The sequence below is a fragment of the Eleutherodactylus coqui genome, chromosome 7 (genome assembly GCF_035609145.1).
Source record: "Eleutherodactylus coqui strain aEleCoq1 chromosome 7, aEleCoq1.hap1, whole genome shotgun sequence".
NCBI classification, from domain to species: domain Eukaryota; kingdom Metazoa; phylum Chordata; class Amphibia; order Anura; family Eleutherodactylidae; genus Eleutherodactylus; species Eleutherodactylus coqui.
The window spans coordinates 22609268-22753446 of record NC_089843.1 but is presented as its reverse complement, the minus strand read 5'-3'; the positions used below and the strand labels follow the sequence as shown (position 1 = coordinate 22753446).

General features: G+C 46.8%; 1 protein-coding gene across 1 annotated transcript; it reads right to left on the bottom strand.

Annotated features, from left to right (window-relative positions):
- Positions 1-29725: 29725 nt before the first annotated feature.
- Positions 29726-122490, bottom strand: LOC136573434 (vomeronasal type-2 receptor 26-like). The gene is made up of 4 exons (XM_066574724.1): positions 122305-122490; positions 66201-67220; positions 59655-59778; positions 29726-30630 (listed from the first exon to the last, which is right to left on the bottom strand). Exons 1-4 carry the CDS (start codon positions 122488-122490, stop codon positions 29726-29728), a joined length of 2235 nt encoding a protein of 744 aa, XP_066430821.1.
- Between the last annotated feature and the right edge of the window lie 21689 nt (positions 122491-144179).

Here is a 144179-nt window from a genome sequence, read left to right as displayed (position 1 = left end):
ACTAGTGCTGTTGTCTGGAAATTTTACCATCAGCTTGTCCGCCAGGGTCCTGTGGTATAGCATCACTCTCGAACCCCTTTCCTCTTTGGGTATGAGAGTGGAAAGGTTCTCCTTATACCGTGGGTCGAGCAGTGTGTACACCCAGTAATCCGTAGTGGCCAGAATGCGTGTAACGCGAGGGTCACGAGAAAGGCATCCTAACATGAAGTCAGCCATGTGTGCCAGGTACCTGTACGCAACACATGGCTGTCCTCACTAGGAAGATCACTTTCAGGATCCTCCTCCTCCTCCTCCTCAGGCCATACACGCTGAAAGGATGACAGGCAAGCAGCATGGGTACCCTCAGCAGTGGGCCAAGTTGTCTCTTCCCCCTCCTCCTCATCCTCCTCATGCTCCTCCTCCTCCTCAACGCGCTGAGATATAGACATGAGGGTGCTCTGACTATCCAGCGACATACTGTCTTCCCCCGCCTCTGTTTGCGAGCGCAAAGCATCTGCCTTTATGCTTTGCAGGGAACTTCTCAAGAGGCATAGCAGAGGAATGGTGACGCTAATGATTGCAGCATTGCCGCTCACCATCTGGGTAGACTCCTCAAAGTTTCCAAGGACCTGGCAGATGTCTGCCAACCAGGCCCACTCTTCTGTAAAGAATTGAGGAGGCTGACTCCCACTATGCTGCCCATGTTGGAGTTGGTATTCCACTATAGCTCTACGCTGCTCATAGAGCCTGGCCAACATGTGGAGCGTAGAGTTCCGTGTGGGACTTGCGGAAATGTGTGCAGAGCCGGCGCACCTTTCCGAGCAGGTCTGACAAGCGTGGGTAGCTTTTCAGAAAGCACTGAACCACCAAATTAAAGACGTGGGCCAGGCATGGCACGTGCGTGAGACTGCCGAGCTGCAGAGCCGCCACCAGGTTACGGCCGTTGTCACACACGACCATGCCCGGTTGGAGGCTCAGCGGCGCAAGCCAGCGGTCGGTCTGCTCTGTCAGACCCTGCAGCAGTTCGTGGGCCATGTGCCTCTTCTCTCCAAAGCTGAGTAGTTTCAGCACGGCCTGCTGACGGTTGCCCACCGCTGTGCTGCCACGCCGCGCGACACCGACTGCTGGCGATGTGCTGCTGCTGCTGACACATCTTGATTGCGAGACAGAGGTTGCGTTGGAGAAGGAGGAGGAGGAGGAGGGTGGTTTAGTGGAGGAAGCATACACCGCCGCAGATACCAGCACCGAGCTGGGGCCCGCAATTCTGGGGTTGGGTAGGACGTGAGCGGTCCCAGGCTCTGACTCTGTCCCAGCCTCCACTAAATTCACCCAATGTGCCGTCAGGGAGATATAGTGACCCTGCCCGCCTGTGCTTGTCCATGTGTCCGTTGTTAAGTGGACCTTGGCAGTAACCGCGTTGGTGAGGGCACGTACAATGTTGCGGGAGACGTGGTCGTGCAGGGCTGGGACGGCACATCGGGAAAAGTAGTGGCGACTGGGAACTGAGTAGCGTGGGGCCGCCGCCGCCATCATGTTTTTGAAAGCCGCCGTTTCCACAACCCTTTACGGCAGCATCTCCAGGCTGATAAATTTGACTATGTGCACGTTTAACGCTTGAGCGTGTGGGTGCGTGGCGGCGTACTTGCTCTTGCGCTCAAACACTTGCGCTAGCGACGGCTGGACAGTGCGCTGACAGATATTGGTGGATGGGGCCGAAGACAGCGGAGGTGAGGGGTGTGGGTGCAGGCCAGGAGACGGTAGTGCCTGTGTCCTGAGAGGGGGGTTGGATCTCAGTGGCAGGTTGGGGCACAGGGGGAGAGGCAGTGGTGCAAACCGGAGGCGCTGAACGGCCTTCGTCCCACCTTGTGGGGTGCTTGGCCATCATATGTCTGCGCATGCTGGTGGTGGTGAGGCTGGTGGTGGTGGCTCCCCAGCTTATCTTGGCGCGACAAGGGTTGCACACCACTGTTTGTCGGTCGTCTGCACTCTCAGTGAAAAACTGCCAGACCTTTGAGCACCTCGGCCTCTGCACGGTGGCATGGCGCGAGGGGGCACTTTGGGAAACAGTTGGTGTATTATTCGGTCTGGCCCTGCCTCTACCCCTGGCCACCGCACTGCCTCTTCCAACCTGCCCTGCTGCTGCACTTGCCTCCCCCTCTGAAGACCTGTCCTCAGTAGGCTTAGCAAACCAGGTGGGGTCAGTCACCTCATCGTCCAGCTGCTCTTACTCCGATTCCTCTGTGCACTCCTCCCTCGGACTTACTGCAATTACTACTACCTGAGTGATAGACAACTGTGTCTCATCGTCATCGTCCTCCTCACCCACTGAAAGCTCTTGAGACAGTTGCCGGAAGTCCCCAGCCTCATCCCCCAGACCCCGGGAACTTTCCAAAGGTTGGGCATCGGTCACGACAAACTCCTCCGGTGGGAGAGGAACCATTGCTGCCCATTCTGGACAGGGGCCTGAGAACAGTTCCTGGGAGTCTGCCTGCTCCTCAGAATGTGTCATTGTAATGGATTGAAGAGGCTGGGAGGAAGGAGGAGCAGCAGACAGAGGATTCCGAGTTGCAGCAGTGGACGGCGCAGAAGTCTGGGTGGTCGATAGATTGCTGGATGCACTTTCTGCCATCCACGACAGGACCTGCTCACACTGCTCATTTTCTAATAAAGGTCTACGGTGTGGACCCATTAATTGTGAGATGAATGTGGGGACACCAGAAACGTGCCTCTCTCCTAATCCCACAGCAGTCGGCTGTGATACACTTGGATCATGAGCTAGGCCTGTGCCCACATCCTGACTTGGGCCTCCGCGTCCTCGCCCGCATCCACATCCTCTAGGCCTACCCCTACCCCTCAGCAGGGTGTATTACCAGTAATGCAGAAACAGAACGCTGTAATTAAATGTGCCGCTTATTGGCCCGTGGTTGGAGGCTGACTTCGCTTACGGAACACACAGCAGAGCCAGGAAAGAATTTTGCGCAAGCCTGCTGTAACACTTAGCTGGCTGCGTATTAATTAGGACAACTCCCCCCAGCAGAGACGCAGTACACTGAGGACGGTCACAGGCAGCCCAAATAGATTTTTTTTTCCCAAATTTTTTTGGAAAAGCCCACTGCCTATATAGACAGTATATCTCTTTCACCTTTTTCACTGTTCCTGCCTCACCACTACTGGCCGTAGACTATGTGAAATTACTGCAGACTGTTTCCCTCTGAACGGGATGACAGCGGTGATGTAACGGCCAACGCAGAGCCAGGAAAGAATTTTGCGCAAGCCTGCTGTAACACTTAGCTGGCTGCGTATTAATTAGGACAACTACCCCAAGCAGAGACGCAGTACACTGAGGACGGTCACAGGCAGCCCAAATAGATTTTTTTTCCCAAATTTTTTTGGAAAAGCCCACTGCCTATATAGACAGTATATCTCTTTCACCTTTTTCACTGTCCCTGCCTCACCACTACTGGCCATAGACTATGTAAAATTACTGCAGAGTGTTTCCCTCTGGACAGGATGACAGCGGTGATGTAACAGCCAACGCAGAGCCAGGAAAGAATTTTGCGCAAGCCTGCTGTAACACTTAGCTAGCTGCGTATTAATTAGGACAACTACCCCCAGCAGAGACGCAGTACACTGAGGAAGGTCACAGGCAGCCCAAATAGATTTTTTTTTTTCCAAATTTTTTTTGGAAAAGCCCACTGCCTATATAGACAGTATATCTCTTTCACCTTTTTTACTGTCCCTGCCTCACCACTAGTGGCCATAGACTATGTAAAATTACTGCAGACTGAGGACGCAATGCTCTGCACGGCCGATATACAAAAAAAAAAGTGCAACACTGCAAAAAGCAGCCTCAACAGTACTGCACACGGTCAGATGTGGCCCTAAGAAGGACCGTTGGGGTTCTTGAAGCCTAAAATCACTCCTAACACTCTCCCTATAGCAGCTCCAGCATCAGCAGCACTTTCCCTGAGCTATGTCAGAATGCATCTGTGGCGAGCCGAGGGAGGGGCCGATTTATATGCTCGGGTGACACCTGATCTCGCCAGCCACTCACTGCAGGGGGTGGTATAGGGCTTGAACGTCGCAGGGGGAAGTTGTAATGCCTTCCCTGTCTTTCTATTGGCCAGAAAAGCGCGCTAACGTCTCAGAGATGAAAGTGAAAGTAACTCGATCATCGCGTGGTGCTCGTTTCGAATAACGAGCATCTCGAACACGCTAATACTCGAACGAGTATCAAGCTCGGACGAGTACGTTCGCTCATCTCTAGTGTACACCCTTCTCGACCCACGGTACAAGGAGAACCTTTCCACTCTCATTCTAGAAGAGAAAAGGGGTACAAGAGTGATGCTATACCACAGGGCCCTGGTGGACAAACTGATGCTTAAGTTCCCATCTGACAGCGCTAGCGGCAGAAGGCGCAGTTCAGGGGGCCATGTAGCAGAGGAGGCACGGAGATCAGGCAGCATGTTCAGCGCAGGCAGGGGAACACTCTCCAAGGCCTTTGCCAGCTTTCTGGCTCCCCAGCAAGACTGTGTCACCACTCCCCAGTCAAGGCTGAGTCGGAGGGAGCACTGTAAAAAGATGGTGAGGGAGTACGTAGCTGATCGTACCACCGTCCTCCGTGATGCCTCTGCTTCATACAACTATTGGGTGTCAAAGCTGGACACGTGGCACGAACTTGCGCTGTATGCCCTGGAGGTGCTTGCTTGCCCTACCGCCAGCGTCTTGTCAGAGAGGGTGTTTAGTGCAGCTGGGGGAATCATCACGGCTAAGCGTACCCTCCTGTCAACTGACAGTGCCGACATGCTTACACTCATAAAGATGAACAAAGCCTGGATTTCCCCAGACTTCTTTTCTCCACCGGCGGAGAGCAGCAGAACCTAAAGATTCTTTTCGTTGCAAGCGCGGATACAAGCATTCTTCTCTATCACCAGAATAAAAAAGGACATTTGCCTTTGTCTGCTCCTCCTCCTGAAACATCTAGTCATCACGCTGAACTGCCAATTTTTCTGCGGCCCAAAAGGCTCATCTAACTATTTTTTAACAATTTTTCTAAGTTTCAAACTCAAGCATTGATACTTTAACATGAACCAATTTTTTTAACACGGCTGCCTCCAGGCTCTGTTACAATTTTTTTAGGGGTACATTTGTACTGTTGGTACACTAATTTTTCGGGACCTCGCCTATACTGTAATCCAAGTAATTTTTTCTGGCCTTCGCCTGCACTCATGGTACACCAATGTGTCAGGGGGTGGCCTATACTCTAGCTACAGAAATTTTACTGGGGTCTGCCTATACTTCTGCAACAGAAATGTTACTTCGGTCTGCCTATACTTCTGCTACGTAAATGTTACAGGGGGCTGCCGATAGTTCTGCCACATAAATGTTACAGGGGTCTGCCTATACTTCTGCAACAGAAATGTTACTTCAGTCTGCCTATACTTCTGCTATTGAAATGTTACAGGGGTCTGCCTATACTTCTACTACAGAAATGGTACTGGGGTCGGCCTATACTGCTGCTACAAAAATGGTACTGGGTTCGGTCTATACTTCTGCTATATAAATGTTACAGGGGTCTGCGTATACTGCTGCCAGAGAAATGTTACTGGGGTCTGCCTATACTTCTACTACAGAAATGGTACTGGGGTCGGCCTATACTGCTGCTACAAAAATGGTACTGGGTTCGGTCTATACTTCTGCTATATAAATGTTATAGGGGTCTGTTTATACTGCTGCCAGAGAAATGTTACTGGGGTCTGCCTATACTTCTACTACAGAAATGGTACTGGGGTCTGCCAATACTTCTACTACAGAAATGGTACTGGGGTCTGCCTATACTGCTGCTACAAAAATCGAACTGGGGTCTGCCTGTGCTTCTGCTACATAAATGTTACAGGGGTCTGCTTATACTGCTGCTACAGAAATGTTACTGGGGTCTGCCTATACTTCTACTACAGAAATGGTACTGGGGTCTGCCTATACTGTTGCTACAGAAATGTTACCGGGGTCTGCCTATACCGCTGCTACATAAATGTTACAGGGGTCTGTCTATATTATGGATGCACTAAGTCTTCCCATCGCAGTGTTTTACCTATGTGGCACAAACAATACAGTGACTGACTAGGCCAGAATTGCTGGCCGAGGCCAAGCTGCTCGGTGGGGCAAAACTCTCCCATGGTTGGGCACTCCGATTTCTACCTGTGTAATACCATCTTGGTGCACTTACAACATAGGCTAGGCCAAGGAACTCAAAGACTGCCACTTCCAGTGTTCAGCTATCTGTGTTGGGACACATGGATTTCCCATTGCTATGTAACTCAGGGCACCTTGGGTCACACAAGGTGAAAACTCGGAACCGAGCCTGACCCTGGGCCCGCTAACGTGCTTCCCACACAGACGATAGCGGGTCCTGGTCATGGTGTCTTGGGCTTGTAATGCCACCTCCTCTTCCTGCTTGGGGTCAGGGGATCAGCACTGGGCATCATGTATTTTCTCCCGTGTTACCACAGTTATCTGAGACACTGCTTTGGGCCAAAGAAGAGAAGCGTTACTGCATTGATGAGACCTTCAGAGCTGTACGAGCATCGGAGTCTGCTCTATGCCCACGATTGCTGAGGGTGTGTGCAGAGGCCTATGTCCTCGGCACAGTGAAAGTCTGGCATGTTTGGGCACTATTTCTTTTTTTTTTTTTTTTTTTTTTTTTGAAAATCAAATTTTATTGAGGTTTTTAGGTAATCACAGGACAACAATTGCAATTACAATTACACGGTGCAGAGTACATAAAACATCGACGATCATGGGGAGTCCAACGAGTTTGGGACGTGACATAATATAGAGTAACTGCAGAAATACGTCATTGAGTACCAATAATAAATGGGTTAAGCAGCATCTCTATCTCACACAAAAAACATCTTTCGTTGGACCTGGATGGAATGAGAAACTAGTGCAAAGAAGATAACTCATATTGCCTCTATCTCGTATAGGTGTAAAATATAGTATCATTCCCCGCGAGCATCCGCATGGGGCTGCCTTCTGCACCTAAAATCACGACAACTGTGGGTGGGGGAAGGGTGTGGGGAAAGTAAGGGTGGGGTAGAGGGGGGGGGGGGAGGGTGGGGGGGGGGTGTCCGGAGCCGTAGCCATCTCTTCACTCGTTCCATATTGGTGAGTCTCTCACTGTCCACCACATGTACCATACCTGACTGAATTTGTCATGTGAGTTTTTGGACCAGCTGTACAATTCCTCTACATTGTAGAGGTTGTCCACTCTCTCCCTCCACTGTCTCAATGTAGGGGCCGTTTGTTGTTTCCAAAGGGACGGTATAAGGGATTTGGCTGTGTCAAGTATCAGGGCTATCATCTTATTTCTCTGTGGGTGGAAGAATTTGGAAGGCTTCCAAAGGAGTACCAATTCAGGTGTTATTTTTATATTTGGTGAGATCAAGTGTATTATCTTCTCCACTCCTCTCCAGAAGGGAGACAATGTCGGGCAAGTCCACCAGAGATGTAGGTAGGTGCCAAGGTGATTTCCGCATCTCCAGCAGGAACCATCCGCGGAAAGCTTGTGATCAAGTAGCCACTGTGGTGTCCGGTACCAACGGGAGAGCAACTTATAATGTGCTTCTTGTGCGAGAACACAGGGGGATAGGCCGAAAGAGGTTTTTAAAATTGCTTTTACTTCGTTTGAAGATAGTGTGATTCCTAAGTCTCTCTCCCAGGAGCTCAAGAAAGCGGGTTTGTAAGGGAGACTAGGGACGATAAAGTTCTTTTTTAGGTAAGAGATTTTACTTACAGGGGGTTTGTTATTCTGAAGTGCTTTCTCAAATGGGGATAATGGTCTAGTGGATTTAAATCTTGTGAGGAAGGTCTTTAAAGTCCCTTCCAGTTGTGCTTGATGTAGGAAAGAAAATCTACTCTCGGGAAGGAGCTTCCGCAGTATTGAAGTCGGGGGCAAGTGTGCTAGTGGATATAGATCCAGTAATTTCAAGGGCAAGAGCCTTTTCCACATCGAGGACGAGCTTGGGTCTGTAGGTAGGCCGAGTGTCTTAGTGATAATGCACAATGGTAGCAAGGGAGAGGGGGGCGGAGCTAATTCTTTGTTTAGTTCATCCCAGACTGTGCAGGGGCCTTTCAGTAAAGGGTTGAAACCTTTAGCTTTGTATCTGCTTCTGGTGGGGAGCCAGAGGTCCTCTAGCAGTTGGTCTCTATTGTAGCCCTCTACTAATGTGGTCAGCAAGCTATCTCTATGCGGCTGGGTTAGGTCCACCCAGTAGCGAAGATGTGCAGCGCGGTAGAAGTACAGCAGGTTTGGAAGGTCAATCCCTCCTTCAGATCTCCTCCTAGTCATCAGACAGTAGGCCAGTCTTGGCCTCCTCCGCCTCCAAATGAATCCAGTGAACGCAGTGCGTAGTGTTTTGAAGAAGCTGGCCGGCAAATGAATCGGGAGCATTCTGATTTTGTATAGAATAGAGGGTAATATGTATGATTTAATAATGTTTTTTCTGCCGAACCATGACACAAATGGAATGTCATATTTCTTCAGGAGACATTTGACCTGGTTTAGCAGTGGTATAAAATTTTCCCTATACAGGTCTTCGGCTTTCCGCGATAGTATGATGCCCAAGTAGTCAATCGAGGAGTCCGACCATATGAATGGAGATTTGGCTCTCAATGCGTCAGCCTGCACCCTTGGTATAGAGACATTTAAAATAGTTGATTTTGTGTAGTTGATTTTGAAATTGGAAGCAAGGCCGAATCCCTCGATTACTTCCGTTAGCCTGGGCAGGCTCCTTTGGGGATCAGTTATTAAAAAGACTATGTCGTCAGCGAATGCTGCTGACGAAAACACCCGTTCACTGAGATGTAGACCTCCGATTCCTAGGTCTTGTCTAACCCTGAGAAGCAGCGGCTCCAAGGCCAGCACAAACAGGGAGGGGGAGAGGGGGTACCCCTGCCGAGTGCCATTTTTAATGTCGAAGGGAGGAGAGAGCGTACCATTGATCCTAAGTCTTGCATGAGGGCATTTGTAAAGAGAGAGGATAGCCTGTATGAACTCCAATGGAAAACCAAAGGAGTGCAAGACCTCTTCTATATAACGCCAGTCTACCCTATCAAATGCCTTTTCTGCATCTGTACTTACTAAGGCTAAGGGTATTCTATGGCGTTGTGAGTAGCGGGCAGCATGTAGCAATCTTATGCAGTTGTCTCTCCCCTCCCTTCCACACACAAAGCCCGACTGCTCCCTGTCTATCAAAGAAGCCATGAAGGGCTCCATCCTTTTTGCGAGTAGCTTAGCCCACAATTTCATGTCCTGATTTATGAGGGAGATCGGGCGATAGCTACCACATGACTCCGGGTCTTTGCCATCCTTATGGATCAAAGTAATATGGGCCTCTTGGGACTGTCTCGGCAGGGGGTCCCCCTTCATCAAGCTGTTGAACAGCTCTGTTAGTTTGGGTTTTAAGATGGGGAGGAAGTATTTGTAATACAGAATTGGTAATCCATCAGGACCCGGGCTTTTGTTGGGTGGGCATGACGCAATTAATTCCTCAACCTCCGACTCAGTAACCGGAGCCAACAGGGTCGAGGCGTCTGTAGGGTTAATTCTAGGGATGTCCAGTTGGTTAAGGAAATTATTTATCGCGACCGATGGGTCCAGGGGTAGGTCGGAGGTGAGGGGGTCTCTCAAATTATAGAGTTTGGAGTAGTACCTCTGGAACTCCTTTGCTATCTCTGGAGTCGAAGTACAAGTTTCGTTGGTAGAGGTTTTTATGGCGTTAATATGATTTTTTGTCTGTGCTTTTTTGATTAATGCGGACATAAATCTACTTCCTCTGTTACCTTGGGCGTAGACCAGATGTTTTAAATGAAGTTGTTTTTTGTTAAATTTAGATTCCAACATGTGTTTCAGGTCTGCCCTTAAAGAGATGAGGTTGTCTAGGTTTTGTTTCGACTGGGAAAATTTCGCAGCTAGCTCCACCTTTGCTATCTGCGAGAGCTTCTCGTCTATTTCTTTTTGTGCGCGTTTTTTGACGCGGGCGCCCAAGGCTATTAAAAGACCCCGGATGAACGCCTTATGCGCCTCCCACACAATTGGGATTTTTGGGTCACCAGAGGAGTTGATATTAAAGTATTCCTCCAAAGCTTTGGAGAGTTGATCTCTCTCTTCAATGGGATCTAGTAGTGACGCATTGAGAGTCCACCTCCACTCCCTTGCAACTGGGTGTGGATCTCTTAAAATCAAATGAACGGGGGCATGGTCAGAAATTGTCACGGAGTCAATTTCGGCATGGATCATAGAGGTGAGGAGGTCGGAGGAGACCAAGACATAGTCAAGTCTCTGGTATGACTTGTGGATTGACGAGAAATGCGAGTAGTCCCTGGTAGAGGGGTTCAAAGTACGCCAGGAGTCTATCACTCCTAGCTCCTGTAAGCATTTGCTTAGTTTTCTCAGTCTCTTTTGGGAGATCTGAGATCTACCAGAGGAGGAGTCCAAGGACGGATTGAACGTAACATTAAAGTCCCCTGCCAGGACTATCTGCCCCCCTGCGAATTGTTTTAAAATGTTTAATTGCTGTAGTAGCCAGGACACTTGGTCTACATTAGGGGCATATATGTTGGCGAAAGTCATTTTGACATTGTTTAATGTACCCCTTATGTACAGGACTCTTCCCTCGCCGTCTCTGTATTGGGCCTCTTCAACAAAATTGATTGTCTTATGAAAAAGGGTCGAGACCCCCTTTGAAGCCGAGGAGGGATGAGTGCTGTGGAATGCTTGTGGAAAATGTTTGCCTGGGAGGGAGAAGCATTTGGGACCCTTGTAGTGTGTTTCCTGTAGGAAAAGTATTTTACTGTCGTACCTTTTGATGAGGAGAGCGAGGTTATGTCTCTTGAAGGGGGAATTGAGGCCTCTGATATTGAAGGAGGTAATGCGGAGTCCTACCATGACTACGGTTTCAGGCTATAGCGGGAGAAAGAGGACAAATGAGAAACAAATAGACAGATGGGGGACCTGAGCAGGCACCAAGAGGCGGAGAGGATGGCGACGGTTCGGCCCTTTGAGAGAGTCCAATGGGGTGGATGTCCAGATGTCCGAGGCCCCGGGCTGGGAGGGGGGAGACAGGAAAGATATACGAGGAATGAGGGGGGTGGATAGGCAGTAAGGTCAAAGGGGGACGGGATGGGAGAACAACGCACAACAATAGAGTGTTGTGAATATAGCACAAAATACAATAAATCCTTATGTAATTGACTTAAAGCTTTAAAGTAGGCGGAGAGGGGGGGTAACCAAGGTCACCCAATCCTCTGGCCCACAATTGGGCGGCTACTGAAGTCTCGTAGGTTCGAAAACCACAACGAGAGTTCAGAGAATTAAGTACAGCCTGGACGGACCAGCAACCCATGGCCCCTAAAGAGGCAGGCTGATAGGATTAGTCACTAGGTCAACAGACCAGTACATTATAATTAAAGATATCATATTCGACGGAATTTTACAACTAAGAACAGAAACATTTCTGTAAACACAGTTACAAACAGCCGATGGTTATCAGAAAAACAGTGGGAATACTCAGTCTGATAATGAATGACGTCTCATTTCTCTCGTGGAACACCATCCGATATATTGCTCTTGAGTCGAGAGTCAAAACGATAACACGCCAGTTCTTTCGCTGCGGTGTTCCTAGCCGAGACAAGAGGAGGAATAAAGAAGAACAAGAAACAAAGAACAAGGCACTGGTAACCTTAATCGACCGATTGTTAGATGAGTTCGTAAATCTATAGGAGATTCAAGATGCTCTTCAGTGGGCAATCAGGTCGCATCATCTTTTGGCTTCTTTTTCTTTCCCCCTCTTGGGGATTTAGAGCTACCTGCGACCAGCGATGCCTCAGGGACCTCCAGCTGGTGGAATTGGGGAGGGTCCGGTAGGGGCTGCCAGTTAGGCAACTCAATTGGATCAATCTCCAGGGTTTTCCACAGATTTTGCAAGTCCTCGTTAGTGCGGACGTTAATTCTGCTGCCCTTGTGGGAGCAACTCAACCCAAACGGGAAGAGCCACGAGTATTTTATGTCCATGGATTTGAGCGTTTCCAGGAGCGGGCGGAGAGCACGGCGCTTCGCCAAGGTTGAGGGGGCAAGGTCCTGATAAATTTGTATTGAGGATTCGGCGAAGTGTACCTCTCTGTTGGATCTTGCGGCTCTCAAAATGGCGGCCGCGTCGGGAAAGGAGAGCACCTTGCAGATGACATCGCGGGGCGGCTCAGCCTCACTCGGCGGAGGTCTAAGTGCTCTGTGGATCCTTTCGACACAGATAGAGCTGGCTCTGTCAGTCCCCAAAAGTGAGGCGAAGATTTCTTTAGCGACCTTCTGTAGATTCTCAGCGGTGTGGGATTCAGGCAGCCCCTTGATGCGCACATTATTGCGGCGGTTCCTATTTTCAAGATCCTCCTGCATTAGGAGGGTCCTGTTAAGATAGGTGTGCTGCTCCTTTAAGGCCCGCTCTAGCTGTAGGGAGTGGGAAGTAGTGGCCGACACTGCAGTCTCCAGCTCTTCTACCCTGTGTCCCATTTGTCTCAGGTCACTCTTAATCTCAGCAAGATCAGCGCTTATGGGACGCAGGGCATGTGTAATTAAATCCCTCATGAAGGATTTGGAGATAATCTCTTCACCTTCATCCTCGGAACATGTCTCCTCCTCTTCCCCCTTGCTGGGAGCAGCAATGAGTTCCCTTGCCGGCGCCATCTTAGAGGGGGGGCGCGGGGACCGGGCCGGTCTTTCTCTAAAGAAGCGCTGCATATCCACTTGCCTTTTAACCGCCCGAGGTGTTCCCTGCAGGTCAGCGTTCTTCTCTCTTGTCAGCTTGCCCATTATTCCGTCTGATAGAAGCTGTTTGGGGCCAGCGTGGGTGCTTGATCAGAGGCGCGCTTCTCTCAAGCAGCCATCACGCTCGGCGTCCAGGCTCCGCCCCTGCGGTATTAAATTAGAACTCCATTGGGAGTTTGCAGCGTGGATGATTGGAGTGAGGAGGGAAGGGGGAGGGGGGGAGTGAATGCCCTCTTATGCAGCTGTGCAGGTTTGTAATGCACACTATGTTAGTGCTTGGGGCTCCCCTTTATTGCTAGAGGGTCTTTGGGGGGGCTTCTCCCTGTGTACTAGGGTCCCACAGTGTCAGCAGGGCTCTGTTTCTTTAGAAGCGCAGGCCCCCCCTCTCCCTTTCCCTCTGGTGGCTCTCACCTCCCTCCTCCGGTTTTTGTGCCTCTCCTCTGCGTCTCTGGACTCCTGCAGGTGTGCCTCTATTGCCTCTGTCTCCCGGCCGGTGGTAGCCACAGGTTGGTGGGCAATCCGGCTACTGAATCCCGCCGCGTTCGGGCCGCTGCCGCCACTTCCGGTCGGCCGGGGCCGGCACTTTAGCCTGGGGATCCGCCTGGTGAAGTAGGCCGCAACGGATTTATTGCAGCTAGGAGGCCCGGGGAGGTCTCGTTTCGAAGCTTAGCCTCTCGTGGTGCCAGTGGTGCTGGTTTCGGGTCCGGCTGTGGGCTCTATCGGACGGGATTGCTCTCGGCGTGCGGCACGCTCTGGAGCCTCCAAAATGGTGCCCGCTCCCGCCCCTGGCTAGGCCACGCCCCCTGGGCACTATTTCTTCATGTTTATTACTGTCTTTGGGTTCCTTCGACTCGCCTATGCTGTGGGTGCACACAGACTTCCCATAGCGGTGATTTGCCTGTACTGCACAAAGTCACTGACTGACTTGGGTAGGGTGCAGAATGCAGATGCCTTTCCCCTTGCGGTGTCGCTAGAGCTATCCTACTTCTAGATGGAATGAATAGTGTGTGGGCACATGGACTTTCCATTGCTATGTCAGTCGTGGCACCTTGGGTCTCACACGGTGTTTGCTGGGACCGAGCCTGGCCAAGGGCCCGCTCACATCCTTCCCACACAGGCTACAGCAGGTCCTGGTCATGATTTCTTGGCCTTGTAATGCCACCTCCTCCTCCTGCTTGGGGTCAGGGGATCAGCAATGTGCATCCTGTATTTTCTCTCATGTTACCACAGTTATCTGAGAAACTCGTTTGGGCCAAAGGAGAGGAGCGTTACTGCATTAATGAGACCTTCACGGCTGTACGAGCATCGGAGTCCGCTCTATGCCCACGATTGCTGAGGGTGTGTGCAGAGGCCTATGTCCTCGGTACAGTGAAAGTCTGGCATGTTTTGGCACTATTTCTTCATGTTTTTTACTGTCTTTGGGTTCCTTTGACTCGCATATGCTGTGGGTGCACACAGACTTCCCATAGCGGTGATTTGCCTGTCCGGCACAAAGTCACTGACTGACTTGGGTAGGGTGCAGAGTGCAGATGCCTTCCCCATTGCGGTGTCGCTAGAGCTATCCGACTTCTAGATGGAATGAATAGTGTGTGGGCACATGGACTTTCCATTGCTATGTCAGTCGTGGCACCTTGGGTCTCACACGGTGTTTGCTGGGACCGAACCTGGCCAAGGGCCCGCTCACATCCTTCCCACACAGGCTACAGCGGGTCCTGGTCATGGTTTCTTGGCCTTGTAATGCCACCTCCTCCTCCTGCTTGGGGTCAGGGGATCAGCAATGCGCATCCTGTATTTTCTCTCATGTTACCACAGTTATCTGAGAAACTCGTTTGGGCCAAAGGAGAGGAGCGTTACTGCATTAATGAGACGTTCACTGCTGTACTAGCATCGAAGTCCGCTTCATGCCTACGATTGCTGAAGCTGTTGGCCGAGGCCTATGTCCTGGGGGAACTGCAACTGCGCCAAGTTGGGCCTGTGGAACTTTTTCCTGGCTAATCCAGTCTTTGGAGCGGTGAAAGAAAACGTAACTGATTTAATGAGACCTTCACAGGTGTACTAGCATCCAAGTCCGCTTCCTGCCTACGATTGTTGAAGCTGTTCGCCGAGGCCTATGTCCTCGGCGCAATGTAAGCCTGCCATGTTCGGCCACTCCGATTTCTTTATTGTTCATGTCTTGGGTTGCCTAGGACCCACCTATGCTGTGGGTGCACACAGACTTCCCATCGCGGTGTTTGACCTGTCTGGCACAAAGACACTGACTGACTTGGGTAGGGGGCAAAGTGCAGATGGCTTTCCCCTTGCGGTGTCGATTGAGCTATCCAACACCTAGACAGAATGAATACTGTGTGGGCACATAGATTCCCCATAGCTATGTAACGCATGCCCATGTTTGCAGCTCCTGACAGAGGTTGGCACTTTATTGGAATGAAGAACGAACGTCAATTTCTCATTGATTCTCAACTGCATTGTGGGCTATCGCCACCCCTTTTAAAGAGGGTCACACTACCTGGCCCTGCCAACCCTCTGCAGTGTGTGCCTCCGGTTCCTCCTCATCGCAGACGCACTTATAAATAGACATGAGGGTGGTGTGGCTATGAAGCGAGCATGTGGCATGAGGGCAGCTGAAGGCTGCGCAGGGACACTTTTGTGTGCGCTGTGGACGCGGGGTCGTGCGGGGGGTTGGGCAGCATGTAACCCAGGAGAAGAGGCAGTGGTGTGACCCGCAGGCAGTGATTGTGCTTGGTTGGAGGTAGTGTGGTGCTTAGCTAAGGTGTGCCTTGCTAATGAGGGTTTGTCCGAAGTAAAAATTGTTAGGGGGGGCACACTCTTGCCGCTATTGTGGCTTAATAGTGGGACCTGGGAGCCTGAGATGCAGCCCTGCATGCTGCCCCTGCCCTGCCTATCCGTTTCTGTGGCGTTTCCATGACTTTCGTATGTTTTCCAGATTTTCACAAGTGAAAACCTAAGTGGAGCATCGGTCATATACAAAAATGTTCGAGTTGCCGATTGATTTCAATGGGGTTCGTTACTCGAAACGAGCTCTCGAGCATCGCAGGAAGTTTGACTCGAGCAACAAGCACCCGAGTATTTTGGTGCTCGCTCATCTCTATTCACCACGCAAAGAACAAGCCCTTATACGGCCGCGTCCTCAACACCAAAATAGGCCATGCCCCTAAGGGGTTAAAGTGCCCCCCCCTCCTGTTGCTATTCCCCGTGGTATCCAGTTCTTTATCAGGAATTTAATTGAAATCACCACATATAGTTACATTACCCTTTGATGATCTCCACACCTTTTACATTCATTTGTTTAAAAAATATAGCTGCTTAGAATTTGGGACATTTACATTTACCAGTGTCACAAGAACAGAGTCGAAGATACATGATAAAACTTTATTACGTCCTTTGGGGTCTACAATCTGTTCAACCAGTGAAAAATTTTAAGAGTCTGTTATAGCAATCATTACTCCGGCATATTTTTTTAATCTTGGGAGGTGCGGAAACCACAAAGTGGGTTCTTGTAGACACATTATATCAGCTCCGGATCTTAACTCGTGTTTCCACGCGGCCCTTATTCTAAAAGGGTCATTTAGATTGTTTACGTTAAGAGATAATATATAGTCCAACATTTAAAGTTGGAAGTGGTAGGTTATGATTAGGGAGCGAAAGAATAAAAATTGAAGTCGGCTTCTCATGAAAAAATAGGCAGCAGAGTCTTGACAAAGACCATCTATGTAACGGTCGAAACGTCGCTGTATTTCATGATGATGTGATGCTCTGATGGAAATATAAGTCTTTATTGCACCTGAAGATCTGGACTCTGCTGCCTATTTTTCCTTTTTACTCCTTCTCAATCTATGGGATTAGGATTCAATCTCAGTTAGGCGTGCAGGACACTACATGTGGAAGAACCCCCCCCCCCTTATGGGTTATGGTGAGTGCTGCTGAAAAGAATTTTCCTTTATCTCTCATGAAAAAATAACATGCTTTTATTACTGTTTAGTGCTAACAGACATCAGAGCAAAAGGACCCAGTTCAACAAAGTGTGGGTCTTGGTCACCTTTGAAAAACATATCACACACATAGACACTTAATGACTAGAGATGAGCGAACGTACTCGTCCGAGCTTGATATTCGTGCGAATATTAGGGTGTTCGGGATGCTCGTTACTCGTAACGAGCACCACGCGGTGTTCCGGTTACTTTCAGTTTCCTCTCTGAGACGTTAGCGCGCTTTTCTGGCCAATTGAAAGACAGGGAAGGCATTACAACTTCCCCCTGTGACGTTCAAGCCCTATACCACCCCCCTGCTGTGAGTGGCTGGGGCGATCAGATGTCACCCAAGTATAAAAATCGGTCCCTCCCGCGGCTCGCCACACATGCCTTGTGAGTTAGCTGAGGGAAAGTACTATTGTGCTGGTGCTGCTGTAGGGAGAGCGTTAGGAGTCAGTGTAGGCTTCAAGAACCCCAACGGCCCTTCTCAGGGCCACATCTACTAGTGTGCAGTACTGTGTTAGCACAGTATTTATTTTTTTTTTTGTCCAAAATTGGATCTGCAGAGCATTGCGCCCGGCAATAGGGACAGAAGTGGGGGTTAGGCAGGGAGAGTGTTAGGAGTTAGTGTAGCCTTCAAGAACCCCAACGGTCCTTTCTAGGGCCACTTCTATCCGTGTGCAGTACTGTCCAGGCTGCTGTTAGCAGTGTTGCATTTTTTTTTTTTTCTCAAAACCGGCTGTGCAGAGCATTGCACCCGGCATTAATACTACAGGGATAGAATTGTGTAAGCAGGGCCAGAAGACATTTATTATTCGGTGGGCAAGCGTCAGCAGGCCGTGCTGAAACTACTCAGCTTAGGAGATAGGAGGCACACGGCCCACGAACTGCTGCAGGGTCTGACAGAGCAGACGGACCGTTGGCTTGCGCCGCTGAGCCTCCAACCGGGCATGGTCGTGTGTGACAATGGCCGTAACCTGGTGGCGGCTCTGCAGCTCGGCAGCCTCACGCACGTGCCATGCCTGGCCCACGTCTTTAATTTGGTGGTTCAGCGCTTTCTGAAAAGCTACCCACGCTTGTCAGACCTGCTCGTAAAGGTGCGCCGGCTCTGCGCACATTTCCGCAAGTCCCACACGGACGCTGCCACCCTGCGCACCCTGCAACATCGCTTTAATCTGCCAGTGCACCGACTGCTGTGCGACGTGCCCACACGGTGGAACTCTACGCTCCACATGTTGGCTAGGCTCTATGAGCAGCGTAGAGCTATAGTGGAATACCAACTCCAACATGGGCGGCGCAGTGGGAGTCAGCCTCCTCAATTCTTTTTAGAAGAGTGGGCCTGGTTGGCAGACATCTGCCAGGTCCTTCGAAACTTTGATCAGTCTACCCAGGTGGTGAGCGGCGATGCTGCAATCATTAGCGTCACCATTCCTCTGCTATGCATCTTGAGAAGTTCCCTGCAAAGCATAAAGGCAGCCGCTTTGCGCTCGGAAACAGAGCCGGGGGAAGACAGTATGTCGCTGGATAGTCAGAGCACCCTCCTGTCTATATCTCAGCGCGTTCAGGAGGAGGAGGAGGGGGATGAGGAGGATGAGGAGGAGGGGGAAGAGACAGCTTGGCCCACTGCTGACGGTACTCATGCTGGTTGCCTGTCATCATTTCAGCATGTATGGCCTGAGGAGGAGGAGGAGGAGGAGGAGGAGGAGGAGGAGGAGGATCCTGAAAGTGATCTTCCTAGTGCGGACAGCCATGTGTTGCGTACAGGTACCCTGGCACACATGGCTGACTTCATGTTAGGATGCCTTTCTCGTGACCCTCGCATTCAACGCATTCTGGCCACTACGGATTACTGGGTGTACACACTGCTCGACCCACGCTATAAGGAGAACCTTCCCAGTCTCATTCCCGAAGAGGAAAGGGGTTCGAGAGTGTTGCTATACCACAGGACCCTGGCGGACAAGCTGATGGTAAAATTCCCATCCGACAGCGCTAGTGGCAGAAGGCGCAGTTCCGAGGGCCATGTAGCAGGGGAGGTGCGTAGATCGAGCAGCATGTACAGCCCAGACAGTGCAACAGTCTTTAAGGGCCTGGCCAGCTTTATGGCTCCCCAGCAAGACTGTGTCACCGCTCCCCAGTCAAGGCTGAGTCGGCGGGAGCACTGTAAAAGGATGGTGAGGGAGTACGTAGCCGATCGCACGACCATCCTCGGTGACGCCTCTGCCCCCTACAACTACTGGGTGTCGAAGCTGGACACGTGGCCTGAACTAGCGCTGTATGCCCTGGAGGTGCTTGCTTGTCCTGCGGCTAGCGTCTTGTCGGAGAGGGTGTTTAGTGCGGCTGGGGGAATCATCACAGATAAGCGTACCCGCCTGTCAACCGACAGTGCCGAGAGGCTAACACTCATCAAGATGAACAAAGCCTGGATTTCCCCAGACTTCTCTTCTCCATCAGCGGACAGCAGCGATACGTAAGCAATACGTAGGCTGCACCCGCGGATGGAAGCTACGTTCTCTCTCACCATCCAAAACGGGGACATTTCTGCTTCATCAATCTGTATCTAATATTCCTCCTCCTCCTCCTGCTCCTCCTCCTGAAACCTCACGTAATCACGCTGAACGGGCAATTTTTCTTAGGGCCACAAGGCTCACTCATAATTTTTCTAAACAATTTTTAGATGTTTCAATGCTCTGAAAAGCGTTGGAACTTTAACTTGAACCAATTTTTCGTTAAACTGGGCTGCCTCCAGGCCTAGTTACCACTTAAGCCACATTAACCAAAGCGATTAATGGGTTTCACCTGCCCTCTTGGTTGGCCATGGCCAATTTTTTTCAGGTACATTAGTACTGTTGATACAGCAATTTTTGTGGGCCCTCGCCTACAGTGTAATCAAATAAATTTTTAGCCCACCTGCATTAAGCACGACATTACTACCTCAGCTGTGTTGGGCAATGCAATGGGATATTTCTATGTACCGCCGGTGGGTTCCAGGGAGCCACCCATGCTGTAGGTGCACACGGAGTTTTTACTACATCTGTACACTTGAAAAGAACCCCAGTCTGACTGGGGCATGCAGTGTGGGCCGAAGCAAACCTGCATTAAGCACGACATTACTACCTCAGCTGTGTTGGGCAATGCAATGGGATATTTCTATGTACCGCCGGTGGCTTCCTGGCACCCACCCATGCTGTAGGTGCACACGGAGTTTTTACTACATCTGTACACTTGAAAAGAACCCCAGTCTGACTGGGGCATGCAGTGTGGGCCGAAGCCCACCTGCATTAAGCACGACATTACTACCTCAGCTGTGTTGGGCAATGCAATGTGATATTTCTATGTACCGCCGGTGGCTTCCTGGCACCCACCCATGCTGTAGGTGCACACGGAGTTTTTACTACATCTGTACACTTGAAAAGAACCCCAGTCTGACTGGGGCATGCAGTGTGGGCCGAAGCCCACCTGCATTAAGCACGACATTACTACCTCAGCTGTGTTGGGCAATGCAATGGGATATTTCTATGTACCGCCGGTGGGTTCCAGGGAGCCACCCATGCTGTAGGTGCACACGGAGTTTTTACTACATCTGTACACTTGAAAAGAACCCCAGTCTGACTGGGGCATGCAGTGTGGGCCGAAGCCCACCTGCATTAAGCACGACATTACTACCTCAGCTGTGTTGGGCAATGCAATGGGATATTTCTATGTACCGCCGGTGGCTTCCTGGCACCCACCCATGCTGTAGGTGCACACAGAGTTTTTACTACATCTGTACACTTGAAAAGAACCCCAGTCTGACTGGGGCATGCAGTGTGGGCCGAAGCCCACCTGCATTAAGCACGACATTACTACCTCAGCTGTGTTGGGCAATGCAATGGGATATTTCTATGTACCGCCGGTGGCTTCCTGGCACCCACCCATGCTGTAGGTGCACACTGAGTTTTTACTACATCTGTACACTTGAAAAGAACCCCAGTCTGACTGGGGCATGCAGTGTGGGCCGAAGCCCACCTGCATTAAGCACGACATTACTACCTCAGCTGTGTTGGGCAATGCAATGGGATATTTCTATGTACCGCCGGTGGCTTCCTGGCACCCACCCATGCTGTAGGTGCACACGGAATTCCCATTGCGGAGTTGTACCTGCCTGTGACTATTTATAAAAAACCGCGGTCTGACTGGGGCGTGCAGACACCTTGACAGAATGAATAGTGTGTGGCACATGGGTTCCTCATTGCTATGCCCACGTGTGCAGCTCCAGATGGAGGTGGCACAGGATTGGATTTCTCATTGCTTCTGTACAGCATTGTGGACTATCAGCCCGCCCCTTTTATGGGGGGGTCGCTGCCTAGCCATGCCAACCCTCTGCAGTGTGTGCCTGCTTTTCCTGTGGCAGACGCACTTATACATAGACATGAGGGTGGTGTGGCATGAGGGCAGCTGAAGGCTGCGCAGGGACACTTTGGTGTGCGCTGTGGACACTGGGTCGTGGGGGGGGGGTTGGGCAGCATGTAACCCAGGAGAAGTGGCAGCGGAGTGTCATGCAGGCAGTGATTGTGCTTTGTTGGAGGTAATGTGGTGCTTAGCTAAGGTGTTCATTGCTAATGAGGGCTTTTCAGAAGTAAAAGTTGTTGGGAGGGGGGGGGGGCACTCTTGCCGGTATTGTGGCTTAATAGTGGGACCTGTGAACTTGAGATGCAGCCCAACATGTAGCCCCTCGCCTGCCCTATCTGTTTCTGTGTCGTTCCCATCACTTTCTTGAATTGCCCAGATTTTCACACATGAAAACCTTAGCGAGCATCGGCGAAATACAAAAATGCTCCGGTCGCCCATTGACTTCAATGGGGTTCGTTACTCGAAACGAACCCTCGAGCATCGCGATAATTTCGTCCCGAGTAACGAGCACCCGAGCATTTTGGTGCTCGCTCATCTCTATTAATGACACTTGGTTGCAAGCTTTCCCACAGTTCCAATATGTATGTAGTCTCATTCCACTGAGTGTTCCTGGAATTTTTTGTTTTTCAAATCTGTTTGTTTGTGCAATTACATTTCTTTGCTCTATATAATAGTATAGGCAGTCTGTATTTGGGATATCCAGCTTTCCTTGAACCCCGAATGGTAAATGACAAAGACTCTGCTGTAGAAATAGATATAACCACCAGTTACAAGTCTTAGCTTGCTAGAGGAATGAACATCCCAATTTAGAGGCATATGGATTCCACATCATAAATATACCATGCAAACAGGCTTATTTTTCATATAGAACACCAGCGTTCCCATAGCCCTCAATGTCTAAATTGTCTGGTTGTACATAGACAATCAGAAGAACTTTTGGGAGATCTAGTGTCTCTAGAGCACTCAATAGCAAAATCATTATCGGGGCATGGATTGATTTTTCACTGCATAGCCAGACAAAGTAGCCAGCCAATAACTAATTTTTTATATCTTGCTTGTAACGGACTACTGTAATTGGTTGGAGTACTAAATAAAAATATCTGGACATGAATACTAACGTCCCTAGAAATAAATATACTGATATTCCAGCTAAGTTCTGTGACCACCCTGATAACATATTTTACATCTAGGGGGAGTTTCCCAAAAACTCTGAACATCTGGTATTTTTATTGAACCTATCACCGAAAGGACCACAAATTATAAAACTTAACTTTTATTAAACTTCAATATGTTAAAAGGCGAACCAGACAATTTCTATTGTGACTACAGTCACACTAAACTAAAAAACACACAGGCGTCCAACTAGTGCAAACGTGGTCCACAGTGGTCTATCACGATACTTGATATGACAGTATCCACTGCTGATACCACTGATAATTTAGATCAGCGATAATTTGCTATACCCCAAGATGAACAATGGTTATATCAATGACTTTAAATCTCAAGTCAAATACTACAAGTCTGATGTTCAGTTGTTTGCCTCCGCTGTTCTGTGCAGGCAGACTTTGATAATTCGGCTATTTGATAGTATTTAATAGGATCATGCATGTCACTCTGAGGACGGAGTCTATATAGTGTATCCCTATTTCTCAATCGTCACATTACTGCACACTTAAATGTCAGATGGAATGCCTTATGAGGGTATGTATCACTTTTAGGGACACAACTTCCTTTATTTCTGGTGTGCACCCTTGTCTCGGTACCACGCTATCCTCTTGATTATCCTAAGTGTCTACCCACACTGATGAGGATCAGTCCACATATTGATAGAGTAGGGACAGTGTGTCTAATCTCTCCCCATTCAGCCAAACGTCACACTCATACGAGCTTAAATATAAGATGGGATGCAATATAATGATATATCTCCCTTTTCTTTATATTATCAAGCAAAATTCATCTATCTATAGTGTGTATTAAGTTTTTAGGTAACACAATGTCCTTTCTGTTGTTATAAGTGTCTACATGCACCCGTGGGGGTTAACCCACATATTGATATGATAGTCCTGTATGTGAACTCTCCTCCATGCAGTATTAGCATGAGATGATCACCTTTATTTAAAGTGTCACAGTATACTGCCTGCTAAAGTCTTATTGCATCATTAGTCTCATGCTAATGCAATATCAGTTCACACACGACTTGTAGCCCACAGCTATCAGAATTATTTCTGCACGCTCATTATCTCCTATAAAGATCTTGAATGGGAGATAACAGTTGAGTCGTTCTATCCCTAGTCTTATAACCATATGTCATCCACTAGGCTATCTTTTGTACTGATGCTCATTTAGATAATCTCTGTCACTAATAGCCCGAGTTGATACTGCTTGAACTCTATCGGCTACATAATCAATTTCATGAGAGGAATAAGGTCCATGGTACCCGTCCCCCCATCTCCATCAACGCGTTTCTACAATCTGATAGTATGATTGTTTCATCAGGATGGAGCACACCACACACAACCAGCCACCTGGGCTGTCTTAGTAAACTGAACAGAGATGGTAAGTAACTCACGTTGTCAGGTTCTTATACCCAACGCTCCGCCTCTCTCCATCCCGAGCCTATACTGCTTGGACCAATCAAGCTGCAGCATACCGCCGCGCCTCTCTTCTCACGTGACACTAGGGTTGAAGCATACATAAGATCCACTACCTGGGATGCCGAGTCACATGACCTTATGACGTATCACAGGGTAAATATCGCGAGATTACGTCCCAATTCACCAGTCACATGATCTTTCTTGCACCGGACTACTGATTCCATAGCAACTGTACGACGCGCCGTGGAGTAAGTATCGCGAGATTTTATCCCAGTACACCAGTCTATCTAGCTCCGGACCTGCGTTTCCATGACAGCTGTATCAATAAGCCCGCAACTGACTTTCTCGCGCGGCCCGGACCGGACCACGCAGACTCCACTAATAGCTTCTTGACTCATTGGGCTAATATCCTCCTCACAGTACAATGTTATCTACTGGAAGATACCAAGTCCCTGGCCGTCCGGTCACATGACCTCTGTCTTACCGGGCTTATGTTGTCAAAACAACCCCTGTCATCAATTAGGGAACTCGGCAATTATGCAGCAGATTATAACAAGGCTCCATATGCAGTATTCAATACGCCCTCAGGACGGTTTGATATAAGAAGGACAAACATTAAATGTATTTTTCTGAATGTATCGCATTTCTTATCATACATATAAAAGGATCTTCAAAAGATTTCATTTTTATCTTTAATAATGGATGTTATGGCAGTATTCATAGAAGAAAAGGTTCCTGAATATATTTCAATTCTCAGTGGTGACCTATTAGGTGGAAAAATGCGGTCAAATCGAGTTCTCAGGCATTGTAGTATACAGTAATAGTCAAGTACCGACTTGCATCATAAATATTTATTGTATATCTCATAAACTACAATCAAAGATACAAGTTGTACTTAGTTCTAAATAAATGACGCAAAAGAGAGGCATTCATTCATGCCTTTGGGGTGAATGGATTCAAGTCTATATATCCATCCGCTTTCTTTTTGGAGGAGCTTGCGATCTAGATTGCCTCTCCTTCCGTTAGGTCTGATTGTCTCAATGTCACAAAACGTAAGAGCGTCCGGATTGTTATCGTGCTTTTCCCTGATGTGGTTTGCCACACTTGTCTTGTCCCCTCGATTTATGTTCCCTATATGCAACCAAGTGTTTTTAAATGTCTATGTGCTTAATATGTTTTAAAGGTGACCAAGACCCATACTGGGTTTAAGCGTTTCCTTTTGGTCTGATGTCTGTTAGCACTAAGCAGTAATAAAATCATGTTATTTTTTTCACGAGAAGCCAACTTCAATTTTTATCCTTTCTTGCCTGTAATACCGTTGGGACTAAGCAGTGAAGCCAGAGCTCTGTGAATGCATGCCTCTATAAAACAGACACCATTTGGATGCAGTGAAGTTGAGCAATTCCTTTTTTGCTGCCTTATGATTAAGGGGCAACTGAGCTGTAGTTAATAAAGCAAATAATTACAAACTATAACTAAAGAATAATAATAAAAAGTTTCAATTAACAGTAAAACATTTGGTCTGAGATCCAGCCCATCTACCAGCAAGAGAACCCCTGAAAAGGCCTAGGCCTCTGGGTGGCAGGTGCGAGGGTCCACATGCCCTTATGAATTTGGTATAATCTTGACAGGTATGACCTATGGTAAAGTGGGGGTGGAATGTCAAGCAATGATGGCAATCACCAATTACATGTAATGAAAGACTTGAAATCAGCAAGTGTCCTTCTTGCTCACTCTTGCCTTTGCTTTGTAGGATTAGTAGAGACTGGGTTTCTAGGTAGAGTGGATAAAGGAATTCCCCAAGATGTCTGAGTGAGGTGGTGATTGAAAAAAAAGGAGTGTCTCACTTGGATAGTAGCTTTATAGCAAGTTGCTGGCAGCACAAATAAATAAGCCTACACCTGTGGTTGGATCCTGGTAGGAGATGCAACAGCCGTCCACGGATAAGACCGATTCCGTATCAAATGTCAATAATGAATAAAGGATGGCAGCATCAAGGTGTAGTAGAAAAATAGAGAACTGTTTATTCTCCCATGATGAACAGGCGAAGTTCCAGCTTGACAAAGGCCCTATATTGGACCGAAACGTCACCTGTTCATCATGGGAGTTCTCTATTTTTCTACTACACCTTGATGCTGCCATCCTTTATTCATTATTGGATAGTAGCTTGTGACAAGTCTGTGAAAAATTTTATATCATAGAATGGTAGATTTGGAAGTAACCTCCATGGTCATCGGGTCCAACACTCTGCTCAAAGCAGGATTCATTAAATCTTCCCAGACAGGTATTTGTCCAACCTTTGTTTGAAGACTTCCATTGAAGGAGAACTAACCACCTCCCATGGTAACCTGTTCCCCTCATTGATCACCCTCACTGTCAGAAAGTTTTTCCTAATATCTAATCTGTGTGTCCTCTCTTTTAGTTCCATACTATTGTTTCTAGTCTTTCCTTGTGCAAATGAGAATAGGGTGGATCCCTCTGCACAGTGACAGCCCTTGAAATATTTGTAGACAGCTATTAACCCTTTCGAATCTACTGTCTGACGTCTAAAGACACTACAATTTAAGACTGTACAGCTCTGATGTTGGAAGACGTCCATCTGGGTTCTCTTACTCTATATTGACAGCCTCTCTGCTGTCAGAGCCTATCGAACGTGTCACCTCATGTAGTACTGGCTTTAGCCAGCAGATAGCGCCGTTGTATGACAGCAGAAAAAGAGTAAGCCCTCCTGGAAAACCAGGATGCAAATTGGATTGGAAAGGGTTAAGTCTCCTCTCAGCCTTCTTTTTTGCAAGCTAAACATTCCCAGATCCTTTAACAGTTCCTCATAGGACATTATTTGCAGACCGCTCACTATCTTGGTAATTCTTCTCTGAGCTTGCAGTTTGTCTATGTCTTTTTTAAATTTGGGTGCCCAAAACTGGACACAGTATTCCAGATGAGGTCTGACTAAGGAAGAGTAGAGGGAAATAATTACCTCACACAATCTAGACTCTATCCTTCTCTTAATACATCCCAGAATTGTGTTTGGCGTTTTGGCTGCTGCATCACATTGTTGACTCATGTTCAGTCTATGATCTATTAGTATACCCAAATCTTTTTCAAATGTGCTGCTACTTAGCCCAATTCCTCTGTTTCAGTATGTGCTTTTTCATTTTTCTTGCCCAGATGAAGGACTTTGCATTTCTCTTTGTTAATACCATCATGTTAATAGCTGCCCTCTATTCAAGCTTTTCTAGATCTTTTTGAATACTCTCTCTCTTTCCTCCCTAGTTTTAGCTATGCCTCCTAGCTTTTTTTCGTCTTCATTTTTGATCAGTTTCCCATCAATTCCCTCCTCCAGATCATTTATAATAATGTTGAACAACACTGGGCCTAGGACAGAGCCTTGTGGTACCCCACTTGATACATTCTACCAATTGAATGTGCAGCCATTTATGACCACTCTTTGGGTACAACCACTCAGCCAGTTGTGAATTCACCTAACAGTTGCCTTGTCAATATCCATATAGGGGTTTGGAAGAAAGTCAAGCTTTCTTACTGCCAGCATAAGAGCATCTTTTAAGTGAAAAAAAATGAATGAGTGCGATTATATCACAAGGTGTTTTGTCTGATAGGCAGTTTAGTCTAGGCAGTCTATGCTCTCTTTCGATAATTACATATTTGGAGGCAGTGTTGGGAGGAATTTTTACTATTAATTGTTTAACCCCTTAATGATGCGGCCCTTTTTTTCCAATTTTGTTTTTCCTCCCCCCTTTAAAAAAATTGTAACTCCTTTATTTATCCATTGACGTCGCTGTATGAAGGCTTGTCTCTTGCTGGGCGAGTTGTATTTTTTAATGGTGCTATTTAATGTATAATGTGCTGAAAAATGTTTAAAAAAGTGGAGTGAAATGAAAAAAAAACTGCAACAAAAATGACATGATATATTTATTCTAGGGGTCAGTACGATTACTACAATACCAAAAACTTGTATAGTTTTTTTTTTTTTACTGTACTACTCTTTTTTTAAAAGACATTTAATTTCCTCCAATTATTTTCTGCAGCTATCTTCTGCGCGCAATAACTTTTTTATTTTTTCGTCGACGTAGTTGTGCAAGGGCTCATTTTTTGCGGCATGTCCTGCAGTTTACGTTACTACCAATTCTGAATTCATACGACTTTTTGATCGCTTTTATTGGATTTTTTCTGGGAGACAGGATGATTACAAAAAGTGCATTGCTGGCATTCTTGATTTGCCCAAACGCTACTGCTAGATGTTTATGGTCTGTAAATAATTTGTAGAGACCAAACTCACAACTTTGAATGATGTCTGAGGTCACAAACAGAGAACTTTTATATTCTGCACACCAAAGCTTACTTTGTTTTGCTGCTATATATATGACAGCAGCAGAGAAATATCCTCTGTCAATGTACAAACACATTTCATATAAGCATATAAACATGATAAAGTTTATTTTTCTCCTCCCTCCAGTAGAACATCGTCTAAGTTATCTGCTGGTATACAAGCTTTTACAGCCAGCAGCAATATATCCTTTGTAGAATATCTGTCCCTTTTAACAACAGGCCATGTATTATTTAGGTGTATAAATGTGATGCAGATTCTCTAACCTGTGCTCAACTGTAAAATGGCTGTTGGTTACATTGTGCCTATATTATATTTATCTAGGTCATGTAATGCACGTGTCCAATGAAACTGCTGCCCATATACAAGATGAAGGACACATTTGGTTACATCAAACAGGTGCTGTGGCTGATGATTGGCTACATGCCAACCTCTGCAGCAGGCATTATGGAAAATTGCTCCACTGATTCACAGCTCTTGCAGAAAAGAAGCCTGCTCATCTCTTCAGACTGACATTTTTTTCTGCAGCCGGGAAGGCACTGACTTGTCTATTTAACTTGAACAGCTTTTCCCCGTATGTTACTGTTTATATACACTCTTTGCCAAAAAAAGCAAGCAACTAAAAGTGTGAGTTGTTGTTTTGCTGCAAAACTCATCATTGAGTGACATCTCAGGCAGATATGCTAATGATTATAGTTCTGGCACTATTACATAAACAGCCATGCCAACTGAGGCCTTAAAAGTTATACCCTTGGCCTATAAAAAAAAAACTCTCAGAGGTATTTGTGTGTGTTGGACCTCCTTTTCCACTTGTGGGCGTTACACATCCACATTTCTATGCCGGACGGCATCACACAAAGTCCTCTATGCAATATCAGGCTTAACCAGCATTGAACCGGAAAGGGTGAAAAGGGATGAGAGCATCCAAAGATATGGAGAACACGTTATGAGGATGAAATCAGTGTTGTTTTACAGCATATCGACTTACCACACTGTTCCAAAAAACAGACTGTTGCAGAGCAGAAATATTACATTGTTGAAAGATTAAAGCAGATTTATTTACAAGGACGCTGTTACTCCCAGATTTAACATGCTGGACTTGGTACATAATGCAACTCAAAGCCACAGTCGGGAAAAAATTATATATGAATATTATATGATGTTTGCCTATAAATTCTATTGCTCAAAAGAAAACACGTCTTATTATGCGTAGTTCCGTGCGCTTTTATATGCCTCTTGTATACTTGTGATTGTTCAATAAAGACTTTAAACTTTTTAATAGTGTGCTGTGGGAATTGTCATACTGCAGCTACTATAATAATAATTGAGGGTGGTGGAGAGAATAGGGAAGGCTCCAGTGTGGGAAATGAATAACTTCTGTGTCAGAAGAATTTTGATGTCATTAGTGGGGCCATCACTACTCCAGCAATGCGGGTGGGTTGATGAGCTGTACTTAAAGGTGGGGCCACCTCTACTACTACAGGGAGGGGGAGAGGTTGCTGATATATAACAAGTGGATGGGCACATGACACTCTCCCAGACGTGGGTGGTTTGATAAGACATGTACACGCTGTACTACTCTCTATTATTAGGGGGTAATATTTTGCTAACATTACTTCAATTTACCCAGCAGATCAGTTTTTCTATTCATTTCAGATTTGAACAAAATGATAAAACATTTTGGGAAAAACACACAACCTAAAAGTCCAGCATTGGACATCATTACTGAAAATATCTCCACCGCCACCATGGATTTTCCTCTGGTGCTCAGATAAGCTGGGATCATGGAGATCCAGACACTGCAGAACAGCAGCATGCTGAAGGTGATGTACTTGGCCTCATTAAAACTGTCCGGTAATGTTCTCACCATGAAAGCCAGAACAAAGCTAACCGCTGCCAGGAGCCCCATATATCCCAACATGGAGTAGAACCAGATAGTTGATCCTCCATTACACTGAATGATGATCTTCCCAGGATAAGACTGAGTGTCAAACTCCTGGAATGGGGGAGAAATAGACAGCCAGATAACACAGATGACAACTTGTATAGATGAACACAACAGCACTATGGTATAGGGCAGCTTCCCACTCAACCATTTTCTCCAGGGGCTTCCAGGCTTGGTGGACTTAAATGCAACACAAACCATAATAGTCTTGGCGAGAAGTGAAGAGACGGCTGCTGAGAAAAAAATCCCAAAACTGGTTTCCCGTAATCTACAAGTTATGTGACTGGGACGACCAAGAAACAAGAAGACGGAAAGGAAGCTGAGGATGATGGAGACCAGGAGGAGATAACTCAGGTTCCGGTTATTAGCTTTAACAATAGGAGTGTCCCGGTAGAGGATAAATATTCCAAATATGAAGCCAGTCAAAAGACATCCGAAGATCGAGCCACTGGAAAATGCAGAAGCCATTGTGTCATACTGGTAAGAGATGAACTCCAGGACTTTGGGCAGGCATCGGTCTCTCTTTTCATTTGGCCATTCATCACTTTGGCATTTAATACAGTTCTCAGCATCTGTAGGAATATTTCATAACATTAAATATTACATATTTATCATTGTGATAGATTGTGAGAGCTGAAGTCCTTCCATCTTGTATTTTCATAATCAGTTAATGGACAATACTAACATGATTTTGACTAACACTTACATGATGATCTCAGCATAAAGATAAAAATACTAACCTTCTGACCATGATCAATGTGCAGCTGGTATCCCGTTTACTGTACTTTGGTTTCAGGTGAAACTCAATCATAAGCAGTTTCGCCTCAGATACTGTAATCTCTAAAAATATATGAGAAATTCCAGAATGTCGAGAATACACGCACGCTGTTTTGCATAATGCCTTCATAGCTTTGAAATGGTATATAAGACTGGAGGTTCCGCAAATAAAATCAGAAACTTCTTGCACCCAGCCTGTTGCCGTGTGGCATTAATTTTCTCCAAGCCAGCTTGATACTCTGCTAAATTTGGCAATCGGTAACATATTGGAAGAAAACCTTGAGCTTTTCGCCGACAATTGAGGAGCTCTCTTGGATGGAGGACTTTGTGCGGCACCCCGGCTCCCGACCACTAAGCAGGACAAGGTGTCTAGAACTACAGATTTTTAAAACAGCGCTGTAAAGTAAGACCATTGTCTTGCTACCATTATCTGTGCTTCTAGGACTACCTTCTCCTCTGTTCGGGGGTAGGTGTGCATGCCTCTCTTCTACTATCTCAGGGCTATGAAGAACTCCAGTTGTTATGGGCAGATATGTTATTGATTGAAGATTCTTTTAATTGCTGTTGGTATAACACTGTGGATTGCACTATTGATTTAGCTGCTCGTCCATATATGGAAGAAGGCACAGGGTGGCAATATTGAGCCATCTAACGAGCTAACTGATCTCTGAAGGTGATAGCCGGGGACGCTCCATTAGAAATTGCCGAGTAGCTACGGCAAGGGGAACCTGGGTCTCCAAGTGAGGGACAGGTTACAAGAGACGGTTGTGCACCCGGGACACAGGCTCCTGGATTAATCATGGGCAATGTCCCAGGAACGGACACCTTTATCTGGAGAAAGGCCAAGACAATAGTACAGGAGAGAGAAGGGAAAGCAGCAGTAGGTAAAGGATGTAGTACGTTATTGAAGAAAGCTGGTTGTCGTAATGGCGGTTCTCTTGATCCGGCTTGCTGGAGCAACCTACAAAGTACGTATGGAGGATGGATACAAGACAACAGATTGCAGGACATGCTAAATAGTTGGCAGAACGTAAGTGAGGCAACATCACGGGAAGGCTATATGAAGAAACAGCACAAGGGCACTGTGTACTATGCACCTCCCTCAAAAGGACATAGCCCACCGCCTGTGTGCTGCAAACTGTCTGCACCACCCCTTGTTGATCATGCAGCGATTTGAACTTATTGGAATTGTGGCCAGCAGAATTCCGTATGGCGAGACACTTGCTTTGCTTGTCAAGCACCTTGCCATCGGAGATTGCCTGCGGTCCTGCCCGTGATAACAAGGTCAAGAACACGTGCAATAAAGGAAGAAAGTGCAGAACAGTTAGAAGGCGGAGGTGAGGAGCTGGGGTAGGACACAGTTAATGCTGAGGGTGCTCCCCCCCCACTCCCCTCTGCAACCCCCTGCTGACCACCGGCGACCCCCGAATCTTTTCGTCCCAGTAGTCAGTTACTCGGAAAAAGCGGTGCTCGAAAGCAAAACACCCGAACTGAGTACGCTCGCCCATCTCTAGTGATGATGTACCTTATTCCATTTTAGGTACAGACATTCTGTCTGCCTTATCTGCGTCTATTCGCTTCACACCTGAGGGAATAGTGCAGGTTGATTTTGCAGACACTTGCACAGATAAATTTTGTCAGTTAGCTGCCTTTGCCTCAGAGGACCCTGCCCTTATGGTTTGTGTCCTGACCCCAGAGGATGGGTTGCTGCTGGCAACCGTCTCAGCTACCTTGTGGGCCAGATCAAAAACTGATATTGGATCACTGAAGGTTGCACCCATGATGGTTTTCCTTAAGCCAGGCTGTCCCCCTCCACGAGTCAAACAGTACCCTCTCAGTATGCAGCAAGAAGATGCTATTGCTGTACAAGTGCATGATTTGCTTGCAATGAATGCACTAAAAGAGATAGTGTCCCGTGCCAACACTCCTCTGTTCCGGTAAAGAAAAAAAACCCCAACGGGCAATCAGACGTTTACAGGATGGTCCATGACCTCCGCGAGGTAAAGAAGGTAACGGTATTGGACATACCGGTCGTGCCCAATCCTCATACGCTTCTGGCCCAAGTCCCAAGCTCCGCCTCCTACTTCACCATCATCGATCTGTGCAACGCCTTTTTCTCAGTTCCGCTCCACCCAGATTGTCAATATTTGTTTGCTTTCACTTTCAGGGGCAAGCAGTATGCTTGGACAGTGTTGCCCCAGGGGGGGCAAAACTCTCCAAACATGTACACGCAAGCACTGCAGTCTGTATTGCAGACTTGGCAGATGCTGGAAGGCGCGGTTCTTCTACAGTATGTTGATGATCTCCTCCTCTGTGCGGAGAATCTGGAAACATGCCAGCTGGCCACCCTTTCTTTGCTAAACTTTTTGGCGGAGAACGGGTGCAAAGCTTGTAAAGACAAATTGCAGTTCTGTAAACAAAAAGTGGTCTTACTTGGACACTGTCTGTCACAAGGCATATGACACCTCACTGAGGAGCGTAAACCTGCCATCCAGAACCTGCCTCTCCCCCACTCTGTTGCAAAACCCTGAATCTTCCTGGGACTAGTATCATACTGCCGGCCCTGGATCCGCTCTGCTTCTGTTCTAATGCAACCTCTGTATGACTGTTTGTCCACTACACCTTTTTCTCTTTCCTCAGAAGCAGTGGATAACTTTTACTCTCAGAAACTGGCTATTCTCAGCTCACCTGCCCTAGGTATTCCAAACTATACCTTACCTTTCAATCTCTTCTGTACTGAACTTCTGAGTCATGCAACAGCTGTCCTCACTCAAAGACATGGGGGCCGACCCTGGCCACTTGGCTATTATTCCATGAGACTGGACCTGGTAGTCAGAGGAGCTCCCTCTTGTGTCCGAGCAGTGGCTGCTGTCCAGTCCATGGTGGATAAAGCCTTAGACATAGTCCTGGACTACCCCCTAATGGTCCAGACTCCACATGACATTCAAGGAATTTTGTCACAGGTTCATCCAAAGCATCTGTCTATTGCCAGGCACATCAGGTTACAATGTGCCCTTCTTATGCCTCCTAACATCTCTTTTAGACGCTGCACTACATTGAACCCAGCTACTCTTCTGCCAATACAGTACCCCAGTTCAAATGGGGGGAGGGGAGAGTAATAGGGCACACAGTTTGTTTTTAAATTCAATTACAACAGAAGAGGCTTTTGATGTTGAACATGAACATGATTGTGTAGCTGTAATGGAACAAGAAACAGCAGGCTTTGAAAATATAACTGAAATACCTCTTGATAACCCCGATTTTTAGTTTTTTGTAGATGGTTCCAGATACGAGGGTGAGGACGGTCGATTCCACACTGAATATGCAGTGGTCACAAAACACGGCACAATAGAAGCAAAATCTCTACCTCCGCATGTCTCAGCACAAGAAGCGGAACTAAAAGCGCTCACTGAGGCATGTAGAGTGGCAAAAGGCAAATCTGCAACCATTTACACTGACTCCCAGTATGCTTTTGGCGTAGCTCATGATTTTGGTCCTATCTAGAGGGCCAGGAGTTTCTTAACCTCTACAGGGCAGCCAATTAAAAATGGACCGGCAGCACAGGAACTCATGGAGGCATTGCTGTTACCTGACAAGGTGGCAGTAGTAAAGGTAAAAGCCCATACCGGAGCAAACACACCAGAAGCCAGAGGAAATGCCCTCGCAGATGCAGCCGCAGAAAAGGCAGCAGTGTTACCCTGGAAGAAGGAAAAGGAAGAAGAAGAAAAGGGGGTCTTGATCACGCAACGTGCAGATCCCAGTGTGGACATTACAATGGACTCTGGTACAGTTACAAAAGAGACACTTGCCCAATGTGGACATTTCAATGGACTCTGATACAGTCACAAGAAAGACACCTTTGCCCAAGTTGAACATTATAAAAACACTTTCAGCACAAGCCTGCAAGGAAGAAAAAGACAAATGGACTAAGATTGGGGCACTGGAGGACAATGATATATGGACACTTTCAGCCAGAATCTGCCTCCCCCTCACCCTGTTCCCAATGATGGCTCAGCTGATACACGGATGGACACACTTGTCTAAGACTGCTATGGTTTCTACAGTAGAAAAGTTCTGGGTCACTCCTGGGTTCTCTGTTGCTGCTGCCACCTTCGTCCAATCTTGTATGATCTGTGTCATGACCAATCCGGGACAGAAGATAAAGGTATCGCAAAAACATTTGCCCAGGCCACTCTACCCCTTTCAGAGACTGCAAATTGACTACATTCAGCTTCCCAAGGTAAGAAAGTATGAATATGTGCTGGTCTGTGTTGATTGCTTTTCAGGGTGGGCTGAGGCTTATTGGGTAACTAAGCCAACCGCTCAGGTGACAGCAAAGAAACTCATGAATGAAGTCATCTGCAGGTATGGGGTACCAGAGGTAATTGAGTTAGACAAAGGTACACATTTCACAGGACAAATAATGCAACACATCATGTCAGCTCTAGGGGTTACTCAGGCCTTCCACAGGCCCTACCACCCACAGAGTAGTGGTAAGGTGGATAGACTGAATGGCACCCTGAAGCTGAAAATTCAAAAAGCAATGAGCGAGACAGGCAAGCCTTGGACTGAATGTTTGCCTTTGGCCCTTTTCTCAGTACGATACATTCCCAACAAGAAAACAGAGTTATCTCCCTATGAGATATTATTTGGAAGCGCGCCAAACGGGTCCTGTATTTCCTGCAGCAGCTGCAAGCTCAGTATGGTAACCTTACTGACTATGTACAGTCCCTTTGTAAGCGCCTGGCAATAACACACAAGCAGGTCTTCTCTTCCATTCCAGATCCAAATTCCCTGGAAGGTACAGATGACCTAGAACCCGGAGACTGGGTGCTTATAAAGAGACACGTGAGAAGGGCACTTGAATGTAGATTTGACGAACCCTATCAGATTCTGCTAACTACCAGCACCTCGGTTAAGGTGGAAGGAAAATCCATGTGGATACGTGCCTCACACTGCAAAAAAATCACCAGTCAGCAAGACTGAAATAATGAGGTTGTTTTTGTTGTTCACTATAGAAGGGTTGTGTGCCTTCGGGGTATGGGGAATGACATCTGGGAGCGGGCTGATACTTAAAAGCAAGGCAACTAATGGAACTCTGTCTAGAAATTGGAAGTGGTCAAGTAACACACAGCAGAGAAAGCAGGGCAATTTCACCTGTCCAGCCCATACCTCCTGCCCTATGATGAATTTCACCATCAACGAAATTGAGGCGGCGTATGGGCCAGAGTAGGGGCTTAAGGCACATATGTGTGTACTGATGGGAAAAGACAATAGAGGTTTATCTGTTTCTCTAGACACAAGTCAGACTAATGTGAAAATAAAGTGTTATACCTTCACACAATCCTGTATGGCTGCAGTAGATCGGCAGTACACTTACCTCAATAAAATAAAAACCCTTGACTGCAAAGGCGATGATACAGGACAAGTTCACAACATCAGTCTAAATGAAGTATACACACTAATTAGAGATGAGTGAGCACTAAAATGCTTGGGTGCTCGTTGCTCGAGTCGAACTTTCCGTGATGCTGGAGAGCTCGAGCATTTTTGTATGACAGATGGTTCGCAAAGGTCATGACTTGTGAAACTCTGGAAAACATCCGAAAGTCATGGAAACACCACAGAAACGGATAGGGAAGGGCAGGGGCAGCATGCATGGCTGCATCTCAGGATCCCAGGTCCCAATATTAAGCCACAATGGGGGCAAGAGTCTTCCCCCCCTTCCTAACAATTCTTACTTCGGACAAACCCTCATTAGCAACGCACACCTTAGCTAAGCACCACACTACCTGCAACCAAGGACAATCACTGCCTGTGGGTGACACCACTACCTCTTCTCCTGGGTTACATGCTGCCCAACCCCCCACACGACCCTGCGTCCACAGCGCACACAAAAGTTTTCCTGCGCAGCCTTCAGCTGCCCTTATGCCACACGCTTGCTTCATAGCTACACCACCATCATGTCTATTTCTAAGTGCGTCTGCGATGATGAAGAACTGGAGGCACACACTGCAGAGGGTTGGCAGGGCCAGGCAGCGACCCTCTTTGAAAGTGTGGGTGATAGCCCACAATGCTGTTCAGAATCGATGATAAATTGACGTACGATCATCATTTCAATCCCGTGCCACCTCCGTCGCAAAATTGTCACGCGCCGCAAACGTGGGCATAAAGGGGACTCAAGTGCCAGCCCAACACTTCTACACATCTCCACAATGCAGCAATACTCTGTGTGGGATGTATGTGAGCGGGCCCAGGGTCAGGCTCGGTCCCAGCAAACACCTTGTGTGGCCCAAGGTGCCGCGAGTGACATAGCAATGGGGAATCCATGTGTCCACACACTACTCATTCTGTTTGGGTGCCGGATACCTCATCGACAATGCAAGGGGAAAGCCATCTGCACGCTGCACCCTACCCAAGTCAGTCAGTGTATTTGTGCCAGACAGGTAAAACACTGCGATGGGAAGTCTGTGTGCACCCACAGCATAGGTGAGTCCAAGGAACCCCAAGACATGAACCATGAAGAAATCAGAGTGCCCAAATATTGCAGACATTCACTGCCCCGAGGACATAGGCCTCTGCACAAATCCTCAGCAATCGTGGGCATAGAGCGGACTCCGATGCAGCTGTGAACGTCCCATTAGTGCAGTATCACTCCTCTTGTTTGGCCCAAACCAGTGCCACGGATAACTGTGGTAACATAAGAGAAAATACATGTTGGCCTCAGCCCACAATTCATGCCCTTGTCAGTCAGTGTATTTGTGACAGATAGGTAAAACACTGCGATGGGAAGACTTTGTGCACCCATAGAATAGACTGACCCCTATAACATTTCTGTAGTAAAGGTATAAGCAGACCCCAGTAACATTTCCATAGCAGAAGTATAGGCAGACCCCAGTAACATTTCTGTAGCAAAGGTATACGCAGACCCCTGCAAAATTTCTGTAGGAAAAAGTATAGGAAAACCCCTGTAACATTTCTGTAGCAAGAGTATAGGCGGACCCCTGTAACATTTCTGTAGCAAAAATATAGGCGAACCCATCAAACCATTCAGTAGAAACTGCATAGGCGGACCCCAGTAACATTTCTGTAGCAAGAGTATAGGCGGACCCCTGTAACATTTCTGTAGCAAGAATATAGGTGGACCCCAGTAACATTTCTGTAGCAAAAGTATAGGCGAACCCCTCAAACAATTCAGTAGAAACTGCATAGGCGGACCCCAGTAACATTTCTATAGCAAGAGTATAGGCAGACCTCAGTAACATTTCAATAGCAAAAGTATAGGCAGACCCCAGTAAAATTTCTGTAGCAAAAGTATAGGCAGACCCCAGTAACATTTCTATAGTAATAGTATAGGTGGACCCCTGTAACATTTCTGTAGCAAGAATATAGACGGACCCCAGTAACATTTCTGTAGCAAAAGTATAGGCGAACCCCTCAAACAATTCAGTAGAAACTGCATAGGCGGACCACAGTAACATTTCTATAGCAAAAGTATAGGCAGACCCCAGTAAAATTTCTGTAGCAAAAGTATAGGCAGACCCCAGTAACATTTCTGTAGTAATAGTATAGGCGAACCCCAGTAACATTTCTGTAGCAAGAGTATAGGCAGACCCCAGTAACATTTCTGTAGCAAAAGTATAGGCAGACCACAGTAACAATTCTGTAGCAAGAGTATAGGCGGACCCCAGTAACATTTCTGTAGCAAAAGTATAGGCAGACCACAGTAACAATTCTGTAGCAAGAGTATAGGCGGACCACAGTAACATTTCTGTAGCAAGAATATAGGCGAACTCAAGTAAAATTTCTGTAGCAAAAGTATAGGCAGACCCCAGTAACATTTCTGTAGCAAGAGTATAGACGAACCCCTCAAACCATTCAGTAGACAAGGTATAGGCAGACCCCAGCAACATTTCTATAGCAAAAGTATAGGCAGACCCCAGTAAAATTTCTGTAGCAAAAGTATAGGCAGACCCCAGTAACATTTCTGTAGTAATAGTATAGGCGAACCCCAGTAACATTTCTGTAGCAAGAGTATAGGCAGACCCCAGTAACATTTCTGTAGCAAAAGTATAGGCAGACCACAGTAACAATTCTGTAGCAAGAGTATAGGCGGACCCCAGTAACATTTCTGTAGCAAAAGTATAGGCAGACCACAGTAACAATTCTGTAGCAAGAGTATAGGCGGACCACAGTAACATTTCTGTAGCAAGAATATAGGCGAACTCAAGTAAAATTTCTGTAGCAAAAGTATAGGCAGACCCCAGTAACATTTCTGTAGCAAGAGTATAGACGAACCCCTCAAACCATTCAGTAGAAAAGGTATAGGCAGACCCCAGCAACATTTCTGTAGCAAGAGTATAGGCGGACCCCAGTAACATTTCTGTAGCAAAAGTATAGGCAGACCACAGTAACAATTCTGTAGCAAGAGTATAGGCGGACCCCAGTAACAATTCTGTAGCAAGAGTATAGGCGGACCACAGTAACATTTCTGTAGCAAAAGTATAGGCAGACCACAGTAACAATTCTGTAGCTAGAGTATAGGCGGACCACAGTAACATTTCTGTAGCAAGAATATAGGCGAACTCAAGTAAAATTTCTGTAGCAAAAGTATAGGCAGACCCCAGTAACATTTCTGTAGCAAGAGTATAGACGAACCCCTCAAACCATTCAGTAGAAAAGGTATAGGCAGACCCCAGCAACATTTCTGTAGCAAGAGTATAGGCGGACCCCAGTAACATTTCTGTAGCAAAAGTATAGGTGAACCCCTCAAACCATTCAGTAGAAACTGCATAGGCCGACCCTAGTAACATTTCTGTAGCAAAAGTATAGTCAGACCCTTGTAACATTTCTGTAGCAAGAGTGTAGTCGAACCCCTGAAACATTGGTGTACCAAGAGTATAGGCGAACGCCTGAAAAAATTGTGCTACCAAGAGTGTAGGCGGAGGCCGGAAAAATTAGTTAGATAACAGTATAGGCGAGGGCCAGAAAAATTGGTGTACCAATAGTATAAGTGCACCCCTGAAAAAGTGCTCAACTACGAGGGCAGGTGAAACCCATAAACATTTTTTAAAGATACAGCTCGTTGTTGCTTAATTGTAACAGAGCCTGGAGGCAGCCCTGTGAAAAAAATTTGTGTCTGTTAAAATATCAATACTTTTAAAACGTTGAAAAATTATAAAGAACCTTTAAACAGAGCGTTTTGGGCCTCAGAAAAATTGGCAGTTCAGCTTGATGACATGCTGTTTTAGGGGAAGGAGGAGGAGGAGGAGTCATAATATCCGAGAATTATTGACAAAGCTAATTCCCCCTTTTTTTGTGGTGATAGAGGATGCATTTTTCTCCTGTTGCAGCGGAAAGATTCATTGGTACTGCTGCTTTCCGCCAGTAGAGAAGAGAAGTCAGGGGAAATCCAGCCTTTGTTCATCTTTATGAGTGTAAGCATTTCGGCACTGGCAGTTGACAGGCGGGTACGCTTATCCATGATGATTCCCCCAGCTGCACTAAACACCCTCTCTGACAAGACACTAGCGTCAGGGCAGGCCAGCACCTCCAGAGCGTACAGTGCAAGTTCGTGCCACGTGTCCAGCTTTGACACCCAATAGTTGTATGGAGCAGAGGCATCACGGAGGACAGTGGTACAATCAGCTACGTACTCCCTCACCATCTTTTTACAGTGGTCCCTCCAACTGAGCCTTGACTGGGGAGTGGTGACACAGTCTTGCTGGGGAGCCATAAAACTGGCAAAGGCCTTGGAGAGTGTTCTACTGCCTGCGCTGGACATGCTGCCTGATCCTTGCTCCTTCCCTGCTACTTCACCCTCTGAACTGTGTCTTCTGCCACTAGCACGGTCAGAGGAGATTTTTAGCATCACTTAGTCCACCAGGGCCCTCTGGTATTGCATCACTTGTGTACCCCTTTCCTCTTCGGGAATGAGAGTTGAAAGGTTCTCCCTATACGGTGGGTCAAGAAGGGTGTACACCCAGTAATCCGTGTTGGCCAGAAAGCGTCTAAAGCTTGGGTCACAGGAAAGGCAGCCTAACATTAAGTCAGCCATGTGTGCCAGGGTACCAGTACGCAACACATCGCTGTCCTCACTAGGAAGGTGTCTTTCAGGATCTTCCTTCTCCTCTTCCTCTTAAGCCCATACACGCTGAACAGATGAGAGACAAGCAGCATGGGTACCCTCGACAGTGTAGCCAGCTGTCTCTTCCCCCTCCTCCTCCTCCCCCTCATCGTCCTCCTCCTCCTCCAAAACGTGCTGAGATATAGACATGAGGGTGGTCTGGCTATCAAGCGACATACTGTCATCCCCCGTCTCCTGTTCCAACCACAAAGCGTCGGCCTTTATGCTTAGCAGCGAACTTCTCAGCAGGCAAAGTGGTGGGATGGTTTCTGCGAATGATTGCCGCATCGCCGCTCACCATCTGGGTAGACTCTTCAAAGTTTCCGAGGACCTGGCAGATATCTGCCATTCATGCCCACTCCTCAGTAAAGAATTGTGGAGGCTGAGATTTAGGCGGAGCCTGACCGCGGAGAGTGATGGCCGCTTAGAGAGAAAGCTCCATCACAGAGGCACAGATAAAGGCACCCTACAGAAGCCCATCTACCCCAAAATGGGTAAACTAAACAGGGATAAAGGAGGAGAACAACTGGGGACCCCTCGGCAGGCTCGAGGGCAGACTGAACTGCAGAAATACCTCCAGGAACGGAGCGCTCGTTCACCCTGCTCTCCAGGCAAGATGGCGCCGGCTGCTGCTGCTGCATCAGAGGCTGAGCGGGAGGGTGAGTCCTCCTCGGAGGGTGAAGAAGGAGAGCAAATATCAAGGAGCTTTATGAAAGCCCTCATGGCTAAAGCCATGAGACCAGTCAGAGCCGACCTAGCAGAGATTAAAGAGGATATAAGGCACCTTGGTAGAAGAGTGGAAGACTTAGAGAGCTCATCGGCGGCCATTACCACGCACTCCCTAGAAGTAGCGCAAGTACTGAAAGAACAACATGCACAGTTAAATAAAACGCTCCTTATGCAAGAGGATCTGGAGAAACGCCAATGTGCGTTTTAAAGGTATTCCAGAAACCTGGGCAGCTGAGGCGCTACCAAAAGTGTTACGGGAGATTTTCTCCTCGCTGGTGGGCACAGACAGAGCGGCCTCCATGATAATAGAAAGAGCTCATAGAGCGCTGAGACCACAGCCCACAGCCTCAGACCCACCGCGCGACATCATTTGCAAATTTCTTTCCTTCCCAGACACCGCTGCTATCCTAGAGACTTGCAATATGCGGGAGCTGACTTTCAGATTTATCAAGATCTGTCAGCCACAACATTAGCCAAGCGCAGACTCCTACGCCCGCCGCTAGACGTCTTGAAAGCTAAAAATATGAGGTACGCATGGCTGTTCCCTTTCGGTCTGGGAATAACCCACAAAGGTAAAAGATACAATATATGCTCCCCTGAGGATCTCCGAAAAAACTGGCAACACCTAGACCTGGAGCCTATGGACATCCCCAACTGGTCACTCCTCCCAGAGTTCCCCACCCTTCCTGAACTCTCAGCTCCTGATGTCTGGCGCTTGGAGAGACAAACAAAATCCCAAAAAAGCAAAATAAAGAAAAGGACCAAAGAGAATGGCGAGATTGGAGATACCTGAATCGAGAATGACACCACAAAGTGGACTGTAATCATCTAACAATGTTGACAATAAGTCAGAAAAGACGTTTACCAGTTTTTATGCCACGAGTTACTGAACTCTTAAATAAGTTCTTTAATCTTGAGGGGACTACAGTACAGATTTCTGGAAGAACTCTCCCACATACTACCCTGCAAAGGGGAAAAAGTTTTATGTTGTTACCCCTTACGTTATAGGGTATCTGGGTGCCTTAACCCGATCAGGTACGGAAAAAGTTAAATCTTTGAACTCTTTATAATTGAACTGCCCCAAAACCAGACGGACGTAATCAAGAAAAGATTGTTTGCGTTCGTTCCCTCGTCTGAGGGAGACTATTGCTTTAATTACTACACATATTCTTTTTTGTGTTTTGCTTTAACCCTCTCCCCCTACCCCCCCCCCCCCCCCCCTATCCGTCTTCTCCACTAACACCTCCACCGTCTGGCCACTCCTTCCTCCTCTCTACAATAACTAACCCATATTCAATACAAAAACAGAACCCAAATAGTGGGGAACGAAAGGGACTTACTCACCAAATACATATATCGTACTTATAACCTCTGCGACACCCCCCCCCCTTTTTGTTCCTCAATACAGGTATTGCTACATTCTTTGGCTACTTCAACCAGTTCTGACTGCAATGGATATAGAAACACTTCGCTTTACGACCTTCAATGTCCGGGGCCTCAACTTACCACAGAAAAGATTTAACATTTCCCAACTTGTGAAAAAGTACAAGACTAAAATTCTTCTCTTGCAGGAGACACATTTTAAGGGAAAAAAATGCATAGCGCTGCTGGGAAAACTATTCCCCCAGTCCTTCCACAATTCACACCCCTGCTCCGCTTCCAAGGGGGTCTCCACCCTATTCCACAGATCTATTAATTTTATTCCCTCAGCTGAATATTCTGATGAGATGGGAAGGGCCCTCTTCCTAGAGGGTACAATCAATAACGTAAAAATTACAATCGCTAATATGTACGCCCCTAATGCCAACCAAACTGAGTGGCTAACTAAGCAGATCACAATCCTGAAGGAATTCGCCGTGGTCCACATAGTGGTGGGTGGAGACTGGAATGTAACACTAAACCCCCTCCTAGACTCGTCGAAGGGCAGATCCCAGGTCTCCCAGGGGCGTCTGAACAAACTAAATAAGGGCTTACATGACCTGGGCGTCGTGGATGCATGGTGGGTGTTAAACCCCTCCTCATTATACTCAAAGGTACAGTACATGTCTCATATCAGAGATTAGATTACCTATTTATTCCCTCAAGCCTTTTGCCAAAAGTAAAAAGTGCAAATCTGGACATAATCTCCATCTCAGATCACGCCCTCTCACATGTAGATATCAAAATCGGCCCAGAAGGTCCCAGGGAATGGAAATGGCACCTAAATGAGTCGCTGTTAAACTCAGATACCGAAAGGGTTAAACTCACTGACCTTCTAGAAGAATATTTCCGCATAAACATTACTGATGATGTGGACTTCCCGATGGTGTGGGAGGCCCACAAAGCCTACATGAGGGGGGCTCTCATATCCCTAGGCTCCAGAATAAAAAGGCAACAGCAGCAAGAGATTGATAGCATTCTAACACAAATAGCAAAGATGGAGCAATCATCAAAACTATCCAAACCCAAAAGATCTTGGGGGACTTGACATCCAGGCGACGAGATCATAAACGTCTTCTGGAGTCGAGGTTCAACAAGAGACACCTCTTCTTGAAGCAGACGGTGTACTTGCATGGAAATAAGGGGAGCAGATTTATGACAGCTATGCTTAAAAAATCCCGATCCCGAAACTACATAAACGCAGTTAAAAACCAGACAGGAAACTTAGCAACCTCATTCCAGGAGATAGCGAACGCCTTCCACCAATTCTACTCACAATTATACAATTTGAGAGGGCAAAAGAGTCCGACCAGTCAGACATGAAAAAGAAAATTGACCTTTTTCTGAGCACAATAAAATTACCAAAATTAGGAGAGGAGGTCTCACAGTCTTTGATGGCTCCAGTGACTAACCAGGAAGTGGAAGACCTAATTACATCCTGCCCCTCGGGCAAATCCCCTGGACCAAATGGTTATTCCTCAGCATATTACAAATCTTTCAAAACGGTCCTAGCCCCAAGATTAAGAGAACTCTTCAATGCCCTATTATATGGAGGTAATCTACCTAAGCAAGCTCAGGAAGCCCATATAACTCTTATCCAAAAAGAAAATAAGGACCCTACATTATGTGGTAATTATCGGCCAATTTCTCTGATAAACCTGGATATAAAACTATGGGCTAAACTTTTAGCTAAGAGAGTGGAAGACCTCATTTCTAACCTGATTAACAGCAAACAGGCGGGCTTCGTTAGGGGGAGAGAGGGTAAGGATAATTGCTTTAGGCTCCTTCACGCGATTAAATACGCACAATTAAAAAGATTCCAATTATATTGTAAGGAACAGACGCTGAAAAAGCGTTTGACCGTGTTAATTGGTTATAAATGAAGAGCGCTTTAGAGAACTTTAACTTCCCACCACCATTTATCTCAGCAATCTTCTCACTCTACAACAGCCCACATGCGAGACTGAGAGTTAACGGTATCCTCTCTCCCCCTTTCGACATCCGAAATGGCACCCGTCAGGGGTGTCCACTGTCTCCGACACTCTTTGTACTAGCGCTAGAACCTCTTCTACAAAAAGTAAGAACAGACCTGGAAATAAAGGGAATCATCATGGGCCCACACTCACTCTCATTAGCTGGATTCGCAGACGACATAATGTTCTTGCTCACGGAGCCTGAGAAGGGAGTGTCGAACCTAATATCACTCCTAGAAACTTTTGGGGAGATCTCGGACTTCAAGATTAACTTCGCCAAATCTAATATCTTAAGCGTTTCCATGCCAAAAGCTGGCAGTGAAGCCATAAAAACTAATTCACCATTTGTCTGGTCCGAAACCTCAATAGATTACCTAGAAGTAAAAATTACTAAGAAAGCTGAAAACCTCCTCACCGCCAACTTTCAACCACTCCTTCCCTATATCAAGAATCTGCTCCGCTCGTTCGATATGCCATACATCTCCTGGTTTGGGAAGAAGAATGTATTGAAATCATATATTCTCGGGGGCGTGGCCTAGCCAGCGGAGAGTGCAGACGTGTGGGACTTCAGCTCCTGCTACCACACCGGGAAAACCGATTTTACCGGTGCTCCTGACACCGGTCTACTCTGCCAAACATCAGCACAAGCTGCTCCGTGGGCCGAGGAATAAAACAAGCCGCTCCGGGCCTCATACAGCCAAAGAACTCTTTCGGGCCTTGTGAGCAGGAGGAAGCCGGGGACTAAATTTTCGCGCCACTCCGGAGGCGCGCGGCGGGAAGAGACGGGCGGAAGCCCCCGCGGCTACATCTACAAGCGGCACGGTCCGGCAGCCCTCAGAGGGGTTTCCTGGACAGAAGGTTTGAGGGGGGGAGGACTAGGTCGGCCGGCAGCCAGCGGCGCCGCGGCGATTAACGCTGAGGGGGAGAAAACACAGCCAGATCAGAGGGGAGGACTAAAAGCAGTTCCCCTCACCACCGGGGAGAAACTAAGGAGGCCTAAGTTTAAGCTTACCAGGCGGCGCTGCTCCGGCCCCATTGTCAGCAGGGCGACCTCTCCTCACTGCACCTCTCCTTCTCATCCTTAAAGGAGCCTCTGACATCCCTTCTGGGGAAGCCCCCATCTCTAACTGCAGAACTGCCTCCTGCTAAAGACCTGAAAGCAAGTTTTACAGTGAACCCATCTGCCTTACAGGCACTGAGAGACTCTCCCCCCTGCCTACTCCCCCCATACTGGGTCACTCATCTGCGACCCCCCCCCTCCTTCCCTTCGGCCTCCCACTACCTTGCTCTACCCCTGCTACTTAGAGCAGACACAAGGACATCAGATACCAGCTCATCTAAAAGAACATACACAGGCTCTGCCTGAATTTTTTAGGGGACCCCGGTCACGGACCCCGCGTGAACTTTGCTACACAAGCTCCCACCTGGTGCGACTGTTGCCCTGCCCAGACGCACTAGCAGAGGCCTCTCAGCCCACAGCGCGCTATTTAGATTGCGCTGTCTGCGCAGTCCAACCTTGAAACAAACCATTTCCGCCAGGATCCATTTCAGAGCGACATTGGGCAGTAGGGTCCACCTGATGAATCGAGAATAAACCACTCCAGGGGGCGGACCTCGTCGCACGAACAAGCCTAAATCAACTCCAACTCAACATGGGGAAAAACAACAGAGATAAAAGCAGCGATTCTCTGAGTACACCCCGACCAGCAAAAGGCCAGTCAGATATGCAGAAGTTTCTTAAGGAGAGATCCTCCAGATCCCCACATTCCTCTAGCAAAAAAGCCTTGAATCTATCTGCACCACCGCCGACCAACATAGAAAGAGACGGAGAAGCGCCATCAGAAGGAGAGGAAACGGAGCAAGTATCCAGAAGCTTCATGAGAGACCTAATCACTAAAGCCTTACAACCAATTGTCTCGGATCTCGCAGAGATCAAAGAAGAGGTCAAGCACACAAGTAGAAGAGTAGAGGCCCTGGAAGCCTCCTCGATCTCAATAATTTCACATTCAACAGAGCTCGAGCAAATGATCAGAGAACACCACCACCAGCTAAACCGAGCCTTATTGCTCCAAGAAGACCTGGAAAACCGCAATAGGCGAAATAACATCAGAATGAAAGGCATCCCGGAAACATGGGCTGCGGAGGCCCTTCCCAAGATCGCGACTGAACTGTTTGCATTACTCTTGGGGCAAGAAAGAGACGCCCAAATTACAATAGAGCGAATCCACAGATCACTGCGACCCCCCCCTGGTGGCTCGGATCCACCCAGGGATGTAATCTGTAAGTTACTAACGTACACAGATACTCAGGCCGTATTGGATTCTGCAAGGTGCAATAAGGACACACTGTATGATGGAGCACCAATTCAGTTCTTCCAAGACCTTTCCCCAACAACCTTAGCCAAACGGCGCCTATTGAGACCCTTACTAGAGGCACTGAGAGCCAGGGACATCAGGTATTCCTGGCTCTTCCCCTTTGCACTGGGACCTAACATTAAGGGTCGCCGGTATAACATTCGCACACCGGAAGATCTGCAGAAATGCTGGCTCATCCTAGAGATGGAACCCATTGACATCCCCTCATGGCTCCCGCTTCCGGAGTTCCCCACGCTCCCCTCTCTACTCTCGGCGGAGGTCGATCAGAATTCAGGAGACACCAGATCCCCTAGAGGAAAGAAAAAGAAAAACAAAGAGGGTTCTCTGCAGGAAATCACCTGAGTAACTGTCAAGCCGAAACTCATGGCTAATTTAATGTTGGGAATTTAGACAGAGGAGATGTTTACTCTCCTTCTGACTAACAGTGCCCCATTAGAGTTGATAACATTTGCGTTTATATAATCTTGGATATTACGACTTGTTGGTAGTGGCGAGGCCTGCCCCACCTGGGCCCAGTCCTAGCCTAACTGTTGTTAATCTGTTAACTGTTCCTCACCCCTCTCTTTCCATCAGGTTGCGGATTGGTGGGACTCCCAGTTGGACGAGTGTCGTTCTTGACAACGGGACACCGTACCTAATATTTGGCATTTGCCCGAGTAGTCCTCTAATACTGCAGTCTCACTCTCAATCCCCCCTGTGTCTAATTGTTTCTAACGGGCTTTCTAGTCAGTTTGTTCTTTAAAACCCATACCTCTCTGTCCCCCCCCCCTCTCTTCCTCCCCCACTCTTACCTCTACTCCCCCTTCCACCCTTACCGAGGTCCCCTCGGGCGCACTCGCTCTAACGCCCACACTATATAAAGCCCTTAAGGGATCGCCGAGGCAGACAGTACGCGTCAAAATCTTATTCTCTCTCTCTTATCTTTTGAACTTGCAGGTCTAGATCCTCTCCAGGAAATCGGATTCACCATGTCTCCTGTGCGTATCACGTCTCTCAACGCTCGAGGTCTGAATTCGCCTGGCAAGAGGCGTAACGTCGCCCATCTCCTCAAAAAATGTAAGACAAAAATCCTAATGCTACAAGAAACACACTTCAAAAAAGACAAACACTTTACCCTCCCAGGGTTAGGATTTCAACAACACTTTAATAGCACCAACCCAGTTTCGGCCTCCAAAGGGGTTGCTATTATGATACACAAGTCGGTTCCCTTTAAACTAGACTCCCTTTTGCAGGACGGAGAGGGTAGAGCGATATTTCTAAAAGGCTCAATCAACAACATAAAATTAACGCTAGCCAATCTCTACGCACCAAATGTAGACCAAATTCTCTGGTTAATCAGACAACTAGAGACTCTAAAACAATTCGCGGTGGGTCATATCATCTTAGGGGGGGACCTAAATGTTACACTGAATCCGCTTTTAGATTCCTCGACAAGCCGATCCCAAATCCCTCAAACAAAATTAAGAAGGCTGCATAGAGCTATGCGAGAGGTGGGGGTCTTGGATGTTTGGCGCCTCCGTCATCCCTCCACTAGGGACTACTCCTTCTTCTCCCAGGTACATGCTTCTTTCCAAAGACTCGACTACCTTTGCGCCTCCCCAGGTTTACTATCCTACATCAGGAATGCCTGTATTGACTCTATCACCGTCTCTGACCATGCCCCTATCCATCTAGATGTCTCTATACCACAGCCTGTCCCTAGCGAATGGAGGTGGCGCCTCAATGACTCCCTTCTAGATTCCTTGGAGGATATATCTAAGATAGAGACTCTTCTGGAGGAATACTTCAGTATCAACTCAGAGGGGAGTGTTGAAAAGCCTGTAGTCTGGGAGGCCCACAAGGCCTATGTAAGGGGGTTATTGATAGCGCTTTGCTCCAAAGTGAAAAAGCAAAAACAAAAACAAATAGATAACCTGTTATCACTAATAGCTACAACCGAACAGGCCGCTAAACACTCCCAAACAAAAAACAATCTGGACACACTAACCTCTTAAAGACACCAACTCCACTGTCTCCTTAAAGATAAGTACAACAAAAAACATCTGTATCACAAACAGGCATACTACGCTCATGGCAATAGAGGCAGCAAACTCACGACAGCCCTACTAAAGAAGGCTAGAACTAGGAACGCGATCCACTCCATAAAAACGCAGTCGGGAACCTCGGTCTCCTCCACACATGAAATTGCAAAAGAATTCCAGCTCTTCTACACGAAGCTTTATAACCTGGAGGAGAGCGAGACCCCCCTAATGGGGCAGAATATGACAGAAAATATAGACGCGTTCCTTGGGTCCCTAAACCTCCCTAAACTAAAAGCAGCAGAAGCCTCATCACTAACAGCCCCGATTACAGAAAAAGAAATAGAAGACGTCCTCAAATCTTTCCCTCTCGGCAAAAGTCCAGGGCCAGATGGCTTCTCACTAACCTACTATAAGGCCTTTATGAAACAATTAATTCCCAGATTAGCTGAATCGTTCAACGCCCTTCTGAGCGGAGCTGAACTCCCTAGGTAAGCGCAGGAAGCGCACATCACCCTCATATTAAAGGACAGCAAAGATCCCGAGCAGTGTAGCAGCTACAGGCCCATCTCTCTTATAAACCTAGACGTAAAGATTTGGGCCAAACTCCTGGCTAAGAGAATGGGAGAATTTATCCCTGCATTGATAACACCGAAAGAGGCAGGCTTCGTCCAGGGAAGAGAGGGAAGGGAAAATTGCTTAAGACTCCTCCGTGCTGCAAAATATGCACAAACACGTAAGATACCGGCTGCCTTCGTCAGCACTGACGCTGAGAAGGCGTTTGATAGGGTGAACTGGATCTTCATGGAAAGAGTGCTGCTTAGATTTAAGTTCCCTCCTACCCTTGTCGCAGCTATCTTCTCCCTCTACTCAAAACCGCATGCCAGACTTAAAGTCAACGAATCCCTATCGCCACCATTTGATATTCGTAACGGGACAAGGCAAGGCTGCCCTCTGTCCCCCACGCTCTTTATTCTCACCATAGAGCCGCTCCTCCAATGGATAAGACAGGATCCAGTTATTAGGGGACTGAGGGTCCACTCACACACCTTGTCGATGGCGGCATTTGCGGACGACATAATGATCGTGGTTACCAAACCAGAAAGGAGCCTACCCAGACTCACTTCAATACTAAAAGACTTTGGAGTTCTCTCAAACTTCAAGGTAAACTTTGCCAAGTCCATTATACTTAACATCTTAATCCCGAAGGCACAAAGCGATTCCCTGAGATCCAGTTCACCCTTCAAATGGTCAGAGACGGTGGTAGACTATTTAGGAGAGAAGCTTCCTAAAAAGATAGAGGACTTATACCTCCATAACTTCCAACCACTTATCGCTTAAATAAAATCCTTATTGAGGCAATATGATCTCCCGCTACTTTCCTGGTTCGGGAGGAAAAACATTCTAAAGTCCTACGTGCTTCCTGTAATTATTTACAAACTGCGCATGATCCCGATTCGCCTACCTCCCTCTTTCTTTAAATTGCTTAAATCGCTTTTCACAAGCTTTGTCTGGAGACAAAAAAGACCCAGACTTGCGTTCAGCTTAAAGGGGTTGTCCCGCGGCAGCAAGTGGGTCTACACACTTCTGTATGGCCATATTAATGCACTTTGTAATGTACATTGTGCATTAATTATGAGCCATACAGAAGTTATAAAAAGTTTTTTACTTACCTGCTCCGTTGCTAGCGTCCTCGTTCCCATGGAGCCGACTAATTTTCACCCTCCGATGGCCAAATTAGCCGTGCTTGCGCAGTCCGGGTCTTCTGCTCTCTTCAATGGAGCGGCTCGTGCAGAATGCCGGCTCCGTGTAGCTCCGCCCCGTCACGTGCCGATTCCAGCCAATCAGGAGGCTGGAATCGGCAATGGACCGCACAGAAGAGCTGCGGTCCACGGAGGAAGAGGATCCCGGCGGCCATCTTCACCGGTAAGTATAGAAGTGACCGGAGCGCGGGGATTCAGGTAAGCGCTCCGGTAAGCTTTCTTTAGGTCCCTGCATCGGGGTTGTCTCGCGCCGACCGGGGGGGGGGGGGGGGGTTGAAAAAAAAACAACCCGTTTCGGCGCGGGACAACCCCTTTAATGACAAGACGGAGAACAGAAGGGGGGATGGATTTGCCGAACATCCAAGATTACTACCACGCTATCCAAATTAGCTACTGGGTAGACCTGACACACCCGGCGAGAGACCCAATACTTCAAAACGTGGCGAAGGCCTCCCAGAACGATTCTTTATTGGAGGATCTGTGGTTCCCAACAAAACATCAATATAGGGCAAAAGGATTCAATCCCTTACTTTGAGGCCCCTGTGAAACATGGGATAAATTCAAACAATCGCTCGCGCCAGACCCTTCGCCATTGTTACCCATTAGAGGACTGGGCAGATTGGTAGGGATTCATCAAGACTCAGGCTCCATGAGCATCTGGAAACAATTTGCAAATAGTAAGCTGGAAGACATCCAGTATTTAGCACACAAATCATCAGAGGAGATTATGATCACTCTAACCCCCAATAACTCCCTCTCCTTCCTGCAAAAAGCACACGTGAAAAAAGTACTTAATGACTTCCAGGTTAAGTTCACATCAACCAGACCCAAGACACAATTTGAAAACGCCTTGAAAACAAATTCACCGGGCTCAAAGAAAATCTCTATCATAAGAAAGAGCTTAATAGCGCCCCCTCTACATGCTAAACCCAACTTCTTAATTACTTAGGAGAAAGAACTGGGGATTTCGCTCTCCGCAGCCGACACTAAACTAATCCTGAGCCTGGCATATGGCCTGTCCCCCTGCGTTCTTATGCAGGAGTGTCATTATAAATTATTAGTCAGGTGGTATAAAACCCCCTAATGGCTCTTCAGCTATAAATTAGCCCCACTCAACAGATGCTGGAGGTGCGGAGGAGATGTAGGCTCCTTCCTCCACATCTGATGGGAATGCTCAGGTATCTCGGGATACTGGACGGAGGTAGAGAGAGACTTGAGAGCTCTGTCCCTGGACCTCACTAACACCAGACATGGTCTTCCTGTGGAAACCATTGACCCATTTTAACCCGCGCAAAAACAAGCTAATCGCACAATTGATTGATGCGGCCAAAGCATTAATACCACTGAACTGGGTCCAACAAACCCCACCCTCAGTAAACAAGTGGAGAGAAAAGGCCGACCTAATATGCAACCTTGAGGAGATCACGAGCTGGTCAAAGGGCAACCAGGAGGACTTTATCACTACCTGGTACTCCTGGAGAGACCTGAGAAGGAAAGCCACTGAACATCAACACCTGGCCTTGGGTCTGGACAGGGGAGGCGGGGCGACTTCCCCGCCCCTGCACCTGCCAGTTGTGGAGGAGGCGGGCGACAATACGGAATCTCAGAGCGAAGGAGTTGGCCTCGGGCGTTGAGCGGTGACGCACCTACACCTTGGAACATGGAACTCCGACGAGCAGAAGGTAAGGGAGAGAGGGTCCTGAAGCAAGTCGCCTTGGGACTCCTTCCCAGCCCCCTGACCCCGATCCACCCTCTCCTCCCCCAATTTTCCCCTTCTTATCCAATTGACCTACCCTCCCCCTCCCTCTTCTTCTATAATCATAACTCTACGATTTTGAGCCACATATCCAGTCCTAGGACTATTCTCCCTCGCATACTACTCCCGAAAGGGATACCTCACAGTGTTTTCTGTTGATTCCCTCCCTCGGTTCCGCCCCCGACATCGGAGGTGGTCTGAGGAAGGAAGGAACTAATCTTTCAAAAACAGTTGTGGTACATGGACACTGCCAATAATTCTTATTTGTAATTCTTGAGTAATGTGGCTATTGCGTATGTTAACCTGAAAAATTCAATAAAAAACTTTGAGTTAAAAAAAAAAAAAAGATATCATATATTCTCCCAACCATCCTTTATAAAATTCGAATGCTCCCTATCCACTTACCCAACTCGTTCTTTAAAAATCTTCGCACCGTCTTCTCTGGATTTGTGTGGACACACCGAGCTCACAGTACTTTGATTAAGAGGAGATGGGGGGGGGGGGGGATTGATATGCTGTGCGTCCAGGACGTCTATAGGGCAACACAGCTGAGCTATTGGCTGGAATTAGTATGCCCAAAAAAAGACCCATTGCTACAGCACCTCGCTGAGAGTACATATGGGGAGGCCTTAACAGAGGATCTTTGGCACCCATCGAGGAGCCAATACAGCTTCACCAGTTTTAACCCACTACTGAGGGGCCCCTGTGAGACCTGGGATAGTCTGAGGAGTACCCTGGCTCCAGACCTCACCCCAAAGCAGACACGGTTTGTAAATTATTAAAAATACTCACAGACTCGGTGACCAGAACTATCTGAAGGAGGCTATCCGGTATAAAAATAGGCGACATCCAGGCATTAGCCCACAGAAAAGCGGAATAAATCCTACAAACACTGTGTCCGGATAGACATCTCTCATTTCTACAGGAAGCCCACGTGATAAGAGCCCTAAAGAATTTTCTTAGTTCATATAAATCTACCAGACCAAACACTATGTTTGAAAAATCATTCAAAAAGGGAATGCCACGACACAAAATGATTTCTAGAATTCATAAGAAATTTATCTCACCACCATTGCCTTCCAAACCAGGCTTCATTAGCTCATGAGAGAAAGAACTGAATATTTCCCTATCAGAAACAAATATAAAACTCATCCTTAAACTATCCTTTGGGCTCTCCCCATGTGTCCTTCTACAAGAAGGCCACTACAAATTGCTGTCAATGTGGTATAAAACCCCACAGTGGTTATATGCATACAAATTAGCCCACCATAACAGGTGCTGGAGATGCGAATCCGCAGTGGGGGTCCTACCGCCACATCTGGTGGGACTGCATAAAACTATCCAACTTTTGGAAAGAGGTGGAGAATATACTAAGGACCATTAAACCGGGTTTCTCCCTAACACCGGAGAAAATCTTCCTATGGAAACCCTCTACAGACTTTCATCCACTCAGAGATAGACTACTTGCGCTTCTCATTGACGCAGCTAAAGCTCTGATCCCACTAATGTGGTTACAGAAAACCTCCCCCTCTTTCCAACAATGGAAAGAAAAAGTTGATTCCATATATAACTTAGAGGAGCTTACTAGCTGGAAAAAGGGAAAACATGACGAATTTGTGGAGATGCGGACCCCTTGGAAGTGGATACCTTGAAACTAAATAGAGGGGGAAAAATCTATTGGGCTGATCATAAACCTAATACATAATGATGGAGAGAGATACATATATCATAAGAGAGAGATGAGCGGACAGAACACCGCTACTAACCAGAAGGTGACAGTTGTGCTACCCCGGACACGGATGGAAGAAGCGGACAATGGCCTTGCATGTTGGGAGCTGGGTGAAGGCCATAGAGTCAATCCGAAACGGTAGGGGGGAGCAGAGAGAAGGAAGGTAACTTAATGGCCCTCCTCCCCCCCTCTTCCCCCCTCCCTCTTCCTCCCCCCTTCCACCTCCTCCCCCTTTACCCCCCTTTTTTTTCTTACGTTAATTACTCATAAGTTCAAGAATGTTAATTCATAAGTTCTAAAAACTGTTGAGAGAGGAAAGGACATGATAACTACAAATTCTTTGATAGGGGATGACTTTCGTGCCAATTGTTCCTCTTCTTACTGATGTATGTCATGAAAATGTATTAACATGTCTCGACCCTCTGTGTTTATTGTATGAAAGCATTTAAAAATCTCAATAAAAATTGATTTAAAAAAAAAAAAAGAATTGCGGAGGCTGACTACCACTCTGCTGCCCATGTTGCAGCTCGTATTCCACTATTGCTCTACACTGCTCATACTGCCTGGCCACCATGGGCACATCGCACAGCAGTCGGTGCTCTGGTAGCTGAAACCGACATTGCAGGGTCCTCAGGGTGGCAGCGCCTGTGGTAGACTTGCGGAAATGTGCGCAGATGCAGCGCGTCTTGCCGAGCAGGTCTGACAAGTGGGGGTAGTTTTTCAGAAATGGCTGAACCACCAGATTGAAGACGTGGGCCAGGCATGGCACGTGTGTGAGGCTGCACAGCTGCCACCAGGTTACGGCCGTTGTCACACTAACCATGCCTGGTTAAAGGCTCAGCGGCGAAAGCCAGAGGTCGGTCTGCTCTGTCAGACCCTGCAGCAGCTCGTGGGCCATGTGCCTCTTGTCGCCTAAGCTGAATAGTTTTAGCACGGCTTGCTGATGCTTGCCCACCGCTGTTCTGCCGCGCGCTACTGACTGCTGGCGACATGCTCACAATTCTTAATTTAGAGGTAGAAGTGGCAGAGGAGGAGAAGGAGGGGGAGGATTTGGAGGAGGTGGCGTAAAATGCCGCAGATACCACCACCAAGGTAGGACCCGCTGGGTGTGGGTAGGACATGAGCGGTCCCAGGCTCTGACTTGGTCACAGCCTCCACCAAGTTCACCCAATGTGCCGTCAGGGAGATAGTAGCCCTGCCCACGAGTACTTGTCCTCGTGTCTGTGGTTAAGTGGACCTTCCCAGTAACCGTCTTCGTGAGGGCACGATTTATGTTGTGGGAGACGTGCTGGTATAGAGCTGGGACGGCACACCGGGAAAAATAGTGGCGACTGGGGACCAAGTAGCGCGGGACCGCCTTCATGTTTTTGAAAAAATCTGTTTCCACAAGCCTGTATGGCACCATCTCCAGGCTGATTCATTTGGCAATGAGTATGTTTAAAGCTTGTGCATGCCGGTGAGTAGTGGCGTATATGTGCTTTCGCTCCAACGCTTCTGTTAGCGACAGCTGAATGCTGCGCTGTGAGACATTGCTGGATGGAGTGGAGGATGGTGGAGGTGAGGGTGTGGGTGCAGGACGGGAGGCGCTCGTGCCTGTGTCCTGGGAGGGAGATTGGATCTGTGTGGCAGGTAAGGGCACAGGGGAAGAGGCAATGGTATGACCCGGAGGCGGTAAATGGCCTTCGTCCCACCTTGTGGGGTGCTTGCCCATCATATGCCTGCGCATGCTGGTGATGCTGGCAGTGGTGGCTCCCCAGCTGATCTTGGTGTGACACAGGTTGCACACCACTGTTCATCGGTCGTCCACACTCTCACTAAAAAACATCCACACCTTTGAACATCTAGCCCTTTGCACGGAGGCTTGTCGCAAGGGGATGCTTTGGGAAACAGTTGGGGGATTCTTCGCTCTGGCTCTGCCTCTACCCCTGGCCACTCCACTGCCTCATCCAATCTGTCCTATTGCTGCACTTGCCTCCCCCTCTGAAGCCCTATCCTCAGTAGGCTTAGCAAACCAGGTAGGGTTAGTAACCTCATCGTTCAGCTGCTCTTCCTCCGAATCCTCTGTGCGCTTCTCCCTCGGACTTACTGCTCTTACTACTACCTCACTGACAGACAACTGTGTCTCATCATCCTCATCCACAAAAAGCTCTTGAGACAGTTGCCGTAAGTCCCCAGCCTCATCACCCGGACTCCAGGAACTTTGCAAAGGTTGGGAATCGGTCACGACAAACTCCTCAGGTGAGAGAGGAACCGTTTTTTTCCACTCACGGCAGGGACCCAAAAACAGTTCCTGGGAGTCTGCCTGCTCAGAATATGTCATTTTCATGGAGTGAGGCACTGCAGCCTAAGAATGCTATTACTGACAGGCTGGGAACAGGCCTAGATGCGTAATACAAAAATTGATGCACTACTGCTCCCAGCCAGCCACAACTATAATGCACATGGTCAGATGTAGCCCTAAGAAGGATCGTTGGGGTTCTTGTACAGAGGATCAGGAGGATTGTATAACTTTTTCCTATATAAGTAGCTGTGTACATACACTCTGCCTTATGCACTGCACACACAGAACAGTATAGCTGAAGTGGCCTGCACAGCCCGAGATGCTTAAAAAAATTGGTGCACTACTGCTCCCAGCCAGCCACAACAGTAATGCAAACTATGAAGAGCAGCCCTAAGAAGGACCGTTGGGGTTCTGAGGACAGGATCCTACTCTAATACTATCCCTATATCAGCAGCAGCACTATCCTTAACCTTTGCCAGCATGCGTCTGAGGCGAGCCGCGGTCACCTCATTGGCCCAGCCACTCACTACTGTGGGGGGGGGGGGGGCTGGCACATCACAGCAGGAAGTGGTAATGCCTTCCCAGCATGTCTATTGGCTAGAAAATGGCGCTAAACATGCGGGGAAGGAAATGCAATTGTCTCGAGTACCCCGTGGTGTTCCTCTCGATTAGCGAGCATCTCGAGTACCCTAATACTCGAACAAGCATCAAGCTCGGACGGGTGTGCTCGCTCATCTCTACTAGAATGCAATCTAATTCCACTAAGATATAGAAAATGCACATGTCACTGCCTATTGGTGGCTAAATTATCTATCACCAGAAAATGGAAATCAAAGCACCCTCCCAGCATCAAAGACATACTTGATATAATTACGGTCATTACACCTATTAAAAAGTCATTGCTAACACCAATGGAAACCAAAAGAAATGTAGAGCTATGCAGCGTCCTTGGCTGTGCTATTTGTTAAAGTGATGTTTTATTAGTTTTCTATTTCTATTACTATTTGTTGCAAAAAATGTGATACACAAATGGATGGCTCAACAGTTTATGCATAGAAAACGCCATAACTATTTCTTGTATATGCACTTAACAGCGAAACAATTGTCAAAATAACAAGATCATGCTATGTGTATGTTTCTCAAAACTCTACATGCAGACTGTACAATGTACGTAATTACAAAAAATTCTAATATAAAAAATATTTGAAAAGAAAAATAAAAGTCAAAATTGCTGTTATTTTACTCTTTGAGCACATCAGGCAACACCTGAAGAAGCTGAGAAACAACTTGTAATGTGCTGTGAAATATGCTGGTGCTATATTAATAAAGATTATGAATACCTACAGGAGGATCTGCAAGCTTCAGTAACCCCTGTCTATGTGCCATGTGTTAGAGGCACACTGAGGAAGAATGGTGTTCATGGAAGGATACCACAAAGGAAGCCACTGCTGTCCAAAAGAACATTGCAGTCCATCTCCAGTTTGCCCGAGACACCTGGATGCTTCACAATGCTTCTGGGAAAATGTGCTTTGCACAAGAGATAAAAGTGAAACTTTTGAGCAAAAATGTACAACACTGTTTGGGAGAAACCAACACCAAAGCCACATCCAAAGCCTGGTGGAGGCAGCATCATGGTTTGTGGCTGCTCTGCTCCTCAGAGAATGGACAGCTTGTAATCATTAAGGGAATAATGAATTCTACGGCAGATCAGAACATCTTATAGGAGAATGCTGGGTGATGTAACAAGACAATGAAATAAAGCACACAAGTAAAACAGCTGAAGAGTGCTAAATAATAAGATTTATGTTTGGAAATTGCCAAATCAGAACCATGATTTTAACCCCTTGTAGATAATGTGGCATCACCTGGAGAGTGCTGTGCATGCTGGACATCTCAGGCATAGTAATGAACCTAAATCAATTTACAAGAATGATCCAAAGTTCCAGCTCAGTGATGTACAAATCTTACTAGTAGCTCCTGGACATGTTTCGTGGTGACTGCTGCTATAGGAGCATCTATATGTCTTTAAAGGGAACCTGTCACCTCCCTACAACACTATTTAGTAAGTTAAGTTGCTGTTAGGGGATGTGACAGGGAGCCGGGTGAAGTATTGTTATACACAGCCACTCCCTGGTTCCTGCCACTGGCATCCATGCGCCGCACAGAAATCAGACTCTTTTCAGATTGCTGTTTGCGTGCTCTCCCATAGACGTCTATAGGAGAGCGCGCACACGGCAGTCTGAAAAGAGATTTCAGGTCATTGTGTGAATTCAGTGGCGAGCGACGCAGAAACCTGGGAGCATGTGAGTATAAAAATACATCATCCAGCTCCCTGTCACCTCCCCAACAGGAGCAGGACTTACTTTATGGTGTTGTAGGGAGGTGACAGATTTACTTTAAATTTGTAGCTTCTCAAACTTTTTCTCCATGTATTCTGGATGAATATTTAATTCAATAAAATATATGAATTGTATAAATTCTTTGTTTTTAGTTTAGTTTGACTATGTTTGTCTCTTTCTCTATAATTGTGATGGACCTGACACATTTTATTGGTGATGATTGCTGAAATAACGGTCATTCCAAAGGGTTCTTATATATATATCCTTTTGGTACATCACTGTCATCATCACCTACTGCTCATACTACCATATACCAGTTATATTGGATATCTCCCCTTCTGCACACGGGACGCAGTCATAGCAGCAGGCATGGATTGTTTCTCTTGCCTTTTTCCTGCTTCCAGGTGAACATTGGTCGGAGCAGCGGGATACTGGGATCTGTAGGAAAAGACAAGAACCTTTACTACAATGATAAAACACACATGTATGATAAGAGGATGTAAACTATATAATGATTAGAGATGAGCGAACGTACTCGTCCGAGCTTGATACTCGTTCGAGTATTAGCGTGTTCGAGATGCTCGTTACTCGTAACGAGTACCACGCGATGTTCGGGTTACTTTCACTTTCATCTCTGAGACGTTAGCGCGCTTTTCTGGCCAATAGAAAGACAGGCAAGGCATTACAACTTCCCCCTGCGACGTTCAAGCCCTATACCACCCCCCTGCAGTGAGTGGCTGGGGAGATCAGGTGTCACCCGAGTATAAAAATCGGCCCCTCCCGCGGCTCGCCTCAGATGCGTTGTGAGATAGCTGAGGGACAGTGCTGTTGGTGCCGGAGCTGCTATAGGGAGAGTGTTAGGAGTTAGTGTAGGCTTCAAGAACCCCAACGGTCCTTCTTAGGGCCACATCTAACCGTGTGCAGTAGTGTGGAGGCTGCTTTTAGCAGTGTTGCACTTTTTTTTTTTTTTGGTATATCGGCAGTGCAGAGCATTGCGCCCTGCAGTAATAGTCCAGGGACAGAAGTGTGGAGGCAGGGAGAGCGTTAGGAGTTATTGTAGGCTTCAAGAACCCCAACGGTCCTTCTTAGGGCCACATCTAACCGTGTGCAGTACTGTGGAGGCTGCTTTTAGCAGTGTTGCACATTTTTTTTTTTTTTGGTATATCGGCCGTGCAGAGCATTGTGCCCTGCAGTAATACTCCAGGGATAGAATTGTGTAGGCAGGGCCAGAAGACATATATTATAGATTGAATATACGCAGTGGTCCTTTTGAAAAAAATATTGAAAAAACATCTATTTGGCCTGCCTGTCACTGTGCTCAGTGTTCTGGGTCCGTGTCTGCTGGGGGTAGTAGTTCTCCAAATATATACGCAGCCAGCTAAGTGTTACAGCAGGCTTGCGCCAAATTATTTCCTGGGGTTCCGTAAAGGAAGTCAGCCTCCAACCACAGGCCAATAAGCGCCACATTTATTTACAGCGTTGTGTTTCTTCATTCCTGGTAATACAGCATGCTGAGGGGTAGGGGTAGGCCTAGAGGACGTGGGCGCGGCCGCGGCCGCGGAGGCCCTAGTCCGGGTGTGGGCACAGGCCGAGCTCCTGATCCAGGTGTATCGCAGCCGACTGCTGCGGGATTAGGAGAGAGGCACGTTTCTGGCGTCCCCACATTCATAGCACATTTAATGGGTCCACGCGGTAGACCTTTATTAGAAAATGAGCAGTGTGAGCAGGGCAGGTCCTGTCATGGATGGCAGAAAGTGCTTCCAGCAACCTATCGTCCACCCAGAGTTCTGCGCCGTCCACTGCTGCAACTCAGAATCCTCTGGCTGCTGCTCCTCCTTCCTCCCAGCCTCCTCACTCCATGAAAATGAGACATTCTGAGGAGCGGGCAGACTCCCAGAAACTGTTCTCGGGCCCCTGCTCAGATTGGGCAGCAGTGGTTTCTCTCCCACCAGAGGAGTTTATCGTGACTGATGCCCAACCATTGCAAAGTTCCCGGGGTCCGGGGGATGAGGCTGGGGACTTCCGGCAACTGTCTCAAGACCTTTCAGTGGGTGAGGAGGCCGATGACGATGAGACACAGTTGTCTATCAGTGAGGTAGTAGTAAGGGCATTAAGTCCGAGGGAGGAGCGCACCGAGGATTCTGAGGAAGAGCAGCAGGACAATGAGGTGACTGACCCCACCTGGTTTGCTACGCCTACTGAGGACAGGTCTTCAGAGGGGGAGGCAAGGGCAGCAGCAGGGCAGGTTGCAAGAGGCAGTGCGGTGGCCAGGGGTAGAGGCAGGGCCAGACCAAATAATCCACCAACTGTTTCCCAAAGCGCCCCCTCGCGCCATGCCACCCTGCAGAGGCCGAGGTGCTCAAAGGTGTGGCAGTTTTTCACTGAGAGTGCAGACGACCGACGAACAGTGGTGTGCAACCTTTGTCGCGCCAAGATCAGCCGGGGAGCCACCACCACCAGCCTCACCACCACCAGCATGCGCAGACATATGATGGCCAAGCACCCCACAAGGTGGGACGAAGGCCGTTCACCGCCTCCGGTTTGCACCGCTGCCTCTCCCCCTGTGCCCCAACCTGCCACTGAGATCCAAGCCCGCTCTGAGGACACAGGCACTACCGTCTCCTGGCCTGCACCAACACCCTCACCTCCGCTGTCCTCGACCCCATCCAGCAATGTCTGTCAGCGCAGCGTCCAGCCGTCGCTAGCGTAAGTGTTTGAGCGCAAGCGCAAGTACGCTGCCACGCACCCGCACGCTCAAGCGTTAAACGTGCACGTAGCCAAATTTATCAGCCTGGAGATGCTGCCGTATAGGGTTGTGGAAACGGAGTCCTTCAAAAGTATGATGGCGGCGGTGGCCCCGCGCTACTCAGTTCCCAGTCGCCACTACTTTTCCCGATGTGCCGTCCCAGCCCTGCACGACCACGTCTCCCGCAACATTGTACGCGCCCTCACCAACGCGGTTACTGCCAAGGTCCACTTAACAACGGACACGTGGACAGGCGGGCAGGGCCACTATATCTCCCTGACGGCACATTGGGTGAATTCAGTGGAGGCTGGGACAGAGTCAGAGCCTGGGACCGCTCACGTCCTACCCACCCCCAGAATTGCGGGCCACAGCTCGGTGGTGGTATCTGCGGCGGTGTATGCTTCCTCCACTAAACCACCTCCTCCTCAAACGCAACCTCTGTCTCGCAATCAAGATGTGTCAGCAGCAGCAGAACGTCGCCAGCAGTCGGTGTCGCGCGGCGTGGCAGCACAGCGGTGGGCAACCGTCAGCAGGCCGTGCTGAAACTACTCAGCTTAGGAGATAAGAGGCACACGGCTCACGAACTGCTGCAGGGTCTGACAGAGCAGACCGACCGCTGGCTTGCGCCACTGAGCCTCCAACCGGGCATGGTCGTGTGTGACAACGGCCGTAACCTGGTGGCGGCTCTGCAGCTCGGCAGCCTCACGCACGTGCCATGCCTGGCCCACGTCTTTAATTTGGTGGTTCAGCGCTTTCTGAAAAGCTACCCACGCTTGTCAGACCTGCTCGGAAAGGTGCGCCGGCTCTGCGCACATTTCCGCAAGTCCCACACGGACGCTGCCACCCTGCGCACCCTGCAACATCGGTTTAATCTGCCAGTGCACCGACTGCTGTGTGACGTGCCCACACGGTGGAACACTATGCTCCACATGTTGGCCAGGCTCTATGAGCAGCGTAGAGCTATAGTGGAATACCAGCGCCAACATGGGCGGCGCAGCGGGAGTCAGCCTCCTCAATTATTTTCAGAAGAGTGGGCCTGGTTGGCAGACATCTGCCAGGTCCTTGGAAAGTTTGAGGAGTCTACTCAGGTGGTGAGCGGCGATGCTGCAATCATTAGCGTCACCATTCCTCTGCTATGCCTCTTGAGAAGTTCCCTGCAAAGCATAAAGGCAGACGCTTTGCACTCGGAAACAGAGCCGGGGCAAGACAGTATGTCACTGGATAGTCAGAGCACCCTCCTGTCTATATCTCAGCGTGGTGAGGAGGAGGAGGAGGAGGACGATGAGGAGGAGGGGGAAGAGACAGCTTGGCCCACTGGTGAGGGTACACATGCTGCTGGGCTGTCATCCTTTCAGCATGTATGGCATGAGGAGGAGGAGGAGGAGGAGGAGGATCCTGAAAGTAATCTTCCTAGTGAGGACAGCCATGTGTTGCGTACAGGTACCCTGGCACACATGGCTGACTTCATGTTGGGATGCCTTTCTCGTGACCCTCGTGTTACACGCATTCTGGCCACTACGGATTACTGGGTGTACACACTGCTCGACCCACGGTATAAGGAGAACCTTTCCACTCTCATACCTGAAGAGGAAAGGGGTTCGAGAGTGTTGCTATACCACAGGACCCTGGCGGACAAACTGATGGTAAAATTCCCATACGACAGCGCTAGTGGCCGAAGGCGCAGTTCCGAGGGCCAGGTAGCAGGGGAGGCGCGGAGATCAGGCAGCATGTACAGCACAGGCAGGGCAACACTCTTTAAGGCCCTTGACTGCTTTATGGCTCCCCAGCAAGACTGTGTCACCGCTCCCCAGTCACGGCTGAGTCGGCGGGAGCACTGTAAAAGGATGGTGAGGGAGTACGTAGCCGATCGCACGACCATCCTCCGTGACGACTCTGCCCCCTACAACTGCTGGGTGTCGAAGCTGGACACGTGGCCTGAACTCGCGCTGTATGCCCTGGAGGTGCTTGCTTGTCCTGCGGCTAGCGTCTTGTCAGAGAGGGTGTTTAGTGCGGCTGGGGGAATCATCACAGATAAGCGTACCCGCCTGTCAACCGACTGTGCCGACAGGCTAACACTCAAGATGAACAAAGCCTGGATTTCCCCAGACTTCTGTTCTCCACCAGCGGACAGCAGCGATACCTAAGCAATACGTAGGCTGCACCCGCGGATGGAAGCATCGTTTTGTATCCCCATCAAAAACGGGGACCTTTTCGCTTCATCAATCTGTGTATAATATTCCTCCTCCTCCTCCTGCTCCTCCTCCTGAAACCTCACATAATCACGCTGAACGTGCAATTTTTCTTAGGCCCACAAGGCTTAGTCATATAATTTTTCTAAACAATCTTTATACGTTTCAATGCTCATTAAAGCGTTGAAACTTTCACCTCAACCAATTTTTATTTTTACTGGGCTGCCTCCTGGCCTAGTTACCAATTAAGCCACATTAACCAAAGCGATTAATGGGTTTCACCTGCCCTCTTGGTTGGGCACGGGCAATTTTTCTGAGGTACATTAGTACTGTTGATACAGCAATTTTTGTGGGCCCTCGCCTACAGTGTAATCAAATTAATTTTTAGCCCACCTGCATTACAGCTGACATTACCTCAGCTGTGTTGGGCACTGCAATGGGATATTTTTATGTACCGCCGGTGGCTTCCTGGCACCCACCCATGCTGTGGGTCCACAGGGAGTTGTAACTACATGTGTCCACTTCTAAAGAACCCCAGTCTGACTGGGGCATGCAGTGTGGGCCGAAGCCCACCTGCATTAAGCACGACATTACATCAGCTGTGATGGGCACTGCAATGGGATATATTTATGTACCGCCGGTGGCTTCCTGGCACCCACCCATGCTGTGGGTCCACAGGGAGTTGTAAATGCATCTGTTTCCACTTCTAAAGAACCCCAGTCTGACTGGGGCATGCAGTGTGGGCCGAAGCCCACCTGCATTAAGCATGACATTACTACCTCAGCTGTGTTGGGCAATGCAATGGGATATATTTATGTACCGCCGGTGGGTTCCAGGGAGCCACCCATGCTGTGGGTCCACAGGGAGTTGTAAATGCATCTGTTTCCACTTCTAAAGAACCCCAGTCTGACTGGGGCATGCAGTGTGGGCCGAAGCCCACCTGCATTAAACATCACATTACTACCTCAGCTGTGTTGGGCACTGCAATGGGATATATTTATGTACCGCCGGTGGGTTCCAGGGAGCCACCCATGCTGTGGGTGCACACGGAATTCCCATTGCGGAGTTGTACCTGCCTGTGACTATATATAAAAAAACGCGGTCTGACTGGGGCATGCAGACACCTTGACAGAATGAATAGTGTGTGGCACATAGGTTCCCCATTGCTATGCCCACGTGTGCAGCTCCAGATGGAGGTGGCACAGGATTGGATTTCTCATTGCTTCTGTACAGCATTGTGGGCTATCGCCCCGCCCCTTTTAAAGAGGGTCGCTGCCTAGCCGTGCCAACCCTCTGCAGTGTATGCCTGCTTTTCCTGTGGCAGACGCACTTATAAATAGACATGAGGGTGGCGTGGCATGAGGGCAGCTGAAGGCTGGGCAGGGACAGTTTGGTGTGCGCTGTGGACACTGGGTCGTGGGAGGGGGATTTGGCAGCATGTAACCCAGGAGAAGTGGCAGCGGAGTGTCATGCAGGCAGTGATTGTGCTTTGTTGGAGGTAGTGTGGTGCTTAGCTAAGGTATGCATTGCTAATGAGGGCTTTTCAGATGCAAAAGTTGTTGGGAGGGGGGGGGGACACTCTTGCTGCTATTGTGGCTTAATAGTGGGACCTGTGAACTTGAGATGCAGCCCAACATGTAGCCCCTCGCCTGCCTTATCCGTTGTTGTGTCGTTCCCATCACTTTCTTGAATTGCCCCGATTTTCACAAATGAAAACCTTAGCGAGCATCGGCGATATACAAAAATGCTCGGGTCGCCCATTGACTTCAATGGGGTGCGTTACTCGAAACGAACCCTCGAGCATCGCGAAAAGTTCGTCTCGAGTAACGAGCACCCGAGCATTTTGGTGCTCGCTCATCTCTAATAATGATGTTAAAGGGCAGACAGGATTTACATAATCACCTACATAATATAACTCTTCTCACCCCCTTTGTGTTTTTCCATGTTATAGACTGCCGATTTATGTGAAGCTTTTCACCACTGACAGCCCACGGAGTAAAATTCCCTACTACAACCTCATGTATGGCGTCTTCTGTATGTAACCAGTTTATGATCGTATATGGATGTTTGCCTTCCCCCTGTTCATTAAAGTAATATGAAGGTCTCATTGGATCCGGTGAGGACTTCATCATTTGTATGTAGCGCTGTAACTTCCGTCTGTAGTGTAAAAATACAGTTATTGAGTTTTCTTCATATTTGTCTTTTATAAATAAGAACATTTCATGTAGAGCTTTTGCCAGAACTTCTACTGCAGAATACAAACTTGAGGCGACCCCCGATGAGAGAACGTCCCTCAGATTATCTGCAGCATTGTCCCGAGTGTAGTTGTGTTCTTTAATGATGTCATAGTCTGATATGAAGGAATCTATATCATCATGCTTGTACATATCAAATAACAATCTCCAGTAAGAATGTTTTTGGTTCATATCATCATGTTTCCTGTATATTTTTATAAAATCCTCCAGACCTGGAAAAGGTAATGAAAACTTCACTGCCAGATTTCCTGTATATAGCGAATACATTTCTTTTAACGGTTTGCCAGTAGTACTGATCCAGGATGGTGAAAGGATGAAGGTGTTGTCTAAAAGTATGAATTCATATTCTTCTAATAAAGGACTCATAGAAAGAGAGAGGGTCCCGCACATTATAATGATGGAGACTTGTGGATTGTTTAGAGCTTGTAAAATCGTATTATAATTTTTATTGTCAAGTGTTATGGTGAAGGCGGCACAGATCCCGCGCTCTCTCATGTACTTTGTTAGTATAAGCAGCTCATTCTCTCCAGCTTCATCCTGTGATACTATAATCCCAACCCAGGTCCAGCCAAAGTGCTCCAGCAGTTCGGTGATCGCCATATTGTGGGTGTGGTAATTTTGAACCATTCGGAAAACATGAGGATAGAGGAGTCTATCAGATAATGAGGGGTCGGAGGCTCCATAGCTGATCTGCAAAACACAGAAGAAAACTAAGATCATTTTGTACAGACTGTTCTCAGTCAGTTAGTTAGTAGGACGTCCTCAGAAATCCCAAACGCCACATACAAAACTAATTATGTTGTATTTAGATGTGCTACAGAAAGTTGTGCCTGAGAGTCTCGGACATAAATTGCATTATGCAGCACATGGGCACCCCATGTGTGCCACATATTACATGTCCCATTGTCTAGCGAGATTCACATGAAAATAGGACATGCAGCGATTTTGCAACTGAGACTCTTGATCTGAGCAAAAAAAATTAAAGTTTAGTTAGAGGATTGGGTTCATTTTCCTTGTGAGATCTGTCCATATGGGACATGGGCAGAACTTGTATTTATGTAGGAAATTTTTGTGCGAGCAATACACAGCAAAAAGAACACATAGATATCATTGGACTCATTCTCACTATTTTGCTGCGCATTTGCACCTCAAAGGTCCCTATAGGAGCCTGTGGGGGTGGGCAAATGTGCAGATTTTTTAAGGTTGGATTAGACACAATGTTTCTGTCTCAAAAAACACTCAAGGACATCTTTTGAGCGAGAATCATTGGTTCCAACTACACTGACATTGTGCAGTTTTCGTTAATGAGTTGCTGATAGTTCTCTTTCAGTATGCTGAAAAAGAAGGATCAGCCTTATCAGGAGTTCACAGCGGGATGCAGCTGATACTATTGTTTCAGCTGGTATCCCGCTCCAAGAACACAGCCGGGTATGAAGAACACAGCAGTCCAGCATTAACATTATGTATTCAAATCTACTAAAAGCAACCAACTTCCTTACATGTCTTATTCCTAACTATCTACAACCTTCCATACATGCATTAAGCATATTACAATACAAATTTAATATAACTATTATTACAAATGCTTTTAATATTGTGATGCCCGCCTCCCATTCTCTTCTTTGAGTGTCCCGGTAGCCAGGGACAGAAGTATTACTCATCCAGGAGACATCACGTGACTTGAGTCATATGATGCAATCATGTTTTTGCCCACAAGATGGTCCTCACTCGAAGCACAAGTCGCATACTCCAGATTAAACATCACCGTCTGCGGGCACTTTTGATGTGGTGCAGTAGCAGTCACGTGGTCATGATGCCGGGTCAGGTACATGATCATGTGATTACGCTGCCACTAGGGACTGGGGGGGGGGGGGGCAATAAAAGAAACAGGAGGGCAGACAGTGTAGATAACGACCTGCGACCAAGTAATGGGAATGGGGGTCGAGCAGGTGGGGTTAGAACAGTTAGAACTGACAGAACAGCCAATGGTACCATTAGTAGCACAATGAAGTTATAGAATAACAACAACCATATAAATTGTATGGCAATGAATGTAAGAAGTCTTTTTTTTTTTGAAAATCAAGTTTTATTGACATTTTTGTTTTTCATTAACAGGTAGGACATAGACAGTCATAAAGAATTCTTTAACAAATATCTGCATCACAGTAAAATAAGACCATGAGAGGTAGAGATCGGGAGGTAGGAGGCTTCTAATCGTATACTGATATCGAGTCTTCTCCCATTGTCTGTTGATAAGGCTCATCTTCTCGTTCTGCGGTAGGCAGAATGATAAGGTCTTGTTTCCTTTTGATATTCAGCGGCGGCAGGATTAGAGTGACTGTCTAATTAACATTGACTGAAAGAATATAAAGTAATAATTGGGTAGTCGGGGGATAGGACAGACAGAAGGGGGAAAGGGTAGTGGGGCGAATGGGGTGCTGTAGGGTAGATATACTGTTGGGTTATAACTCGCAGGTTTGAAAATGGACTCAATGTGTGTATAGAAGGTTTTCCCTATAATCAGGGGGGTTGTCAGCTATCTTAATGTTGATCTGAAGTGATGTGAGAGGATCGAGCATGGCTACTTGAGGGGTTTGAGCCGATGTTTTACAGCTATTTCCTGGACAGGGGACGGGTAACTAAGGAACGTGAAGTATGAAGTATGGGCATCCTGCTAGTGAGGTTCAGGGTTCTCCCTGGGTTTTTTTTTTCTATGTTGTGTAGTGAAGGAGTATGGGGGGGGGGCGACCCCCACGTGAGAGGCCCCAACTCAATAGGTGCAATTCATGATGCCCTCAATTGCCTCCATGGACCCCATGTATTCCAGAAATTTTCATGAGAGTCTGTGACCCAACTAAATAGCTCCTCTAAGTTAGCAGTGGTGTCAACTTTTTCCATCCACTGAGCTAGTGAAGGAGGAGTTTTTTGAAGCCACAGTAATGGAATTAATGCTTTAGCAGCGTCTAGAAGGAAGGCAATGAGTGGATTCCTCTTAGGATGAAATTCTTTAGTAGGCTTCCATAGAAATATCATCTCCGGAGAGATAGATATACCCGATGCAAATTTTTTTAGTGTCACTTCCACCTCTGTCCAGAAAGCGGCCAAGATCGGGCAGCTCCACCAGATATGGGTATATGATCCTATGTCGCTCTCGCATCTCCAGCATCTCCCATGTTGAGCTAGATTGTAGGCAGCCAACCACTGGGGGGTTTTATACCACCTCACCAGTAGTTTGTAATGGCTTTCTTGAGCTAGAATGCAAGGTGAGATGCCGAACGAGGTGTTCAAAATAGATTTGATATCGGATGGTGAGAGAGAAATGCCCAGTTCCTTTTCCCAGGAAATAAGGAAATTAGGTTTTGTATAGGATGATTTGATGATAAATTGTTTGCGTAGGTAGGAAATCTTCTTAGACTTGGAGTTATTGTCTGTCAGGGTCTTTTCGAATCCTGTTAGAGGCCTAGTAGAGGTGTATTTGTTTAAGAAATTGTTAAGTGTTTTTTTAACATAAATTTGTTGAAGGGATGAGATGTTATGCACAGGGAGAAGGTCTTTTAGGATTTCATCTGTATTTTTGTGGGCTATTGTTTGTAAAGCTCCTATATTGAGACCCTTAAATTTCTCCCATATTGAGTGGGAGGCAGGGTCACTGGGGGTGTCTAGCAGGCTGGGGATGACTCTTATAGGAGCACATGGTGATGGGTCTGGTGCTAGAGTTTCTTTTAAGCTTGACCATATTTCGCAAGGGCCCCTGATGAGAGGATTAAGACCTGCTTCTATTATTTGAGGGGAACCACAGTTCTTTCAGAAATGATCTCCCCTCTGAGGCCTCTGCTAGAGAGGGTAGAATTTTATCTCTGGTTGGGAGTATCAGGTCCATCCAGTATCCCAATTGGGATGCGCAATAAAAGTCTGACACATTGGGGAGATCTATGCCGCCTTCTGTGCCTCTTTTAATCATAAGGCTGTAGGCCAGTCTAGGCCTTTTATTCCCCCACACAAACCCAGAGAAGGTTGTTCGTATTGTTTTTAAGAAGCTTTTTGGGAGGTGGATTGGACGCATTCTGATCTTGTATAAAATTATAGGGAAAATGTAGGTCTTTAGGATATTTTTCCTCCCAAACCACGATATAAGAGGAATATCGTAGTTTCGTAGGAGATTTTTAATTTGGCCGATTAGGGGGGGGGGGGGGGGGAGGGGATTGGCTTGGTAGAGATCCTCTATTTTTTTGGTTAGCTTAATTCCTAAGAAATCCATTGATTTCTTGGCCCAGTTGAAAGGGGAATATTTCTTAATGACTTTGCAGCGAGTTTCTAGAATTGAGACATTTAGAACAGTGTACTTTGAAAAGTTAATTTTAAAGTTAGAAAACAACCCAAAGTTATTAAGTGCAGTTTCTAGTTTGGTCAGGCCTCTCTCAGGGTTTGCTATTAGAAATACTATGTCATCTGCAAAAGCAGCTGAAGAGAGTGAATGTTTCTCCCATTCAAGGCCTTGGATTTCCGGGTCTTGTCTGATCGTCTGGAGAAAGGGCTCTAATGCTAGTACGAATAGGGATGGAGATAGGGGGCAGCCCTAGCGGGTGCCATTTTTAATGTCAAAGGCTGGGGAGAGAATCTCATTGATTTTGAGCCTAGCATTTCGAGATGAGTATAGGGAGAGGATGGCAGAAACGAAAGCCTGAGGAATATTAAAATTAAGTAAAGTTTTCTTCATGTATCCCCAGCCTACCCGGTCAAAAGCCTTTTCGGCGTCTGTTCCTACCAGGAGTAAGAGTATTTTGAATTTGTGGGCATACCGTATCGCATGGAGGATTCTTCTGCTGTTGTCTCTGCCCTCCCTCCCCTTCACAAACCCCGTCTGTTCTTCGTTGATCAGAGATGGCAGGAAGCCTAATTTTTTGGCTTGGAGTTTGGCCCATAATTTTAAATCGAAGTTTAGAAGAGAAATTGGGCGATAACTGCCACATAATTTCGGGTTTTTATTGTCTTTATGCAGTAAGGTTATGTGAGCTTCGAGGGACTGTTTGGGGAAGGGGGCACCTTGCAGGAGGGCGTTAAATAGTTCTGTGATTCTGGGCACTAGGGTTTGCTTAAAGGAGTTGTAGTACAATAAGTTTAGGCCATCTGGGCCTGGGCTTTTGCCATGCGGGCAAGATTTTAAGAGGAGGTTGACCTCCTCCCGGGAGACTGGGACCATTAGGGATTCCGCCTGTTCATTATTAAGTTTAGGGAGGTGGGTTTGAAGCAGAAAGGAGTCAGTCATTCTTTCTATTTCCTTTTCTTCTTCCGAGGAGAGGGGGTTTTGTTGTCTGATATTATAAAGTTTAGAATAGAATTGATAGAAGGCTTTTGCGATCTCTTCCGAGAAGGTTACGTGGGATCCGTTATAAATTTTAATGGAATGAATGTGGTTTTTGGCTCGTGCTTTTTTGATCAGGGCAGACATAAATTTACTACGTCTATTGCCCTGTGCATAAACTACATGCTTATGGTATAGATGTTTTTTTGTTGTAGGGGAAATCTAAGCGTTGTTTAAGATCTCTTCTTAGGTCCTCCAATTCTTCTAAGGCTAATTTTGATTGGGACAGTTTCGTTATCTGTTCCAATTTTGCAATTTTGCTCAGTCTGTCGTCTATGTCTTTTTGGAGGAGTTTTTTTTGTCTTAGTGCCCAGGGCTATCAGTAATCCTCGCATGAAAGCCTTGTGGGATTCCCAGACCACGGGGACCTCCGCGTCCCCATTTGTATTGATGGAGAAGTATTCCTCTAAGAGGGTTGAAAGACGTTCCCTTTCCTCCGGGGAGTCAAGCAAGGATGCATTGAGCCTCCATCTCCATTCTTTGGGTTTAGGTTGGGGAAGGCGGAGGTCCACATGGACCGGAGCATGATCTGAAATTGTAGTTACATCAATTTTAACTCTCTCAAGGTGTGTAAGGAGCTCCGAGGAAAGGAATATATAGTCCAGTCTCTGATGGGATTGGTGTACTTTTGAGAAAAAGGTATAATCTTTTGTAGAAGGGTTCAGGAGGCACCATGCATCTGTCAAGTTTAATTCATGAAGACTACGAATGAGCCTCCTGATTTTCATTTGTGAGGTATGGGAGCGGCCTGTTGAGGAGTCGCTTAACGGGTGTATGGTGATATTTAGATCTCCTCCCAAGATTATTTGGCCTTCTGCGAAGTGTTTCAGTATTGATAGGTTTTTGATCAGCCAAGGCCTTGGTCGATATTGGGGGCATAAAGGTTGGCTATAGTTGTTTTAATGTTGTTGCATGTTCCCTTCAAAATCAGGGCCCTACCCTCCCCATCTTCAAAACTGGCCTGACATTTAAAATTTACAGATTTATGAAGGAAGATCGAGACTAGAGATGAGCGAGCATACTCGTCCGAGCTTGATGCTCGTTCGAGTATTAGGGTGCTCGAGATGCTCGTTACTCGAGATGAGCACCACGTGGTACTCGTCTCGATTAAACGAGCACTGACCATTGAATTCAATGGAGCCCGAAATACAGCCGGCTCCATTGAAAGCAATGGGCTGCATGCGATTGCGGGATGAATTGTCGGGAAGGGCTTAAATATATAAGCCGTTCCCTGCCATTCATCCACAAATGTGTAAAAATAAAAAATATATATACTCACCTTGTCCCGGCAGAACGATGTTAGCCATTGAATTCAATGGAGCCGGCAATACAGCCGGCTCCATTGAAAGCAATGGGCTGCCGGCGATCGCGGGATGAATTGTCAGGAAGGGCTTGAATATATAAGCCCTTCCCTGCAATTCATCCAGAAATGTGTAAAAAAAAATATATATATACTCACCTGGTCCCGGCAGACGGAGTTCAGCGCGGGCGGCTGCAGTTCTCCTGAACTGCTCTGAACAGCTGTGAGTAGTATTCAGCAGCTGGGGATTTAAAATCCCCGCCTGCTGAATGAGTTGCCTCTGATTGGTCACAGCCTGACCAATCAGAGGCAGCTCTCACTCACACCCATTTATGAATTCATGAATGGGTGAGTGAGTGCTGCCTCTGATTGGCTCAGCACAGGGCCAATCAGGGGCAGCTCTCAGCTGTCATTCAGCTGTGAGCTGCCCCTGAGCCATTCAGAGGCAGCACTCACTCACCCATTCATGAATTCATAAATGGGTGTGAGTAAGAGCTGCCTCTGATTGGTCAGGCTGTGACCAATCAGAGGCAACTCATTCAGCAGGCGGGGATTTTAAATCCCCAGCTGCTGAATACTACTCACAGCTGTTCAGAGCAGTTCAGGAGAACTGCAGCCGGCCGCGCTGAACTCCGTCTGCCAGGACAAGGTCAGTATATATATTTTTTTTATTTTTACACATTTCTGGATGAATTGCAGGGAAGGGCTTATATATTTAACCCCTTCCCGACAATTCATCCCGCGATCGCTGGCAGCCCATTGCTTTCAATGGAGCCGGCTGTATTGCCGGCTCCATTGAATTCAATGGGCTAACATTGTTCTTCTGTAACAGCTGTGGCAGAGGAGAACGATCTTTATGCTGACAGTGCGGGGGGGGGGGGGTCTCACTCTTGCCACTATTGTGGCTTAATAGTGGGACCTGGGAACTTGAGATGCAGCCCAACATGTAGCTCCTCGCCTGCCCTATCCGTTCCCATCACTTTCTTGAATTTCCCAGATTTTCACAAATGAAAACCTTAGCGAGCATTGGTCATATACAAAAATGCTCGAGTCACCCATTGACTTCAATGGGGTTCGTTACTCGAAACGAACTCTCGAGCATCACTGAAAGTTCGACTCGAGTAACGAGCACTCAAGCATTTTGGTGCTCGCTCATCTCTAATTGAGACCCCATTCGAGGCAGAGGTGGAGTGAGCGCTATGGAAGATCTGATCAAAGTATCTGCCTGGTAATGATAGGCATTTACTCTTTTTATAATGAGTTTCCTGTAGAAGAAGAACACTAGTGCCATAACTTTTGGCTAGTAGAGATACGTTGTATCTTTTTGAAGGTGAGTTGAGGCCTCTCACGTTAAAGGATGTAACCCGTAGACTCTTCATCGTAGGGCGTTTGTCGTGTGATCAGTCTCTGACGCCGGAAATTTGGACTTCAGCTATTGGTAGGATATAAACACAATGAGATAATGCAAGTAGTATTCTCCCACAGGGGAGAGAGTAGGGGGTGGGGTAGAGATATGGGAATAAGACAAAGACACGAAAGGAAAAGGAGGGTTATAAGTGAAAAGTGACCCCAAGTCACCTCCAGCCGGATTGGAGGAACATTCTTATAAGAAGAAACAGATAACATAGGAACGGTAAACTCTGCTTAGTGAGGTAGGAAATCTTACTACACCACCCGTCTCCCTCCCCACAGTTCCACCACATGGAATATGTGGCTGCGGAGTCATGGCGCAGGTGGGGCGCAGTCCATTAGGTTTTCTCATAAACTTGGGGAAGGGGGGAAGCCCCCTGGGCAACGTCGGCCTTCAGGTCTCGGAGCCAATGACCTCTTCTCGAGGTTTCTTCATTTTTTTCCTTGGGTGACTTTGCATTTCCTGACAGTTGCCATCTCTCAGGAAGATCTAGAGTCGTGAAGTTAGGCAAGTCTGGGATCGGCTGCCAGCAAGGTAGCTCAATTGGGTCTAAGTCCAGTATATGCCAACATTTTTCCAGGTCGTCTGGTGTACATATGTTTAGTCTGCGACCCTTGTGCGTTATGCCCAGCCCAAAGGGAAATAGCCACGCATAGCGAATGTCCCTCTCCCTCAAAGCGTCCAGTAAGGGTCGCAGAGGGCGGCGTTTAGCCAAGGTGGAGGGCGCCAAATCTTGAAAGATTTGTAGAGGTGTACCTCCATATCTGAGGTCGTTGTTGTTCCTTGCAGCCTTGAGAATTGAGGCTGCATCTGGGAACGTTTGTCACTGGGGGCAAGTAAAGTCCAAAATTTTATGTGCAACTCTTCACTGTTAGGACTTTAAAACATAACCTTTAATAAAGCAATTAAAATTTAATATAGTACTCACAAAGACTGACACACATAATACATAAAGAAAAATATTAATAACTCTGGAAATGTATCTCAGAGGATTCTTGAAAATGTAGATGCCATATATCATGCTTTCTAGGTATAGTGTGATGCCTTAACTGGCATCTATTCAAGGCAACAAATACCTGTTTTAGGGTGATAATACACCCCCACAACGGTAGTATCTATAGTCTTGGGAAGTTGATAGTGCCCAAGACCGAGATTATTTGTGCTTGGTATTAGCACCAAGAAGGCTTAATCAATATCTGGTCCCTGCATATCTACTTGCCCTTTATTCTTCCTAGGTGTTCCTAGGTGTTCACTGCTCCTGTCCCTTCCGATCTTTCCCATGTTGAGGCTGTCTGATAGCTGCAGAAGGTCCCAATATGTGCCGCTGTCATGGAGCTCCTCTCTCAGGACTCCATTCCGCTCAGCAGTTAGGCTCCGCCCCGAATGTAAGAAGTCTGATCGGTAAAGTGGGTGAGCTTGAAGCGAGAATGAATGATAAAAAATAACGACGTTTTGGTCAGCAGTTAGACCTTTGCTTGCTATGGGAGAATAAAATGTATTTTGTTTTAATGCACCTATGGATGCTGCCATATTATTTCTGGAAGGGTGATAAGTTCTTGTGAACAATTAAAGACAACTACCTTGACCAATTTGTGTGGGAGTCAACTAGAGGGATGGCCACTCTGGACTTATTATTAACTAACAAACCGTACCAAATATTGGGAGTGCAGGTTGAGGGACATTTTGGGAAATAGTGACCACAATATAAATAATTTCCAGTTATCATTCAATAAGTAGGCCTATCACTAGAGATGAGCGAGCACCAAAATGCTCGGGTGCTCGTTGCTCGAGAGCTCGTTTCGAGTAACGAACCCCATTGAAGTCAATGGGGGACTCGAGCATTTTTGTATATGACAGATGCTCCGGATAGGTCTTCACTTGTGAAAAACCAGAAAACATCCGAAAGTCATGGAAACACCACAGAAACGGATGGAGCAGAGCTGGGGCAGCATGCAGGGCTGCATCTCAGGCTCCCAGGTCCCACTATTAAGCCACAATAGGGGCAAGAGTCTGCGCTTCCCCCTAACAATTTTTACTTCGGACAAACCCTCTTTAGCAAGGCACACCTTAGCAAACCACCACACTACCTGCAACCAAGAACAATCACTGCCTGTGGGTCACACCGCTGCCTCTTCTCTTGGGTTACATGCTGCCCAACCCTCAGCACGACCCTGCATCCACAGCGCACACAAAAGTTTCCCTGCACAGCCTTCAGCTGCCCTCATGCCACACGCTCGCTTCATAGCTACACCACCCTCATGTCTATTTCCAAGTGCGTCTGCGATGAGAAGGAACCGGAGGCACACACTGCAGAGGGTTGGCAGGGCCAGGCAGCGACCCTCTTTGAAAGGGCGGGGGAAGGGAGCGTGATAGCCCACAATGCTGTTGAGAATCAATGATAAATTGACGTACGATCATCATTCCAATCCCATGCCACCTCCATCGCGAAATAGTCAGGAGCCGCAAACGTGGGCATAAGGGGACTTAGGTGCCAGCACTTTCACACATCTCCCCAATGCAGCAATATTCTGTGTGGGAAGCATGTGAGCGGGCCCAGGGTCAGGCTCGCTCCCAGCCTCCATCTTGTGTGACCCAAGGTGCCGCAAGTTGCAGAGCAAAGGGAAATCTATGTGTCCCCACACAATGCATTCTGTGTAGGTGTTAGATAGCTCCACACCGCAATGGAAAGTCTTCGAGTTCCTGGGGCTTGTCTATGCTGTCGGTGCACAAAGATGGTATTACACAAGAAGAAATCAGAGCACCCAAACTTGGCAGACCTTCACCCCACCCAGGACATCAGCCCACATTTCTACCCTAGTCAGTCAGTGTATTTTTGCCAGACAGGTAAAGCAACGCAAAGGGAACTCATTGTGCACTCACAGCATAGGATAGTCCAAGAAACTCAAGCATGGTATTACACATGAGGATATCAGTGCCCAAACATGGCTGTGAAGGGCCTCGGCCTACTTTTCTGCCCTAGTCAGTCAGTGGGTTTGTGTCAGACAGGTAAAACACCGCAATGGGAAGTCTTTGTGCACCCACAGCATAGGCGAGCCCCAGGAACTTAAAGTTGGTATTACGCATAAAGAAATCACAGCGCCTGAACATGGCAAAGTTACACCCCGCCAAGGACCTCGGCCCACACCCTCAGCAATCATGGGCATAAAGCGGACTTCGATCCTAGAACAGCTGTGAACGTCTCATTAAATTAGTTGTGGTTGCTTTCACCGCTCCAAAGACTGGATTAACCAGTAACAAGTTCCACAGGCCCAACCTGGCGCAGTTGCAGTTCCCCCAGGACATAGGCCTCAGCCCACACCCTCAGCAATCGCGGGCATGAAGTGGACTCTGATGCTAGTACAGCAGTGAACTTCTCATTAATGCAGTAACGCTCGTCTTCTTTGGCCCAAACCAGTGTCTCAGATAACTGTGGTAACACGAGAGAAAATACATGATGCCCAGTGCTGAAAACCTAAACCCAAGCGGGAGGAGCAGGTGGCCTTACAAGGCCAAGAAAACATGACCAGGACCCGCTGTAGCCTGTGTGGGAAGTATGTGAGCGGGCCCTTGGCCAAGCTCGGTCCTAGCAAACACCTTGTGGGACCCAAGGTGCCGCGACTGACACAGCACTGGAAAAATGTATGTGCCCACACACTATTCATTCTGTGCAGGTGTTGGATAGCTCAATCGACACCGTAAGGGGAAAGCCATCTGCACTCTGCACCCTATCCAAGTCAGTCAGTGTCTTTGACAGGTAAAACACAGCGATGGGAAGTCTGTGTGCACCCACAGCATAGGCGGGTCCAAGGAACCCAAAGACATTAAACATGAAGAAATCACAGTGCCTAAACATGGCAGACTTTCACTTCGCCGAGTACATAGGGCACTGCACACACCCTCAGCAAACGCGGGCATGAAGCGGACTCCGATGCTAGTCCAGCTGTGAAGGTCTCATTAAATCAGTTATGTTTTTGTTTCACTGCTCCAAAGACTGCATTAGGGTGGACGCTCACTGGCGATATTTTCTTTCTTGCGCTGTGAGAGCACGAGAAAACTCTCGCCTCGCAGTGCAAGAAAGACAGCAGTATAGAACCGGCATATCGCTAGTGGTTTCAATGGGGCCAGCGGCAGCAGTGCTAGCCCCATTGAAAACATAGGGAGAATGTGACAGCTGTGGCAGCTGTGGCAGGAGTTTCCTTCATCCCCGCGGGGATGAAAGCTGTCACAGCTGTGGCAGAAGTCCGCAGCATTCTATCCCATTGCTTTCAGTGGGATCGGCACTGCTGCCGATCCCATTGAAAGCAATGGTTTCTGCCAAGCCCCGCAGAATGATTATCGCTTGAAATATAAGCCCTTCTCCGATAAACAGCAAAAAGTGTGTAAAAAAAAAAAATTACTCACCTCTCCGGCGCTCAGACACGTCCTCCGGCTGGCTCCCTTGCACTGCTGTGAAGCTCTTTCCGCTTCCTGAAAGTGCTGTGCTGATTGGCTGAGGGCTCAGCCAATAGCAGCTAGTGCTTAGCTATTGGCTGAGTGCTCAGCCAATGACACATAGCCCTTAGCTATTCATTCATGAATAGCATCCATTCATGAATAGCTAAGGGCTATGTGTAATTGGCTGAACTCTCAGCCAATAGCTAAGCACTAGCTGCTATTGGCTGAGCCCTCAGCCAATCAGCACAGCCCTTTCAGGAGGCGGGGATTTAAAAATCCCCGCCTGCTGAAAGAGCTTCACAGCAGTGCAGGGGAGTCAGCCGGAGGACGTGTCTGAGCGCCGGAGAGGTGAATATTAAGGATGAGCGAGTATACTCGCTAAGGCACTACTCGTTCGAGTAATGTGCCTTAGACGAGTATCTCCCTGCTCGTCCATAAAGATTCAGGGACCGCCGCGGCTGACAGGTGAGTCGCGGCGGGGAGCAGGCGAGAGCAGGCGGGAGAGAGGGAGAGAGAGATCTCCCCTCCATTCCTCCCCGCTCTCCCCCGCAGCTCCCCGCCCCGCGGCGGCCCCCGAATCTTTAAGGACAAGCAGGGAGATACTCGTCTAAGGCACATTACTCAAACGAGTAGTGCCTTAGCGAGTATACCTGCTCATCCTTAGTGAATATATATATATATATTTTTTAACACTTGTTGCTGATTATCGGGGAAGGGCTTATATTTCAAGCCCTTCCCCGATAATCATACTGTGGGGCTTGGCAGAAACCTTTGCTTTCAATGGGATCGGCAGCAGTGCCGATCCCATTGAAAGCAATGGGATAGAATGCCGCGGACTTCTGCCACAGCTGTGACAGCTGTGGCAGAATCCGCAGCATTCTCCATCTCTTTTCAATGGGGTTAGCGCTGCTGCCACTGGCCCCATTGAAAAGACAGGCGATATCCTGGTGTCGTGCCGATATCCTGGCATGATGCCGTTTTTTTTCTCGCACTGCGCTGCGAGACCTTACCTTTACTCTCGCAGCGCAGTGGAGAAAAAAACCCCAGTGGGTGTCCACCCTTAACGAGGAAAAAGCCCAACCTGGCGCAGTTGCAGTTCCCCCAGGACATAGGCCTCAACCCACACCCTCAGCAAACGCGGGCATGAAGCGGACTCCGATACTAGTCCAGCTGTGAAGGTCTCATTAAATCAGTTACGTTTTCTTTCATGGCTCCAAAGACTGCATTAACGAGGAAGAAGTTCCACAGGCCCAACCTGGCACAGTTGCAGTTCCCCCAGGACATAGGCCTCAGCCCACACCCTCAGCAAACGTGGGCATGAAGCGGACTCCGATGCTAGTCCAGCTGTGAAGGTCTCATTAAATCAGTTACGTTTTCTTTCATGGCTCCAAAGACTGCATTAACGAGGAAGAAGTTCCACAGGCCCAACCTGGCACAGTTGCAGTTCCCCCAGGACATAGGCCTCAGCCCACACCCTCAGCAAATGCGGGCATGAAGCGGACTCCGATGCTAGTCTATCTGTGAAGGTCTCATTAAATCAGTTACGTTTACTTTCACCGCTCCAAAGACTGGATTAACCTGGAACAAGTTCCACAGGTCCAACCTGGCGCAGTTGCAGTTCTCCCCGGACATAGGCCTCAGCCCACACCCTCAGCAAACACGGGCATGAAGCGGACTCCGATGCTAGTCCAACTGTGAACGTCTTATGAATGCAGCAACGCTCCTCTTCTTTGGCCCAAACCAGTGTCTCAGATAACTGTGGTAACACCATAAAAAATACATGATGCCCAGTGCTGAAACCCTGACCCCAAGCAGGAGGAGGAGGTGGCCCTACAAGGCCAAGAAACCATGACCAGGACCCGCTGTAGCCTGTGTGGGAAGTATGTGAGCGGGTCCTTGGTTAGGCTCGGTCCCAGCAAACACCTTATGTGACCCAAGGTGCCGTGAGTTACATAGCAATGGGAAAATCCATGTGCCCACACACTATTCATTTTGTGTAGGTGTCAAATGGCTGAACAATGCAATGGGAAAGCCATCTGCACTCTGCACCCTACCCAAGTCAGTCAGTGTATTAGTGTCAGACAGGTCAAACACCGCTATGGGAAGTTATTGTGCACCCACAGCGTAGGCGAGCTGAAGAACCCAAAGACAGTAAGAAACATGTAGAAATGACAGTGCCCAAACATGGCAGACTTGCACTGCGCCGAGGACATAGGCCTCTGCACACACCCTCAGCAATCGTAGGCATAGAGCGGACTCCAATGCTAGTACAGCTGTGAAGGTCTCATTAATGCAGTAACGCTCGTCTTCTTTGGCCCAAACCAGTGTCTCAGATAACTGTGGTAACATGGGAGAAAATACATGATGCCCAGTGCGGATCCCTGACCCCAAGCAGGAGGAGGAGGTGGCATTACAAGGCCAAGACACTATGACCAGGACCCGCTATAGTCTGTGTGGGAAGCACGTTAGCGGGTCCAGGGTCAGGCTCGGTCACAGCCTCCACCTTGTGTGACCCAAGGTGCCCTGAGTTACATAGCAATGGTAAATCCATGTGTCCCAACACAGATAGCTCAACACTGCAATGGGAAGTCTTTGAGTTCCTTGATCTCACCTACGCTGTAGGTGTACAAAAATGGTATTACACAGGAAGAAATCAGAGTGCCCAACCATGGGAGAGTTTCTCCCCGCCTAGCAACTTGGTCTTGGCCCACAATTCTGGCCTAGTCAGTCCCTGTATATGTGTCAGATAGGTATAACACACCGATGGGAAGACTTAGTGCAGCCATAGTATTGACAGACCCCTGTAACATCCCTGTAGCAAAGGTATAAACAGACCCCAGTAACATTTCTGTAGCAGCAGTATAGGCAGACCCCAGTATCATTTATGTGGCAGAAGTATAGCCAGACCCCAGTAACATTTCTGTAGTAACAGTATAGACAGACCCCAGTAACATTTCTGTAGCAGAAGTATAGGCAGACCCCTGTAACATTTATGTTGCAGAAGTATAGGCAGATCCCTGTAGCATTTCTGTAGTAAACGTATAGACAGACCCCAGTAACATTTCTGTAGCAGAAGTATAGGCAGACCCCAGTAACAATTCTGTAGTAACAGTATAGACAGGCCCCAATAACATTTCTGTAGCAGAAGTATAGGCAGACCCCTGTAACATTTAAGTGGCAGTAGTATGGGCAGACCCCTGTAACATTTCTGTAGCAGAAGTATAGGCAGACCCCAGTAACATTTCTGTAGTAACAGTATAGACAGACCCCAGTAACATTTCTGTAGTAAAAACATAGACAGACCCCAATAACATTTCTGTAGCAGAAGTATAGGCAGACCCCTGTAACATTTCTGTAGCAGTATAGGCAGACCCCTGTAACATTTATGTGGCAGAAGTATAGGCAGACCCCTGTAACATTTATGTGGTTGAATTATAGGCAGACTCCTGTAACATTTATGTGGCAGAAGTATAGGCAGACCCCTGTAGCATTTATGTGGCAGAAGTATAGGCAGACCCCAGTAACATTTCTGTACTAACAGTATAGACAGACCCCAGTAACATTTCTGTAGCAGAAGTTTAGGCAGACCCTTGTAACATTTTTGTAGCAGCAGTATAGGCAGACCCTTGTAACATTTTTGCAGCAGCAGTATAGGCAGACCCCTGTAACATTTATGTAGCAGTATAGGCAGACCCCTGTAACATTTATGTGGCAGAAGTATAGGCAGACCCCTGTAACATTTATGTGGTTGAATTATAGGCAGACTCCTGTAACATTTATGTTGCAGAAGTATAGGCAGACCCCTGTAGCATTTATGTAGCAGAAGTATAGGCAGACCCCAGTAACATTTCTGTACTAACAGTATAGACAGACCCCAGTAACATTTCTGTAGCAGCAGTATAGGCAGACCCTTGTAACATTTTTGCAGCAGCAGTATAGGCAGACCCTTGTAACATTTTTGCAGCAGCAGTATAGGCAGACCCCTATAACATTTCTGTAGCATAAGTATAGGCAGACCTCTGTACCATTTATGTAGTCAAAGTTTAGGCAGATCCTAATAACATGTCTGTAGCAGAAGTTTAGGCAGACCCCTGTAACATTTATGTAGCAGCAGTATAGGCAGACCCCTGTAACATTTCTGTAGCAAGAGTATAGGCGAACGCCTGAAAATTGTGGTACCATGACTGTAGGCGAAGGCCAGAAAAATTACTTAGTTAACAGTATAGGCGAGGGCCAGAAAAATTAGTGCACCAAGAGTACCAATGTACCACTGAAAAATTGCTCAAACAAGAGGGCAGGTGAAACCCATAAATATTTTTCTAAAGATACAGCTCGCTGTTGGTTAATTTGTAACACAGCCAGGAGGCAGCTGTTTTCAGAAAAATTGGTTCATGTTAAAGTATACTTTTAAAACTGTGAATAATTGGAAAAGAAATTGTTAGATGAGCCTTTTGGGCCGCAAAAAAATTGGCAGTTAGCGTGATGACAAGATGTTTCAGGAGGAGGAGCAGGAGGACTAATATTAGACACAATCCAATCACCAACGATGAGGTGTTAAAAATGGGAATTTTTAACATTTCAGATTATGAGCTAAAGTTGGGAGAGGCTGAAATCTTATCGAGAGGGCTCTCGTTTAGTCCTTCTTGTGAGTCGGACATGTTTGAAATCTTTATAGATCTTAATAGTTTTATTCAGAAACTTACCCTTAAAAGATTTTTTTCTTTAAATCAAAATCGGAGCAATCGGGAAACCACTATAAATCATCAAGAACTCTTTATGTCTGGAGCTTTAGATGAGAGTGAAGAAAAAAGACCGATCACTACCGAATTAAAAATAGCTAGTATGTTCTATCCAACCAAAGCTAAAGGACCATATATCATCTCTTTTTATAATGAAGTCCTAAACGACTTCAAAAAGATAAAAAGTATTAAGAATAAGAATAACTATTTAGGCCCACATAACAACTTAAGACCATATCAAAGGAAGCTAATCAAACAATTAGCTTAGAATAATCTGAATCATCTAATAGAAAAAACCTATACAGATGGTGTCATCACTAAGGATGAAAAATATTTCTTATATCCACAACAACCTGAAACAGCCTATTTTTATTTTCTCCCAAAAATCCACAAATCCATAAACAATCCTCCTGGAAGGCCTATCATAGCCAGAATTGGTTCCCTTACAAGCTTTTTGTCAGAATACTTAGACAAACAGCTGCAAAGGCTAGTTATCCATTTACCAGCATATCTGAGAGACACCTCACATTTATTATTCCCTTTACAATCTGTCACATGGAAAATACATTCTTATGGGTTAGCCTCGATGTAACATCACTTTATTCAAATATCCCACATGCACAGGGAATACGTCATAAAGACATTTTTAGATCGTGATACAATAATGCCAGAGAAGCAAAAACAGTTCATTTTAGATGGACTTTCTCTTGTCTTACAAAATTACTACTTTAAATTTAATAACCAATACTATTTACAGACGAGAGGAACCGCAATGGAGACCAAATATGCCCCATGTTATGCGAACTTGTACATGGGGGCATATGAAGAAGGCCTAAAGGATCCCCATATACGATTTTATAGAAGATTCATTCTTATTCAGACATCATAGTTATATGGGAGGGTTCTTTAGAAGAAGTAAACCGATTCATTTCAACTATGAACCAAAAAACATGGGGGTTGAAATTCACCAGTACTATAGACCCACTAAAAATTACTTTTCTCGACCTTGACATTTATATTGAAGAAAATAATATTCATACAAACCCCATTTTAAGAAGATCGATTCTACAGCCTTTTGGATTTTAGAAGTTGCCATCTGAAAAAAATCTAAACTGAATGTACCATACGGACAATTCAAACGCCTAAGGCCTCATGTCCACGGGCAAAATATGATTTTGAGATCCACAGCGGATCTCCCGCATGCGGATCCGCATCCCATAGGGATGCATTGACCACCCGCGGGTAGATAAATACCCGCGGATGGTCAATAAAAGGGATTTTTTAAAAAATGGAGCATGAAAAAATCTGGACCATGCTCCATTTTCGTGCGGGTCTCCCGCGGGGACGGCTCCCGCGGGCTTCTATTGAAGCCTATGGAAGCCGTCCGGATCCGCGGGAGACCTTAAATAGGAATTTAAAAGTATTTACCCATCCGGAGCGGACCGGGAAGGTCTTCTATTCCTCACGGCCAGATCTTTCTTGCTTCGGCTGGGCGGATGTGCCCGGCGCATGCGCACGGCACGTCGACGACATGCCGGCGACGTGCCGCCGGCGGGACGAATTCATCCGCCGGCCGAAAAAGAAGATCCGGCCATGAGGAACAGCAGACCTTCCCCGCCCGCTATGGATAGGTAAATTCTTTTAAATTCTTCTTTTCAGCGCTCATGTCCGCGGGGCAGGAGGGACCCGCTGCAGATTCTACATGTAGAATCCGTAGCGGGCCTGATTTTCCCCGTGGACATGAGGCCTTAGACGTAATTGTTCCACAATTGAAAAGTATAAAGAACAGGCCAGCGTTCTATCCCATCTTTTTTGAAACAAAAAATACCCAGAAAATTTAATACAGACCTCTTGTATGAGGGCTTTACAGGAAGAGAGGCCTATTAAACAAAATGCCTCCAAAAAAGAACCTAAAATGAATCAAGACAAATTTGAGCTATGTTTCATCACTAGATTTAACTCAAAACAAAAGGACCTTAGGAATATCATTCAAAATAGGTGGGAAATCTTGAAAAATGATCCCCACTTAATAGAATTATCATCCTCCCGTCCGAATATTATATTAAGGAGAAGCAAAACTATCGGAAATTTTTTGGCACCATCACGCCCACGTACGCCCACGTATAACAAATTCAAACCAAAAAGTCTCAATTTCTTCCCAAATGGGTGTTTACAAGTGTGGCAAAACCAGTTGTAAGTGTTGCCCCAATATTTGTCATAGAAGAAAGTCAATAGAAACAACTACTGGTAGTAGCGACTATGCCATTAAAAAATATTTAAATTGTAGTACTGAATACTTGATTTATATGATAGACATCGATATACAATTAATTCTTGGCGAAATCGCATAAACCATCACGGACATAACATCAAATGAGGCTTCTTTAAACACAGTCTGTCTAGACATTTTTCTCTTAACCACAACTCAGACCCAACTTACATGAAAATAACCCCAGTTAAAAAAATTACCGCAGGCAAATTCACAAAATTGAAAACAAAAGAAATGTATTATATTTTTTATTTTAATACACTTACACCACATGTATTAAATGAAGTATTAGAAAAAATGTAACCCACTGTTAAAATTATGAATGTATTTTAAAGAAATACTTCAATATTAATTCAAATTATTTATTAATATTTTATATATTTATTCATTGATTTTTTTACATTTGAACCAATATGTTTTTTAACCTTGTGACACACAGAGATCTACTTATATGTATATGCATTTTATTTTATTTAATCTAATTTAATACCTCTTCTAATCTACTGTAGGTATTTTATCTAAGTATCTACAATTTTACATTAAAGGAGATGTCCCGCGCCGAAACGGGTTTTTTTTTTTTTCAACCCCCCCCCCGTTCGGCGCGAGACAACCCCGATGCAGGGAAGTAAAGGAAGCTTACCGGAGCGCTTACCTTAATCCCCGCGCTCCGGTGACTTCAATACTTACCGCTGAAGATGGCCGCCGGGATCCTCTGTCTTCGTGGACCGCAGCTCTTCTGTGCGGTCCACTGCCGATTCCAGCCTCCTGATTGGCTGGAATCGGCACGTGACGGGGCGGAGCTACACGGAGCCGCTCTCTGGCACGAGCGGCTCCATAGAAAACTACAGAAGACCCGGACTGCGCAAGCGCGGCTAATTTGGCCATCGGAGGCCGAAAATTAGTCGGCACCATGGAGACGAGGACGCTAGCAACGGAGCAGGTAAGTATAAAACTTTTTATAACTTCTGTATGGCTCATAATTAATGCACAATGTATATTACAAAGTGCATTATTATGGCCATACAGAAGTGTATAGACCCACTTGCTGCCTCGGGACAACCCCTTTAAGTATTAGGACCCAACCCATGTGTGTATATAATATTGTTTACCGAAGCTGTTATATACAGCTTCTTTTATACATTCTTTCTGATTTATAGCAGATTGACTCATTTTTATGTCAGTCAGGAAGCTTGAGCGCTGTTACGTGATAACCACTTATGGAGCGCATGGCTGCGCTCCATTGCCACGTACCTACGCTATAAACGCCATTCATTAAGACATTCTAGTCACCTGACCCCGTCACACTACGTTATTAGTGACGATTCATCCTATCCCGGTCATGTGATGCCGCTGCGTAGCGCAGCGTCCTTCACAGCGCATTAACGTGATCTTCTAATGCCGCGTCATTGATGACATGGCCGCGATCACGTGATGCCGCCGCGTCCATCACAGTGCATTAACACGATCTTCTAATGCCACGTCATTGATGACGTGGTTGTGATCGCGTGATGTCGCCGTGAAGCGCAGCGTTGCGCTCCATGGTTTGCTCTGGGACCTACGTTACCAAAGGGGATTTTAACGTCATCAAAGGCGGCCTTGACCTAGCGTCCTTAGGAGAGAAGGTATGCATTTGGTATAAATTCTTCAGTGTTTTGCATGAATTTTAATGCTTGAAAAAGGCCTATTGTTTGGCCAAAACGCGTCGCATATTAAAGAACATCATCATATATTTCATATCCTTTGCCTGCTTTCTGGGATTCAGGGGTGCTTTACACCAAGCACTCCTGTAAAGTAAGTGGTGTATTTTGCATTTTGCTTCTTGCAATATACTTTTCTGCCATTACAAAATCTAATATGTTCAACACTGGAGCGCTGGTATTTTTGTATCATACTCTTTTGTCTTGTCTATCCCGTGGTGATACTTCTTACCCCTGGGACTAACCATGGCGCTCTCCTTGAGATCTCTTCAACGACCAGTGTAAGATAGCTTCTTTGTGACCTTGGAGCGATGTATGATTCCGGATATTGACGTACAGGAGCCCATTCCACAGTGGCCCGGCGTCACCGGGTAAGTTTTTTCGTATAAATTTTCCATCACTACTTTTCTCCCACTCTCTGGAGTGCAATCCACTTTCTTATTGTTTAATCAGAGACAGATTGACAAAGCTAAAATGCCCCTTTTTTTCCAGGGATAGAGAAGCATGCTTTTATCTGCGGTCGCAGCGAAGAGAATCTTTAGGTTCAGCTGCTCTCCACCGGTGGAGAAGGGAAGTCTGGAAAAATCCAGGCTTTGTTCATCTTTATGAGTGTAAGCATTTCGGCACTGGCAGTTGACAGGCCGGTAAGCTTCTCTGTGATGATTTCCCCAGCTGCACTAAACACCCTCTCTGACAAGACGCTAGTGGCAGGGCAACCCAGCACCTCCAGGGCATACAGCGCAAGTTCATGCCACGTGTCCAGCTTTGACACCCAAAGGTTGAACGGAGCAGAGGCATCACGTAGGACGGTGGTACGATCGGCAACGTACTGCTTCACTATCTTTTTGCAGTGCTCCCGCCGACTCAGCCTCGACTGGGGAGTGGTGATGCAGCCTTGCTGGGGAGCCATAAAGCTGGCAAAGGCCTTGGAGAGTGTTCCCCTGCCTGCGCTGAACATGCTGCCTGATCTCTGTGCTTCCCCTGCTACTTGGCCCTTTGAACTGCGCCTTCTTCAGATGGGAAGTGTAGCATCACTTAGTCCACCAGGGCCCTGTGGTATTGCATCACCCTTGTAACCCTTTCCTCTTCGGGAATGAGAGTGGAAAGGTTCTCCTTGTACCGTGGGTCGAGAAGCGTGTACACCCAGTAATCCGTGTTGGCCAGAATGTGTCTAACGCGAGGATCACGAGAGAGGCAGCCTAACATGAAGTCAGCCATGTGTGCCAGGGTGCCAGTAAGCAAGACATGGCTGTCCTCACTAGGAAGATGACTTTCAAGTTCCTTCTCCCCCTCCTCCTCCTCCTCCACAGGCCATACACACTGAACAGATGAGAGGCAAGCAGCATGGGTACCCTCTGCAGTGGGCCCACCTGTCTCTTCCCCCTCCTCCTCCTCCTGCTCATCCCCCTCCTCCTCCTCCTCCTCCAAAACGCGCTGAGATATAGACATGAGGGTGGTCTGGCTATTAAGTGACATACTGTCATCCCCCGTCTCCTGTTCCAACCGCAAAGCAGCGGCCTTTATGCCTTGCAGCGAACTCCTCAGCAGGCATAGCAGCGGGATGGTTACGCTAATGATTGCAGTGTTGCCGCTCACCATCTGGGTAGACTCCTCAAAGTTTCTGAGGACCTGGCATGTCTGCCATCCAGGCCCACTCCTCGGTAAAGAATTGGGGAGGCTGACTACCACTATGCCGCCCATGGAGTTGATATTCCACTATTGCTTTATGCTGCTCATAGAGCCTGGCCAACATGTGCAGCGTAGAATTCCGCTGTGTGAGCATGGTGCACAGCAGTCGGTGCTCTGGCAGATTAAACCGATGTTGCAGGGTTCTCAGGGTGGCAGCATCCGTGGTGGACTTGCAGAAAGGTGCGCAAATGCGCCGCACATTGCCGAGAAGGTCAGACAAGTGCGGGTAGTTTTTCAGAAACCGCTGAACCACCAGATTGCAGACGTGGGCCAGGCATGGCACGTGTGTGAGGCTGCCGAGCTGAAGAGCTGCCACCAGGTTACGGCCGTTGTAAGGAGGGTATGGGAACAGCACTACTCCACACAACCAGTAAGGTGGGACCTGTAAAACATAAGCTGCCAACCACAGCAGGAGTCTGGATCTGTTGACTCCAAGTAGTATAGTCCAGTGAAGCAATGAGCCGCGGCAGCAATAAAGATGCAGGAGTTTAGAAAAGTGTTGTCTTTATTCCCCTGTGCAACGTTTCGATCTGTGGTCAGATCTTTGTCAAGCATAACATACATCACCAAGTGCGCAACCTTTATAACACACATAATTAAAAAATACAGAACAGCTGATGGTATATGGAGTAATTACCTAAAGAAGTATATGATCACGGTCTCCATGGCGTCCGGCGTCTCCTACGTCGCCTAGGCGGTCTGCGCATGCGCGGGATCCCGAAAATAACGTGAGATTTCGTAGTGAGAGGTGGAAGAATACCAAAACGTCATACAGCCTGTATTGCGGCTGCGCAGGAATTCACAATCATCCCGAGAATACGGACTTTACAGCATCAGGAGCTCAGACATAATGTTATATATATTAAGCGATATAAATCCCCATAATGAATAAAGAATATGGATCCAGGGGGGGAGATCGAGTCAATCTTATAAAAATTATGGAATTATTTGCGTACACTTTCACGCTGAGAGCGGTATTGTAACTCAAACTCCAGCCAGAAAAAAATTATACGGAAGGCTGCAAACAGGGCTAGCTGTGCAATAGTGATGCATTACAACTCCCACCAGACACCCTGTAAAATGCAGACGGTCAGATGTAGCCCTAAGAAGGACCGTTGGGTTTCTTGTAGACAGGATCCTACACTACCACTTTCCCTTTCCCAGCAGCACTTTCCCTATACTCTGTATTACAGACTGCAGACTTAGGCCTTAGTCAGACGGGCGTTTTTAGCCGCGATTTGCGCATGCGCATGCGTCCGGCGATTTTATAAAACCATTGCTTTGCAATGGTATCGGACACATGAGCGCTTTTTATGCGCTCGTCCGATAAATTATAGAACAGAAATCGCAGATCGCACCTATCTGCGATCTGCGATTCCTGTTCTCTTCTCTATATGCGCTCAATGGGGCCGGCGGCAGCAGCGCCGACCCCATTGAGAACATATAGAAGACAAATCATTCTTCTCTGCCACAGCTGTAACAACTGTGACAGAGAAGAACGATGTTTGCCCATTAAATTCAATGGAGCCGGCAATACAGCCGCTCCATTGAAAGCAATGGGCTGCCAGCGTGCGCGGGGTTAATTGTCGGGAAGGGCTTAAATATATAACCCCTTCCCTGCAATTCATCCTAAAATGTGTTAAAATAAAAAAAAATTGTATACTCACCTTTCCGCTGCAGCCGGAGTCCAGCCGCGGCCGCTGTCAGTTCTCGAGAACTGCTTCTCGCCACTAATCAGCCAGCGGGGCTTTAAAATCCCCGCCTGCTGAATGATCTGCCTCTGATTGGTCACAGCCCTGACCAATCAGAGGCAGGTTTCACTCACACACCCATTCATGAATTCATGAATGGGTGAGTGACTGCTGCCTCTCAGCGCTGAGCCAATCAGGGGCAGGTCTGACTCACATCCTTTCATGAATTCATGAATGGGTGTGAGTGAGACATGCCTCTGATTGGCTCAGCGCTGAGCCAATCAGGGGGCAGGTCTGACTCACACCCCCTTCACACCCACTGCAGGACGGCCGCGCGGAGCTCCGGCTGCCGGGAGAAGGTGAGTATATATATATATTTTTTCCCGATAAAAAAACATAAACTGAGAAGAATATCACAATTGTTTCATGTAAAAAATTTTCTCAAAGATATGTGGCTTCCCAGTCCAAAAACTTACCGCTCTAGAGACGTCAATATCCTGCTGAGGGGCATTTGCAAGACCTGGGACTCTCTTTGCCATGGATTAGCACCCACACCCTCACCCAATACACCCTTAAGCTTACTTCTGTTTAGTATCAAACACCCAATAGTCTGGACTCCAGAAAATTTATGTAACATCTTTGAAGGTTTGTCAATCCACGACTTACAGGGTATTATACACAAAGACCCTATTTCCATTATAAATACTCCAACTCCACAAAGGAAGATTCAGGACCTATACATCACACATCTCTCGGCCACAATATCAAACTTTAAAATAGATCATCTGTCATCAAGGCCTATGACAGAATTTGAAAGGTTAATGAACAACCAAAATAAAGAGGCTAGGAAGATATCACACCTGACTAAAATTCTTACAACGCACTGTGTCTTAGCTAGACCGACCTATATATCCTCTTGGGAAAAAGAGTTGAACATAAGAATAATAGATGCAGAATTAAAGACAATATTTAAAACCTCTTATGGGGTCTCCCCATGTGTCCGACTCCAAGAAAATCATTATAAACTACTGTCTAGATGGTACAAAACCCCCGAATGGTTGTTTACTTATAAACTCGCAGAGTCGGATAGATGCTGGAGATGCCAAGAGCAAACGGGATCGTATCTACACATTTGGTGGAGTTGTAAGAAGATCCAGCCCTTTTGGTTAGAGGTGGAGAGAGAAATCGGAACAACTCTCAGGAAAACAATTCAGCTTTCTCCCGACATAGTAATATTAAGCAGACCAAATAGGACATTCAACTCCCCTAAAAGATAAGCTAATGTCCTTTATGATTGCGGCAGCAAAAGCATTAATCCCCCTTTATTGGGGAAGCACAAACCCCCCATCTATAGAGATGTGGAGAGACAAATTAAATCAAATTCACCATTTTGAAGAACTACTGAGTTGGTCAAATTTGTCTTACACCTCATTCCTTGAAGTGTGGTTGCCTTGGAAAAACCATATTCGACATACTACGAAAGATACTTATACTCATAGGGATAAGAATCTAAAATATACAAGAACCTCCCTCCCATCCCTTAGGGAAATGGGATGAAGGGAAGTTGTCATACCACTTGAACGTGTGCTAGTTTTGGTACCTAAAGAATATACACAAATCAATATACCATATATAGTCTTTTAAATTAAAATCTTAAGTTCTGGCAGAAATACAGCACCCCCCCCCCCCCCTCTTCCTTCTACCCTCCCCATTTCCCACCTATTCATGTTGTTTTGTTTCCTCTACATCACGACCCGCTTTTTCTAACAAACTATGGTTCTTCACCGACTCCGGACGCTGCACCCCACTAGATGATCATCATAATAAACTCTCCTCCCAGTAGCCATCTCTCTTTATATCGCCGGATAGAGACAAGGTCAGTTTCATGACTTCCCATCTGGAAGAATAACATATATGCTCCCTGATGAAGGGAAGTGAGGATCTCGGAGCAGTTGCATCGGCTGAAGAATTGGAGCTTGATGGGGGTGACAGCGAGGTGAGAGAGGATGTCCCATCTCTTGACTGCTGTCATGCCTTTGTTTTTCTTCTCTCTCTTCCCCTTTTATATTGGTTCTATTTCTGGATGTCAATGGGGATCTCCGTTTTTAGTCTCCGACCGGCTAATGAAGCTCCTTAAGTAAACTTGGATAGGTTGGGGACGGAGACTGAGATCAACTTACAGTTAATATTATTATAATACACTGTTATGCAAAATGTAAGCTAGCAAAAAGTCAATTTACTTGAACTGTTTAATGACATGCTGTTAACATGTAAAAGGACATCCATGTTTATGACATTTATAAATGTAATTGTAAAAGGAAAATTTTTCAATAAAAAGTGATTTAATAAAAAATAAAAAAAAAGTAGACCTCTATTAGTGAAAAGGTTAGAGGACATGAGTCTTGAAATGCGACAAAGAAAACTAAATGTTTCTCTTTTTAAGGCCTTATTCAGACATGCAGTGTTTTTGCACTGCTAAGCAGCGAGAAAACAGCGCTGCTATATTCCTGAAAAGATCACGTGAACAAGCTACTTCAAGATATGTGAAGTAGCCTGGTCACATGATTCAAAGCGCAAGCTGCGTGCTTTCAAAGCTCCCACAGGAGCCTATGGAAATCACACAGAAAAGATAGGACATGTCCTATATTTGCGCACACCTCAGAGCCAACATGCGAGTTTGCACTTGCATGTCCTATCTTTGTTAGGTACCAATCAGGGGCAGCTCTAAGCTGTCATTTAATGCTGAGCGCTGCCTCTGATCAGTCACAGTGCTCAGCCAATCAAAGGCAGTGCTTCAGGAGGCAGGGATTTTTCAATCCCTGACCAGAAGAGGAACAGAAAAAAAAATGCAGAGACCTGTCAGAAGACGCGCTGGAGATGACAGAGCTTTCCAGGTGCTGTGTTCTTGTTTTTTATTTTATTTTTTCTACAGTTATGGACTATTTTCAGGGTAGGGCTTACATTTCAAGCTCCCCCCGAAAATTCCTTGTCGCGGAGGGTACCCTTCCACTGCTGTCACAGCAGTGGCAGGGGATCGTGAGCATCTCCCATTGATTTAGATAGAGCTGGCGCCTGCCCCATTGGAAACAATGGGCAACATCGCAAAAAGAATGGAAATGCTGTGATTTTGTTTTAACGCTGCATCAAAAGTATAAAACATCGCAAATGTGAATGGAGCCATTGGAAGCCACTGGCTTCATAATTTTGTGATTTCTCGCAGCCTGGCAGTGCTGGGAAATGGTTTGATTTCCTTGACAGTGTGAAGGCACCCTTAGCGTAATATATATGACAGATCATGAGCCGTGACGACCTCTAGCACTAAGCCCTGTCCACTGTTCGATAAATACAACTTTGAAAATACAAATCATATTTTTGGGCACTAAAATGCAACATATTGACATCACAATTCTACACAATCCAGATGATAAATGTGTCCCAATGCCCAGAGTATATAATACCTGAGAATATCCATATAGGCCAAGGACTTGTGCTGCTTGAATAGTGCTAGATGAGTGGCGATCTCCGATGACACCGGCCAGTTGGCCACGGCTTGTACACAAGTAATTAGGTCTTATCTTAGCAGGGCCAGACATAAGTTGTAAAACATAGCGTATTACCAAGTATCCATCCGAGCATGTGTCATAAAGATGGTATCCCAGTGTAATATTGGGTAAGATGTCAGGGTTCTGGTTAATATTGTTAATGGCGGAGACAAAAACCTGAGGTTGTATGAATCCCTCCAACTTGACACTATAAATAGATAAATGTACAGATGAGTAAGGCTGGTATTATACACAATCTTAGGTATATTCATTCGCAGAATAATAAGTGATATCATAGAGAGAATCATGTGACCTGCTGGAGTGCAGAGCACTCATGCTCCAGAAGAGGCAATGATGAACATATTGAGCGCCAGCAGCCAGATCACACATCATGTGACCAGAAGTTTGAAGCAGATATAACCAAGTTATTGTGAATTATGTGTTCATTAATAGTAACAAGCTGAACATTAATGTTCAATTGCTAAGTTAAACAATACTTTACCTTCTACATACTTCTACCATCAGTCTATACATGCTTCTAAATAGTCAGCAGGCAATAAAGTGGCTTCTGACGGCTACATCTGTGCTGCTTCTGCATTCATTTCAGTGCTGCACAACTGTCTGCGCAGGATAAATTGGCCCAGATCTATTGCAGGTGTACCACCAATTTGATGCTCTGCTGTCAAACCTGCTATTGGAGGGAGCATAGCTGGGACGCTCTGAGTATGCTCTGTGGAGTGTGCTCCAGTAGTGAGGAACAGCCAGAGCATGTGCTCCAGAGATGTTCCTGACAATGATGAACAGGAACAAAGTGTTTTCTACACTCCAAGCATGGGGAGTGTAGTGATGAATATGTCTCTGCAGATAACATGCCATCGTTGTCTCTGTCATCGAGTTGAGGATAAGGATGGCTTTTATGGATCAAGTTCATCAGTTTGGGGGAAATTAAAGCATTCTAAGAGAGACACGTATGGAGCCTGTCGGTTAGTGTCAATCTCATTTTAAGGTCTTATTCACTGTACAGGACTGAGCTTTGCCCCCAACCCAGCCCCTCCCATTGCAAATAGTGCTGAGGGGTGGAGAGGGGGCGGGAGCTCAGTGCACTGCTCCCGTTTCTTCCAGCCTCCTGTCCCTGCACAGAGGGACACCGTATATCGGTTGAGCGTGAAAACCCAGCTGATATACGGTCGTCTGAATAAGCTCTAAGTTTCAAGTTGTCATAATTAAAGGACGGTAAGTTCATAACGTTCTAATTTTTTATCAGTGTAGCTGAATGAGATCTTGTATTTTGAGGGATGAGTTCTAGTTTTTATAAGAACCAATTTTGGGCTCATATAAGGTATTGAATAACTTTCATTATTTTTTTTGCTGTGAGGTAACGGGGAAAAAACAATTTTTGCATTGTTTTTTAGGAATTATTTTTTGACCATGTGGTAGAAATATTCTGTTAATTTTATTCTTCGGTTCATTATGATTATAACACCAAATGTATGTAAGTTTTATATGCTTAAATACTTTCCCAGAATAAAAACACTTTTCATAAAAAGACTTTTTGAGTCACCACATTACAGAACCATTTTGTTATTCATTTGTCAGAGCTCTATGAGGGCTTGTTTTTTTGCAGGATGACCTATAATTTTGAGGTATAAATGACTTTTTGAGTATTTTTTATACCTTTTTTGAATAAACAAAATGTACAAAAAATACTTTTTTGCTGGTTAAATAATGTAATCCAAAGCGGACCACAGAAAGTATCCCACCTCCAATCCCTGCACCACAATCTTATAAAGGCTGTTTAAAAGAAAGACTGTATTTATTGCCGATAGCAACCAATCACAGCTTCCATGTTACCTCAGCAGTATGAAAAATGAAAGCTGTGCTGGGATTGGTTGCTATGGGCAACAAAGAGATTTTTTTAGACAGCTTTCCCAGGAGTGTGGTGCTGGGAGTGAAGGCGGCTACTTCTGTGACCCACAATACATTTTAAAGTACATGTTGTTATGGATGTGCAATACCAATTATGTGTAGTTTTTATTTTTGCTCTTTTTCATTTTCAATATTTCAAGGATTGTGTGAGGGGAAAAATAATTATTTTTCTGTAAAAACATTTAGATCTCACAGTCAGCAATGACAACAAGAGAGCAAATATACCCCGTGATTAATGGCGAGGGTGATAACATTAAGTAAAGTCTGCGTTACCTCTCCCAGGACAGGAGAACAGACAGAAGAATCACTGATCTATTCTTTGCTGGCTGCTTGTCCCCCGCTACCACTCGGCTCTGCAGACAGGCATCTGTACATTCATTATTCCTGACCCCACTTCAAGCCCAGTGCTATCAGTGCTGCTGTGATGGCGTCATTCGTTACTATGATGGTCCTATAAAGCAAAGATACTTATTTACATCTGTTTGAAGCAGAATAAGCTCAGATCTTCCAAAACTATACTGTCCATTTTCTGAATCAGGTGATTTCACATAATGTAAAATTATTCCGCAAGAGAGGCACCTAGAGACGCAGAAAGTTCTGCATGAAAACCTGCATGTATTTTTTTTCTTTTTAGCAGCATGTGTTCAGACACTGCAGTGCTGCTTACTTATTGTTACATTCATTTTTCCAAGCCTGATGGTCCAGAATATTTACAAGTTTGTTTTCCTTAGCATAGGCCCCCCTTGTGATTTTGAAGCAATTTTGAGTCCACTCTTTTATGAAGAATCCTGAAGCAGAGTGGACTATGTCCGGTAGTACCGTTATGAGTAAGTTGTTTTTAAGCCAGTAGGCTTAGGTGTGCCAAGCTTACCACAAAACTGGGTAAACAGTTACTTATTTGTAGCTTCTGTATAGATAACTCAGTGCTGTAGAGTAGTTACGTTAATAGAAGACATGGGGTAGAAATAAACATTTTCAGGGTGGGTTGATACAAGTGCAGGGTGGAGACTGTCCCTTTCTTTGAGTGGCCCCTCAATGATGTGAAAACGGACAGAGGATATTGTCTCCATTAGAATGGGCCCCCTGTGATACTGATGCAGTTTGGATAAACCACTTTTGGGCTCTGTATATCAGCACCCCACGGGCGAACTGCATTTGTCAATATGTTTTAGTTAAGCAAATATACCCCAAAAAATGGTTAGTCTGTTATTTAGATGTTTCTTAAAAATTAATAGCTTAGTTGTCGAGGGCAATTTTTGTAGTGAAAGACGTAGGGGAAAAGCCAAAATTATGGTGAGAAATAAATAAAAAAGGAGGGTTAAGACAACCGTCTGAAGATCCAATACCCATTTCCTTTAAAAGAGGATTGTGGCTTCTTTCGCAGGTGTTAGTCCATTGCGCTCCACGATTTGGTCTCACTTGACTAATATTAAATGTCGAACTTTCAGGTATTCTGGACCATCAGGCCCTTTCCTATTTTAGACCTAGATAATAGTTAACAATAGTTTGAAAAATGCAGAATAGTGATATGAATACATCAGCAGCGTTTACTATGACCTGTAATATGCTAATTACCGTTACAATAACCGACACAAACTCCTCAGACTTCAAATACATCATAGATACAGCAGTTTTTATGCACACTGGAAAACTCCCCCCCATTTTTATGGATTTTCTTGGAATTTACAAATATTTGGCAACTTTTGACCTCCATAACGATCATCAGTACTTACATGTACAGGCTTCCATGTATGCTATTCCTAGTATCAGTGGATTGTTACGTCTGTAGCTGTCACACTATTCTCACCCCTCTTCTAATGTACAATATGTAGATGAAACTATAACTTACTCTGCACACACTATAATCTGGTAATAGCTCTTTGGATCTTGCATACGCATTATGGTTGTAGACCGTGTCAACAAGCCACCAATGATGAGGTCTCCATCCTGGTAAAACGGATATAAAACTTCGCGATGAAATGTTCTTGTCTTGAGATCACAGAGTGATTGTGTTACAGGAAGCCATGGTAGAGCCAATATAATAAGGAGACTAAGCATCTCCTTGTAGGAATGGAATGATGATGAGGAAGAAGTAGATACTGTTATAAGTCAGACATGATGAATGGAAGCAGCAAGAACAGCAGCAACACAGAGAGCTCACAGGATCAGTGGCATTATGCTGACTGCTATCATCTCCCCTCTTTTTATACAGTATGATGGGATATATTTTACATTGTCTGCTCTCATCACACATCATTCTGGATCCGCTCCCCGATGATTGTGGCCTGAACCGTCTTTACATAAGAGAATTACAGAACAAGATGAAGAAACAGAAATAACCAGTCAGCCATCCTTGTGTTATACTGATTTATTTATTTCCTGTTACTTTATCACACAAACATATTCCTTAGCGCTGTACAAAGATTGTCATCACTGACGGTGACACTGACAATCTGATGTTCATTTAAAGGACACATAAGCACTGGGCAATTTTATAATAAGTTAATTAAAGGGATTATCTGGTTACCGGACAACCCCTCCTTCCCCCAGGTGACTGCTGCAAAAAAATCTAAGGCCATAGTGCCACATTCCATAACTCTTGGCATCATGGTACTCAGGATCTGAGCACTGATGCCAGGGGAGTGAGAGGTCATACTGCAGCTTCTGATTGGCTGCAGAAGTCACCTGACTCCTGATGATGGCAGCTATCATGACAAATATTAGGACCACAGCGGGGCTGCAGGTCTGGATTCCCACATAGGTGTAAATACAGCTCAGATTATCATATTTAATACAAGTAGCCCTATTGAAGGTGGGTTGTCTGGTAAGCAGATAATCCATTGATCCTATCAGGAGGTTTGTGGATTTGGGGGGAAATAAGCTGGAAAACCTGGAGGAACCCAAATAATCTCTTTGAAGATGTCGTACTTGGCCAGATTTAGGTTCCAGGACCCCAGTGATGGGAGACAAGAGTAGTGAGCATATTTCACAGGTTTTCTATAAGGAATCTTCATACAAACTATTTTATGTTTTATACATTTGAAAGTAACATCATTAGAGATGAGCGAGCACCAAAATGCTCGGGTGCTCGTTACTCGAGTCGAACTTTCAGTGATGCTCGAGAGTTCGTTTCGAGTAACGAACCCCATTGAAGTCAATGGGTGACTCGAGCATTTTTGTATATCGCCGATGCTCGCTAAGGTTTTCATTTGTGAAAATCTGCAAAACACAAGAAAGTGATGAAAACGACACAGAAACGAATAGGGCAGGCGAGGAGCTACATTTTGGGCTGTATCTCAAGTTCCCAGGTCCCACTATTAAGCCACAATAGCGGCAAGAGTGAGACACCCCCCCCCCCGCACTGTCAGCATAACGATCGTTCTCCTCTGCCACAGCTGTAACAGCTGTGGCAGAGAAGAACGATGTTAGCCCATTGAATTCAATGGAGCCGTCAATACAGCCGACTCCATTGAAAGCAATGGGCTGCCGGCGATCGCGGGATGAATTGTCGGAAAGGGGTTAAATATATAAGCCCTTCCCTGCAATTCATCCAGAAATGTGTAAAAATAAAAAATATATATATATACTTACCTGGTCGCGGCAGAGCGATGTTAGCTCATTGAATTCAATGGAGCCGTCAATACAGCCGACTCCATTGAAAGCAATGGGCTGCCGGCGATCGCGGGATGAATTGTCGGGAAAGGGTTAAATATATAAGCCCTTCCCTGCAATTCATCCAGAAATGTGTAAAAATAAAAAATATATATATACTCACCTAGTGCCGGCAGACGGAGTTCAGCGCGGCAGGCTGCAGTTCTCCTGAACTGCTCTGAACAGCTGTGAGTAGTATTCAGCAGCCGGGGATTTAAAATCCCCGCCTGCTGAATAAGATGCCTCTGATTGGTCACAGCCTGAATTCATGAATGGGTGTGAGTGAGGGCTGGCCTCTGATTGGTCAGGCTGTGACCAATCAGAGGCATCTTATTCAGCAGGCGGGGATTTTAAATCCCCGGCTGCTAAATACTACTCACAGCTGTTCAGAGCAGTTCAGGAGAACTGCAGCCTGCCGCGCTGAACTCCGTCTGCCGGCACCAGGTGAGTATATATATATTTTTTATTTTTACACATTTCTGGATGAATTGCAGGGAAGGGCTTATATATTTAACCCTTTCCCGACAATTCATCCCGCGATCGCCGGCAGCCCATTGCTTTCAATGGAGTCGGCTGTATTGCGGCTCCATTGAATTCAATGGGCTAACATCGTTCTGCCGGGACAAGGTTAAGTATATATATATATATATATATATATATATATATTTTTTTTTTATTTTTACACATTTCTAGATGAATTGCAGGGAAGGGCTTATATATTTAAGCCCTTCCCGACAATTCATCCCGCGTACGCCGGCAGCCCATTGCTTTCAATGGAGTCGGCTGTATTGCCGGCTCCATTGAATTCAATGGTCAGTGCTCATTTAATCGAGACGAGTATCGCGTGGTGCTCGTCTCGAGTAACGAGCATCTCGAGCACCCTAATACTCGAACGATCATCAAGCTCGGACGAGTATGCTCGCTCATCTCTAAACATCATGAATTTCAAGCAGTTTCAAGGCTGGATAAGACCCCTCAGATTTGTGTATCTTAAATACCCTTTTTACGTCCTTCATTGCCTTTTCAGCAGTAGGCATGAGCCATGTAGGGTGTTATTTTAGTCATTTAGGATGAATTTCTGCATTGATGTTTATATATACCTGTAAACATAAAAGCCATCTCTGACTGACTTGCCACTAATTTTCTAACTTCCAGTTTTTAAAAAGTTAAAGATTTAGCTGCCCTCATGGATCGGATCCATGGGGGGCAGCTGAGATTAGTCACCCCCGTCCTCCAGGCATCATTATGTCAGATGAATGCGCAGAAGGCCCGGAGCCCTGGGAAATTTGAAATCTCCCGAATGTCACTGGGGTCCGCGATATGTGGTTCCTGGTCACGCGATCATTGTTATTCAATGGATAACGGCGATCATGAAAAAGTGAAAAAAAAATTAATGTTTCACCTGCCTTTAATGATCTGATTTATGAGGGGAGGTGAAAATACTCACCCCGTCCTCCATGATGTCCCCCAGTGATTGAAACCTTGTGCGGCCTCTACGCATGCGCCGATGTGGCGCGCATATACAGAAGGCAGGAGAGCCTGGCAAATTTTAAATTACCCTGCATCCAGCTGTCAAAAATAGCCAAGTGCAGGGAGATGTCACCGGGACTGCTGTGTGCGGTTCCAGGTCATATGATCCCAGTTGTCCATCGGATAACAGAGATCATGGAAAGTTAAAAACTGTAAAAAAAAAGTTTAAAAAGTTAGTTTCATCTCCCCCTACGGATTGTATCCCTGAGGGGAGATGAAATTACATACCCAAGGTCCCCAGATTTGTCCCTTGATGGGATCTTTATCCGGGGACCTTACCCCGGCATCGGTGCATGTGCCCGTCAGCATAATGGCGGACACATGCGCAAAAGTCAAGGATTGTCCGGGAAATTTAAAATTTCCCTGCTGCTAGTTACCAAAGGTATCCGAGAGCCTGGAGATGTTGCGGGGGCCCGCTGTATGCGGTTCCTGTTTTCTCCACTCACACCTTAACTTTTTCCCCCTTAGGCCTTAGTCAGACGGGCGTTTTTTGCCGCGATTTGCGGATCGCATGACGGATGCGCATCCGCAAATCGCGTGACCGGTGCGCGCAAGTCGCCCGCAAATCGCCCGAAAATCTGCTCCTAGCCGCGTTTCATTACAAACGGGCCGGAGCTGTCCAGCGCATTGCATTCAATGGAGACGGCAATACAGCCGTCTCCATTGAAAGCAATGCGCTGCGGGCGAGCCGGGATGAATTGTCGGTAAGGGCTTAAATAAATAACCCCTTACCTGCAATCCATCCTAAAATGTGTTAAAATAAAAAAAAATTGCATTCTCACCTTCTGCCTGCAGCTCCGGGCAGCCGTCCTGCAGTGGGTGTGAAGGGGGTGTGAGTCAGACCTGCCCCCTGATTGGCTCAGCGCTGAGCCAATCAGAGGCATGCCTCACTCACACCCATTCATGAATTCATGAATGGATGTGAGTCAGACCTGCCCCTGATTGGCTCAGCGCTGAGAGGCAGCAGTCACTCACCCATTCATGAATTCATGAATGGGTGTGTGAGTGAAACCGGCCTCTGATTGGTCAGGCTGTGACCAATCAGAGCAGATCATTCAGCAGGCGGGGATTTTAAAGCCCCGCCGGCTGAATAGTGCCGAGAAGCAGTTCAGGAGAACTGACAGCGGCCGCGGCTGGACTACGGCTGCAGCGGAAAGGTGAGTATACAATTTTTTTTTATTTTAACACATTTTAGCATGAATTGCAGGGAAGGGTTTATATATTTAACCCCTTCCCGACAATTAACCCCGCGCACGTCGGCAGCCCATTGCTTTCAATGGAGCGGCTGTATTGCCGCTCCATTGAATTCAATGGGCAAACATCGTTCTTCTCTGCCACAGCTGTTACAGCTGTGGCAGAGAAGAATGATTTGTCTTCTATATGTTCTCAATGGGGTCAGCGCTGCTGCCGCCGGCCCCATTGAGCGCATATACAGAAGCGAACAGGAATCGCAGATCGCAGATAGGTGCGATCTGCGATTTTTTGTTCTATAATTTTTCGGACGAGCGCATAAAAAGCGCTCATGTGTCCGATACCATTGCGAAGCAATGGTTTTAAAAAATCGCCGGACGCATGCGCATGCGCAAATCGCGGCAAAAAACGCCCGTCTGACTAAGCCCTTAGAATGTAAATGTCATAAAAAAAAAATCAAATGCACTTTCACTGTTGTTAGCATATGTAAATAAAATGTATCATTTTCTCCTAATCTGTTAAAATAGCATACTTCCACCTATTGTAAATCACTGAAACTAGAGCTAATAAAAAAATGCATTTCCATATTCTTTTTTCTCACCTCCAAATTAGTAAGTTTTGACTTTTGAAGTTCAGGAAACATTCTAAAATATTTTTGTTGGCCAGTTTAAGTGGCAAGAAACATAGTCCAGCCCTCTCAGAGAAATTGGCAGATTTTTTTAAGTTTAATAATACCCCAGACTTCTTTAGCCTAATTCTATGGGAAACGCACAAAGCATTTGTCAGAGGAAAGTTGATAGCTTTAGATTTGATGGTAAAGAAGAAGAGAGAAAAAGAGATTGATTTGCTCTTGGGACAGATTTCTAGCTTAGAAAAAATTCATAAAAACTTATGAAGTAATGATACGAATACTGACAGCCAGGCTCCTGCTAAAACTGCCAGAAGTGGAGAAACCCCAGATTGTGACAATCAATAGCAACTACAGCAAGTTAGCAAATGACAGGTAGAGAGTCTCCTTTGTTACCCAACAGCACTCTGCCATCCATGCAGATATTGTCATTGATGGGATTTGAACCTCAGATCCCAACACTGCAAGGCAGCAGTGCTACCTGTTGATCTGCCGCCTTAGAGACTTCCTGAAGTGAAGATTAGTACACCCAATTTTTACTCCTATTGACCATAATAGGAGTCAAAAGCAGTCCATCCAGTTTCATAGTTTGTTTTTGTTTTTTAATCGGTGGATGGGGGGTGGACTCCTGACGCTACTCCAATAATCTCTTAACATTATTCCCAGACTACTGAATCTCTACCAACTCTGGGGTTGAAATGGCCAAAGATGATGATTTTGTCACCTGTGTTTCCGTGTTTGTAGAGCTTGTCCTTTTCTATGGGATCTGCTCGGAGGGTTGGAGCATAAACACTGAAAATTGTGGCCTACTGACTATTTTGCAGTGGGGGGTACAGAGAGATAATGCGGTCACAGTGACCTGTTAGCAGGTCTTCAAGCTTGGAGGCAATGTAGTTCTTGTTCATAAACCTCACCACAAAGGTTTCTGGCTTGCCTGACCAGTAAAGGGCACAGCCTGCATTCTGTTCTCTGCGGCTGCCATTCCCTGAAAAGCAGGTCTCACTGAGAGCTGCAATGTCAATATTCAACCTCAATAGTTCATGGGCAGCTAAAGCCGAGCAGCACTCCTGGTGGATACTGTCAGCTGATCTGAGCATAGATCTGATGTTGCAGCATGTAAGTGCTATATTTGGATGCCATGTCGCATTTGCAGAGCCCCTGGTACCAAGTGTAATGGACCCTCCCCCCCTTGCAAAAAAAAGTAACCCCATTTTGGAAATTCCAGCCTTAGACCTCCCTCACACAGACGTTTTTGTGCAGCATTTATTTCAGTGGGGCTGTTCACACAAGTGTCAAAATGCAGCGTCAAAATTCTGTGCTTTGACAGTGATGCATGTTCTATCTTTGGCCATTTTCAGCCATGCGTTGTCCATTGTTTAACTGTACATCGATTTCCGGGGAGGTAGGGCCTCGAAATATAAGCCCTACCCCAAAAATAAGCGCTAGCTACACTACATGAAAAAAAAAAGCAATCCAGCAATCTCTTGTTGGAGGCAGGGTTCTCAAACCTCGCTGCCAGCAATATATGACCTGTTATTGCACGGGAAGCCTGGAGCAGCGCCAGAGACCAGCCGCAGGGACCCGGGCGGCACCTGCTAAGTGAGTATTGCTTTTTTTTCAGCTTCTTTGGCTCCGTTTTCAGCTGTGTTATGTCAGTTTATGATGTGGGGTGCATGTAAGCTGTGCGGAGTACATCAGGACTTAAAAATTTTTGGGGCATAGGGAGGGAATGTGAAAAACAGTAATTCCATCATGGCTGTACTTATTTTGTTCTTCTTGAATTCACTGCATGACATAAATGACATTTTAACTTTATTTGCTGGTGAGTATGATTACAGTGATACCAAATATATGTAATATCTTTTGGTTTTACTATTTTTGCTCTATAAATGAATTTTTCGGCACCTTATTTAGGCTGGTTTGACACAGCCGGGATTCTGTATGAATATGAACCCCATTGTTTTAAATGTGGTCATACACATGGGCGTTTTTTTGGTGCAATGTGAAAAAAAAATAAACGTCAGGCCCTATCTTTGGGCGAGCCCTCATATCGCATCACCCATTATTTTCAATTGGGTCGGCAGCATTATACTGCAGGCTATGTGCATATGAATGTGATGCAAAGTCTTCGTATTAAAAACAAGGTGAGACACTCCGCTTACATCCACGGTGGAGGATTTCTGCTTACCCGAAGTGATGCGAGGCAATTTTGATATAAAAAGGCCTTGAATCCATTGGGAAATCCCATATTGGCGAGCTCAATATTGGGGCGCGTTTCACGGCCTTATATTGCACTCGCCCATGAGTACTCAGCCTTAGGCTAATTTCACATGTACAAATGCGATTTTGCCACATAAAAATCGTGGCAAAAATCGCATCTATATTCACTATGATTTGTGTGCCTCAGCGATACTTTTTGTGGAGAATAATCTCACATCGCATCGCTGACGGCCACAGGTTTTTTTTATCGCAATAGTCAATAGAACTTTCTGATGTTAAAATCACATTGCTTCGCAGCGCATGTTTGTTGCTTTGCAATGTAATAAAAAGAAGCGTCCATGGGAATACGTGGGAGAATTGCACATCGCAGAAAGATAGAGCATGCCAACATTTCTTATCCTCCGAACATGGCATAAGTGAAAACATTGCATATGGGAATAAAACCATTGTAAATCATTGGTTTCATATTCTGCTTTTTTACTTACTATCATAGCTGGTGGAAATCGCACAACCACCCTTAGGCCTCGGTCACACGGGCATTTTTTCCCGCGATTTGCGCATGCAATCTGCGCATATTTAGAACCATTGCTTTAATGCGATAAATTATAGGACACAAGGAAGCGTAGATCGCGCCTACCTGCGATCTGCAATTCCTTGTGTTCTATATATGCGCGCAATGGGGCCGGCGGCAGCAGCGCCAACCCTATTGAGAACATATACTACAAAAATCATTCTCCTCTGCCACAGCTGTAACAGCTATGGCAGAGAGAAATGATGTTCGCAATACAGCCGGCTCCATTGAAAGCAATGGGCTGCGGGCGAGCGCGGGATGAATTTTCGGGAAGGGCTTAAAAATATAAGCCCTTCCCTGAAAATCATCCAAAAATGTGTAAAAATAAAAAATATATATATACTCACCTTGTCCCTGCAGCCAGAGTTCAGCCGCGGCCGGCCGGCAGTTCTCCTGAACTGCTCTGTGTAGTATTCAGCAGGCGGGGATTTAAAATCTCCGCCTGCTGAATGGCCTACCTCTGATTGGTCACAGCCCTCACCAATCAGAGGCAGCTCATGAATTCATGAATGGGTGAGTGAGTGCTGCCTCTGTTTGGCTCAGCGCAGGGAACAATCAGGGGCAGCTCTCAGCTGTCATTCAATAGCTGAGAGCTGCCCCTGATTGGTCCTTGCGCTGAGTGAGTGAATGGGTGAGTGAGAGCTGCCTCTGATTGGTGAGGGCTGTGACCAATCAGAGGTAGCCCATTCAGCAGGCGGGGATTTTAAATCCCCGCCTGCTGAATACTACACAGAGCAGTTCAGGAGAACTGCCGGCCGCGGCTGAACTCCGGCTACAGGGACGAGGTGAGTATATATATTTTTTTTATTTTTACACATTTTTGGATGATTTTCAGGGAAGGGCTTATATTTTTAAGCCCTTCCCGAAAATTCATCCCGCGCTCACCGCCAGCCCATTGCTTTCAATGGAGCTGGCTGTATTGCCGGCTCCATTGAATTGCAATGGGTTGGACAGCGCTCCTTTGATCGGGGCCTTTTCACCGAAAACGCTGCCAGCTGCAGATTTTTCGGCGAATCGTCGACCCTGGTCACGCGATTTGCGTATGCGCATCCGTCATGCGATCCGCAAATCGCGGCCAAAAACGCCCGTCTGACCGAGGCCTCAGAGAGCCATATTTATCATACAGCACTGTCTGAGGGCTTGTTTTTTGCGGGATAAGCAGTTTTCATTGGTACCATTTTGAGATACAGACAAAATTTTTGATCATTTTTTATTGTCTTTTCTGGACACAATCAGTTAAAAAACACTACAATTTAAACTTTTGTTTCTTAGCCATTCACCATGTAGTATAAGTGATCTGTTATCCTTATTCTGAGGGCAGTATAATTGCAGTAATACTAAATTTCTATATATATATTTTTTTCATTTCTACTACTTTTACCCATTAAAAATATTTTTTTTCACAGAACCAAGCTGTATGATGGCTTGTTTTTTCCAGTATATGGCTCGGGTCACCTGCGCAGAAGATCCACAAATCAAGCCGCCCATAGAGATACATGGACCATCTGCAAATGCATTAAAGCATTTGAATTTGATTTGTGGACCTTTTGGTCTGGAAAACAATTTGCAGCCTGCTGTATTTCACTGTGGATCCCACATGGGTAGATTCCATTGAAGTCAATGGAAGCCGTCTGATCCGCTGCCTGTCTGCAGCTGACACTGCAGACAAGCTGTGGATCCCAATGGAAAGCAGGAGTTTGAAAAAGAAAATTCCTATTGTGCATTTTCACCATCAAGCATGCCTGCACACACCCACCGTGAGGATGAAAGAAGATCCAGTCAGGACACAGAAGACCATCACGGGATCCGCACAGGTAAAATAATGTCCTTGGCCTCAGGCAGGGTAAGATGCCGCTGCAGTGAAGTCGTCTCCTTCCTCTCCAAGTCCCGTAGATGCCACTAACTGTATTTACAGCAAAATCTAAAGGTTTAAATCGCCTGGATCAGAGCTAAGCTCTATTCTGGCAGATGCAGTAACATTGCAGCCATCATATACAGCCAGGATACCGCTTTGGTTACTGGGGGCTGAGCTTCTGGGCCCCTCGGTACCCAATGCCATACATGTGTGGCAAAATACAGGAACTACTGACCTGCTACATCATACATGTACGCTGCACATTAGGAAGGGGTTAAAAACACTAAAATCCTAAGTTGGAAAGAAGACATAACTAAAATTATCAACCAATATAAATACATGGCAGCCAATCCAAAAATGAGCTGTAAGCAGTTGCAAAAGATGTTTAAACATAAGGGCAGATTTACACAAACGTATTTAAAAATCTTACGTGCAATACACAGGGCAGAGAACTCATTGTTTCCAATGGGTACATACTCATTTTCACTTTTGCACACGTTTCGCACACACAAAAAGCCACTATAAGTATGCTCTATTTTGGTGTGCAAATGCCCAAAGAGTCCAAAAGGGGGGAAGGGGGGGGGGTATCAATGTGCACAGAAACCCACATAATTGTACAATTTTCAACGATGATTAATTAGGCTTAATAGTCTTTTAACTCGGGGCACAGCTGTATTTGTGTAAAATACACAAATACACACGTAAGAGCGTGAGGATCATGGTGCAAAAACATTTTGCTATCATGTGCGTTCTGCTCGTACGCTCATATGAGGCTGTTCTAAGGCACCAAATTAATTTCAAATATATAAGGTACTAGCTGATATAACAGGCTTCGCCCGAGGTAATTTGATATATGTGTTTATATGTTGTTCGCACGAAAAGATTTATGAAGTCAAGGTTACTTTAGAGTAACCAAGGAATAAAATATGTATTCATACAGAGGATCGTTACATTCTTCTCAGGCTGCATGTACCAATGTCCCTCTGCAGAATGTGCCACCCTTCCCACTCTCCTCATATAGGACCTAAAGAATGCTCGCTTCACATTTCACACTTATACGACACCGGGAAGTTACATTACATAAGAGTGCACTTACTTTTGCAATTAGCAATTAGCATTGTATAAGCAAGTTGTGACCCCTTTAGATTTCCCATTTAGGACCCTAAGAATGGTTGTGCTAAATTTCATGTTTGTAGGATACCGGGAAGTTAGAGAATTAGATTAGGTACATTACACAGGATGCCAATACTTTTGCACTTAACATTGAATAATCAAGTTGTGACCCCTGTACTTTTCCTATGTAGGACCAAAAGAATGCTTGTGCCAAATTTCATGCTTGTACAACACTGGGATGTTAGAGAATTAGATTAGGTACATTACAGAGGGGTGCTAATACTTTTGCACTTAGCATGGAATAATCGATTTGTGACTCCCTTACTTTTCCTATTTAGGACCAAAAGAATGCTTGTGACGAATTTCATGTTTGTACGTCACAGCAAAATTACATTACATAGGGGGGCCAATACTTTTGCACTTAGCATTGAATAATCAAGTTGTGACCACTTTACTTTTCCTATTTAGGACCTGAAAAATACGCATGCCATATTTCATGTTTGTACGAAATCAGGAAGTTCGAGAATTAGTGGTGAGTAGAGATGAGCGAGCACCAAAATGCTCGGGTGCTCATTGCTAGAGAGCTTGTTTTGAGTAACAAACTCCATTGAAGTCAATGGGAGACTAAAGCGTTTTTCAAAGTGACCCATGCTCCGCATAGAGGAGGTTGTGTGAATCACCTAAAAATATCAGAAAGTGATGGAAACACCACAGAAACGGATAGGGGACAGCAGGGGCAGCATGCATGGATGCATCTGAGACTTCCAGGGTGTGCGCTGGAACATCTTAACTAAGCACCACATTAGTTGCAACGAAGGACAATCACCACCTGCGGGTGACACCATTGCCTCTTCTCCTGTGTTACATGCTGGCATTGCTGTCCAATCCCCCGCACGATCCTGCATCCACAGCGCAGCGTTCAGCTGTTCTCATGCTACACGTTCGCTTGATAGCCACACCACCCTCATGTCTATTTATAACTCTGCATTGGATGAGGAGGAACCAGCGACAGAAACTGCACAGGGTTGGCAGGATGTGGCAGCGACCCCCTTTGAAATTGTGGGCAATATCCCACTATGCTGATGAGAATTGATGATAAATTAACGTATGATCAGAAGTCCAATCCAATGCCACCTCCGTCACAATATTGCGTGGAGCCACAGACGTTCCCAAAAGGGGACTCAGATGCCAGTACTTCTACCCATCTCCACAATTCAGCAACGCATTCTAAAAGCAAAGATTGGTTTGAAGCAGGAGGTGTCGCAAAAGTAGCCACCACAGGTCTACAGTGACCATGTGAAAGTCTCATTAAATCATTTACGCTTCTTTTGATTGGTCTAAACCAGTGTCTCAGATAACTGTAGTAACACGAGAGCAAATAAATGTCAACCAGCGCTGATCCCCAGACCCCAAAATTGTCAGGAGCCACAAACGTGGCCATAAAGTGGACTCAGAGGCTAGTACTTCTAACCATCTGCACAATTCAGCAAAACATTCTAAAACCAAAGATTTGTTTTAAGCAGGAGGTGTCACAAAAGTTGCCACCACAGGTATACAGTAAAACTGTCAATGTTTAATGAAATCAGTTACGCTTCCTTTGCTTCCTTTGTGTCCAGTGGGACACATGAAGAAATTTGAGTGGCCAAAGCAGGACAATTCATTCGGTCTAGGTGTCAGATAGCTGGACACTGCGCTGGGAAACATTTGTGGAATCTGTGCGCGTATGATGCTGGAACCAGCACGTTTGCTGAACTGTAGTGCTGAACCTTTTCAAAATTGGGGGCGAGAACCTGAAGGCATCCCTCAGAAAGAAGTGTTTTGACAGAGGATGGAGGCAGCCCTAGTAAAAAAAAAATGTTTTAAAAGAGCCTATGGGGCCCTCTGAAGAATTGGCTGTTCAGCATGCTGACATGCAGATTTAGGAGGAGGAGGAGAAGTAGGATCAGAGAAGGATAGACCAAGCTACTTCTATCAACGGGACACACACTTGGGCCTATTATGCAGATGCTTTCAGCAAAAAAACAAATAAGGGAATGAAAAATGAGAGGAGTTCTGTTAGTTCCTATATAGTCTGTGTACACCAGTAGCAGTATGCTGTATATAACTGGTAACAGTATGCAGTATACAGCCGGGATACTTGTGAATGCTATGTGCGCACTACTGGTCCCAGGCAGCCAAACTGCTGATGCACAAAAGTGGAGTAGTAGTCCTATAAAAGAGTGTTGGGTTCCAATTATTCCAATCCAATGCCACCTCCGTCACAAAATTTCATAAGCCACAAACGTGGGAATAAGGGGGACTAAGATACCAGTACTTATACACATCTCCACAATTCAACAACCCGTTCTACAAACAAACTTTTTTTTAGCCAGAGTGCAGGTGAACCCCTGAAACATTTGTTTACCAAGAATATAGGTGAACCCTTGAAAGATTTGTGTACCAAGACTACATAGGCGAACCCCTGAAACATTTGTTGACCAAGAGTTTAGGGGAACCCTTGAAACATTTGCATACCAAGACTATAGGTGAACCCCTGACAAATTTGTTGACCAAGCGTATAGGCGAACCCCAGAAATAATTTATTTACCAAGAGTACAGGCGAACCCCAGAAAAGTTTATTTACTACAAGTATAGGCGAACCCCGGGAACATTTGTGTACCAAGAGTATAGGTGAACCCCTGAAACATTTGTATACCAAGAGTATAGGCGAACCCCTGAAACATTTGTATACCAAGAGTATAGGCGAACCCCTGAAACACTTGTGTTCCAAGAGTATAGGCAAACCCCTGAAACATTTGTTGACCAAGAGTTTAGGCGAACCCTTAAAACATTTGTGTACCAAGACTATAGGCGAACCCCTGACAAATTTGATGACCAAGCGTATAGGCGAACCCCAGGAACAATTGATTTACCAAGAGTATAGGCGAACCACTGAAAAATTGGTGTACTAAAAGTATCGACGAATTCATGTATTTCTCTTTTTATATTTTTCCTTGTGATATCTGTCACATTTTACACCATATACAATTTATACTGAAATTTTAACACTGCTATCCAATAGATTTGTGCTTGAGAAAGGAGCATTTTTGGCTCTGCAACGTGTTGCACTCAGTAGAATATTCACTTTCTTTAGTACTAAGGTTTCATTGTTTCATCTCCATTTATTGACTGTACATAAAGGTCCTGCTCAGATGTAAAGCTTCTTCTTCTTTTAATTAGTTTGGTACTTTGGTGTTTCTTGGGTAACACATTTCCCTTTTTGCCCTATCATCCAAAATGATCCCTTCACCATCTTTTTCCATTTGAACTGTGACCGTATCATGGAATTGTATCTAGAGTAAAGAATCTGTCAGATTGTTGCATCCCCTTTGACTGAACAGAAACTGCTAACTTCTGTTTGCTGGAATCTTCCTCTTATATCCCTTCCTGAGGACCAAAAAAGGACGGCGGTTGCTTTGCCTGTTACAGGATGGACTAACCATCCCTGGTGGCAGGTAAATCTGACCTCCAGAGTTAATAAGGTTTTTGAATTTAAGGATGAAGATGGCAGATGGTACAATAAGCCACTTGCAATATTAGAAATGGGAAATATACCTACAGATAAGATGCAGATCAGCTTCTCTATCCTTGATAAAGTCAAAATAGTACAATCCAGAGCTGGCGTGGTAAGGAGGAACCCTCCTGTTCTTCTCCGGGAACTGCATAATTAATTCTTCTTGGGCCTATGCCGAAAGGTTTTCAGATGGTGACCTTGACCAATGTAAAGAATTGCAGGGGTACTACAAGGAGGGGGGAGAAATACGCGGACCTTGGCAGGTTCCGGACTATGAACAACCTGTAGTGCAGGACCATGCCCATGGTGAACAGCCGCAGTCAAAGTGCAGCTCTAAGGCCTACTATGCAGCCCTCACAGATAATAGGACCCCTTCATGGTGCTTATTCCCGGATACAGTCCTACTAGCTTATATTGCAGACGCTTTCATACAAGGAGCACAGATTAAATTGCCAGAAGGCGTTTATGCAGTGTGTGGCAGTAAAGCTTACAGGTGGATCCCACATGGAGCTGGAGGTACATGTACCTTAGCAAAGTTGGAACCAGCCACCTGGGTATGGACAAATGATGAATTTCCTTATCAACATGTCCCATCACACATGTTTTACAAGCGTGATATACCGGAACAAAAGTACACTTTGCACACACACACTGCGCCTGGAAGGCGGGAGCAGTTCTGTGAGTAACAATAGGTATGATTTTTAACTCATTGAGGAACACTCATATGATAGAAGCTCTAGGACAGGGGTTCCCAACCACCGAGCCGCGGACCGGGGCCGGGCCGTTAGGTGGTTAGCGCCGGTCCGCGGCACCACTGGAACTTTTCTTCTAAACACAAGGCCCGCAGCCTTGTGTTATGTGGCCCGCGGCCGACGCTGCTCACCACTGAAGCGATTACCAGCGGGGGCGCCGCAGCTTCCCGCTGGTAATCGCGCTGATCCCGGCGCACACTGACGTCAGTGTGCAGCTAGGATTCTCCTCCCCGAGTCCCCTACTCATTAGTTCTGCAGGAGAGGACTCGGGGAGGAAGAGTGCCGGGCTGCACACTGATGTCAGGGCAAGCAGAGAGGGAGCGACGCTGACAGCAGGGAGGAGGTAAGTATATGGGTTGGGGAGCTGTTTATTTCTGGGGGGGGGCTGCTTACTATTGGGGGGCTGCTAATTACTAGGGGGGGCTGGTTATTACTGAGGGGTGGGGGCTGCCTGTTGCTAGGGGGGGGCTGCTTACTACTGGGGGGCTGCCTGTTACTGTGGGGGCTACTTATTACTGGGGGGGCTGCCTGTTACTGGGGGGGGGGGGGCTGCCTGTTACTGGGGGGGGGGTGCCTGTTACTGGGAGGGAGGGGCTGCCTGTTACTGGGGGGGCTGCTTACAACTGGGGGCGGCTTCTTATTACTGGGGGGTGCTGCTTACAACTGGGGGGGGGGCTGCTTACAACTGGGGGGGTGCTTACTACTGGGGGTCTGCTTACTACTGGGGGGGCTGCTTATACTGAGGGGGTTTGCTTACAACTGGGGGGGCTGCTTATTACTGGGCGGGCTGCTTACAACTGGGGGGGCTGCTTATTACTGGGGTGGGCTGCTTATTACTGGGGGGGCTGCTTATTACTAGAGGGGCTGCTTATTACTGAGGGGTGGGGGCTGCCTATTACTGGGGGGGATGCCTATTACTGGGGGGGCTGCTTATTACTGGTGGGGGGGCTGCTTATTACTGGGGGGCTGCTTATTACAGGGGGAGGGGCTGCTAATTACTGGGGGGGCTGTCTATTACTGGAGGGGAGATAAATTATATGCTGCCCTATGTGTGTGCTGGGGGGGGAGATAAATTATATGCTGCCCTATATGTGTGCTGGGGGGGGGGGGATAAATTATATGCTGCCCTATGTGTGTGCTGAGGGGGGCCGGGGAATAGATTATATACTGCCCTATGTGTGTGCTGCCAGGCGGGGGGATATATTATACAGCCCTATGTGTGTACTGCCAGTACATTCTAAATGTCATAATTAGAGATGAGCGAACGTGTTCTTAAAGAGTACTTACGCACCCGGACACCGGCTTTTCCGAGGACTTCAGTGTCCGCGTGTAAAGGTGCGGGGGGCGCCGGGGGGCGGGGAGAGGCGCGGCGGCGCGGGCGGCAGCAGCGGGGAACAGGGGGGGAGCCCTCTTTCTCTCCCTCTCCCCCCCACTCCCCGCCGCACCCCCCCCCCCCCGCGCTGCCACGGCGACCCCCGAACTTTTTTCGCCCGAGCACAGAATTGCTCGCAAAGTTCGGTGTTCGGGCGAAAAGGGGCGGGGCCGAACACGTTCGCTCATCTCTAGTCATAATTGAATAAGTATGCACTAAACTCCAACCCCCTTCATAACCCCACCCCATATAACCAAAGCCCCGCCCATGTCCCGCCCAACCCTGCCGGGCCTTGTAAAAATGTTCTTGCTTGAAGCTGGTCCCTGGTGCCAAAAAGGTTGGGGACCACTGCTCTAGGAGATGCCTTTGATAACATCACTGATACGTTATTTGATATACTTGGGGTCCAAAATGAATATACTAAGCAATTAATTCTGGTCGCCAATCAACACACAGTGGTTCTAGACTATCTCACCGCTTCGCAAGGATGGTTATGCCAAATAGTATGACCATCCTGTTGTCACTACATTAATCCATCAGGAATAGAGATGAGCGAGTATACTCGGTAAAGGCAATTGCTCAAGCGAGCATTGCCTTTATCGAGTACCTGCCCGCTCAAGATGAAACATTCGGGTACGGGCGACGGTCCTCCTGCTGACAGCCGCTACTCACCGCTCCCCCGCGCCGGCACCCGAACGTTTCATCTCGAGCGGGCAGGTACTCGATAAAGGCAATGCTCGCTCGAGCAATTGCCTTTACCGAGTATACTCGCTCATCTCTAATCAGGAACATTGCAGTGATGTTCTTGTTGCGCTGCATGTTCCTGGGATCATGTTAGCTCTGTTTTCCATAAGGCTGTTTGGGAACTTGGATTTCATAAATTAAAAAAAGTTTTTCCCCCTGCTTGTTATTTAGATCTAGGTTTTAATGGTGTTTGAGCACCCGCGTTGACCCTGGTGCCCTTTGATGTAGTGTTGCTATGTGCAATTAAATACAGACCTCATACAGCCTGTCAACATGGATGCAGGGTAATAGGAGGGAAAAGATAGAATGTCTGTCTGAGAGCTGGATGGACCAAGGCAGACATCCATGTTACTTTATTAAAAGACATTTCATTTTGGGGGGCAGTGGCCCAATGCTCTGCCCCTTTTTTGCATGACACATCTAAACCCTTAACGTTAGTATTGAGTGTTAGCTTAAGGGCTTATTCAGACTACCGTATATGTGCCATGGATTAACGCTGGACAATATACAGTGTCTCTCTCTGTAGGGGGAGGATGCTTGAAGTGCCAGGAGCTGTCTTCTGAGCTCCCGCCCCCTATCTGCCTCCTCTCCACCCCTCTGCACTATTTGCAATGGGAGTAGTAGGGTCAGGGGTGGGCTAAGTCCCGGGAATTAGCTCCACCCCATCCCGCATCCCCTCATTGTTAATAGGACAGATGGGCGTAGAGGCCATGGAGAGTTGTCGGAGAGGTGTCGGGAGCTCAGAGCACTGCTCCAGGCTCTTGCAGCATCCTCCCCCTGCTGAGAGGGACGCTGTATATCGGCTGGTGTTAATACGTGGCCCATATACAGTCGTCTGAATAAGCCCTAACATACAGCATGTGTGGCTAACATGATTACAGACACCAAGTCCACTCACACACACAATTTTGTATTTTGTAGCTTTTAATTGGTTTTTACAAATGGTGCATTTTCTCTCTTCTCTCTTAGATTCCTGGCCACTGGGAATTTGTATGCTTCGTTGCATCTGTTTTTTTTGGTGGGCAAATCCATCATTAGTGGAGTGGTCCAGGCTACCTGCGACGTTATCTGGCAGCGTCTGGTGCCTGTAGTCATGGCGCCGCCCTCCACGCAAGGTTGGCCTGACATTGCAGAAGGGCTTATGGGTGCTGCCAACTTTCCAAATTGTTTCGGTGCCATGGATGGCAAGCATATACGTGTTAGAAAGCCACCCAACTCTGGCTCACGGTACTTCAATTATCCCCTTTTCTTTTCTGTTGTACTGTTGGCAGTGGCTGATACACAATATTGCTTCTGCCTTGTGGAAATTGGTGCGTTTTGTAGTGCTGCGGATGCACGGATTTTCTCCACTTCCATTATATGTGGGAGGCTGATGGCCGGCCAACTATCTCTGCCGGAGCCCAGGAACCTTTCTGGTATGCCTGGCGCTGAGGCCCCATTTGTCCTAGTGGCGGATGAGGGCTTTGGCCTGGCCAATCATGTAATGTGTCCCTTTGCTGGCAGAGACATAGACCCCAGGAGGCAGGTGTTTAATTACCACCTGACACATGCCCGGCGTTATGTTGAGTGCACTTTTGGGATACTAGCCAACCGATTGAGAATGTTTCACAGTGCCATTCAACTGGCTGCAGACAATGTGCAGGCAGTAATTCGCGCCTGCGTGGTTCTACATCATTTCTGCCAGCGACATAATATGGTTTTGCATGCTGAAGCCAACTGCTTTCAATCAGGTAGTAGTGGATGAGCGTGCACAGCATGGTAGACCAACACATTCTGCAATCCAAACAAGGAACATTTTTGCAGACTACTTCCAGACACTCAGGGAGCAGTGACGTGGCAGCTGAACCATGTGCAAGGAGGCAGACACTAGCTGGTCTCTCAAAAGCATATATATATATATATATATATTTTTTTTTTAGGCATGGCTGTGCCCTTTGTTGCTTTTAGTTAGGGACCCTTTGGCACATTTTTTTAGTTAGGGACTTGCAAGCAAACGAGGATCCTTGACGCTGGGTTGCGAGCTTGTACCATCTTGCACACCTACCACATGTTGATAGAATTTAAGAACCTTGCTGAAGGTTGCAAGTTCAATCCCCACATGATTCAGGTAGCCAGCTCAATGTTGACTCAGCCTTCCATCCTTCCGAGGTCGGTGAAATGAGAACCCAGCTTGGTGGGGGGTAATAAATAATGATAAACTGAAAGCGCTGCAGAATAAGCTGGCGCTATACAAATGACAAGATTTATTTTTTACATGGAATGCAGAAAAGTGAAACATGCCAGAACGCATCACCTCTAGAAAAAGAGCACAACATTGTCCAACATGGACGGAGCAAAACTCAACTTTTGGTGCAGATGATGGACCAGGAGCCTAAGACGGGAACACAGGGCCCCATGGACATCCCAACAGTCAGTGCCTAGACGTAGGCATGGACAGATCCACTGGAGCTGGCATTTCTTCGGCGGAGCTGGCAGCTGGTTGGGGTGACCCACGATCCGGCTGGGCAAAATGATGCTACCCCCAACAAATCACATTGGTGATTCTATTGCGGAGATGCGTCACAGCCATCTGCCTTGCCTCCAAGTGCATTTGGCATTGACGCATCTCCACAAAGAACCACCGAATGCGTTCTCCGGGGGGGGGGGGGGGGGGGAGGGGGCATCTGGCCAGGCTGTGAGGGACAAACAAAAGGAACATATTAGATTACGGATAAATAAAAGCCTAAACAGCTTGAGCCAATACAACAATACAGCTTATGTATACGTTGACCTTAAACGAGTGATACTGCTGGAGTCACATTTAGCTGTCACATGTACACACTGCGTGACATCTAACCGTTGGGTATGCTTAATGTTGCAACTACTGCACAGTAGGGTAGTGTGTGGTCTGGCAAAATGTACACAAAATGATAAGGTTATGTTATTGTATCTTCTTGGGGCCCGTGCCTCCAGTACAAAGATTATAATTTTTGACAAGAACTTTAAGATGTTTATGTGCAGACTTTTCATGACCGCTCATATACCACAAGCCTTTTGTAGTTAATGTGTGTGTAAGGCATTACAAAGATTTGTTTTGCTTACTTGACATGGCATGTACGCAAGGCAGATTATAAATGCTCAGTTACTTGCATGATAAAGCAGCACATAACAGTTCACAATACAATAATAGGATCACCCAGATAGGTATACCTTTTTGCAAAAGGAGAGCTACCTTAAGGCACATCCTGCGGCGTTATGCATGTCCTCCAAACATTGTAAACATCACAATATGCATCATTACAATCTGTAACAAACACAATTGTGTGCCCTATCATGAGGCAAATGATGGGCCACACAGTAATGTTTAGTGCAGATGTGAAGGATGCATGTTGTGATGATACACATGTTTGTAGGACCATGACTAGGTACAACGGAGTCGTCGCTGTGACCTATTACCCCCACCCCTTTTTAACCCCCGCTTATCTAAAATAAACACTGACAACTTCTTTTTGGATTAATTTTATGGCCACAGCAGCCAATTTATTATAACTATAATAATATAACATGAATAACACTTTTTAAAACCCTATTCCTAAACTATTATGGAGAGATCCTTGGAGTTCCCAACAAAACTATCTGTCGCCTCACCAACCAAGGAAAAATAGGTGTCACTGTCTCCCGTCTCCTAAAACCTGACTCGGGAGACCCTATTTTCCAAACCACGCCTCCCGTCTCCAATCACCTGACTCAGGAGACTCACCCTTTCACCTCGAGTCACCAACCTCCCGACCCCGAGGCTATCTAGCCATACCCCGGCTAGCAACAACAACAACTTTAGCAGGTAACCCCCTGCCAAACCAAAAGGCAAGAGACCCACCTACAACTTAAACCTAACCGGAGGGGGGAGGAGGTAACTCTACTACCCCTGCCTCCCCCCACCCCCTTGTATATTGACTCCAAGGACCCCTCCCTAACCACCACAGCCAGCACGGCTTGAACCCTCAAGCCTGCGCCGCCCTCCACAAAACCAAAGCGCGCTCCACTCCCTCCTGCACTGCCTCTAACCACAAATCCAAACCTATTTCATTTAAATGAACCCCATCCTGTCTCCAATAATTCCCCGTGCCAGCCTCCAAATCTATATGTCGCACCACTACCCCCCCCTCCCCCGTTCCTTCCCACAAAGCGAGAAACCTCTCTATGAGGCCTTAGTCAGACGGGCGTTTTTTCGCGCGATTTGCGGATCGCATGACGATCAGCGCTGAGCCAATCAGGGGGCAGGTCTAACTCACACCCCCTTCACACCCACTGCAGGCCGGCCGCGCGGAACTCGGGCTGCCGGGAGCAGGTGAGTATGTATATATTTTGTATTTTAACACTTTTCTGGATGAATTGCAGGGAAGGGCTTATATATTTAAGCCCTTCCCGACAATTCATCCCGCGCACGCCGGCAGCCCATTGCTTTCAATGGAGTCGGCTGTATTCAATGGGCAAACATCGTTCTTCTCTGCCACAGCTGTTACAGCTGTGGCAGAGAAGAATGATTTGTCTTCTATATGTTCTCAATGGGGTCGGCGCTGCTGCCGCCGGCCCCATTGAGCGCATATAGTGAAGAGAACAGGAATCGCAGATCGCAGATAGGTGCAATCTGCGATTTCTGTTCTATAATTCATCGGACGAGCGCATAAAAACTGCCCCCCCTCGTGTTGTAGCAAAGGGCCCGATCTCTCACCGACTAACCTAATATAATTTTTCCACGCCTCCACAGGGCAAATTAATGCCCCATGAACCTTTCCTATCCTGACCAACTGTCCCCGCCCTGCCTGATCTGTTTTTGATCGCCGAATAGACAACTCCAGATGATCATCGACTTTTCTTACGTCAGCCATCTGTAAACCACCCCCAATCAATCTACTGGGTGAAACTAACTCCCCTACCCTCAATGCCCCAAAAAAGGCTAATGAAAATGCTAACTTAAATAATAAACTTTCGAACAATCCACCACAAATGCTGTCCAGCGCCACCCCAATCTTCTCTAATAAATCAAAAGAAACTGGCCTACGTGAATCGGCCCTTTCCTTTCCCTTCTTAAAACCCTTTAATGCTTGCTTAACTACAAAGTTCTTAGTAATGTCCCCCAAACCCCTTAATTTGCAACCAAACGCCACCCCTGCCATGAAACGATTAACCCACGACACCGAAACATTATCCTGCTCTACCTTCCCCAACCAACTCAACAACGCCCCCACTCTATCCTCCTCCGACTCTCCTGACCTAATATGTCCTAACCAGCCTTCCCACTCCTGCCATGCTGCAGTATACGCAGCTCTAGTACCCCGAGCCAGTGACCTCTCAATCAGGTGCCCCACTGCTCTCTTACCACACTCCAGAGATGAGAGGGGCACGTCCTCCCCTGCTCCTCCGCATCCGGTGCCAGGGTCCTGAATCGCTCCCACTGAAACCAAGAAAGAGCATCCGCAATTGAATTTTTAATCCCTGGTACGTGCACCGCCACTATCCAAATGTTTAGTTTTAAGCCCTCCAAAACCAAGTGGCGTAACAAATTCACCACTGGAGGAGAGGAGGCAGTCAGGGAATTAATCACCTGAACCACCCCCATATTGTCGCAATGGAACCTCACCTTCATATTCCGAAGGCGAGTGCCCCAAAGCGCAATGGCCACCACTATTGGAAACAATTCCAACAGCACAAGATTCTTTATCAAACCCTCCTCCTTCCATTTTTCCGGCCATTCCCCAGCGCACCATTGCCCTTGGCAATATGCACCAAATCCTGCGCTTCCTGCCGCATCCGTGAAAAGTTCATAATCCACGTTCTCACTCACTTCAGAAATAATTATGGACCTACCATTATATTTCTTTAAAAACGACGCCCACACTGCCAAATCCCCTTTTACATTCCTCCCCAATCTGATGTAATGATGCGGGGCACGAACTCCCGCTGCTGAAGAAGCCATTCTGCGGCAAAAAATTCGACCCATAGGCATTATCCTGCAAGCGAAATTCAGCTTGCCCATTAATGACTGGAGCCCTTTTAGCGTAATTTTCTGCAAACCCCGGGCTCTTTCCACCTCATTTTTAAATCTTTTAACTTGTCCTCCGGTAACTGGCACTCCATTGCCTCTGTGTCTATTAAAATACCTAAAAACTGAAGGGAAGTCGTAGGTCCCTCCGTCTTACCAGGGGCCAACGGCACCCCAAAACGCTCAGCTACCCACTGTAATGTACCCAGCAAAGTCGCACACACTGGCGACTCCCCTGGTCCAATGCACAAAAAATCATCAAGGTAGTGAATTACCGACTGTAACTCAGCCGTGTCCTTAACTACCCATTCAATAAATGTGCTGAAAGCTTCGAAGTATGCACACGAGATTGAGCATCCCATGGGCAAACACCTATCAGCAAAGTACTGTCCTTCCCAAAAACAGCCCAGTAAGCGAATGCTCTCCGGGGCCACCGGCAAAAGGCGAAAAGCTGACTCAATGTCAGCCTTTGCTAGCAACGTCCCTCTCCCGTACCTTCTCACCCAACTCACCGCCGCATCGAACGATGTATAAACCACTGAACACAGCTCAGCGTCTATGCCATCGTTCACAGATGCCCCTTTTGAATAAGAAAGATGGTGTATCAACCGAAACTTGTTCGGTTCCCTCTTGGGGACTACCCCAAGAGGAGACACCACAAAATCCGCCAAGGGAGGTTCCTGAAAAGGACCCGCCATCCTGCCTAGGCTGACTTCTTTTGCAATTTTTTCCGAAACCACCCCTGGATTCCTCATGGCCGAAGGCAAATTTTTCGTCGAGAATGGAACGTCGTGCAATGGGGGCGGAATGTAAAAAACGGCCCGAAAACCCTCGAGTAACAATGTGGCCTTTTCTCTGTCAGGATACCTATTTAGGAACCTGACCATCCCTTCCAGTCTCACCAGCGTCGTCCCTTTTTCCAAGCCCCCCTGTGGCTTTTCCTTTTCCCTTCTTAAAGCATTTAGATGCTCCGTGTGACCCGGCATTGCAATGGGAGCAGATGTGCTTAAATCTGCACCCTTGCCCGAATTTGCATTGGCCATCATTAAATTGCCAACACAAACCGATCCTGTTACCCCCAAACTGTCCCACTTGGTTTCCCCCTTGAGAGGTAGATGCCGGGCCTGACGGCCCGGCTCTTCCGTGAAAGGACTGCCCGTAGCGACTTGGCGCCATCACCCGTAACCATAAACCGATGTCCTTCTGGTCCCATCGGATTGACGGTCTTATCGCCTTCCTTTGCCTAAACTGCTTATCGTATCTTAACCATGTTTGACCCCCATACACTCGATGCGCTTCTCCTATTAAGTCTAGGTAGCAGAAAAGGCCCGAGCAGTTATCCGGCGCCCTCTCCCCTATGACACTTGCTAAGATCGCAAAAGTCTGCAACCAGTTATTAAAAGTCTGAGGAATTAAACGCCACCTGCGTTTTTCTTCTTCCTCCTTTTTAAACTCCGTTCTTTTGCCTTTGTCTAAATTGAATTTTTCCAAAGGCAGGAGGGAGAATATTTCCACATATTCGTCCCTCCAAATCTTCTCCCTAACCTCCTTTTTTAAATGGGCCCCTAAGGGACCCTCGAAGCATACATACACTTCACCCTTAGCCCTATCGTCCAAACGCACCGCTTCCCCTTCCTTTTCTGTTTGTACCGCCACCGCAACTCCCGACGCCGTTTCCTCTACACCCACCAAACACCCTCCCAACGTACTTACCCTACTGGATGATGCTGGCAGCGAACTACTCCAAGCCGCAACAGGCGACGGTCCAATGCCTGACCCCCCGCTACCTCTTGCCTGTTCTCCCCCAGTCACCCCGGAGGGGGCGGCCATTGAAACCCCCCCTACGGACGACTCGCTATACATCGTGCTATGAGCCAAAACAGGCAATCCCGCCGTCCCCATCTCCTGCCTCCGTAAAAATTCCCACATACACCCTACCAATGCCCTCATCTCACTGTCCCCCCCACGTACCCCGGAAAAACCGACGCCACTACTGTCTATACCTAAATTAACCCCGGCGGGCACAGATCTAGACAAAGCATTGCAAGTATTTTGTGTAATGTGTAACTCACCGGGCTGCATAGGAGCTGTGGGCCCACCAGCCGCCGATCCGTCTTCATGTCGACTCGTCCCGGAATGCATCCACGTTCCGCTCGGTCCCTCCGATTCCTCTGCCGACTGCCGCCTCTCCGCTGCGCGCGCAGCCGCCCCGCTCAAACTCAAGAGACCGGCATTAGGCACAACACCTGGACCAGCCTGACGCTGTCCCCCACTGAGCTCCGAACTCTGCTCCTCCCGATCCCTGGCCTCCTGGCCGGCCCCCCCACTGAGTCCACACTGCTCCTCACCTGCAGCTCTGGACCCCCTACTGGCTATTCCTCCAGGTCTTCCCGACGAGCCGGGGCAGGGGCGCTCCTTTCTGCTACTGATGCTGGAACGCCCCCCCCTCTCCCTGCTCCTGCAGCCGACTGTGCAGCCGCAGGCCCCGCCCCCCTCTCGGCACGGGCACCTGAGCTGAACGCTGCGCTACGCCGCCGAGCAGGATTCCTCCCGGCCCTGCTCCCCCCGGCTGCCGTTGCGGGGGGCAACACGGCCGGAGGTACCACGGGTGGACTCCTTGTGCAGCGCCGGCGCACAGGCACGTGCTCGGGGCTAAGCCTCTCCGGCGCACGCGCCCGACGCGGCTTCCTCTCCGGAACCACCGCCGCTCCCTCCTCACCCTCACGTGCCAAACTCTCCAGCCACGCGATGCCTCTGTCAGCCGCCGCCGCCTGGATCCGCTCCATCAGCGCCTCCATTCCACACCGATCTCGTCCGCTTCGGGCTCTTCCTGCTCACTCCACCCGCCGGTCTTCTCCTGGGATATCTTCTCCTCACGTAAGTCTTCTTCTTCAGACTTCTCCTGCTGGTCTTCTTCTTTCTCCCGCTGGTCCTCACTTTCCTCACAGGTCTTCACTCTTCACTTTTCTCTTCACTCTTCTCCCCGTCCGGCTCCAGGTCCGTCTTCTTCCTCTGCTGCACCCAGAATGACTCCTCCCCTTCCCTTCGCGCTCTTTCTATCCCATAATCCTTCACTCCCCCCTCTTTAACCCCTCCCCTTCTAACATCATCCTATCCTTGTTATTTTTTAAAACCATTAACCCCTTCCTCCCCTTTAACCCCGTCATGTCTGCCTCTACCTACAGCCCTGCGGGCTCCGGTTCCGGCCTCCCTATAGCTGTATCTTGCTTATTCATCACGGTAAGGTTGCTGGGTAATGTATACAGTGATGAATATACTGCGAATCATAAACCATTAGTGAGCATGCACCCTGCTTGCTTTACCAAGTTTCTGTGTGTTGTTTGGGATGCTTTTTGATGTAATAAAAGTTACATGTGAGATCTAAAATCTACTCTGCCTCTGTGATGTTGGTTTAGGATTGGTGATTTAAAACGACAACCAATGTGTTTGCTCTCGAAAAGTTAGTCGTTGTATCTCTCTATATTTTGACATAGACGATGCCAAGGCAGAAGAGCATCTTGTGAAGTTGTTTGTGGAGGAAACAGACGTCATTGCTTTAACTGACTGTAGTAATTGTGAATTTATACATGTGGGTGATATAAGTAATACATGGTTTTTAGCATAGCTAAAGTTGGTAATTGTAAAATGAGTTGTGAAAGCATACATCATTTTCTGCAATGGTTACGTTTTTCACACATCAAAGTATTGAAATGCGTGACTCTAAACTCCAATAGTGGATAGACACAAGGTTTGCAGAGATATAATGTACACAAATTAGAGCTTCTTGCCATTGCAAAATGCAGGCCTACTCTTGCATTTCTTAAGATACTAACAAGGAACTTGTGTAGCCGACCCATTTGCAGATACATATAGCTGCAACTTCTAAGTACATGTTTGTAACTAGCAATCATCTGAAATATGCGCACACAGGTATAAGGCTCTGTTATTCAATTACCTGTAGCATGGCGGTACTCAGTGAGGAGGCGGGCAGCCAAATCCACCACCGGCTCAGGAGATCTGAGACGAGGGACCTCCTCTCGGGCAACCTCCGGCTCCGGAGATAAAGGAGCCGGGCTTTCCCAAGCTGCAAAGAAGGTAAAATCCTATAAGCAGACTGTTACTGCAAACATTTTTGAATATGTATTTAAATCCTCCTCGAAACTTACCAGAGTGTCCCTACAAGGCATTTGGTGGTGGATTTGAGGGCTGGGTGTCTTGCCTCTGCGTTGGTGCCATTGCAGGGCGTCGCCCAGCCCTTCTTTGTGATGTTTCACCTGGGTGGAGAAAAAGCAAGTACACAATCAATATTGGCGATAAAGTGTTTTTTTATTCTTTCTGTTTAAAAAAACAACAAAAAAATAAATAAAAAATTGTTTTGATTTCGACATCTAAATGCATACCTTTGTGTAAGATTTGTATAGCATAGTTGTCTTCATTATGTACACGGAATAGCAAAAGCACATGGGCAAACAACCAAAGACAAAATCAGGAGGACTAGTGCAGATGATTTTTTTTTTTTTGGGGGGGGGACCCCATGTAAAAGGTCTAGAGCATTAATTAGCCAATTACTGCTTCTAATTTGTGGAGCCTGGCGTCAAACATCAGTTGTTTCTTGTGTGTGTTGTATGCCACTTTCACTATAATGTTGATGTTCCTGCCAATGTTGCGAACGTGCGTTTGTAAGCGTGCGTTTGTGTGCATAATTCCGGCTCCAAAATATTGCTGAAAAAAGCTCGGAAACTTTCACAACAGAAAGTCACGCCCACGAGTCACATGCGCCAATCAGACTACATTCTTAACATACGCAAAAACTTACCTTCTTCCCGCCGCCGAATTTCCCACCTCATGCGCCGTAGCCGGATCAGGTCTTTAGTTTTGAGATCACTCCAGCACTTCTGGAGTTGCTATCGGCTCCGCATGGTGTTAAACCTTGCTGCCATTGCCAGTAAAATCTGTCTCAGCACTTCAGTCTTATGACTGCTGGGATGTGCATAGGACCCAAGCCTCCCGTCGTAATCCATCTGGTCCATCATCTGGACCAGAAGGCAAGTTTTGGCATGTCTCGTTCTGCTACTAAGAAATCTCAAAATGGCGCCTGGGTGTGACTTTCGCGCCACGTTCAGACACCTGTTTCGCGCGTCTTTTATGCGGGGTGGGGTAGACAATAATGACACCATACGCACGCCTGACTCCTCCTATGTTGTCTTCTATATATTTGTTGCCCGCTGCAGTGCAGTTACACTTGTTTTTTTATTGCGCTGAGGCGCACGCCCAAGCAGTACTTTGGGCGGCGAAACCATTTTATGGGCGACACTTACATAAACTGAGATGTACGCCTATCTTCGGGATACAACACTTGTCTTCTCTTACTCGTCTTTTGAACTCCAACTGTACGCTATGAACATGCTACTAAATGGATATCTGAATAATTTCAGAAAGGTAGTAATGAGGATCGACTAAAGAACAAAGACCGCACATTTGGGCGATCTTTTACAACCTTACAAATCCACCGTAAACTATTTTGCGCCCCGTATCGTGTCCGAAGGGCCATATCCGCTCCCATAAAGTAACCCAAATTCCGAACACCATGTGGTTGTTGCGAAGCAATATTGTGAAGGTGTGCTGAGGATGTGCAGTGAACAACTACTAAAAGGAGTGTTGCGAGCGCCCGTGTGGGCACTTTGGGGAATGGTGATACTTACTGACTAGTTGAGAACGGGCCAGATCTATCCAAACTTTTTAACAACAGCAGCAGCATTTATGCTGCTTCATCCAAACTTGTGAAACGAGCTATGCTGGGCCATTTTTCTAAACAGCACTAATAGAGATCTTGAAGGAAGGAATATATATTGCAGGCCAAGATAAGGTGATATACACAGCACCATATAAACAATGCTCTGTGCTTAGGATGATGCATCCAAACTACATAGGCAAGGCCAGCATGGCCAACATTACTTCTACTTGCATGTTTTTTTGTAGCAAAAATACAAGGACTTATGTCTCCTGCTCCAAAAACACAGCTTCATCAATCGTGGTTGAGGATGGAGGGTGTATTACGAAATATGTCACATTTTTCACAATGCTTTGTGAACTCATGTGCCGAGTATGCAATGCCACTGAGTAGGACTCCTGCAAGGCAAAGGGCAAAGAGGCAGGTCTAAATTAGCCTCTCTATGAAAGCCATGGGCTTGTGTTGTGGAAGACAATACTTTGTGCGTCAAAAATCCTCTGGTCAACTGAATTATCATGAAAGCTTTAGCGAACACGTCCCACCAGCTTTACATTAGAAAATGTAAAAAAAAGGAATGCTACCTCTGACACAATGGTGCCAGAATTTTGGATCAGACATTCTTGAATGAGAGCCTTGAAGAAGGCTGCCATAGCCTAAATGTGTGGGCACATCAAGTAGGCACCTAGTCATGAATGCAAACCAGAAGGATAGCAAGCTATAGACAATGGCATTTTCTGGAGCGCAATGCGTTTGCCTGTGAGAAGAAAACTACAATAACAGAAATAATCATCTGAGAATGGCATGAAAAATTCCAAGATATAACAGAAAACTCATACAATATATTTGTGGACAAAGTAAAAACAAAATAAAAAAAAAATTTGAACAAAAAACCACCTACACTAATAAAGAAAAAATGCTATTGAACACCCGCACGCACAATGCACAGTTTTGACCCAGACACTTATAGCAGGCTGCACAAAGTTCACGGATGCACATTGTTTATTTGTGTTTACAACAATACACACCCGGAACACAGCATGGAGTGCTTAATGCAAAGGGAAAGACACAAAAGCATTTAGGCTTAGGATAAAAAAAAAAAAATACATTGCTACCTATTGGGTCGTTCACACGACCGGACTCCCGTGCTGCGTGTCCCATAGGAGCCAATGTTAAGATCAGCACAGTACGGACCAAACAGCCACGCATGTCCTTTTTTCTGTCTTGCGGGCGTTCGCACGCAGGAAAAACACGGACATATGAACACTTCATAGGAAATACATGGTTTTAATAGGCGCGCGGTTTTCTGAACACGCCCATCTGAACCCACCCTCATTGTTACTAATTAGAGGTGAGCGAGCACCAAAATGCTCGGGTGCTCGTTACTCGAGTCAAACTTCCTGCGATGCTCGAGGGTTCGTTTCGAGTAACAAACCCCATTGAAGTCAATGGGCGACTCGAGCATTTTTGTATATCGCCGATGCTTGCTAAGGTTTTCATTTGTGAAAATCTGGGAAATTCAAGAAAGTGATGGGATCGACACAGAAACGGATAGGGCAGGCGAGGTGCTACATGTTGGGCTGCATCTCAAGTTCACAGGTCCCACTATTAAGCCACAATAGCGGCAAGAGTGGCCCCTCCCTAACAAGTTTTACCTCTGAAAAACCCTCATTAGCAAGGCATACCTTAGCTAAGCACCACACTACCTCCAACAAAGCACAATCACTGCCTGCATGACACTCCGCTGCCACTTCTCCTGGGTTACATGCTGCCCAACCCCCCCGCACGACCCAGTGTCCACAGCGCACACCAAAGTGTCCCTGCGCAGCCTTCAGCTGCCCTCATGCCACACGCTGGCTTCATAGCCACACCACCCTCATGTCTATTTATAAGTGCGTCTGCCATGAGGAGGAACCGGAGGCACACACTGCAGAGGGTTGGCAGGGCCAGGCAGCGACCCTCTTTAAAAGGGGCGGGGCGATAGCCCACAATGCTGTACAGAAGCAATGAGAACTCCAATCCTGTGCCACCTCCGTCAGGAGCTGCAAACGTGGGCATAGCAATGGGGAATCCATGTGCCACACAGTATTCATTCTGTCAAGGTGTCACATAGCTCAATCCACACTGCAAGGGGAAAGCCGTCAGCGCTCTGCCCCCTACCCAAGTCAGTCAGTGCCTTTGTGCCAGACAGGTCAAACACCGCAATGGGAACTAAGTTTGCACCAACAGCATAGGTGGGTCCTAGAAAACCAAAGACAGGAACCAAAAATAGATCTGAGCGGCCAAACATGGCAGACTTGCCCCGCGCCCACGGCATAGGCCTCGGCCCACAGATTCAGCAATCCTAGGCTGGAAGCGGACTTTCACTGCATCCAGGACATAGGCCTCTGCACAAACCCTCAGCAATTGCGTGCCTACAGCGGACTCCAATGCTAGCGTAGCTGTGAACGTCTCATTAGCGCTGTATTGCTCCTGTAGTTTGTCCAATGCAGTGCCCCGGATAGTAGAGCTAACGTCAGATTAAATACAGGTGGGCTTCGGCCCACACTGCATGCCCCAGTCAGACTGGGGTTCTTTATAAGTAGACACAGGCAGGTACAACTCCGTGTGGACCGACAGCATGGGTGGGTCCCAGGAAGCCACCGGCGTTACATAAATAAATCCCATTGCATAGCCCAGCACGGCTGAGGTAACGTCAGATTAAAAGCAGGTGGATTTCGGCCCACACTGCATGTCCCAGTCAGACTGGGATTTTTTTATAAGTAGACACAGGCAGGTACAACTCCCTAATGTGAGGTCCGTGTGGACCCAAAGCATGGGTGGCTCCCTGGAACCCACCGACGGTACATAAACAAATCCCATTGCAGTGCCCAGCACAGCTGAGGTAATGTCAGATTAAATGCAGGTGGGCTTCGGTCCACACTGCATGCCTCAGTCTGACCAGGGTTTTTAATACATAGACACTGGCAGGTACAAATCCGTAATGTGAAGTCCCTGTGGACCCACAGCATGGTTGGCTCCCTGGAACCCATCGGCGGTACATAAATGTATCCCATTGCAGTGCCCTGCTCAGCAGAGCTAACGTCAGATACAATACAGGTGGGCTTCGGCCCACAGTGCATGCCCCAGTCAGACTGGTAATATGTACCTTAACAGTAACCGCGTTGGTGGGAATGTGGTCGCGACTGCGGACCTAGTAGCGCGGTTTTATTTAGTTGGTTTTCGGAATGTGGCCATGATTAAGTGGGCCGTGGCGGGGGGATGGTGCTGGGGCTCTCTTGTTGTGTCGTTAAAGGTGAAATTCTTGGACTGCCACCAGACGGACCAATGCAAAGGTATTTGCCAAGAATGTTTTCATTGTTGGAGGAGGGGGATGTTTTTGAGGCACTACGTGTCCTCTCCACGTGTCCGTGGTTATATGCACCTTAACAGTAACCGCGTTGGTGGGAAATGGCCTCGCCGCCATCATGTCTTTGGGAAGCCTCCGTTTCCACACCCCAGTGACATAGCATTAGCAGCGTATAGGCAGAGCCCAGAATTAGTAACATTTTAGCGGTAGCATTAGGGACAGGCCCCAGTAACATATCACTAGCAGCAGTAAAGGGGGAGCACAGTATTAGTTCCATTTCAGTAGTAGTAGCAGTCAAGACAGGCCCCAGTAACATATCACTAGCAGCAGTATAAGGGGAACACAGTATTAGTTCCATTTCAGTAATAGTAGCAGTCAAGACAGGCCCCAGTAACATATCACTAGCAGCAGTATAGGGGGAACACAGTATTAGTTCTATTTCAGTAATAGTAGCAGTCAATACAGGCCCCAGTAACATATCACTAGCAGCAGTATAGGGGGAGCACAGTATTAGTTCCATTTCAGTAATAGTAGCAGTCAAGACAGGCCCCAGTAACATATCACTAGCAGCAGTAAAGGGGGAGCACAGTATTAGTTCCATTTCAGTAGTAGTAGCAGTCTGGACAGGCCCCAGTAACATATCACTAGCAGCAGTATGGGGGGAGCACAGTATTAGTTCCATTTCAGTAGTAGTAGCAGTCAAGACAGGCCACAGTAACATTCCCGTTGCAGCAGCTTAGGGAGATAACAGTCTCTTTCACATTTCAGTAGTTGCAGTATAGACAAGGCCCCAGTTACATTTATGTAGCAAAAGTGTAGGCCAACCCCACACACCTTGCTGTACCATGAGTGCAGGCGAAGCCCATAAAAATTACTAGGATTACACTGTAGGCAAGGGCCCAAAAAAATTGGTGTACCAACAGTACTAATGTACCTCAGAAAAATTGCCCATGCCCAACCAAGAGGTCATGTGAAACCCATTAATCGCTTTGGTTACTGTGGCTTAATTTGTAACTAGGCCTGGAGGCAGCCCAGTTAAAATAAAAATTGGTTCAGGTGCAAGTTTCAACGCTTTAATGAGAATTGAAACGTAAAAACATTGTTTACAAAAGTAATATGACTGAGCCTTGTGGGCCTAAGAAAAATTGCCCGTTCGGCGTGATTACGTGAGGTTTCAGGAGGAGGAGCAGGAGGAGGAGGATGAATATAATACACAGATTGATGAAGCCAAAAGGTCCCCGTTTTTTATGGTGATAGAGAACGATGCTTCCATCTGCGGGTGCAGCCTACGTATTGTTTAGGTACCGCTGCTGTCCGCTGGTGGAGAAGAGAAGTCTGGGGAAATCCAGGCTTTGTTCGTCTTTATGAGTGTAAGCCTGTCGGCACTGTCAGTTGACAGGCGGGTACGCTTATTCGTGATAATTCCCCCAGCCGCACTAACACCCTCACTGAGAAGACGCTAGCCGCAGGGCAAGCAAGCACCTCCAGGGCATACAGCGCGAGTTCAGGCCACGTGCCCAGCTTCGACACCCAGTAGTTGCAGGGAGCAGAGGCGTCACGGAGGACGGTCGTGCGATCGGCTACATACTCCCTCACCATCCTTTTACAGTGCTCCCGCCGACTCAGCCTTGACTTGGGAGAGGTGACACAGTCTTGCTGGGGAGCCATAAAGCTGGCAAAGGCCTTGGAGAGTGTTCCCCTGCCTGCGCTGTACATGCTGCCTGATCTCCGCGCCTCCCCTGCTACCTGGCCCTCGGAACTGCACCTTCTGCCACTAGCGCTGTCGGATGGGAATTTTACCATCAGTTTGTCCACCAGGGTCCTGTGGTATAGCATCACTCTCGAACCCCTTTCCTCTTCGGGTATGAGAGTGGGCAGAATGCGTGTAACGCGAGGGTCACAAGAAAGGCATCCTAACATGAAGTCCGCCATGTGTGCCAGGGTACCTGTATGCAACACATGGCTGTCCTCACTAGGAAGATCACTTTCAGGATCCTCCTCCTCCTCAGGCCATACACGCTGAAAGGATGACAGGCAAGCAGCATGGGTACCCTCAGCAGTGGGCCAAGCTGTCTCTTCCCCCTCCTCCTCATGCTCCTCCCCCTCCTCCTCAAAACGCGCTGAGATATAGACATGAGGGTGCTCTGACTATCCAGCGACATACTGTCTTCCCCCGCCTCCGTTTCCGAGCGCAAAGCGTCTGCCTTTATGCTTTGCAGGGAACTTCTCAAGAGGCATAGCAGAGGAATGGTGACGCTAATGATTGCAGCATCGCCGCTCACCATCTGGGTAGACTCCTCAAAGTTTCCAAGGAACTGGCAGATGTCTGCCAACCAGGCCCACTCTTCTGTAAAGAATTGAGGAGGCTGACTCCCACTACGCCGCCCATGTTGGAGTTGGTATTCCACTATAGCTCTACGCTGCTCATAGAGCCTGGCCAACATGTGGAGCGTAGAGTTTCCCCGTGTGGGCACGTCGCACAGCAGTCGGTGCATTGGCAGCGTCCGTGTTGGACTTGCGGAAATGTGCGCTGACCTGGCGCACCTTTCCGAGCACGCTGACCCGGCGCACCTTTCCGAGCAGGTCTGACAAGCGTGGGTAACTTTTCAGAAACCGCTGAACCACCAAATTAAAGACGTGGGCCTGGCATGGCACGTGCGTGAGGCTGCCGAGCTGCAGAGCTGCCACCAGGTTACGGCCGTTGTCACACACGACCATGCCTGGTTGGAGGCTCAGCGGCGAAATCCAGAGGTCGGTCTGCTCTGTCAGACCCTGCAGCAGTTCGTGGGCCGTGTGCCTCTTCTCTCCTAAGCTGAGTAGTTTCAGCACGACCTGCTGACGCTTGCCCACCGCTGTGCTGCCACGTCGCGCGACACCGACTGCTGGCAACGTGCTGCTGCTGACACATCTTGATTGCGAGACAGAGGTTGCGTAGGAGGAGGAGGGTGGTTTAGTGGAGGAAGCATACACCGCCGCAGATCCCACCACCGAGCTGGGGCCCGCAATTCTAGGGGTGGGTAGGACGTGAGCGGTCCCAGGCTTTGACTCGGTCCCAGCCTCCACTACCATTACTTGCATCGCTCTACAGCCAAGGCTTATTCTTCATTTGATTTTAGGCCCCAATTTGCCACTGTGGTCCATCTGTGGTACTCTTTAAAAAGAGTACCAAACATTAAAAAGAGGTTTATCATAAAAACATTTTAAAAAATAGGTCAATTTCTGATACATTCTGATTAGAGATAAGCGAGCATGCTCGTCTGAGCTTGAAGCTCGTTCAATCATTAGCCTACTCGAGATACTCGTTACTCGGTAAAAAAAACAAAAAAATACATGCTCACCTCCCTTCGGGCTGCAGGGCTCAGCCGCGTCTTCTCCTGGCTGTCCCCAGATTTCTAGTTCTGAGCTATCAGCAGCCGGGGATTTAAAATCCCCACCCCTGGTAGCTCTAATTGTGATTGGCTGAGTGCTTAGCCAATCACAATCAGAGCTACCAGCAAGCTGGGACTTTAAATCCCTGCATGCTGATAGCTCAGCAGCGCTACAGAGGCAGGGACACTGCGAGAAGTCGCTGCTGAGCACCAGCAGCCTGTTAAAATAGTGTAAAAAAAAAAAAATACTCACCTCTCTTTAGCTGCTGGGGCTCAGCCGCAACTTCAGCCGCTGTCCCTGACTCTGTAGTTCTGGGCTATCAGCAGCCGAGGAGTTAAAATCGATCCAAAAAGACTGTGCACATTTTACACTGTCTATTTTTGGCTTAAAGCGTGCAGAAAATATACTTAGTGTGTGTCTTCTTGATCCGCACTATATAAAAAGACTGTGCACATTTTACACTGTCTATTTTGGGCTTAAAGCCTATGTGAAATACCCTTAGTGTGTGTCCTATTGATTCGCACTATATAACAAGACTGTGAACAGTTTACACTGTCTATTTTTGGCTTATAGCGCACGTAAAATACCCGTAGTGTGTGTCTCCTCGATCCGCACTATATAACAAGACTGTACACATTTTACACGGTCTATTTTTGGCTTAAAGCGTACGTGAAATACCCTTAGTGTGTGTCCTGTGGATGCGCACTATATAACAAGACTGTGCACATTTTACACAGTCTCTTTTTGGCTTAAAGCATACGTGAAATACCCTTACTGTGTGTCCTCTCGATCCGCACTATATAATAAGACTGTACACAATTTTACACTGCTAATTTTTGGCTAAAAGCATATGTAAAATACCCCAGTTGTGTGTCCTGTCGATCCGCACTATATAACAAGACTGTGCACATTTTACACTGTCAATTTTGGGCTTAAAGGGGTTGTCTCGCGAAAGCAAGTGGGGTTAAGCACTTCTGTATGGCCATATACATGCACTTTGTAATATACATCGTGCATTAAATATGTGCCATACAGAAGTTATATACTCCTCTTCCCTGCGCTGGCGTCCCCGTCTCCATGGTCTAATTTCAGCGTCTAATCGCCCGATTAGACGCGCTTGCGCGGAAGGGTCTTCTCCCTTCTGGTCGGTCCGGGCAAGAGCGGTGTTCTGGCTCCGCCCCCTTTTACGCGTCATCGCGTAGCTCCGCCCCGTTACGTGTGCCGATTCCAGCCAATCAGGAGGCTGGAATCGGCAATGGACCACACAGAGCCCGCGGTGCATCGTGGGTGAAGATCCTGGCGGCCATCTTGGAGGAAAAGAAGGAAGAAGTTGCAGAGAGGGGATTCGGGTAAGTAAAATGTTTTTTTTTTAATTTCAACACATTCCTTGGGTTTGTCCTGCGCTGAACGGGGGGCCTATGCAAAAAAAAAAAAACGTTTCGGAGCGGGACAACCCCTTTAAAGCGTACGTAAAATACCCTTAGTGTCAGAACCGGCAACTCTCGGGGCCTCTGTGCCCGCACTGCCAGTCCTGCCACCCGGGTTGCAGGAGTGTGGCGCAGGGGAACCCCGGTTCTAGTGATATCCCCTGGCCGTTGTAACTCTGGTCACAGCTGGGTTGCTAGGGACGCAGTGGGTGCCGCCCCGGGGCGCGTCCCCATTACTATGACTACCAGGCGTGCTTCCTTGGCATCCGTCTGCTCAGCTAGGCTGTTCCCAGCGTCTCCTTGATTGGGTCCTGCTGCTGTCAGGCTCCCCGCACCAATCAGCTGCTCGGGCGGGAGTTCTGACAGCATTTAAATGTGTCTGTTTCCTTCCAGCATTGCCAGTGTTAGTTTGGTCTTCCAGCTGCACCCGCGTATTGTTTTGACTCCTGTTGTGACCCCGGCTTTCTGACTTCTGCTTTTTGGACTTGACTTTGTTTTTGCCTGACCCCTTTGTACCGCGTACCCTCCTATTGCCGACCCAGATAGTCTGACCATTCTACTGTTTGTTTGTCTCCAGTGTCTGTTTGTCTCTCCCGTGTCCCGCTTCCCTAGTGAGTGTAGGGACCGCCGCCCAGTTGTCGCCCTGGGGGTTAGCCCAGGGGGGCAAGTAGGCAAGGACAGGGGTTGCGGGTTCTCTCAGGGACTTCCATTATCCCGGACCCTGTCCTGGCACTTAGTGTGTGTCCTGTTGATCCGCATCTATATAACAAGACTGTACACATTTTACACTGTCTATTTGTGATTGGTTGGCCGGATCAGGTGACCTAGGATCATAAAAACTGAGGTCACACGGAGGCTGGGTTAGATGAGGGACAGAGCTGCTGAAAATGAGGGAGAGCGTTAGTGTAGGTTAGAAGGAGCGTTTAGGCAGGGAATACATCTTCAAAAAACCCAACAGTCCTTTTTAGGACTTCAACTCCACTTTTGTGCATCATCAGTTCGGCTGCCTGGGACCAGTAGTGCGCACAAAGCATTCACAAGCATCCCAACTGTATACTTCATACTGTTACTGTTTTGGCTGAAAGCATTTGCATAATAGTCCCCAGTGTGTGTCCTATATAAGAAGACTGTGCACATTTTACACTGTCTATTTTTAGCTTTAAGCGTACGTAAAATACCCTTAGTGTGTGTCCTGTTGATCCGCACCATATAACAAGATTGTACACATTTTACACTGTCTATTTTTGGCTTAAAGAGTATGTAAAATACCCTTAGTGTGTGACCTGTTGATCTGCACCATATAACAAGACTGTACACATTTTACACAGTCTATTTTTAGCTTTAAGCATACGTAAAATACCCTTAGTGTGTGTCCTGTTGTTCCGCACTATATAACAAGACTGTACACATTTTACACTGTCTATTTTTAGCTTTAAGCATACGTAAAATACCCTTAGTGTGTGTCCTGTTGTTCCGCACTATATAACAAGACTGTACACATTTTACACTGTCTATTTTTGGCTTAAAGCATACGTAAAATACCCTAAGTGTGTGTCCTGTTGATCCGCACCATATAACAAGACTGTACACATTTTACACTGTCTATTTGTGATTGGTTGGCCGGATCAGGTGACCTAGGATCATAAAAACTCAGGTCACACGGAGGCTGGGTTAGATGAGGGACAGAGCTGCTGAGAATGAGGGAGAGCGTTAGTGTAGGTTAGAAGGAGCATTTAGGCAGGGAATACATCTTCAAAGAACCCAACAGTCCTTTTTAGGACTTCAACTCTACTTTTGTGCATCATCAGTTCAGCTGCCTGGGACCAGGAGTGCGCACAAAACATTCACAAGTATCCCAGCTGTATACTGAATACTGTTACTGTTTTGGCTGAAAGCATTTGCATAATAGTCCCCAGTATGTGTCCTATATAACAAGACTGTGCACATTTTACACTGTCTATTTTTGGCCTAAAGCGTACATAAAATACCCCTTGTGTGTCGTGTTAATCCGCACTATATAAGAAGACTGTACTCATTTTACACTGTCTATTTTTGGTGTAAAGCGTACACAAAATACCTCACAGTTTGCATAGCATATTGACGCAGTGCATTATACAACATGATGAAGATTAGGGGTAACGGTAGAGGAGGAGGATGTAGATGTGGACGTGGGTGTCTGAATCAGGGTGTGGGCAATGTCTGGGGTCCTGGGTGGGGTGAAAAAGTGCCCGGTCAGGCCACTCTAATTTCTTCATAGTACATGTCTTTCCCTGGAGCACAGGTAACAAGCCCCTTTTGTTCACCTATACTTTTGGCACACAAATCTTTCAGGGGTTCGCCTATACTCTTGGTACATAAATTTTTCAGGGGTTCGCCTATACTGTTGTTACACAAATTTTTCAAGGGTTCACCTATAGTCTTGGTACAAAAATGTTTCAGGGGTTCGCCTATACTCTTGGTAAACAAATCTTTCAGGGGTTCACCTATAGTCCTGGTAAACAAATACCCTGCACTCTCACTCAAAAAATCTTTCAGTTTCTCAATTGCAATCTTGGTAAAAAAAAATTCTTCTTTTTAAAATGGGTTGTTTTCTTCATTAAAAACGTAGTCCCCCTGTGCTGGCGTTTGTGGCTAATGAAATGCTGCGACGGAGGTGGCATGGGAAGGAACTTACAATCATACATTAATTTGTCTGCGATTTGCCAGCTATGAAGCACAATTTTAAAAGGGTCACACGGCATAGGAAACATATCCCAGCGCACTGTGCATCTTTGGCCACTAATTTCTTAACAGTTCATGCAGTGTTTCCCTTGGGCACTGGTTAACAAGCCCCTCGGGGAGAGATTTTTTTCTTTTTTTTTCTCTTTGCATGCTTCCTCAACTGGCAGAGGTGCTATTGTCTGCCTGGCAGCTCGGAGGTGGTGCCCGGGTCAGACAGCTGCCCGCCAGCTACCGTGGCCAGACAGGCAGAGTAGGGATGCAGGGACTCTGTGGCTCTGTCCCACAGGGAGGCAGCAGAGGAGCGGCTGCGGTGCTTTGCTTCCAGTGTGCGCGTCCCCACTCCTTCTCAGCACTTTGAGAAAATAGGTCAAAGACCGTCAGCTCTCCGCTAGTACTCCCGCTCAAAGGTTGATCTGTACCCCCGGGACGAGAGGAGAGGGAAGCTCCTCTTTCGCGTGCCGCTCCACGAGAGGGCGACGCCGGTCCGTCGCACGTCAGGAGCCGAAAAGACCAGCCTACTGTGTCACAGAGCTCCTGTCGGCGAAGGGGTTCGCTTTACTTCGTCTGGGATGGGGACAGCTGGACGATGCTCTGGGAAAAATTTTCAGTATGTTGTGGACGCAGGCTTGTGCCTGCATCCTGGGGGGATTGAACAGCAATGCCAGCATGTAACATAGGAGAAGAGGCAGTGGTGTCACCCGCAAGCGGTGATTGGCCTTCGTTACACCTAGTGTGGCTTAGCTAATATGTGCCAGCCCGTGTGCCTTGCTGATCATGGTATGGCCCAACTAAATTGTTAGGCAGGTGACCACCAAGCTTTTGCCCATAATTTGGCTTAATAGTGCGACCTGGGAGCCTCAGATGCACCCATGAATGCTGCCCCTGCTGTTCCCTATCTATTTCTGTGGTGTTTCCTTGTATATATCTAGGTCATGTGATGCATGCATCGAATGAAACTGTTGCCCATACGCAAGGTGAAGGACACATTTGGTTACATCAAAAAGGTGGCTTGGCTGATGATTGGCTGAATGTTAGCCTCTGCAGCAGGCACTGCGGAAAATTAAATTTTCCTATGATTTTCAGCCCAAATTGGTACAGACCAAACTGATTTGATTTTGTAAAAATTGGAACAATTGTTTCACCAATCAAGATAAGCAACATTAGTAATCCCTCTGATTGTCTAAGCTATGTGCTCAAGAACCAATCACTGCGCTGGCAGAGGACTTCAAGCAAGCCTGCTGGAGAGCCTCAGGAGAGATGCGCCAGAGAGGACAGCGCCAGAGAGGGGATGTATTCTTTTTTATTCAGATAGGGCTTATTTTCAGGGTAAGGCCTATATTTCAAGCCACCACACTTCCTCCCCCGAAAATCCTTGCACATTGTGCTACAAAGTCGCGCGTCTTTGTTGCACCACATGCGACACAAAATCGTGATGACTATGAGAAAATGCAGTGATATCTCACATAGCACAGATGTGATATGGCTGCAATTTTCTTCCGGCAAAGTAGCGAACCCCCTTGTGGAATTAGCCTTACCACAAAGTTTCCTCACAGATTAATCAGCTTAAAGGGGTTGTCCCGCGCCGAAACTGTTTTTTTTTTTTTCAACCCCCCCCCCCGTTCGGCGCGAGACAACCCCGATGCAGGGACTGAAAAAAAGAACAGCACAGCGCTTACCTGAATCCCGGCGCTCCGGTGACTTCTATACTTACCGGTGAAGATGGCCGCCGGGATCCTCTACCTCCGTGGACCGCAGCTCTTCTGTGCGGTCCATTGCCGATTCCAGCCTCCTGATTGGCTGGAATCGGCACGTGACGGGGCGGAGCTACACGGAGCCCCATAGAGAACAGGAGAAGACCTGGACTGCGCAAGCGCGGCTAATTTGGCCATCGGAGGGCGAAAATTAGTCGGCTCCATGGGAACGAGGACGCTAGCAACGGAGCAGGTAAGTAAAAAACTTTTTATAACTTCTGTATGGCTCATAATTAATGCACAATGTATATTACAAAGTGCATTAATATGGCCATACAGAAGTGTATAGACCCACTTGCTGCCGCGGGACAACCCCTTTAATATCCAATAACCCTTCTGACAAGTCAAAAGCAAAATGTCTCTTTGAGCTATGTACAAAATGTGTTTTTTTCTATTCATTGTTACCAAGTAAACCAGCTACTGAGGTGACCGCTCCACTGATTCACAACTCTTACAGAAAAGAAGCCTGCTCATCTCTTCAGACTGACATTTTTGTTTGCAGCCGGGGGGCACTGACTTGTCTATTTAACTTGAACAGCTTTTCCCCGTACTTTACTGCATATATACACTCTTTGCCAAAGAAAAATCAAGCAACTAAAAGTGTGAGGAGTTGTTGTTTTGCTGCAAAACTCATCATGGAGTGACATCTCAGGCAGATATGCAAATGATTAGAGTTATGGCACTATTACATAAACAGCCATGCCAACTGAGGCCCTAAAAGTTATACCCTTGGCCTATAAAAGAGCTCTCAGAGGTATTTGTGTGTTGGACCTCTTTTTCCACTTTTGGGCGTTACACATCCACATTTTTATGCCGGACGGCATCATACTAAATCCTCTATGAAATATCAGGCTTAACCAGCATTGAGCCAGAAAGCGTGCAAAGGGATGAGAGCATCGAAGGATATGGATAACATGTTATGGGGATGAAATCAGTGTTATATTACTGTATATCGACTTACCACACTGTTCCAAAAAAGCAGACTGCTGCAGAGCAGAAATATTACAACGTGGAATGATTAAAGCAGATTTATTTACAAGGGTGCTGTTGTTCCCAGATCTAACATGCTGGACTTGGTACATAATACAACTCAAAGCCACAGTCGGGAAAAAATTATATATGAATATTATAGGATGTTTGCCTATACATTCTAGCCACTGTATTGCTCAAAAGATAACATGTCTTATTATGCACAGTTTCATGCGCCTTTATATGCCTGTTGTATACTTGTGATTGTTCAATGAAAACTTTAAACTTTTTAATAGTGTGATGTGGGAATTGTCATACTGCAGCTATTATATTAACAATTGAGGGTGGTCGAGAGAATAGGGAAGACTCCAGTGTGGGAAATGAATAACTTATGTGTCAGGAGAATCTTGATAAGTCATTAATGGGGCCATCACTACTCCAGCAATGCGGGCAGGTTGATGAGCTGTACTTAAAGGTGGGGTCACCTCCACTACCACAGGGAGGGGAGGTTGCTGATATATGACAAGTGGCTGGGCACATGACACTCTCGCAGAAGTGGTCGGTTTGACAAGACGTGTACACGCTGTACTACTCTCTATTATCAGGGAGTAAAATTTTGCTAACATTACTTCCATTTACCAAGCAGATCAGTTTTTCTATTCATTTCAGATTTGAACAAAATGATAAAACATTTTGGGAAAAACACACAACCTAAAAGTCCAGCATTGGATGCCAAAACTGCAAATATCTCCACCGCCACCATGGATTTGCCTCTGGTGCTCAGATAAGCTGGGATCATGGAGATCCAGACACTGCAGAACAGCAGCATGCTGAAGGTGATATACTTGGCCTCATTAAAACTGTCCGGTAATGTCCTCACCATGAAAGCCAGAACAAAGCTCACCACTGCCAGGAGCCCCATATATCCCAACATGGAGTAGAACCAGATAGCTGATCCTCCATTACACTGAATGATGATCTTCCTAGGATAAGACTGAGTGTCAAAGTCCTGGAATGGGGGAGAAATAGATAACCAGCTAATACAGATGACAACTTGTATAGATGAACACAACAGCACTATGGTATAGGGCAGCTTCACATTCACCCATTTTCTCCAGAGGCTTCCAGGCTTGGTGGACTTAAAAGCAACACAAACCATAATAGTCTTGGCGAGAAGTGAAGAGACAGCTACTGAGAAAAAAATCCCAAAACTGGTTTCCCGTAATCTACAAGTTATCTGACTGGGACGACCAAGAAACAAAAAGACGGAGAGGAAGCTGAGTATGATGGAGACGAGGAGGAGATAACTCAGGTTCCGGTTATTAGCTTTAACAATAGGAGTGTCCTGGTAGAAGATAAATATTCCAAATATGAAGCCAGTCACAAGACATCCGAAGACAGAGATACTGGAAAATACAGAAGCCATTGTATCATACTGGTAAGAGATGAACTCCAGGACTTTGGGCAGGCATCGGTCTCTATTCTCATTTGGCCATTCATCACTTTGGCATTTAATACAGTTCTCAGCATCTGTAGGAATATTTTATAACATATTAAATGTTACATATATCATATCCATCTAACAGTGCTGAAAATACCACTGAGTAAGAGTACAACTTCTTTGGGGTGCTGACTCCTTTGGTAAGGGTGTGGACCCCATTACACTATCAGAACTTGTTTCTGCTGTTAGCTGCCTGTCCTTGAGTGGAAGCAGGCAGCTTATCAGCAGTGACAAGGGGCACCGAAATATTCATGATACATACCAGGGGTGTAGCTAAAGGCTCAGGAACCCAGGTGTGAAAGTTTAGCTCGGGCCCCCTATGCTCCCATACCCATACCTACTGCAATCATGCTGCACACAGCTGCACAACAAATTTAAATACATGATCTAATCTTTTGGCATAAGCTCTCCCAACAAGTTATTTGTAGCCCTTTAGGCCGTTTTAATGGTTTTTCTTGCATTTTTGAACAACAATTAAAAACGCAGCAAAAAAATTTCATGCAGTATTCAAAAACTAATTTTTTTAAAGTAACTAAATACACTATGAAAACCTCATGTGGGTTCAAATAATACCGCCTGCTGGTTTTTGATGCATTGTTTAATTGTATATAAAGTGTGAAATAATATACAGGAGAAACCCAGGTTATACCAGCATAGTCCATATCAATCTACACAGGGAGATTTATAACTTATACCAGTTCTGCATATATCATTTAATACAGGAGATACCCAGGTTATACGAGCATGCTCCATATCACTATATACAGGGAGATATAAACCTTTCACCAGCTGTACATATTAAATATAGGGGATATCTAAGTTATATCAGCATGGTCTATAATACTGTATACAGGATATACCTAGTTTTTACTACAGTATCTAGGATCTGGATAAGAAAGTTAATACAAGTAAAATGGTGATTGCCATAAATTGAATTGTGGAAGTTTGTCTACATAAGGGCAAGCAAATGAGACAGCAGTTTGTAAGAAGAAAAGTTTACTACGCCTGCGTAGCAATGCGGTAAAATGTGATAAATCAGCATATATATATATATATATATATATATATATATATATATATATATATATATATACACACAGACATATATAAGAAAGAGATTTCTATTAAGTAAATTGTATAAAAGGTACATTCCCCCCATGTACGGGCTTCAGCATAGGGGATTACTCTTCTGTATTCGTATTGAAACAAATAAAGAAGCTATATTCCTTGAAAAAACTGCCTTGCTGTCTTGGAATCCCACCACAATACCAGCACGATAGATTAGATAGATCATATATCTACTGTATATATGCACAGAGGATATATATATATATATATATATATATATATATATACATATATATATATATATATATATATATATATATCCCTGTGTACCTCTCTGTACCGTGTTTTCCTGAAAATAAGACCCTGTCTTATATTATTTTCTTCCCCAAAAGAGGCACTTGATTTTATTTTGAAAGGATGTCTTATATCTCAATCGTGGCACTCTGCCGTGATTTTACTTTTACTTTTTGAGGCAATGTTCCTACCTCAGACAACGGCTTTAGA

Coding starts and splice junctions, on each gene's coding strand:
- LOC136573434 (XM_066574724.1), bottom strand. CDS start 122,490: ATGGCGGGTCCTTTTCAGGAACCTCCCTTGGCGGATTTTGTGGTGTCT. Junction 67,221..122,304: donor ATACATCGTTCGATGCGGCG/GTGAGTTGGGTG, acceptor TGTGTTTTGCAG/ATCAGCTATGGAGCCTCCGA. Junction 30,631..59,654: donor GGAGATATCCAATATAACTG/GTATATGGTAGT, acceptor ATATTCCTACAG/ATGCTGAGAACTGTATTAAA.